Source organism: Nelumbo lutea, chromosome 8 (assembly GCF_056320005.1).
Source record: "Nelumbo lutea isolate HS-2025 chromosome 8, American lotus-T2T, whole genome shotgun sequence".
NCBI classification, from domain to species: domain Eukaryota; kingdom Viridiplantae; phylum Streptophyta; class Magnoliopsida; order Proteales; family Nelumbonaceae; genus Nelumbo; species Nelumbo lutea.
In genome coordinates this window covers 19155516-19268351 of record NC_142691.1, presented here as the reverse complement: position 1 = coordinate 19268351, position 112836 = coordinate 19155516, and the positions used below count along the sequence as shown (strand labels likewise).

Genomic DNA, 112836 nt, shown 5'->3' with positions numbered 1-112836 from the left:
CTAAAAAATGCCGGGGCGACTTTCCAAAGACTTGTAAATAGGCTGTTTCGGCCCCTGATTGGCACAAAGATAGAGTGCTATGTAGACGACATAGTCGTCAAGACTCAGTTTTCACAAGAATTAATACAAGACTTAGATTCTGTTTTCCAAATCTAGCGTCAGTTTAGCATGAAATTGAACCCCAATAAATGTGTCTTCGGCGTCACCTCGGGGGGTGGAGCACTCGCCCAAAAAGCACTTCGACAAGGATACTACTCGCCAACGATGAAGGCAGAAGCTGTCGAGCTCGTCAGAAAATACGACAAGTGTTAGAAGCACGCCAATATCTACCGTCAACCTGCCTCCGACCTCAAACACCTCGCCAGCCCGTGGCCCTTTTCACAATGGGGCATCGACCTCCCGGGGCCATTCCCACCAGCAACAGGTGGAAGAAAATTCCTAGTTGTTGCAGTAGATTAATTTACGAAGTGGATAGAAGTTGAACCTCTGGCAACTGTTACGGCCCGAAACATACAAAACTTCTTTTGGAAGAACATAGTATGCCGCTTCGGGTTACCTCGGGTACTAATCTCCGACAACGGCAAGCAATTCGAGGATATCAAGTTCCAAGAGTGGTGCCAGAACATGGGGATTCGACAAAACTTCATGTCAGTCGTGCACCCGCAGGCAGACGGTCAGATGGAAGTAATGAACAGAGCCACGACTGAAAGCACGTCTGGATCGAGCTAAGGGATTCTGGGTTGAAGAGCTACCAAGTGTCTTATTGGCTCACCGAACTACAGAAAAAACCACCACAGGAGAAACCCCCTTCAACCTCACCTACGGCACTGAAGCAGTGATCCCGGTGGAAATCGAAGTACCAACATTGCGACTAGAAACATACGACGATCGGACGAACGGAGACGAGTTACGTACCAACCTTGACCTATTGGACGAGGTAAGGGACCTCACGCACATCCGAACAGCGGCATACCAGCAACAGGTAGCTCGCTACTACAACAGCAGAGTAAAGGAACGAAGCTTCCGAGTCGGCGACCTGGTCCTTCGTAAGATTATGGTGCCCGAACCCGGCATATGCAAACTTGGACCAAACGGGGAAGGGCCCTATAAAGTAAAAAGAGTGCTCAGGGGGGCATACGAACTCGAAACCTTGGAAGGCAAACGAGTACCTCGAGTGTGGAACATCGTGAACTTAAGGCGATACTACCTATAAACCGTCAAGCGAAGTGGACGAAATCAGGTCCTATGTGCCACGATGCAGAGCCAAAAAGAACCTCGGCGTAAACAAGCAAAGAAGAACATATTATCAGCTCGGCAAAAAATCAGTTCGCTGCAAAAAGCCTTCGCGGCAAAATAGGTTGCGGAAGTATAATAACCCGGGCAAGAAAGTGGCATATTCAGTTCGACAAAGAATCAGTTCGGGGAAAAGGAACACGGGCAAAAAGATTATCTATTCCGTTGCAAGAAACAGGAGTACATTGGCCATTAGAAGGCGCTTAAAAAAAATTGTTACATGCCCGGAGCTACTTCTTCGCCATCCGAAGGCACTTCAACAACACCCGAAGGCCCTGCCTCTCCTTCAAAGTCCGACTCGCCATCGAAAGCATTGGCCATCTCCTGAGTTATACGCGAAGTGGATATGGCACTAACGTCGAGGTCGGTGTACGTATTCCGGATCATCCACCTGCTCAGTTTGAACCCCCTCTTGTAAGAATCCACCATCAGATCGTCAAAATGCGGAGAGGCAATGTAGTCTTCAACGGCCTTCTTCTTGGCGTCCTCAATGCCTTGGGAAAAAATCTGTGTTCTCTCCCTGATTTCCTCCTGAAGATATTTGACTTGATGCTGCAAATCCAACTTCAAGTCCGCCATATGCTTGACAACTACCCCCATGGCCTCGGCGTCACGCTGAGACCTTGCCTGCCTGGCCATCGCGATGCGAGCAGCCTCTTCAGCAGCATAAGCGGCCGCCTCAGCAGCCCGGGTATTCGCCTCTGCAGCGCGGAAAGCCTCTTCAGCAGCATGAGCGGCAACCTCAGCAGCTCGCGCTTGTCGTGAGCTCCTCTCCTCTTGGGCCGCTAAGGCATGAATTGAAGAATTCATCTACCAAAAGAAACAAGAGAGCAATAACAGCAAAAGCGACAGGAAATGAAAAGGGCAGACGGAATCTAACTTACCACCCTAGCATGTGTCACGACGCGGCAAGCGATCTGATTCAAAGGAAGATCGGTCCACGTCGCGATCTCCTCAGGGAAAGCAGCCTCCCTACTCTTCTGAAGAGCGTAGTTCGACGTCAACACGCTCCTGAACTCCCCTAGAGCTCCCGAACCCGAGGGCCCAGCCCGCGTATGAGCTTACCCAGAGTGTGCTGGAGCACTTGAGTATGCAAGAGCGCCCGTATGAGTGGTCTCAGCGTAAGGCACCCCGACAGTTTCGTGCATCGGTGGAGTCACCTCGGGCTTCCTGGGCAGATCCTCCGGCGTGTGGTCTGGAACTTGGGGCTCCTCGTCCAGGGGCAGCTCGATACGAGTTCGCTTGGCGACCCGCTTCCTCCTCTTCATACCTTGGAACAGACGCCCCTCACGAGTTCTCTCCGCATCCATCACACCTGCAGAAACGAGTTCGACATCAGAAAAAATGAAAGCACAAAGCATGCAAGAAACCGCATAGCTAGAAACCTACCCGAACTCAGGCCGACCGTAATAAACTTGGCCTCCGTTAAGTAGTGATGGCACTTTAAACCCTGCCGTGCCCATTGCCGGAGGCCCTTCACCGTCTCTTTATCGAGAGTAACACCTGAATCGGGAACGGCCTCACCCCACCCGGTCTGGAAGGGCCATCCTTGTGCACTTCGTACATCGAAGTAGTCTCGCTTCCACGCCGGGACCTTATTAGGAAGATCGTGCAGAAGCTTAGAACCCTGGCGAGGAGAAAGGTAATATGCCCGTCTTCCCCCAAGAAGAGAACCCGCATGTCTCTTGAGCATCAAGATGGAGGAGAATATCTCTAAGTCCAAGGGGAAGTTCTGCTCGCAAAAAAGGGAAACTGTCCCCACCAGATTCTGAATAGAGTTCGGATGAAGTTGGCCAATGGTGACACCGAAATGGTTTATGGCTTCGACGAGAAGGGGGTGGAAAGGAAGTTACAACCCCGCAGCAAGCTGCTCTCGAAAAATCACGATCTCATCAGGATCGTGTTCCCAAGGAAAGCTACTCGAAGGAATAAAATATGTATACCCCCCGGGAAGGTTGTAAGACATAAGTATGGATTGAAGCCCCTCGAGCGTCATGGTCGAAGGACCAAACCTGTCTAGCATCCGACCTCGGTGGGATGTAGACGCCAAACTGCCCGAGGCGGCTCGGCCTACTGGTTCATAGTCCTCGAGTTCCACCTCAGGATCACTAAGGCAGTTGGGGGACACGACTCGGTTGGTAGAACCTACGTCGGCCCTACTTGAAGAGTCGTTTGAGCTATCAAAGCTAGACATTGAGGAAAAGGTGGATTTAGGAAGGTACTCACCGGAAGAAAGTTTTGAAGGCTCTGGAGACAGGAACAAGCCAAAGAACCCTAAAGGCTATGTAACCAGCCTTGACACGAGCTGGAAAAAACTTGGACGTGAGCTGAAAAATTGGACGCGAGCTCAGTAGACACCGCAGAAGTGACAAATCGACTAGGGTACCCCAGTATTTATAGCTACAGTAACCAAGGATCAACCGTGCAAATCAAAGACAATCCGATGACCCACATTTTCGCGGACCGCACGTCCCGAGAGGTCAAGACGTGATTGGCGCACGTCTTTTCGAAAAGAGCGAAACGTTAGCGCACGCCTTTTTGAAACCGACGTCTTACCGACAAGCATCTTTCCAAAACTGACCGCGCCGCACGTCTCCCTAACATCCGCCTGCACACGTACAGCAGTGGCGTGCCTTTTTGAATGACCCACTGTCACGTCCCAGCGGCGCAAATTTTTGAAATTTAAAATGCGCGCTGTCGCAACCATCAGCATTTATGAGTAGGCACGTTTCCAGCCTTCACGGAAACCAAAGAACCCTGGCAAAAGCAACTCGCACAATCAAGATCCAAAGGACAGGGCAAATCCACCTACTACCTCGCGAAACTCCCCGCACTAGGGGAAGACCCTTGGCACGGGGAGTGGGGGGCAATTGATGAAGGAAGATTTGGCCCGACCTCACAGTTATGCAACACGTGGTAGAAACAATAGCTCGGCAAAAGGGCCAAGCCTAGGCGTGAACAAGGGGACACCAGCGGACCGAACTCCCTACGGGGGGCCCGAACTCACCCTTGGCCCAAAACCAGAGTAATCTGAACTAGCCAACCTTATAACAGCTCGGGATATACCTCGCCGAACTGACCTTGTAACAGCTCGGGATATACCTCGCCAAGCTGACCAACCTTGTAACAGTTCGGGATATACCTCGCCGAACTGCCCTTGTAACAGTTCAGAATTTACCTCACCGAGCTGGCCGGGATTCACCTCGCCGAACTGACCAACCTTGTAACCGCTCGGGATATACCTCACCGAGCTGGCCAACCTTGTAACAGTTCGGGATTCACCTCGCCGAACTGACTTGCCCTATAGATACCTCCGAACTCAAGACTTCGCCTCTCTCACCACTCCGCATCACCTTCTGGGCACCAAAACCAAACAAGTCATACCATGCCTGACACTGAGGAAGTCCGTGCTCGAGGACGCCGCACCTGACTGACTTGGGATCTGACGCTTGGCGGCCGCACTTTTAAACGGCTACCTGCCACCGCCACTGACACCGCCATCTCCAGTTAGAAAGACGGTTAGGTAGTGACAGTTCTGTCCCAGCAGAAAGGACGACGACCGAATTGACAAGCGCAAGGGTAATCATACCCGACCTGACAAGGGCCTCGGAACGATTGCGCGATGTGATTATAAGAGCCCCTGCCCCCCAACAAAGAAGGTATGCAAACTTTGCGCTATCTGGTATTAACTTGCTTTTGAAGGATTCTAACTTGAGCTTCGGAGCTGCTACATCGGGTTCCCCCCGGAGCTTTCTCATCTCCTCCGTTTTAGATTCCCTGCTACCCCGTTCAGAAGCAAGGTCGTTAACAGTTAAGACCGGCCGGATCGCGCTCCATCAGTTGGGATGTATCAGACATATTGTGTGAGACACAAATGTAAATTCTTTCTCCAACCAAAACTTATATAATATAGACCATTGTCAAATGCTGCCAGCCTGAAAGTCGCAGCTCAGTCTGTAGACGGACTGCAGAAAAGTTGGATGGAGCAACTGCAGGGGCAGAGCGAGGGGGGACCGAGGAGCCATGCCCCAGCTATGGCCCAAGAATGGTAACATGACACTACAGTTGTACATTGCGAACGTCTCCCCATGAATAAGTAATATGCAAATATGAGAGATGTTTTCAATGTACAACTGTAATGAGGCATGGGTAAGAGCCGAACTCGTATATCTTCCCTTCCCCCTACTTACCACTCTAATGGTTGTCCTCCCCTAATGGCCCATCCATATTTATTCCCTTCCCTCTTCTCGGTTCACATTTTCTTTTTCTTCTTTTTCTTGTATAAGTTTCTTTTCCTTTTTCTACTTTTTCCTTCAAACCAAACAGTCTTAAAGTTTTGGCTCCCTTCATAAAAAATTCCTGGCTCCGCCCCTGGGCAACTGGATCAGGGCATTGGTTACAACCCAATAATCTCTGAGGACTGTTCGAGAACCACAATAATCTGGTTTGTCGATCCCCAGTGAAAAAAACAAGCATTGAAGGTTGTAAGACGCTGGCAATCAATGCAAGTGGCCAAGTGCTGAACGGTGGTCGGTGGCTGGTAGTCTGCTGGGTCTAGTCATTATTCATTACTGGCTTACTGCTAACCTGTCAGTGCTTAGACATTCCTTCTCTCCTTCATTCCAATGGACAAAGTACGCAACGGTAGGACCATTCCATCATCTCTCGGCACTCTGCTGTGGCATGGACCCTTAATAAGCCTCTCACAGCCACACTTTGCAATGTTATGGGTTTGAATCTGGTCTAGTCAGGACTCAGGATTCCATTCACCTGGAAATGGGTCCTTTTTCAACCCTGCCCAAGTTAACTAAACCTGTGATTTGGTAGTTGAGGAATTCATATCTCCCATTTGAGATTCCGAATGGGCCAGCTAGCTGGTTGGTGGAAATCCAGTCTAGGGTTTCTTGTCCATACTTGTATGTATTATTCAATACCACCTGCCTAGCGTGGCCTACAGCCTACTCATTTGTTCTTCAGAGCCCAAGAATCAAGCATTGGTGGGCCTACAAAAGTGTGGGCCTGTGGGCTCATCTTGGGGCCCAAGGAGTTCAAACCCAGTTGAAAACGAGACTGGTTTACAACTCTACATGGTTCCCCAATGCTGATGACTACTCTATCTTCTAATCAAACATTTGTTCCCTTTAAGCTAGTAAGCTGACAAAATGCTAAATACATACAGAAGACTAGAAGAGAACCGAAATGGAGAGGAAAGTAAAAGAAAAATATCCAAGTGAATCTCAGTACATTATTTGTCTAAACAGGGACAAAAATGGGTTTGATTTGGAAGGGTGTGGGCCGAATCAAAACCCAACTGGATTGAACTCAGGAATGAAGTTGGTGGGGCAGCCGGAGTGTAGTCTAGGTTGGACTTACTCGAAGATACAACTCTTTTGAAATGATGAAACCAAAAAAGTTTCAAAAATGAGAGAAAAGTTAGAGAGAATCAGAAATTCAGTTCTTGTGAAGAGAAGATTGATTCTCCTGCAACCAACTTTGTCTCTGGAACAGCTCTTTATTGGAAGCTCATTGGAAACTTTTTGCTCCTACTGCTGAAAGGAATTCTGCGAGTAAGAGTAAGTACTGCAGAGTCTGGAAATTTTGATAATGATCAATCATTGATCCTGGAAGGATCCGTTGATACTTTGATTGGAAGCCCGTTGGACTTCGGCCCACCAAACTCCCAACAATATAAGTCTTTCAATGATCTGAATCTACCCGGCTGACCCAAATTAATTCGACCCTAAGGGCTATCGATAATAGGTCTGTTGTACCCAATCCAGTGTTTTTGAACGGCCGTTGACCCAGATGGTCAGACTGTTAGGCACGGGATTCATTCACGCAACCAGTTCTATTTTACCCTAAACTCGATCCTTATCCAAAAACCGTTAAATTGGTCAATGATCCACTGATATGATTGGTCAAACTGTCAATCCATTCGATGGTTTTTAGTTGTTTTATTTTAATTATTATTTTTTTTTAATTTTTAAGTTAGAATGGGTCATCCCCATCCACTAGAACTGTATGGTCAAACTATTGACCTGGAAACCGGTGACCAGAATGGTTTCAGTTCTGGGTAAATTTTTAAAACATTGACCCAATCAACAGAACTAAACCAATTATGATGTTGCACAATCTGGTCGCTCCCTTCTGGAAGGCAGTTCGGACGTCGGTCTGCTATGTGGCCAGTCGAACTGCAGGAAAGTGGTACAAGAGGTCTCAGGGTACTTTACACGGTGTGGGCACTCAAATGCTTAAGTCAGCAAAGAGTTTTGTAGAGAGCTAGATTGTTTGTAAGTATGAGAATACGAGAGCTAAATCGCGCATACCTTGTGAGACTAGAGGTGATGCCCTTACATAGGCAAGTTGTCGTAGGCCTCACAAAACGTGTCCGAGATCACCGGCCCACGTAACTTGGAGTTCGTTCCACACTCGAAGATGAATCTCATGTAAGTTGATAAGTCTTATCCAAGCCCCTTCGATCCAGGCAAGATGAGGATAAGGTCAGATGACATGCAGTGTGATCTCAAAGAGATCGAACATAGCTAGCTATCTTCTAGAAGAGGGTTATGTGGTACTTCGGTAGGTCGGTGCATGTGAGCTCCTCAGGATCCCGGTCTTATCTGAGGTGCCCGAGGTGCCTTGGCCTGTTGAGGTGTCCAGAAATGCTGAAATATCACCTAGTCGACAGGTTGCTCCACGTGTCAGCATGTTAACGGATTGGGCCAAATTACCCCTCATCAAATTACAAAAGTTTTAGTTTTGAGATTTTATCCCAATTAATAATTGAGTTGGTTATGGTTCTTGCTTAACCTAAACCAATTATTTTGTTAATAATACCTAAAAGTTTTTTATTTTTTTCTAATTTTTATTATATTTATGTCTTAAAAGGCAAATTTGATAAGTAATGTATAAGATAAATTTAGTTAAAAACACTTAACTTATTAACATATAAATAATTTACTGTTATTTTTTATTATGATTATTTTATGAAAAATCAAATTTTAATTTATATGAAACCCATTAATCTTGATTATTGATCGGGACGGTTCTGGGTGTATGATTTTACACCGGTCCTATCCATTACGCTGTTTGGGTTTGCATTTAGTCCTGAAACCTATCGCAAACATACCTCACGGTTAACTTATAGTATAAGATGTCTAAAATAGTCATTTTATAGAAGATGGAGCAAAAGAATTAACGGATTTATTGTCATCAGGATAAACCTGATAAACTCCATTAATGATGAGTGTATTAGCGTGCAGCTGGGCCAAAATCACAAAGCCCAAAAGAATTAACGGATTTAGACTTTGTGCTCTTAATGTTTACATGTTTTTAAAAGTAATTGTTCAATTTTATTTTCCAAAGCACAAGGCTTAAAAGCAAAAGTTTATTTAAATAGAGCCTCAATTGTTTAATGAACTTCTAAGGTTTTAGCTGTGAAAACTTGGCAAACTTTCATTCCCTTACCTAAAGTGTCTCACAATTACACGTTTCCTTCTTTTGCCTTAGAATATCATTTTTATAACTAAAACCAAATCGTAAAATATAACTCAAACAAAATCATAAATTATATTTATAAAATATATCACAAAATTATGTACTTAGGGATAGGGATAATTTCCTCCCGCGGAAACGGAAATGGAGAAATTTTCATTCCCGTTAGCGGGGATGGGGCGGGGACAAGGAGAGCACTCTCCACCCTGCGGGAACCCCGATCCCCGCCCGTGGGATACCCACTAATATATATGTATATCTGTATGTATACGTTTTATATATATATATATATATATATATATATATATATATATATATATATATATATATATGTTTTAAAAATATGGTTGAATATGTTTGAATCTTTTTTAATAGATTGTAAATTTTAATTATTTTATTTTTAATGTAAATAAAAAAAACAAAAACAAAATTATTAACATTATAAAAAATTACGGAGAATGGGGAAACTCGTGGTGATGGGGATGAGGATAACCTTGTCCCCATTAGCGGTCCCCGCCCCGCCTCACCCTGTTGCCATTCCTATATGTACTAACAATTTAAATTCTATTTTTTTCAAATTATCAATTTAAGGCTTGTTTGAGAACATTTAAAAGAAGTACTTCTTTTAAGACAGGAGACTACACGTTAAGTGGTTTTTAAGTACTTATGGGTGTTTGATAAAAAAGTGGGGAATATGTACTTTTTTAAAGAAGTACTTCTTTGAAAAAGTAAATTCAAATTGGCTTTTTAAGTAGTTCTTCAAAATAATAGGATGAACAAGTCCCTGGCAATTTTTTATAATGACTAAAACACCCCTGAAAGCCCCTTCTCCACTCATTCGACCCTCAAACCCTAGCAGCAGCGGCACACCAATTGGCTGGTCCACCGGCGACGATCGGCAGTGAGGAACAGTGGCTGATGGACCTGTCGTTTGGCCACTTCCTTCTATTTTCTGAAGTTTGTTTCTCATTTTAATCATTTGTTTTGTTTTCTTTCTTTCTTTCTTTTTTTTTTTTTTTCTAACATGAACTCCCTATTCTTCACAAATCTACACCTGAACTCCCTTGTTCGAACGACGACATTCTCACCGTCCAACCACTGGCGACAAAAGCTAAGTTTACAGATCTATACTTGACTGTCCGTTTTCTCTTCCTTGTGTGTGTGTGTTTTTTTTTTTTTTTTTATAAACTTGAAACTCGACAGAGATTGATCTCTGTTTTTTCTTTCTGGTTTTTTTAACTTGAAACTCGACAAAGACCTTGTATTGCTGATGTCTATCTGCTATTTTCTCACTGCATAGTCGTCCAATGTTCTTGTTAGCCCCAGAGACCTCCAACACAAAGAATGCTCTCTTGGTAACATCCTCTGGCACACCTGTCAACCTGTCTTGATAAAGACTGTTCTCTTGATAATTAGCTTGATGATTCACGCCAGCTTGTTTCTTATGTTTCTGTTGTGTTTCAGTGTTGGGTTGGGGTCACTTGGGTAGGTTCTTGTCCATCACTAGTAATTGCAGTCCAAAACCCGCATTACAAATAGCACTAATTTCAGGCCCAGAAACAAACCCAATAGGCAATTCAACATGGCAGTGAATGTTTTAGTCATTATCGAGTAATGACATATTAATGGACTCAACGGATTTGTTTGAAGTTTGAATGTCTTGACTCACTCTCCCATCCTATCCATGATCAAAGTTATCTGTTAATAAGAGTTGGCTTATCTTCTAATCGATCTTACCAAGCTGTAAATTCAAGATGCCAGGGCTTTGGTTTCTTTCACCGGTCTAAGAATAGATCAAATCATTAGAGGCTTTACAGAAAACCACTCATGCAGTCCGAACATGTCCGGTGTCCCCCTAAATCTCAATTCTCACAAAATGTCCAACCCGGTTCCCTGGAGAAAGGTTGGAATTTAATTCTAAAGCAATCCTCTTCTTCAATTTGAATAATTTAGCTCAATATTATTCATTATTTGTTAATATTAGTTGTTATTATTATTTATAATAATTATTATTAATTGGATCCACATGGCAGGCCACGTGGGGTCCATATAGGCTCTCAATTAAAATGTATAGTATAACACGTGAAAAGTATTGTATATATGTACGAGTGAAGTGATGCTAAAATTTTCATTTATATAAAAATAAGCATTTATGGAGAAAGTAGCTTACCAAACATTCCCACCCCAAAAATTACTTAAAAACATAATAAGTGATTTGAAACAAGTACTTCTTTTAACAAGTACTTAATCATCAAACAAAGGAACTAAATGTTATTAAATAATAAAAAATTAACATTAAAAAATAAAATTTTATTTAAATATTTCAATAAATAAATATCTTAAATAACAAAATATTATAAATATAAATAAATAAAATCCATCTTACTTAAATATTTAACATAACTAGATTTTAAATAGTTAAAATAACGAAAATACGTAATAAATTTAAAAAAATTCTTAAAAGCAGAAAATTAATTATAAGATAATATAGAAATTAAAAACAATTTAATGTCTTAAAACATTACTAATAAAATTTTGTATTAATAGTATAAATTATAATTTTATGGATTATTAAATTCAGTAAATAACAAAAAATTTTAAATATTTCATTAACTAAATATTTAACATAACAAGATTTTAAATAGTTAAAATAATGAAATTATTTAATAAATTTAAAAAAGTTATTAAAAGTAGAAAAATAATTATAACATAATATTTAAATTAATAATAATTTAACATCTTACAAAATCAATATTGTAATTATGAAATAATAGTATAAATTGTAATTTTATGAATTATTAAATTCAATAAATAATTAATATTTTACATATTATTTAAGTATTTAAATAACAAAATATTTAACATAACTTGATTTGGAATTAGTTAAAATAAAGAAGTTATGTAATAAATTTAAAACAAAATCTGAAAAGTATAAAAATAATTATAACATAATAATTGAATTAATAATAATTTAATATTTTACATAATATTTTAAATAACTAATCTCACTTATATCAAATAATAATTCAAGAAAATAAATTTCATAAAAATTAGTATTTATTAATATTAATTTTAAACTCTTAATATATATTTATTATATAATTATATACACTAATATTAATATTTATTGTATTTCAGTATTTGTTTTTTGTTTTTTGTAATAAATGTATTTTCAATAATTATGTATTAACTTATTTCTGTTTTGTTATTTAACAAAAACTTTCAATAATTATTGGAGATTAAACTACTATTATTGAAAATTTTAAGTTTGTTTATTGTACTTATTGTGTTTTTGTTATAACTTATTGATTAATATTGATTAGAGATTAAACTATTATTTGAGATTATACTATTTATTAACTAGTTTAATATATTTTTAATACTTATTGTATTTTTTCATTATCAATATACTTTCAATAATTTTTTTTATTTTTGCTATAAATTTTCAATAATTATTGGAGAGTAAATTATTGTTATTTATCAAAGATGAGACTATTAATTTAGATAAAATTATGAGTGTCCATGAGTTGGTTCGGTTTGGTTGTAGGTTGTTTGGCTAACCATATTGACCTGGTCAGATTGGGGGGTTGGTAAGCTAAAACCGACTAACCATTTGTGAAAACTAACCCACTCAAGTTGTATCAATTTGGGTCGATTTTTTACATATTTACTCTTATGTGTTTCTATTAGGGTCATTTACTAGAACACACCTTATAGTTTTACATATTTACTTAAACCTATCTTATAATTTTTATTTTACTAAAATATCCCATATATTTTACAACTTATTTACTTAATAAACATTTCATTAAGGAGTGATTGTTTTGCCATTATGCCCATGATTTTCATTCCAAAAATGCCCATAACACTTTTTTGTATAGAAAAAAAATTGACCAAATATAGTCAATAGAGTGGTTGCCTATGTCTTATTAGGGGCAAAAATAGTATTTTAATTTTTATTTTGATTAAATTTGTTCAAATGAACATTAGAGTTGGCACTGACATTTTCCACTATCATCTAATGGAAAATTGATTAAATTCATTGCAAATTATAAGTGGTGTTTTAGTGAAATACAAATTATAGGGTAGATTTTAGTAAATCCATGAAACTATAGGGAGTGTTTTAGTAAATGACCCTTTCTATTATTTACCTTTCACTTAACAAACCCGGTGTATTGCATGGGTCCTTGGTAGTTATGTAATATAACAAGCATACCTCACTGTTAACTTAATTATAGTATAAAATGTCTAAAATAATCATTTTATAGAAGATGGAACAAAAGAATTAACGGATTTATTGTCATCAGGATAAACCTGATAAACTCCATTAATGATGAGTGTATTAGCGTGTAAGCTGGGCCAAAAGCACAAAGTCCAAAAGAATTAACAGATTTAGACTTTGTGCTTTTAATGTTTACAGTGTTAATTTTTTAAAAGTAATTCTTACCATACACTAATACGTTTTTTGTTTCAATTTTATTTTCCCAAGCACAAGGCTTAAAAGCAAAAGTTTATTCAAATAGAGCCTAAATTGTGTAAATGAACTTCTAAGGTTTTAGCTATGAAAACTTGGCAAACTTTCATTCCCTTACCCAAAGTGTCTCACAATTACATGTTTCCTTCTTTTGCCTTAGAATATCATTTTTATAAATCAAACCAAATCATAAATTATATTTATAAAAAAAAATACTTGTCTGTATGGTGTATGGAATGGAGCATTCAAAAGCTATTTTTAATCTTATTTTCACTACCCTTACTGTTTGTTTGTTAATAGGGAAATAATAGATTACAGATGCCAAATCATAAATTATATTTGAGATTTATTAGCAAAATATCACATACCAAGACAAAACTCTTCAACAATAGTTTAAGCAATGTTTCTAAGAGCCCTTGCAAACAAAGCCATTTGCTAAAGAATTCTCAACCATCTGATGTGCCACTTCGGATCTGCTACCTACAAAGTTTTCCTACATCCCTGTACAGAATACTAGACTTGTTCATGAGCCGTATAGCCTGATGGGCTGACCTGGCTTTGCCTATTTTAAGTCAGGATTGAACATGGCTTTAGGCCCATGGATTAGGGCTCAGATCCAAAACACCAAGCCTAACCTTTTTGGGGATTGGACTCGGGTTTTTTAAAAAAAGGCCCGATCCAAGCCTGAACCTGACTTGGGATTGGAGCTGGGGTTGTTCTGATTACAGGAGAGTAAGAGGTAGAGTTCTTTTATTTATGTGCTCCATCAAGTAGGTTTATGCAACACCACAAGGTAATATTGATGGACTGGTCGCTCTAATGATTAATTAGGCTTGATCTATTAAAGCTGCAATTTGATCATCTTTCGTTTTTTTAGGGAAGCTGTTTGAGAGCTCCTTTAGCCTACAAGTTTTAGAATATGAGTTGAAAATTATTCTTTTTTTACCCACATACACATGATAACATTTCATACATAGGAAGCTCCCAACAGGGGTAGTTCAACATAGTTTCCTCGAAAAATAAATGAAGAAAATGAAATTAATAAATAAGCTAAATAGATTATGTAGGACTGAACTTGACCAGCCAAAGAGGATTTTAAGTTCTATTTACCATGGGCAGGGCTGCAAATGATTTCCGATTGTTCTAATTTGAATTTGAATTCAGTTCCAATGTGAATTTTATCGATTGGATCAAATATCGACCCACTCCTTTTCGAATTCCATCTGTTTATAATTGGATGAAAATTGGTTTGATTAGAATGTTGTATTTTATTCAATTCAAATCCAATATAAATCCAATGCATAAGATGAGAAGCGCCAGAAGGCTGAACTGAGTGGGTTCTTGCCTTTTCGATTTGTTTTCTAAATCAAAAGTGGGAAAACCTAAAGCCACCAGCCCTGTTCTGCAATGAGCACAGGCCAACTACCATTCACAAAAAGAGAAAAAAAAGAAAAAAAGAAAAAACCAGGTTAGAGTTGGATGGTTCTGGATTTTAATCTTTATTTTCTTGGTTTATCTTGAAGTTTCCACCAAATTGTTGAACAATAAGTCTGTGTTTGGTTGCAATGTAAATAAATTTGCATTATGCAAAACCATGACAATGCAAATGATTTGACTATAATCCTGACTTAATTTTATTTCAAATTTTAGCTCATTTATGAAATAAATTAAGTCATGAAAGAGAATAAAGTAAAGTTCAAAACAAAATTAAACAAGAACTTGCATTTTTTATATTTGCACACCCATACATTTGTACTAGTGCAAATAAATTTGCACTGCAATCAAACATAGCCTTATAGGAAAATCCCACTTTGAAATGTATTATTTCAATAGTTGGGGTCCTCTAATAGTTAGGGCTGGGCAACAACTCTCAACTCTGAAGTGTCCAAGGCAGAAATCCATAGCTTAGAAAAGGTTAGAGGTGTAAATTGGGCCATGTCGCCCGTGGCCTAGCACAACTTGGCTAGAATTTGGACCAACCTAGCACGACACAGCATGGCACGACGGCAAATGGGTCATGCCAAGCCTGGCACGATGGTCCAGGTCATGCTAGGCCTGGGGTTCCAAGTCCAGGGGTTGGCACGACTATGCGTGTCGTGCCGCCTTTAGCCCACATGCCGACACGAACCAACCCACAACATGATGCATGACATTGCCCAATGGCCCATAGTTTTGTAGGGGTTTTCTTTATAGAAATACCCCCCAATAGTATATAGGGGGTATTTATGTATTTTGGTTTTGGGGGGAAAAAGAATGACACAAATGCCCCCAACAACTATATAATAGCTAGTTTGGGGGGCATTTAGGGTAAAGTGATAAACAACTTTACAATGATCAAAATATCCCTCCCAACAACTAAAAAATAACTAGTTTTTAGGGTATTTTGGGAATTGAATTATTTTCAATTCCTATAAATAGCCCTATCCTCCACTATTTTCAATTCCTACAATGGTCAAAGTTAAGAACAATAGGTTATTTAATTTATTTGATATTTTTTAGTAACATATTTTTTTATTTTCATTTTGTAACTATATTGTATTTTTATATTTTATTAAGTCATTCCATTTTCCAATTTTCATATTTCATTCATCTAACCATTGTATGCTTTGTATCATTCAAACTTAAATGAAATAATATCCCTATTTTTCTTCCAATTTGCTATTCACTTTGACTCTTTATCTCTTTGACTTCTTATTTGGTTAACTACTTTTTTCATTTCTTTGTTAGATTTCTTATTTTTTCAAATAGTTCCCAAAGAAAAGTTAAATATTTTAGTTTTACTCAGCAAAGAAATAAAAAATAAAAAATAACAAAAAAGCACAAAAACACATCAGTCTGACCCAGTTCATCCCATGCCCAAGGCTCAGCATGTGGCCCAAGTCCACAGCATGACATGCAGCCCGCCCAACCCAAGTCCATAGTACGACACGGGCCTGCACGGGTTTGGGCCATGGGTGGCACAACCTAGGACAGCCCATTAGGCCAGCATGGCATGACCCATTTACACTTCTATTTACTACTCACTAGCCCCCTTTGGACATGAATTCTATTTCTTTACATCACTCTATAATATGATTAATATCTAGAGGTATAAATCAAGCCATGCCACCCGTGGCCTGGTATGGCTTGGAATGATTTTGAGTTGGCCTGGCCCGACCCAGCTCAATGGTTCACGAGCTATGCCGGGCTTGGGGTTTCAGGTCCGCGGGCTAGGCCAACACGACACGATATATATATATATATATATATATATATTATTTTATTTAATTATTGTATATATAATCAATTGTATACATCAAAATTCATATAACATAAAAATTTTAAGATTTTTTTAATTTTTTTAAATAAATAGCTTTGGCCTGGTCCACGATTTGACCTGACCTGGTCTAAGGCTCGGTCCACAAATCAACTCGGCCTATGGCACGACACAGGCCAATGGGCTTAGGTCATGGGCTATGTCAGGCCAACCTCCCAAAATATCGTAGGAGAGGGAGGCACGGAACGGGACATCCCACGGGTTGCACACGGTGCCGTTTTATTGCTCTACTAATCTCTACAACATGGTCCTATATAAAATTGTTCATGGGTCGGGCCGGGCTCGGGCCGAGCTTTCACTCTATATTAATAGATTTTTCTAAGGCCCGAGCCCGAGCCCAGCCCTCATAAAGAGCCCAAAGCCCGGGCCTGGGCCCGAGCCCAAAATTTAGCCCATGTTGTTACTACTACTGAAGCGGCTGAAGAGAGGGGGAGAGAGAGAGAGAGAGAGAGAGAGAGAGAGAGAAATTATAAGGAAAAAAATAAAAAGTGTAATATTAAATTATAATATATATATTTCAATAAATATTGTATTATTTATATATTTTATATAATATATAAAATACACATTATGTATTTTATAAAATATATAATGTTGAATCCGGTAGCGTTGGGCTCGGGCTGGGCTTTTTTGACAAATCCCGAGCCCGACCCAAAACACAGTCGGGCTTACTGTGTTAGGCCCGAGGTCAAGTCTGCGGGCCTAATTACATGACCAAATCCGACCAGGGTGTGGGCTGGGCCATCGGGCTACCCGGCCGATGAACAGGTCTAGTCCTATATATGCAAGTACAGACTTTTCTAGAAAGTAGAAACACAAGAGATGAAGAAAAACATAAACAAGTTGTTGGAAAATAGTAAAGAAGGCAGAATATTTAATATATTCAAATTTTAAAATATATAAATAATATTTTAAAAATATTTAATATATTATAATAATTTCATTCAAAGGTCGGTTGCAAGGTGGAGACTTCATTCCATGGTTTTTAAAAATGAACTGGTGAGCGAACCGGTTAGGGGTCCGGTTATCGGTTCGAACGGTCAGACCATTCTGATAAAAAAAATAAAAAATAAAAAAATAGAAAACGGTCAAAAACCATTCAAACCATTGATTTTGAGAGGGGGGGGAAGCGGTTTTGGAAGAAAACAGAACCAGTTCCCGATTTTTCTGGTCCGGTCCAGTTTTGAAAACCATGCTTCATTCCCCATTCCATGGCGGAAAGGGGAAAATTGCTATCCTTGATCAAACAAGTCCAATATTCATCTTCAACCAACCAACCATATAACTCAACCACTACTATTTAAATCGTTTGCTCAGGTTGAAGCACAAGCACTCTGAACTCCACTTCGTCTTAAGCATAAGCACTTTTCTAATCAAACGTGAGGAACGACTTCTATTTTTTGTGATGTCTAATAGGGGTGTCAATTCGATCCTACTTCAATGTGAATCTATTATAAATGGATTAGGTCCAATCCAATTTCATGAATATTTTGAACCATTTTGGGTCGGTTCAATTTAATGTCAGGACCATCCAATCTATTCCAATTTATTTTAATTTAGATTGGTTTGAACTCAAACCCGATTCATTGACACCTATATTCCTATTTTATATTAATGGATTAGATATTGGCTCAATCAAACCCAATCCAATATAAATTAATTCATTATGGCTGGATCATACTCAATCCAATCCAATAAATACTTTGGACCATTAAGCCTGGAATGGTCTCATTCAATATGTTTTGTTGATCCATCCAATCCATCTAAATTAATTTTGGTTTGAATGGGGTCAAATCCAAAACTGGTCCATTGACACCCTTAATGTCTAATGCCCTCTCTCCTCTAAGGTTCAACAAGAAAAGCGGGAATGGAAACCAGAAAGCCAAAACTATGTGTACAATTGGGGTTCTGTTCAGTTTTTTATTTGGTTTTAATGATTAACAAACAATTAATTATTAATCTTTAGCCTAGCTTTTAATTAACAATTAATGCAACTACAATGAACAGTTGAATGACTAATTATTAGAGCAACTACACTCATTCTTTACAAACAATTAATAAATAATTAATAATTAATCTAGACTTTAATACTCTAATTGTTTAGAGTCTCTAAACTATTTAATTAATTATTATTAATTAAAATCAGGAATAAGCCCAACCCCCCAAAGTACAATGGGGAATTTCTAATTGATCATTACCATTAAAAAAGATAATAATTATTAATTAATAAGTATAAAGTATTGAATAGAATATTATATATTTAATATGCTTTATTAAATACAATCATTAATTCGATTTTCGGTTCGGTTCAATTGAAAAACTCAATCAAGTAAAATCGAAAACCGAAAACCAAAAACCAAAAACCAAAAACCGAATTTATAAAGAAACAAAAACCAAACCAAACAAATATCTAAATTAACCGAACCAAACTAGCTTATTCGATTTAATTCACCGCATTTGAACACCCCTAATAAAAGCAGTCGATTAGGGTTTTCTTTGCATCTTCTCATTTTTGTCTTTTATATTGCTTGATTGCCAAATTTATAATTTTAGACAAACTATAATACAAATTTTCAGAATGACATAAGAAAGCTACCAAGGGGGTACTATTATCTTATTATTAAATATTTATGGGTTCAACTATGATATTAAAAAAATATGGTATCTGAAATTTTTTTTACTAATCAATTGGAATCATAAACCTAGTAGCCAATCTGGTATTATTTATCAAAATTTATGGGTGAATTTTGATTGGTCAAAATTCTTCCCATACCATATTTTTCTACATCATAGATTTTCCTAATATTTAATTGGTGTGGATTGAGTCGGTTTGAGATATCAGTCCCGAATTAATAATAATTGGAGCACAAAATAAGGAACCGAAATTGATGGAGCGCAATCTGGCCGGTCTTAGCTGTCAACGAACTCGCCTCTGAGCTGGAGCGTCGGGGAGCCTGAAACGGGAAAGAAGAGAGCTCCGGGGGGAACCCGGTGTGATAACTCCGAAGCTCAAGTCAGTAATCTCTCAAAGGCAAAGTGTAGATAGCACAAAGTTCACATACCTTGTTTGTTGGGGGCAGGGGGCTCTTATAATCACTTCGCGCACTCGCTCCGAGGCCCTTGTCAGGTCGGGTATGATTACCCTTGCGTCTGTCAATTCGACCGTCATTCTTTCTACTGGGACAGAACCGTCACTACCTAACCGTCTCTCTAACTGGAGATGGCGGTGTCAGGTGGCGGTGGCAGGTGGCCGTTTTGAGTGCGGCTGTCAAGCGTCAGATCCCAAGTCAGTCAGGTGCGGCGCCCTCGGGTACGGACTTCCTCAATGTTAGGCATGGTACGACTTGTTTGGTTTTGGTGCCCAGAAGGTGATGCGGAGTGGTGAGCGAGGCGAAGTCTTGAGTTCGAAGGTATGTATAGGGCGGGCCAGTTCGGCGAGGTGTATCCCAAATTGTTTCAAGGTTGGCCAGTTCGGCGAGGTATATCCCGAACTGAAGGTAGGCCAGTTCGGTGTGTATCCCGAACTGTTACCAAGTTGGCCAGTTCGGCGAGGTGTATCCCAAACCATTACAAGGTTGGCCAGTTCAGCGAGGTGTATCCTAAACTGTTACAAGGTTGGCCAATTCGGCAAGGTGTATCCCGAACTGTTACAAGGTTGGCCAGTTCAGCGAGGTATATCCCAGACTGATAAGGTAGGCCAATTCAGATTACTTTCTGGTTTGGGGCCAAGGGTGAGTTCGGGCCCCCAATAGGGAGTTCGGTATGCTGGTGTCTCCCCTTGGTGTTCGTGCCTTAGGCTTGCTTTTGTGTCGAGCTGTTTGTTTTTGCCACGTGTCGCATAACTATGAGGTCGGGCCAAATCTTCCTTCATCAATTGCCCCCACTCCTCGTGCCAAGGGTCTTGCCCTGGTGCAGGGAGTTTTGCGAGGTGGTAGGTGGATTTGTCCCATCCTTTGAATCTTGATTGCGCGACTTGCTTTTGCGAGGGTTCTTCAGTTTCCGAGAAGGCGGGAAACGTGCCTACTAATAAATGTTGATGGTTGTGACAGCACACGTTTTGAATTTCAAAAACTCGCACCGTTGGGACATGATAGCGGGTCATTCAAACTTGAAAAAAGCGCGCCGCTGCTGGACGTGCGCTGGCATTTGTCAGAGAAACGTGCGGCGCGGTCAGTTTCAAAAAGACGTGCGTCTGCGCGACGTCGGTTTCAAAAAGATGTGCGCTGACGTTTTGCTTTTTTCGGAAAGAAGTGCACCAATCACGTCTAGACCTCAGGGGACGTGCAGTCAGCACAAATGTGGGCCGTCGGATCATCTTTGATCTGCACGGTCGGATCTTGGTTACTGTAGCTATAAATAGTGGGAGACCCCAGTCGATTTGTCACTTCTGCGGTTTGCCTATTGAGCTCGCGTCCAAGTTTTTCCAGCTCGCGTTTAGGCTGGTTACATAGCCTCCAAGGTTTTTTGGCTTGTTCCCGTCTCCGTAGCCTTCAAAACTTTCTTCCGGTGAGTACTTTCCTGAATCCACCTCTTTTCCTCAATGTCTAGCTTTGACAGCTCAGACGACTCTTCAAGTAGGACTGACGTAGGTTCTAAAAACCCGAGCCGTATCCCCCGACTGCCTTAGCGATCCTGAGGTGGAACTCGAGGACTATGAACCAGTAGGCCAAACCGCTTCGTGCAGTTTGGCATCTACCTCTCGCCAAGGTCGGATGCTAGACAGGTTTGGTCCCTCGACCATGACGCCTGAGGGGCTTCAATCTATACTTATGTCTTACAATCTGCCTGGGGGGTATACATATTTTATTCCTTTGGGTAGCTTTCCTTGGGAACACGGTCTTGATGAGATTGTGATTTTTCGAGAGCAGCACGCTACGGGGTTGCGACTTCCTTTCCACCCCCTTCTCGTCGAAGGCATAAACCAGTTCGGTGTCACCATTGGCCAACTTCATCCAAACTCTATTCGGAACCTGGTGGGGATAGTCTCCCTTTTTTGCGAGTAGAATTTCCCTTTAGACTTGGAGATATTCTCCTCCATCTTGATGCTCAAGAGACAGGCGGGTTCTCTTCCTGGGGGAAGACGGGTGTATTACCTTTTTCCTCGCTTGGGCTTTAAGCTTCTGCACGATCTTCCTAATAAGGTCCTAGCGTAGAAGCGGGACTACTTCGGTGTGCGAAGTGCACAATGATGGCCCTTTCAGACCGGGTGGGGTGAGGCCGCTCCTAATTCAGGTGTTACTCTCGACAAAGAGACGGTGAAGGGCCTCTGGAAATGGGCATGGCAAGGTTTAAAGTGCCATCACTACTTATCGGAGGCCAAGCTTATTGCGGTCGGCTTGAGTTCGGGTAGGTTTCTAGTTCTACGGTTTCTTGTTGCTTTGTTCCTTTATTTTTTCTGATGTCGAACTCGTTTCTGCAGGTGTGATGGACGCGGAGAGAACTCGTGGGGGGCGTCTGTTACAAGGTATGAAGAGGAGGAAGCGGGTCGCCAAGCGAACTCGTACCGAGCTGCCCCCAAAAGAGGAGCCTTAAGTTCCAGACAACACGCAGGAGGATCTGCCCAGGGAGCCCGAGGTGACTCCACCGATGCATGAAGCTGCCGGGGCGCCTTACACTGAGACCACTTATACAGGCGCTCCTGCATACTCAAGTGTTCCTACTCACTCTAGGTCCGCTCATACGCGGGCTGGGCCCTCGGGTTCGGGAGCTCAAGGGGAGTTCAGGAGCGTGTTGACGCCGAACTACGCTCTTCAGAAGAGTAGGGAGGCTACTTTCCCTGAGGAGATCGCGGCGTTGACCGATCTTCCTTTGAATCAGGCCGCCTGCCACACCGTAACACATGCTATGGTGGTAAGTCAGATTTCGTCTGCCTTTTTCATTTTCTGCCGCTTTTGCTGTCATTGCTCACTTGTTTCTTTTGGTAGGTGAATTTTTCAATTCATGCCTTAGCAGCCCAAGTGGAGAGGAGCTCACGACAGGCGCGAGCTGTTGAGGCTGTCGCTCATGCTACTGAAGAGGCTTTCTGTGCTGTAGAGGCAAATACCTGAGCTACTGAGGCGGCCGCTTATGCTGCCAAAGAGGCTGCTCGCGTCGCAATGACCAGGCAGGTGAGGTCTCAGCGTGATGCCGAGGCCATGGGGGTCGTTAAGCACATGGCAGACTTGAAGTTGGATTTTCAGCATCAAGTCGAATATCTTCAGGAGGACATCAGGGAGAAAACGCAGATTTTTCCCAAGGCATTGAAGACGCCAAGAAGAAGGCCGTTGAAGACTACATTGCCTCTCCGCGTTTTGACGATCTGATGGTGGATTCTTACAAAAGGGGGTTCAAACTGAGCCGGTGGATGATCTGGAACACGTACCCCGACCTCGATGTTAGTGCCATATCCACCTCGCGTATAACTCAGGAGATGGCCAATGTTGCCGATGGCGAGCTGGACTCTGAAGGAGAGGCAGGGCCTTCGGGTGTTGTTGAAGTGCCTTCTGATGGTGAAGAAGTAGCTCAGGGCATGTAAAGATATTCTCTTTTTTTTTTTTGAAATGCCTTCTGATGGCCAATGTACACTTGTTTCTTGCAACGGAATAGATAATCTTTTTGCCCAAGTGTTCCTTTTTCCCGAACTGATTCTTTGTCGAACTGATAATATGCCACTTTCTTGCCCGGGTTATTATACTTCCGCGACCTGTTTTTCCCTCTAAAGATATTTAGAGGGAGGCTTTTAGAAGCGTTCCCACAGACGGTGCCAATTGATGGAGCACAATCCAGCCGATCTTAGTTGTCAACGAACTCGCCTCTGAGCTGGAACGTCAGGGAGCCTGAAACGGGAAAGAAGAGAGCTCCGGGGGGAACCCGGTGTGATAACTCCAAAGCTCAAGTCAGTAATCTCTCAAAGGCAAAGTGTAGACCAGATAGCGCAAAGTTCACATACCTTGTTTGTTGGGGGTAGGGGGCTCTTATAATCACTTCGCGTACTCGCTCCGAGGCCCTTGTCAGGTCGGGTATGATTACCCTTGCGTCTGTCAATTCGGTCGTCGTTCTTTCTGCTGGGACAGAACCGTCACTGCCTAACCGTCTCTCTAACTGGAGATGGCGGTGTCAGGTGGCCGTTTAGAGTGTGGCCATCAGGCATCAAATCCCAAGTCAGTCAGGTGCGGCGCCCTCGGGTACGGACTTCCTCAGTGTCAGGCATGGTACGATTTGCTTGGTTTTGGTGCGCAGAAGGTGATGCGGAGTGGTGAGCGAGGCGAAGTCTTGAGTTCGGAGGTATGTATTGGGTGGGCCAGTTTGGCGAGGTATATCCCGAACTGAAGGTAGGCCAGTTCAGCGTGTATCCCGAACTGTTACCAGGTTGGCCAGTTCGGCGAGGTGTATCTCGAACTATTACAAGGTTGGCCAGTTCGGCGAGGTGTTTGCCGAACTGTTACAAGGTTGGTCAGTTCGACGAGGTATATCCCGGAATGATAAGGTAGGCCAGTTCGGATTACTTTTTGGTTTGGGGCCAAGGGTGAGTTCGGGCCCCCAGTAGGGAGTTCGATCTGCTGGTGTCTCCCCTTGGTGTTCGCGCCTTAGGCTTGCTTTTGTGCCGAGCTATTTGTTTTTGCCACGTGTCGCATAACTGTGAGGTCGGGCCAAATCTTCCTTCATCAATACAAATTTTAAGAAAGACATAAGAAAGCTACCAAGTGGGTACTATTATCTTATTATTAAATATTTATGGGTTCGACTATGATATTAAAAAATATATGGTATTTGAAAATTTTTTTACCAATCAATTGGAATTATAAACATAGTATCTGGTATTATTTATCAAAATTTATGGGTGAATTTTGATTGGTCAAAATTCTTTCCATACCATATCTTTTCTACATCATAGATTTTCCCAATATTTAATTGGTGTGGATTGAGTCGGTTTGAGATATCAGTCCCGAATTAATAATAATTGGAGCACAAAATAAGGAACCGAAACCAATCGAATAAGACAGGTGTCGGTTTAGTTAGTTTGGTTTTATTGAATAGACTCAACCAATGACAATCCTACCTTGAAAAGGATACTAAGGGTCTGTTTGGTTCGAGGGAATAGGATCCTGAAATCGGAATGAATCCAGATGTTTGGTCGAAGGGAATGGGAATGAGTAGGCGGAATGCCATCCCCATATGTGATTCCCATTCCACTATTAGTTTCCCAACAAAAACCCCTCCAATCGAAATTTGAAGCATTGGTGGCTTCACAACAGATAGGTGGGTTTCACTTTCTCTGCTTCGTTATTCGTTTTTTCTTACCGATGATCTACTGTGGGGGATTCGATTTATCACCTTCCCTCCCCTGTTTTATTAAGCTTTCTGCTACTGTTGGTGTTTCATTTTGGGTTTTTCGGACTGTCCTGCGGTCCAATTAGTTGATCTTTTTTTTTTTTTCGGGTTTTCTTCTTGTTTTTTGTTTGGTTTGAACGATTTCAGATTGGCCCATCCTCACCAGTGAGGCCTTTATTTCTGGGTTCCTTCTATTCGATTTATTCAATGGCATTGTTTGTTTACACCGGAACTCCATCTTAAGTGACCTGCATTTGCTTCTCAGATCGTAGACAAATATGTAAAAGACGCTCGCCTACTCATTGCAACCCTGGAGCAGTCGGAGATCGCCTCGGTCCTCAACCTCCTCGATTCCGCTCTTGCCCTCTCTCCGCGGCCTGAGTCGGCTCTGGAGTTCAAAGATCGATCCCTCCTCTACCTCCGACACTTCAAGGAGGTCGCCGACGTGCTCCAAGAGTACATTCCAAGTTACAAGATGGTCTACGAGCTATTGTCCCTTTCCTCCGATAACTCTTCTCAGCAGCTCTCAATGGAGCAAGTTAAGCTCCTCTCGTCTGACAACTCATCAGACTTTGCAAATCATAAACCTTCATTCAAATGCTTCTCTGTGTCTGACTTGAAGAAGAAAGTCATGGCCGACCTATACAAAAACTGTGAAAAGGAAGGCCAGTGGAGGTAATTTCCTCGTTTATTTCTCCATCTATTACCATTTATATACTTCTTTTGTTTCGATTCTATCCTGATTTTTTGCTCGGTTCATTCAAAGTTCAAACTGAGACCATTAGAATGTCTGAATTTTTTTGCAAAATTATTGTAATTTCTGCAATTTTCTGATTTTCTTGTAATTTCTGCAATTTTAGCAAAATTTCAGGTATTTTCATGTTTTTTTCTGCATTTTCCTGCAAAATTTCTATATTTTTTGCAATTTATGCAGATTTTGAGTATTTTCATGCATTTTTCTGAATTTGCTGCAAAATTATTGTAATTTCTATATTTTTTAGTATTTTCATGCATTTTCTGCTTTTTTACTTTTATTAGGGGCAAAATTGAAAATCATGGTTGATTTCAATTCCTGTCTCTTGACGAACAAAAGATCATTCCGATTCCAATTTCAAGGGATTCCCATTCCGATTCCGATCATGAACCAAAACCAAACGGACTCTAAGAAGCTTCAGCAAACAATCTTTTTATTTTCGTTTTTTGGCTGACCAACATACTTTGGCTGTCTGAAATTTTTATCGAAACTGCTTATTGGCTGTACTGTATGGGTGGAGAATAGCTACCTTACAAAACCAAAAGCTACTGCATAAAAAGCCTTCAGCAAGATTTAGCTGAACGCAATGGTAGAACCAATGATAAGATTCATTAATAATAAAATATATGGGACCCATAACTTTCGTAATGGGACTCATAAATTATGTGAAACTTAGTAATTAGTTTCACACCCATCACGTTCAGCTAATCCCAATTCCTTTTGAACAGTTCTATTCAGAGAGAAGGATTTTATGCTAATAAAAATATTCTCATTTAATTTCTATGGCCTTGACGTGAAGCACTTTTGACTTGTATTGAATGTCATGAACTTTTCCTCCTGTTGTTGTTCAAATATATTGGATTCTAATGACAAGAAGAAATTTGTATGATAATTCAAAAATGAGATCCAAATATTGAATTCCCATTCCAAAATTAGTTGCACAGATTTCAGAAGCAGGATCTGCTCTCAATGTTTACAGAATCCGGATTTGATCCTCAGCACAATACATTTGAAACATCTTCTGTATTTATATTTAATTTTTGGGTAAATATCTTAAACGATTCTTCTGGTTCAACTAATTGAAATCGACGAAAACGACTATTTTACCTTTTATTTTTATTCAAAATTTCAAAATAAAACATCGAAAAAGGAAAAGAGACGTTGGTTCATCAAAACCCAGAAGCTCCACTTTATGGTAAATAAAAAAGAAGAGTTATCCCTCTTTTCGCTAGTTCTCTCCAAGCCTCAATCTCACTAGAGACACTGGTTCTCTTTTCGCTGGTTTGCTGGTTCTCTCCGAGCCTCAATCCCTCTTTTCAAACCCAGACAGTGCTGGTGCCGGTGACGCTGTTATGAACCAGCGAACCAGCCGTTATGTGGATGCTCATTTCGAACCTCCGGAGACACTGGCCATCCATTTCCAACCGCAAGTAATAGATGCTGGTGCCGGAGACACTGTTTCGAACCAGCTGTTATGTGGATGCTCGTTCCAAACCTCCGGAGACGTTGGCTGTCCATTTCCAACCGCGAGTAATAAATGCCGGTGCCAGAGACCCTGGTCCGAACCAGGGAACCAGCCGTTATGTGGATGCTCATTCCGAACCTCCAAAGACACTAGCTGTCCATTTCCAGCCGCGAGTACTAGATCTGACTGGAATGAAGAGCCGAACCAAACGGGGAATGAAGAGCCGGAAGGAAGTTTAAGATTTTAATGGCAAACAAAGATATATTCTTGAGTTGCTTGTGTGGAGGGGAAGGAGCAAAGGAGCAAGCATGTAGAGCAACAGTAGTTTGGCTAGCGCAGGTCCCTTTTCCTTCCGTTCGGGATTTCTGATCCATGTGCTTGTCTTTTTTGTGACAAAAAGAAAATTGAGGGTAATTACTTTCTTTTTTTAACAAAGAGATATCTGCGTTTGGTTTATGAGAAAATTATTGAAATTGGGAATTCTGTGCAAAGTCCTCTATGAACTCCTTTATAACTTTTTCACAGTTTACCAAATGATTTTCTCATAAACTAAAAGCAGAGTTGAGAATGAGAAGAAAAATGGAGGCAAAAGGGGCAAAATAAATTGATAAACGAAAGAAAAAGGTAAGAAACTCTTAAACTAATAACATATCAGGCGGGATTTGTTGATGTGAATGGTTTTATTTTCTAAATAAAAAAACTACTGAAAACACTAACAGATGTTTGCAGTTGTTTTTGTTCTAAAACAACAAAACCATTCACATTAGCAAACACCTCTTTAGCAATCCATTAAAAAAAACATATTAGTCTCCTTACTATAAGTTCATAGAAGGGACATCCATGTGTCAAACTACAAAAGATAAGAAATTCTTGGTGCTTTCTTTTAGATTTTGTAGAAAGAGAGAGTGAGGGTCATAACTTGAATATCAGACTTTACGAGAGAAAATGTAAATACACTTAAAAGTAGCATCGAAATTGCAAATTTTTCCCTCAAAAAGGGAAAAAAAAAACAGTCCAGATTCTTTAGGGAATTATTCCCACTTTTATATTTATAGTAGTACAAATATAAATATAAACTGAAAGAAGAGATTTCCTTGTCATCTCTGACACTGTCAGTCTTTAGATCTAAAAGTTGAAAAATCCCATAATTGGCCCAAAAAAACAGAAAAAAACCCACAATTTTCGATGTATGGTTTGAACTTTGAGTAATCCGGCCTTATACTGTTATACATACCCAACTTGCTCAATAATATTAATTAACAGGTAGAGTCAAACTTTGACCTGCTGAAGAAGAAGAGATTTCTCTTTTAGTCTCTCTACCAAACAAAAAGAAAAAAGAGATTCCATTCCAGATTTTCTTGGTCTTTGGGGCAAATAAACAGTTGGGTTATTTGGGTGATGTGTGAAATTATAATAACTTGTGAAACTGTTTCCAACTCCCAACTATTTAACAATATCTAAATTATAAAAGCGGGTGACTGGGTGAGGGCCAGGCTGTCGAGTGGTGCAGTCGGTGAGGTCCAGCTCCAGCCAGCCAGCCTCTCTCTCTCATGTGGGTAGCCTCTGCCACTCTTTTGTCTCGGCCGACAAGCCACGCTCTTCCAGCAGGTCCATCGCCCAGCGCCAGAGCGACCCAAGCTACCCATTTGCGTGAGAGACCCTTCACCCATCACCCTTCAGCCTTCTCGGCACTTACCACCTTTAATCACACTTTACTCCACTTTTCCTTCTGTCCATGCCGCGTACAGCGTGCCACCACCGCTTATAAATAAAGCTTGCAACGGGTGCACGGGCCTTCTAGAGAAGAGAGAAAAACCCAGTTGGGAGATCGACCGAGAATGGCCACCGGAGCTGCTTTTGGGTTGCTCCAGTGCGTCTTCTCCGGCTGCATGTCTGACTGCAGCGCGGAAATCGAGCGGAGGCCCTACCACCGCAACTGTGGCTGCGCGTTGCACAAGTCTAGAGGCGATTCCTCCACAGGGTCTTCTGGAAATGGCACGATATCGTTTCCGGTTCGTCGGACGTGGAACCAGAGTTGCTTGGTCCTCGCCCATTCTTCTTCTTCTTCTTCTTCTTCTTCTTCTTACTAATGTAATTTCAAGAGGGGAAAGGAATCAATTGGAGGCTTGATTAGTTAGGCTAGGTGCCTCCTTTTTTTTTTTTTTTTTTTCTTTTCTTATCCTAGATTTGTTTCTTCCTTACAATGAATCTGAAAAGCAAACCATCACAAAGTTGTTCTCTACTGCAATTTGTTATTTTGATGTTTGATTCCATATTATTTTTATGTTTATCGACCAAGAACAAGATGTTTAAGCTGTGACCAACTTGATCGATCTCCAATGATCAATTTGTACATTGATCAGAAGCCTACTGTTGCAAGGCGTATGTAATTTCCGGCAGAAAGGTCAGATTTCTTTGTTTTTTTCCCTTGCTGAAGGAAAGTTAGAGTCGGGGGGGTGATCAAATGCTTTAGCTTTAATTTAACCGGGGAAATATCTACAGAAATTGATCGGATTTTGAGATGGATCACCGATTTGAACTTGCCTAGGAAATGGGAACAGGAGGAATTAGGGGAAAGCTAGAAACGGTTAGAGAGGAGGCTAGAGCATGGATGAATGATCTATTATTTCAATATTTTATCAGTTAAACAATAAAAGCAAGATCATCCTTCATCCACTGATTACATTTGGCTAAAGCTTATAACAGGGTCGAAGGGGATTTTCTTTTATGGAATTTGCAAAAGCGTGGCTTTTCCAATAAATTCCGTGATTTAGTCCGAACTTTGAATGGAAATTTAGGGAGTAGCTTCAAGCCGAAAAGAGGTGTTCGGCAAAGATATCTGCTCGCACCGTATTTTTTTTATTCTCTATACGGATTTATTCTCAAGACTTCTCCTTCACAAGATGGAGACTGGAATTTTGTATGGCTTCAAAGTTGTGAGGAATTGCCCAAAAATTAACCTCTTATTCTTTTTGCAGATGATATTCTTATTATGGGTACAAGTTCCGGCAATGAGATCAATGCAATCAAAAACACCATTGTTGAGTTCAATAGTTGTTCGGGTCAACAAGTTAATTTGAGTAAGTCTTCAATTCACTTCAACTCCAATGTCCATAGAAGACTGAGATTTGAAATCGCTAATTGCTTAGGAGTTACTGTTATGAAAAATAAGGAATTCTATCTCGGCTCTCCTCTTTTCACCCAAGGAAATGAAACCAATACTTGACACTTCATTTTGGAAAAATGTAAGAACAAGTTGAAATCTTGGGAGTCAAATTGCTTATCTCATGCTGGTAGGGAAGTTTTTTTATCAAATTTACTATCAATGCTATCCCCACTTATTTCATGGCGACTAACCCCCTCCCCAAGGAATCTGCACCCAATCTATGGCACGTGATTTTTGGTGGGGGTTGAATTCAAATGAGTCTCATATTTATTTACAAAGCTGGAGTAAATTTTTGAGAACAAAGAAACAAGGAGGATTGAGTTTCGAAAAATAGAATACCCATTATGAAACTCATGGAGATTCTTAACTGAACAAGGACGTCTTTGGACTAATATATTAAGATTGAAGTATCTCAGTAATGATGAAACCCTTTGGACTATGAAAAAAATGAGTTCTAATTTTAAAATTTGGAGGAGTATGTTAGGTTCAAGGGAGGTCCACATTATCTTTAATGGGTGGAATACAAGCATCTATGGAGATCCTTGGATATCAAATGCTCTTTTACCAAACCCATGATATAGCTTTACAGATAAGGTGGCGTCCCTACTAACTCAGTTAATGGTACCTGGAATTCTCAGTTCATCCATTGTCTTTCTGGGGGAGAGGATGCGGATCATGTATTCATCCATTGCCAAGCTGTAAGATCAGTTTGGTTTGGATCTTGCTTAGCCATGTGCACGGAGGAAAAATCAGACTGGTCTCTTCTCGATTGGATGTCCTTATGGTGGGAATAGAGTAGAAATAATCCAACGATGATCTTGGTCTTTTCAGTAAATTTGCTATAATCTACTGACACTGTTGGAAGAGTAGATGCAAGAAGGCAATAGAGAATAAAGCTTTCAACCCAGTTGAAACTATTTCATCAGCCCATACATAGATTGAGGAATTGGCTTCATTAAAGGATTAATGTCGATGGTGCAAATACAAATTCTTTTTCTGGCTTGGCATTATCTTGAAAAATCACATTGGAAGTTGTGTTTAGTAGAGCCATTTGCATGGAAAGGATGGATCTTGACATTACTGAGGTGCGACCTTTCAAAGCTGGACTCCAAATAGCGAAGAAACTCCACTTCTTTCATATTAACATTGAAGGAGATGTGCAAAAGATAATAGATATCCTGTTGGATGCCCCTCGAGATATCCCTTGGTGACCTCACACATTGTATGAATCTTTTGCAAGAATTCCATTATGTTTTAATCTCCTTTATCCCTTGTACAAATAATAGGCCTGCCCATGTAATTGCAAAATTTGCTTGTCATATGTGTAGGAACACTACTTGGTCCTTACCTCCTGACTTTATTATTCTTGTACTGGAAGAAGATTTGGTGCAATGAATTTAGCCTAAGGGCTGTTTCAAAAAAAGAAAATAATAATAATAATAATAAAAGCAAGACAAAAAGATATATTTTTTAGTCTTTTTCCCTGTTATTACAATTTACAAATCAAACTTAGTCTTAACGAATCATGCTGTCCAAAAACTAAAATAGATGAATGATCAATTGAGCAAAATAAGGTTGAAAAGTAAGATTAAAAGAAAAAGGAAGTATATTTTGGTTTTGTGTAGAAGTACAAAAACTGAAAAAGGAAAAATAAAGCATAAAGATTACTTACTATTTGGTAAAGTTTTCCTAAAAACTATAAATGGAAATGTTATTTGATGTCAAAAAAGGCCATTTTAAAATCAACTAGGCAGATTTTGAATACTTGAATGTAAAGAGGACCCGGTGGGTACAAGTTTAGGAAAATTTTTGTAAAGATTTTATTCCACATTGCTTAATTGTAAGTAAAAATAAGTGTCCGTATCAATATTTTTCAAGAAAAAAAAAAAAAAAACTGAATTGTGTATAAATAAGCTTCAGTGTTTGTACTATCAAAGCCCAAAATACAAAGTTCAGCTTTGTATTTCATATTTATGATGTTTTCGAAAGCAATTCCTAACAAATGTTCAAAACGCATCTTACTCAATTTTGTTTTTCACAGCCTCAAATTCAAAAGCAAAAAGCTCATCCAAACTAAGCCTAACTTCTATAACCATTGACTGCCACTGCTCCCAATTTCCTACCAATTGATCAATTGGGTTTTATCTCTTGCCTCTGTTGGCTAAATTGACCTAGTATCAGAAAGGACTTTGTTGGTTAAGCTAAATTGTCCATCATCTTAAATTCTCCTACCATCCTTGACTAGGTTGCCTCACCAAGCTTAATTATTCTCCTACATTTGCTGGCCGGAGTTCACATCAAAGGGTGGTGGGTGGTCCACCTCAGACCACGAGGGAAAGTTAACAGTGAACAAGAAACAGAGTCTACGTAGTCCATTATTAGTGTGCAATCGATATGTTCGATATGCCAATAGGAGTGTATTGGGTGAATTGATACATATTTTGGTTGTTTTTTTTTTTTTTTTTCGTAACCGGTTTAGGAAGGGCCAGTTTAGGTCTCCTCTACCCCCTGAACCGGTCAGACCTCCGATACATCTATTGTAGGGGCGTATCGGAGAGGGTCCCGAAACGATATGTATCGGCCGATACAGGCCTATATGTGTCGATACTTTGAACCTTGGTTTTCATCATGCATTCTACTCTTTTCCCTCATGTTCAACACAATGTCCCTTGACTCCGGCGGTGAAAACAGTTCAGTTCAGCCTCCTAACCAACATTGTTACCGGAGATTATTTTAGATATTCATTTGAATAACAAAATAAGTGGCAAATAATCATTTATTGGTATTGGGCAAAAAAAAAGGAGTAAATAACTGTTTGTTTTCAAAATAAATACTTGAAAAACAGTCTAGGGACTGCTTATTTTAAGCACTTATTCCAGTTTTTTAGAACAAAATTGTCCCCATCTTTTTATCAAAGTCCATTGAGTGTTCTCCATTTGAGTTCCAACACAACCAGAAGTAGCGACAAACAATTCCACGCTGAGAAATCGTTTAGGTTCATAAATATCTTCTATTTGTTTCTACTTTTTTGTAGTGTTTTCAAAACCGGACAGTTGGACTAGAAAAATTGAGAATTAACACCTAACTTGTTTCGTTTCACCCCAGAATTGCTTTTTGGTCAAAAATCATTGATTTGATCAACAAATAGCTGACCTGAGAGGTCAAACCATCGACATGGACAATAATTTTTGGCTGTTTTTTTATTTTTTATTTTTTTTTTGTCAAAATAGGCCATCCATTCAAACCAAATAATCGGACCATTCAACCCGGAAAAGGCTCCAAGAACAACTCCCTGTCCAGTCCAGTTTAAAAAAACTTAATTTTTTTGTTCTATTTTGAGCAACAGCTATAATTATCATTGTCATAAATAAAAATACTTATTGGTTAAGCAGCTCACAAAATACTTCAACCCAAACAAATAGTTGAATAAGTTAAATGGTTTTTTTTTTTTTTTTTTTTTTTTTGCTGAGGGGCTACACAACGAGGACCACTTATAATGCCCCAAAATATCTTTAATGTGGAAAGACAGCCTTGATTTCATCTATCTATCATGTATTATTTTCTAAACTACTTTCTGTTTTCCAGAGTGCATACAAATATATATATATATATATATATTTCCTTCCAATACAACTGTTCTATGATACGTGGGGTCTTTTTATTGGATGGGTAGCTTAAGCTTTTAATTTTTTTAGGGAAGTACTTTGGTTGAATTCAGCTTTCTAATGACTGAATCTGCTTAAATTATATTTCCTTTCTTCCAAAACAAAAACAAATAAAAAAGAATCTGCTTAAATTGAATCCCATATGGTGATTAGCATTTGCTGATGTAGAACAAATCAATTTAAAAACGAGATAACATTCTTAAGGCAGGAGCACTATAGCCTCAATGTCACAAGTTTTTTAGGGTGATCATTCCTGGCCCGGCCCAGAAATCCTACCCGACCCATCCTGTAAATTGTTGGGCCTGCGCCCAGGTTTTTATGTGCAATCCTGGCATAGCCGACAATATTATATAATATATATTCTATGTTATATATACACTTAATATTATATATATTATATGTTATATATACACTTAATATTGTGAATTATATACACTTAATATTATATATATTATATGTTATATATACAAATATATTTTATTTTATATTAATCATTTACTATTTTATATAAAATATAATATTTTAATACAAGTATTCATGAATTGACACATGTCAACACATGAGTCAACTTAAGTATGAGAATTGTTCTCATTGAATAATGTAGGACTTATTAAACTTAATAGTAATACTCTCTATTGAGTTTTGTTCCATGTCCCACATTGCTCAAGAATGGGAACGAAGGCCTTACCTTCATCCATAAATAATGTTTTTTTTCATGTATTATATAATTTAATTTAAAATTTTCCAAACAATTAATTATTTTTCATTAGGCCCAAAAAGCTTGTAAGCCCCGCCCAAGCCTCTATAGGGTAAAATGCCTATAAATTTGATCAATTACTCTTCGTGCTTTAAGTGAACATACTTACATGTTGGCCCTATTTTTGGTACATGTGATGTCGCTTCTACCCCTATAGGTATAGGGTAGAATGCCATGTTGGACTAAGTTAGTGATAATTTTAAGGCATTGTTCATTTTTTGGGAAGTGAGGGCAGGTAAGTTGGTGGGTCCTATAGAAAATAAATAAAACCACATTCATATTTTGATAATTAGTGGGTCTCGTGAAAAATAGTGATTTCCAAGTGATTCATTTACATGGCAAATAATACCCTCCCGAGACTTGGGTAAACTACTTACTAATTGCGCAAAAAATTGCTAATACAAAATGAGACAATATTGTCCCTTCAATGATTTCACTTTTTGTGATGTTTTAAAAATAATCCAAGAGGCCGACCCACTTTTGCCTCTGAGTCGCGGGTCAATAGTTCAACCAGGTCAAACGGGTTAAATCATGTCACATATTTTATCAATAAATAGTGTATAATTAAGTTTTACATATAATATATGTATTATTTTATATTTGATTTGTGTTTTTTTATTCAGTTTCAATTTTGTTATTTATAAAAAATATATTGAAATTTGCAACGTAAGAAAAAAAGGGAGGTTGTTCATGAAAATAGCAAGGCAAGGCATAGACCTCAAAAAGTTATCAAAAAAAAAAAAAAGATCATCCTAATCGGACATCGGAGTGTAAGGTCACATCTGCCAAAAGTTTGCATATACATTGTGTGCAACCCACAACCAATGACTGGGGTTGAACGGGTCAACGGTTGTACAACTTACATTGGATGATTTTTGACAAAATCAACATTTTTTTTACCGAATGACGGGTTGTAACAAAACTAGGCCCAAAATCATGGCCAAGTGATGGTTCAAACAGTTCAACCTACAAGCCAATAACGGGTTGAAAGCACTATTTTTTTGGATAAAAATCATTGTACAATTATACCTGAAAAATAAAAGAAAGGAAAATTTCCACTTTAATACCGTAAGCTTTGGAGGTAGTGTCAATTTAGTACCCAAACTTTTAAACATGTCACTAAAGTACCCAAACTTTAAAAAGTGTCAATTTAATCCCTACCATTAACACAGTTCCTCAATTATCTTCTCACGTGATGTTTTCAAGATATCAAAACTACCCTTCAAAATACAACATTGCTCATTATCTTCTACCTTCAGACTGAACCATAATAAACATTGAGCTATAGTTGGATTAACTTGATGAAAGAACAGAAGACGTGAATTGATGAACTCGAACCCATGAACACTGGTTCACGTACAGTCGGACCCATCAACACTTGACACATGAACACATCTTTGTTGAAGCAAACCAGGGAAGCCAACAATGGGGAAGTGCCACCGCCTCTGAAGCTGAATGAGCAAGCTCATACACTGCGGTGATCACTGAGTTGAAAACACAATCAATGAAAGTTGAACGAGCAGCCGCAGCCAACAATGCGAAGTGATCAATGAGTTTGCTGGTAAGCGGTGGCACCTCTGCGAACTGAAGCTGTACGACCACAAGAGTGAAAGCTTAAAAAGTTAAAATGCATGCTTTCACTTTCCGCCAGGCGCCAATCGCTTAACCTGCGTAGTTCACCACAATTGCATATGTGGCCTCTCGCCTTCTTTGACAACGATGTCTTCGGTTGTTTTTCCATCGGTTTCCCTGTAGATGATATCTCTCAGCGCATCGGAATCCTTAAAGAGCTGTAATTCGTTGAGTTTTACGGGTTTAAGGCATGGAATTCGAAGCTTTTACTCTAAAAATCTGGACAAAGCTATAGTCTCCATGAGCGTTTCAGTTGGATCCCAAGAGAGATCTGTTTTCTTTTCCTTCACTTCGAAACTGAGTCTGGTTTAATTGATTGTTTTTTCTCTCTTGTTTGAAGTTCAGTATGGGATCTCTAAACGGTACCAGCAAATTCATCTAAGCAGCTGAAGCAAAGTTGGCTCCTGTTAAGAGGTTACTCCCTATGGCCTCCTGGCTAAGGTAAGCAGGTTGGTATTAAGTGAAGCCAAGGGTCAAGCCCATTACCTCATTATAGGAATTAAGAGAAGAAAATGAAGTTTTACCATAGAGAAGAAAACAATTAATGGTTCTTTAGTTTTTTTACCAGCAAAGCCGGTAGCCAGCTTTCCGTTAGAGAACCTCCCTGTGGCTCTCTCTCGTCCTCAAATTTGGAAGTGTCACCGATAATGCAGGACCCAATGATTGCAACTACAGATTTGCTGAAATGGAGGGGGTGGTTAAGGATCTGATACCAACTAAAAGAAAATTAGATGATAGATGAGAGGCATTTTTGTCCTTTTATATAATACTTAAAGTTGGTTAATGGTTCTGGATCAACTTGACACATTGTGAAAGTTTAAGTAAATTTTCCTAAAAGAAAGAAAAAAAACTGATAACTGTACTTATCCGGGCAAGTATTTTCCAGATAAGTGCATTTACCCTAAAAGCACTTGACCAAATAAATGACTTACCCAAATTCAAACAAGGCCTACAAGGCATAGCCTTGAGGCGTGAGGCTTCTACCTCGTAACTTAGGTCAAGGCGTAGTAAGCCTTTGATAGAAATAAATAAGTGTAAACCTCAAGCTGGCATAGATTGGCGAAGGGCACTTTTATGGGACAAATAAAAAGATTCGAATGAAAAGCTAATATTAGGCCAAAATAGAGGCACAGGATCAAACCCTAACTAACTTCAGGCTCTCTGTGGTAAGGACAGTGAACTTCACGTGACCCTGCTCCATCCCCATCCCTTAATCGCCTGTAATGTATATATAATACGTAATAGTTACGTACTAATAAAAGTCCAACCTCAAACGCTGAATTGCAAAATATTAGCACCTCAGATGGCCAGATTTCCTTCATGGGACTATACACTATCCACGTGTAAATTCAATAAAATTATGTATAAGTTATTACTCTTAAAAGGAAAGGCTCCTTAGGTCAAGTTTTCAATGGTTAGTACATTTAGCAGGATGTTTCATTTCATCTTCAACAAGTTCAATACATCGGTATAAAACCAACTGAATGGGATTTAAGGTACAAACTGTGTCAATGGCAAGCTGATCATAGTCTTTTTCATTTTCTGCCGTAATTCCTGTGACTAGTGTCCGTAGAGGTAGAAGCCACTCTGTGTAGGCTTTGTTTATGGCCTTGTTATCCAGCACTCCTGTATAGTTTGCTTTTCCTGCAATTCATAGATAAACGTGGTCAGAGATGCATTACAAGCAGATGATGTTCTGCAGTTTATGCAACACCATGGTTCTAATAGCCAACATAAACTTTGCAATTCCCAATTCCTACAATAGCAGTATTTTTTTTTTCTGATGGATACAATAGCAATAATTTAGTGCCCCAAAAGCTACCCAACCAGCACTGGGATTATATTTGCTTAGGTAACAAGAAGGCTATCACAGCCAAGGAAACTCAATGGCATCACCTGATGGCTTTGGCATAAGCTTTGGCAAAATCGGCAATGAAGTTTGTATAACAACTTCTCATGCAACATAAAACTTCATCTTAGTTATTAATTTGTAATAATTTCAGTCTATTCTCATGCAACAAGCACTTTTTAAGAAAAGGAAACCAAAATGCTTTTATTAAGCATAGAGATATACAAATAAAAGAACCCAACAACCAAAGTAGAGAACATACACTATACCACCCACTACACTCAAAAAGTCAAAACTGCATATCAGTCATACACAAAATGCCTCCTTTCAAAAGAGAGAATCTTCAAGAGTTGGGGACATAAACGGGTCTGTACTGCAAAAACCCTCCTTATCTTTTCTTAAAATGGCATGACACTAATCCAACTAGAGTAACACGAAAATCCATAACTGATTACTTAAAATATGACGAAATACAAACTTCACCCTCAAACATTCCCGTCATCTTAACTTCTTGCATTTATTGTGTTTACCCAATAAAAATATAAGTTTAATTTAGGTTTCAAAACATTGCTAATAATCTAGCCATCAATTAAGCACAAATATCCAATAAAAATCAGCACTCCATAGGAGAACCAATATAAATAATCATATTAACTTACAAGCATGTGTACAAGGAAGCAATATTGCATCCCAATGAATCAATTGTCTAAAAATAAATAAATCAACAAAATATAGTTTAGAGATGGTTTCCCTTTTTTACTTATCAGAAACTCACAACCTTGTCATTTACCTGTTGATTCCATAATCAATATATATCTGTAGAGGTTGAGAGCAGATAAAACCTGTGCATATGATGAAAATACATAATCAGAAGAAATGAAATAAAAAATTAATATAAACCTCAAGCAGCCAAGTGCTCCATCAATATTTAATAATGACATTTAAAAACTCAAATATAGACACAGAGAAACTATATTGCATACTGATGTGCATTTAAAAAAGAAAATTAAAGAAACATGTTGCATGCCAGACATCAACTCGAGACCAAACCTCAAGAAATTCTTGAAAAATCTCTTAAAAAAATAAACCAAAAGGCAAATGCCATTGCTTGATTTAGTTGTAGAATCCTGGACTGACAAGTGGCAACGAGATCTGAGTTTCAGAGTGACCACATAATGCAAATAATAATAATAATAATTATAATAATAAATAAAAGCAAGGAAAGGGAAATGCTGGAGGTTACAATGACTAATCCACCTCTGAAGACCCTAGATATCCAGGACCAACATTGGGTTTTGGCCCTTTAAATCTAAAAGGCAAAAATGATGCAGGAGCATGCGGGCCGGAGTGTAACTGAGCTTAGTAGCTGATTCATAGCTGGACAAGTTGGTTATTCATCTTTATTTTCTTACTCCTTAAGTTATATATCTTATTTGGAATTTTATAGTTGGTTATTAGAGTCAGTCTTTTATTTTAAGTTGAGTCACGTGACTGTCATGTGAGCCACTTAAGTTGGGGTATTTTGGTCAAATTAGGTGTTATGGTGTCGCTTTGCTTGGAGGCAGCTATATAAGCCTCACATCTTGTTTGTAGACCGCAAGGGGGGAATCTTTTGCTGTATACAAAACTTGAAGGCATATATTATCCACTGAAGTGATTTCAACACTAAAAGTGGGTTGTTCATTGCTCCAGCTTCAACTGCGGTCTCACCTCAAGCTTCATCACATCTTCTTGTTGTTTTCTACTGGTTTAATATATTTGCTGCATAAAAAAAAAAAAAAAAAAACTGCCCATAATCTTTGCTAACAGCTTCCCCAAGAAAAAGAATATTTACAAAGGATGAAGCCACCATTACTTAAAAACAGACAAGTGGTCTGCAGGGTGAAAAGCAATAGGCTTCATAACTACACTGGTGAGTGCATACATCCATCTATTTGAAGGAAAAAAAAAATACAGGAAAAAAATGAGTTAACATGATATATTTAAATGCACAATGGAGGTGCAAAGGCAAGTTTTTCTCTCTCCCCCATTCCTCCCCCTGTTAAAAATTTAATCTTCTTTATGGTGTCTTTGTAAGTCCAAGCAGCCCTCACCCCATCCATCAGCCAACCAATCACCACTTGGGAGCTCCCTTCAATAACCATCGTTTCTAGGTTCAGCTCTCTTGCTTTTTGAACTCCATGAAGTACAACAAGTAGTTCTGCCCTTCTAGCAAGGCTAAAATGTTACCATTCTTATCCCTAAATGCCCCTCCAATGCTCGAAGGGCCTGGGTTGCCCAAACTGCTATCATCAGGTGGTCCCTAGATTTTTTGAGATTTCCTCTTCTTTGACGTTGCCACCATTTCCCTCCTTCCTTCTTAAACCATCATGTGAGTAAGGTGAAAACATGTTCATAGATTTAACCCAATGTATCATCACTCTTGTCATAATACATTTCCCCAAGTGGACATCATAGCCGACAAGGTTTAGGAACTGAGAAAGAATAGCATTAATAGCTTTATAAGGAGAGACCACAATAGCCCTAGGAGATACAGCAGCATCCCAGCCATTTGCCATCAACCCATGAATGCTTGCTATTACCTTGTGCCATAACTTTTCATTATCTAGGGGCAGCTTCCATGGCCATTTTCCTAACAAGGCTACATTTGTAAAATTAATATCCCCTACCCCCAATCCTCCTTGCTCCTTAGTCTTGCATAGTATTTCCCACTTCACCAAAAAATCTTCCTTCCCTTCTCTTGTTCCTACAAAAAATCCCACGTAAGTTTCTCCAACATATTAGCAAGTGGTCCTTCACCAAATGTTCTTTCTCATCCTTACTAATTTATAAATTCCACTTTTTCCCTTTTTGGTGCCTAGTTTATGATAAAGTTCATTATATGCCTTTTTCTTATAAGTATTTATTATATGCCTTAAATTTAGCTTCATTTACTTTCTCATTTCGTTTTATTTTGAGACTAGGTAAGGTTTATATTTTTTTTATCAATAAGGTAAGAATTATATTAAGAAAAACAAAACATGTACACCAAAATGATGTACACAGGGACTGATCACAAAACTTCCCTGGCAGCACTATAGAATGCATTTTTCCTAAACTTTCGGAAAAACAGAATCTGAAGAAATGCTCTTATTTTTTGAAAATTTGTGTTTCTGTCCTGCCACAAGCACCAAAACACCACTGCTGGGAGTAAGTTACAGATCAGTTTTCCTCTTTTGTTCAGACCTTCCACCCTCCAACCTTTGAATAATTCCGCTACTGATCCTGGACAAAAAGCTTTGCACCACTAAAAGCCGGGCTACTCTGGACCAGATCTCATAAGAAAAACAACAGTGCAACAGCAGGTGGTTCACTGGTTCTGAATGGCTTTCGCAGAGAACACAATCTGTTGAGTGCAATAGCATGCCCTTCCGCAGGAGATCATCTCTGTTGGATTGAAGTCTTTGTATGTATGAGTATTCAGCTGATAAGAGTTCTTATTAGCCTATACTTAAGTTTAAGTTGTCCTGTACTGGGCCTTTGTTAATGGGCCTAATCCTGTTTAATGTTTTAAGTTGTCTGGGTGTCCCATCACTAATCAGGGCCATTCTAGTAACTTCCTATATCATTGTACTACATCATAATATAAATAATAGTACTGTCGACTGAGGAGAGTAGTTCGACATTCCAGCATCTCTTCTTCTTCTTCTCTTTTCTGCAAATTCGGCTACAGTAATTTAGCTTTCATGGTATCAGAGCATTAGCTTCTTCTTGGTTTCAGCCGGCACACCCTCTCTTCTCTTGCTGTCTTTTCATCTTCTTTCTTCCTTTTCTGAGTTGCTGCAGTGAAGACCTAGGGGTGTAAGAGAGTAAAGCAAGTTCGAACCTAGGGTTTCTCTTGGTTGTAGGACTCAAGGGAAATAAGACCCAGAAGTAGATGTCCTACTAGATTATTTCCAGCAAATAGTAGCTATTTGGCTACTAAGAGAGGTCTGTGTAGGACAGACCTAGTTGAGGACTGATTTCAGCAGTCCTAGCACTAGCCGAAAGGGGCTTAGCTACTTCTACAGTTGCAGCTTCGGTGCTCCAGCAAGACTCGCACAGACTTAACTTCTTTCCCGAACTGTTGCAGCCTCGAACTGTTCACTTGCTACTGTTGCAGCCTCGAACTGTTCACTCGCTACTGTACCCGAACTGTTGCAGTTTTTGGTTCAGCCCAAGTGAAGTCTATCTAATGTTCTACCAGCACTGTGAACACTTCTACCAGCATAGCAATGTGGCAAACAGCTCCAAGTTCAGGGTGGTTATCAGTCCGAAACCCCTCACCACTGCTGTGAGATTACCTAGGGAGCTGCCAGCTCCAGATTGTTCAGCACTGTGAACCCTAGTTGAAGACTGATGTCAGCAGTCCTAGTATTGGCCACAAGGAAGGGCACTCTCTTTACAGTTGCAGTACTCGAAGTTCAAGTGGAGTCTGCATAGCACAATAGTTGAGAACCCTTAGCTTCAGGTCGGTTACCAGCCCAGAACTCCTTGCTTGCTGTTGTAACTTAACTGTTTCAGAACTGTGACAGTCTCGGCAAGTCTGAAACTGTGTCGAGTGCTGTCAGAACCTGCTGTGATCATTTCAGCTAATCAGATCTGCTCCAGAACTGGTTCAGAACCTTCAGAACTGCTTTGGCTAGTCTTAATCAGTGTCACCTACACAGTGGCCGCAGTCAAGATGTCTTCAATACCCAGAGATGTTTCTTCTAGAGATAACAGGCCTGCGGCAAGTGGGAATTTTGTCACCAGTAACAATGATGACAACTCACAAAATACACCAACAGTGTCTTCTTCTCCTATGGGACAGGTTGCTGATTCCTCTAGAACTGGTACTTTGGGCTTCACTGCTAGTGAGGTTGAGGTCCTTAGCAGGGCATTAGCCCGTCTAAGAAATAATTCTTTTGCTTCTACATCTCTTGCTAGATCAGGTATAGCCTCTGCCTTCAGTGCCACTGGCTCTATTGACTCTACTTCTTGGGTTATTGATTCCGGTGCTACTGACCATATGACACATATGTCTTCCCTATTCTCTTCATTACATTTGTTGTCTGGTCAGGATAAGATGAGAGTTGCTGACGGGTCTTTCTCCACCATCTCTAGAAAGGGAATTGTTGACCTAAGCAAGGACCTCTCTCTTAAATCAGTTTTACATGTTCCCAGTCTTACCTCAAATCTTTTGTCTGTATCAAAACTTACCAAAAATTTGAACTGTAGTATAACCTTTTTCCCTACTCATTGTGTCTTCCAGGACAGATTGACAGGGAGAATGATTGGGTGCGGTCATAAGTATGGAGGCCTCTACTACCTTGATGCAGACATCGGCTCAGCCTTACAAGCATCTGCTGCTAGTAATCCGGAAAGTGTGGAGTCAATAGCTAAGCTGCATCTTTGGCATGCTAGGCTAGGTCATGTGTCTTTCTCCTCATTAGAAATGTTGTTTCCCGAATTGTTTAAGGACATTCCAAGTCAGAGTCTAACCTGTGAAGTATGTCAAATGCCAAAACAATGTAGAACTGTGTATCCAATTTCCAGCAATGAAATTTGTGCTCCTTTTGATTTGGTTCATTTTGATGTTTGGGGCCCTTCACCCATTGTTTCCTTTGATGGCTTCCGGTACTTTATCAGTTTTATTGACCACTACTCTCGTTGTACATGGATCTACCTGTTAAAAGGACTGGATGAAGTACCACAGATAACCATGGCATTTTGCAAGATGATTGAAACACAGTTTAATAAGAAGATTAAGCAATTCAGGTCAGACAATGCTGCTGAATACTTTGAAAAATCCTTGAACTTATTCATGGAAGATGCTGACATACTACATCAGTCATCATGTGCTTATACTCCTTAGCAAAATGGGGTTGCTGAGCACAAGAATAGACATCTATTGGAGACAGCTCGAGCCTTACTATTCCAGCACAAAGTCCCCAAGCAATATTGGTCTCAAGCTGTACTTTCTGCATCATATCTGATAAACTGGATGCCATCTAAGGTGTTGGGTATGAAAACCCCTTTCTCTGTTTTGTGCCCCTCTTCCAGACTTTCCCCTTCCTCCTCGGGTCTTTGGCTGTATATGTTTCATACATGTGAAGGATCCAAAGAAGACCAAGCTGGATCCTAAGGCTACAAAGGGAATATTCTTGGGGTACTCTCCTACACAAAAGGGTTACAAGTGTTATGACCCTGTCTCCAAGAGAAAGTATGTCACCAGAGATGTGGTTTTCTTTGAGTCTCAACCCTATTTTCAGTCTTCTCACTTCAGGGGGAGACTAGTGGGATGGAAGAGGATTCTCATTCTCCCTCCTTTTTTGTTCCCCTATCTGCCTCAGGTCTTCCATCCTCTCCTCCTACTCCTTGTTGTGACATTCCGGGTCAACCCAATGAGGCTCCCACTGTGCCGGTTACCTCTCCTGATGCTGCAGATGTTCCTGAAGGCTCCGGTAGGCAACAAAAAGAGATACTTACAAACAACAGAAGAAAAATGGGCCCTCAACCTCATGACAGCAACCAGTTGGACTCGGATCAATCTGTCTCTACAATCCAAGGTAATTTCAACTCTCATACTTCTGATTTGAATCTTCCTATTGCTCTCCGTAAGCCTATCCGTTCTTGCACCACCCGGCACCCCATTGCTGATTTTGTTTCTTACTCACATTTATCTCCTGCCTATCACTCCTTTGTGTTTGCTCTTTCCTCTGTGCGTGTTCCTTCTAGGTACTCAGAGGCTGTGTCTGATCCAAGGTGGAAAGAAGCTATGAATGAAGAGATGAAAACCCTAATAAAAGCAAGAACTTGGGAATTAGTGGATCTGCCAGAGGGGAAGACCACTGTTGGGTGCAAGTGGGTGTTTACTGTAAAGCACAGGGAGGACAGGTCCATTGAAAGGTACAAGGCCAGACTTGTGGCAAAGGGGTTTACTTAGAAAGAAGGGATTGACTACAAAGAAACCTTTGCCCCAGCAGCAAAGCTCAACACAATTCGGGTTCTATTGTCACTAGCAGCAAATTTTTCATGGGAACTTCATCAGCTAGATGTGAAGAATGCCTTCTTAAATGGGGACCTTCATGAAGAGGTATTTATGGAACCTCCACCAGGCTATGACTTTAGTAGAAAGGTGTGCAAACTGAGGAAAGCATTATATGGGTTGAAGCAATCTCCCCGTGCATGGTTTGAGAGGCTCTGTGGGGCCATGAAGAAAGTGGGGTACACTCAGAGTGGTGCAGACCATACCTTGTTCATAAGGAGACAGGATAGCAAACTTACTGCACTCATTGTTTATGTGGATGATATGGTAATTACCGGGAATGATTTGGAAGAGATAAAAAGACTGAAGGAGTTTCTAGCTTCTGAATTTGAGATCAAAGACTTGGGTCATTTGAGATATTTTCTTGGGATTGAAGTTGCCAAGTCAAGAGAGGGAATCTACATATGTCAGCGGAAGTATGTTCTTGACCTCCTAGAGGAAACAGGCATGATGGGGCGCAGGCCAGCAAATACTCCAATGGAACAGAATCATGGCCTGCAGGAATCAGTAGGGGAGGATTACTGTGATAAAGAGAGATACCAAAAATTGGTAGGGAAGCTGATATACTTATCCCTCACTCGGCCAGATATTGCTTATGTTGTGCATGTTGTCAGTCAATTTATGCACTCTCCAAAGATCCCTCATATGAAAGCAGTTGAAAGGATTCTCAGGTACTTGAAGACTTGCCCAGGGAAGGGAATTCTCTTCAGGAAAAACAATAGAATTGAAATTGAAGCCTACACTGATGCAGATTGGGCTGGGTCTGTTGGAGACAGGAAGTCAACCTCGGGTTACTGTACATTTGTGGGAGGAAACCTAGTCACATGGCGCAGTAAGAAGCAGAATGTAGTGGCTAGATCAAGTGCAGAAGCAGAGTATCGAGCTATGGCCCATGGGGTTGCTGAACTCTTATGGCTCAGAACTCTTCTTAATGAACTTAGCATTAAGGTTGAAAGTCCTCTCAGGCTGTATTGTGACAATAAAGATGCCATCAACATTGCCAACAATCCCGTGCAGCATGACAGGACAAAACATATTGAGATTGATCAGCACTTTGTTAGAGAAAGAATTGTCTCGGGTGAACTCTGTGTGCCTTATACTCCATCTGAGATGCAAATTGCAGATATACTGACTAAAGGGCTGGCAGCAGCAAAGTTTAGGGACATGCTTGGCAAGCCAAACATGATTGATATCCATGCTTAGCTTGAGGGGGAGTGTTGGACTGAAGTCTTTGTATGTATGAGTATTCAGCTAATAAGAGTTCTTATTAGCCTATACTTAAGTTTAAGTTGTCCTGTACTGGGCCTTTGTTAATGGGCCTAATCCTGTTTAACGTTTTAAGTTGTCTGGGTGTCCCATCACTAATCAGGGGCATTCTAGTAACTTCCTGTATCATTGTACTACATCATAATATAAATAATAGTAGTGTCGATTGAGGAGAGTAGTTCAACATTCTAGCATCTCTTCTTTTTCTTCTCTTTTCTGCTACTTCGGCTACGGTAATTTAGCTTTCAATCTCTAGTCAGGATTGTTTTTAAATAAGCAGTCCAGACAAAAAAAAGGCCATCTTTGAGGGAACACTCTTGCACCAAATGGGGTTGGCAGGAACTAACTGTTCTTCTCTACTGGTTAGAGCATTTTGGAAAGATTTTACTGTGAACTTTCCTGTCTTGTCCCAATGCCAAACTCTATAGTCAACCCTCACGATTTCTACTTTAGTGTTGTATAGCAAATGCATCAATTCCATCAATGCATCCACCTCCTAGTAATCTAAATTTCTTCTTAGTGAGGAAGCCATACCACATTTTCATCTTGCATACAGTCGGCTACTTTGGAATCCTTGTCCGCTGCCATCTCAAAGAGGGCAGGAAAAGCTTATGCTGGAGGCTTTTCTCCAAACCAATTATCCTTCCAAAGTTTCATCCTTGACCCATCCCAGTGTTTTAAGAGCACAAGGCGCAGGGGTCAATTTGCACCTGAGGCACAAGGGGCAAGGCAAGGCGCACACCTTTTTTAAGCAAGGCGCAAAAATACAAAAAAAAATGGTAAAAAGTAAAAAAAAAATTGTTAGAAAATTCAAAAAAAAATTGCCAAAAAATTCAAATAAAAAATTAAACATAATATTAATAAAAAATATAAACTTAAATTTTAAAATAATGTTTTAAAAAACCTATTATCTAAAATTAAAATACATAAACATAAGATGTAAAGCATATTCAAATGAGAATTTAAAAATAAAATCAAACATATAAAACATTTTCAAGCATGTAAAACTGTTATTCTACTTTTTCACTCAATTGCATTACTTCAAGTAGCTAATGTAATGTAAAACATATTACATTCCTGATTCTATGAGCTGTCTTTGTGCCACGCCCCTCGAGGCAAGCCCAAACAAATCTATGTTAGGTCTTAAATTCTTAGTTTTCACACAAAAAATAATGATTTTATAGTTTTAATTGCTTTTTAAGAAGACATTTTATTAGGATGAATGAATGAACAACATTACCAAATTGGGGTTGCGCAAGGCGTGTGCCTTTTGAAAGGGCTGCGCCTAGGACCTAGGCAAGGCGCATACCCTGAAATGCGCCTTGCCTATGCGCCTAGGCGCGCCTTTTAAACCACTAGCCCATCCCCAATCTCAAACTTCGCCCCTTTTGTAAAAGCACCATAAGCCTTTTCAATTCCTTTCCAATCTAAGCAACCATAGGACTGGCTAGTAGTTCTTGGATCCCAATTGACGAGGCATTGGCCTCTGTGGCAGCTTCTTCAACTAGGGGAAACAAAGGTTTGGAATCCTTGAGATCGGGGTGAAGACCCCTCTTTTTGGTTAAAAAGGTTAAGAAGAGGTGGGTTGGGTTGGTTGTTAGTCGAACTAGGGCTTAAGTTGGTTGAACCACTCAATTCTTGGGTTGGCCCCAAATTGGTTAAAACATTGTGGTCTCCTTCAACAAGAAGTAGTCCAATCTCTTGAGCCTACATATCCCCTAAAACTTTTTAACTGCCCCATAACTATCACACAAGCAAATTCTAGGCCGGTGGCAAGAGCCAGTCTAGGGTCGGGCTCCCTTCTTGTCATGTGTTCAGAACTGCTCCAACTCCCAATCCCCATTTCTCCAAGTAATTCCATACAACGACTTACTATCTTCACCACTAGGCGATTTTCAAATGAGATTTGACAAACTCATTTTGCTTTCCTTTCGCCATACAATTGACTCAATATGGCAGGCTGGAGCAACAGCCCTTCTTTCTATTGCAAGATCAAAGTTCTTAGAGCCTACCACTGCCACATCACTTCTGAGCTCAGACTGATTGAAACCTTCAAACGCTTCCTCTGCCTGTTCCACCTTCCCCGACCTCCATCACCAATCACATATTTTCCTCAGCACTTCCTTTGCCTTTGGTCTTCTTCCCACATCTAGAGAGATGTCTAGGCCCGCCAGTGACTTTTGGATCCACTCCTACTCTTCTGACACTGAATCATTGCAGCTGGCTGGTTTTGCCCTTCTCTCTAGGAGTATCTCCAACCATATGGTTACTTCTACCTCCGAGACCCCGTTTAACACCTTTACTATGGCTGGGGGATAGCCTTGCCATTTGGCTCTGATTCTGATCTTTAGAAACTAGGGTTTCAAGAGAAAAGAAGAAGAGAAAAGAAGATAAGAAGAAGAAGAAGAGGAAGAAAAGAGCAAGTGTCGAGAGGTGTGTGTTGTTCACTGTTCACACCCTCAAAAGATTACTTTATAATTTGAGAAAATGATAATTACAAGAAGGCCCTTATATGGGTGCCCAAATACTAAGAGAGTATAAGAAAGAAGAAAAAACACCAAAAACACCCCTATCTAGCCATTCTCAACACTCCCCCTCAAGCTGAGAATATATGTCAATCATGCCCAACTTGGCAAGGTTCTTAGCAAACTTTGGATGGTGAACACCATTAGTGAAGCAATTAGCTAGTTGGTCTTCTGACCTTACAAAAGGAAGGCAAATCTCTTTGCTAGCAATTTTTTCTCTAATAAAGTGTCTATCCACCTCAATATGCTTTGTATGATCATGTTGGACAGGATTGTGAGCAATATTTATGGCTTCTTGATTGTCACATTATAGTGTCATTGGAACATCTGCTAGGATGCCCATCTCAGTCAATAAGGTCTTCAACCAGAGGAGTTCAGACACTCCATGATCCATTGCCCTGTACTCTACCTCAGCACTAGAATGAGCAACCACAGATTGTTTCTTACTTCTCTAGGAAACCACACTGCCTCCAACTGAGGCACAATAACCGGATGTAGATCTTTTATCATCGATGGGCCTTGCACAATTAGCATCTGTGTAAGCCTCAACCTTTAGATGGCCATGGTTGGAATACAACAACCCTTTTCTAGGGCATCCTTTCAGGTAGGCTAAAATTCTGTTAATTGCCTGCATATGAGATGTCCTGGATTCATGCATATATTGGCTAACCACTCCAATAGCATAGGAAATGTCAAGTCTAGTCAAACAAAGATACAGAAGACGTCCCACCAATCTCTGATATACCACCCTGCCTAGAAGAACTTCTCCTTCAGTAGAGTTCAACTTGTGGTTGGGATCAATTGGTGTTTCTACAAACTTATGCCCTAATTTACCAACCTCATGAAGCAAATCAAGTACATATTTCCTTTGTGACAGAAAAATCCCCTTCTTGGATCTTGCAACTTCAATGCCAAGAAAGTATCGGAGATAACCAAGGTCCTTAATCTCAAATTCTGAAGCAAGGAATGACTTTAACTGAGAGATACCTATGATACCATCACCTGTCACAACAATGTCATCAACATTGTTACTCTACCATCAACTCTTCTAATAAATAAGGTGTGGTCAGCTTGAGATTGAGAAAAACCAATTTTTAAGATGGCAATCCTGAACCTGTCAAACCATGCTCTTGGAGATTGTTTTAGCCCATACAAAGACTTCTTCAAGTGGCACACTTTTCCATCACTGTTAGGAAAACTTACCCCATGTGGTAAGTCCATATACACTTCCTCTTGTAAGTCCCCATTAAGGAAGGCATTCTTTACATCCATTTGATATAAAGGCCACGAGTAATGGGTGGCAAGAGACATGATCACACGAATAAAGTTCATTTTAGCAAGTGGAGAAAAAGTTTCCAGATAATCAATGCCATAAGTCTGAGTGTATCCTTTGGCTACAAGCCGAGCTTTGTATCTTTCAATTGAGCCATCTGCCTTGTGCTTAACAATATAAACCCACTTACACCCAATAGGAATCTTATCTTTGGGGCAAGGAACAACCTCCCAAATGCAGTTCTTTATTAGGGCCTCCATTTCTTGGTTCATAGCTTCCTTCCAGTGGGGGCACTGCACTGCCTCTATAACACTACGAGGGATAGAAACAGAAGAGATAGCAGGAGTATAGGCATAATAGGAAGGTGAAAGAGCATCATAAGACACATAATTAGTGATAGGATACTTGCTACATGTCCTCTTCCCTTTTCGAATGGCAATAGGAAGATCAATGTTAGAATTAATAACAGGATTGTCAAGAGGTTCAAGATTACCTAAGTCCGAGGAATCAAATTGTGATGGGCATTCTGCTTCAGGAGCCACCCTCTTACTACGCATGATGAAAAACTGCTGCTAGGACTGAGATCGATACATAGGAGGAGGAGGAGGAATAAAGGTAGGAACAGGAAGGCAAAAGAGAGTCCAATCTTCACTTGCATTCTCCCCTTGAAGAGAATGACGGGGTGACTGGAAAAAGGAAGAGGATTCCAAAAAGGCAACATCCTTAGAGGCATATCTCTTGCCAGAGAGCATCAAAGCATCTATAGCCTTTCCGGACTAGAGAATAACCAAGGAATACACACTTAACTGATTTAGGATCAAACTTGCGCTGGGAAGGACTCATATCATGAACAAAACAAACACAACCAAAGACCTTAAGGGGTAGATTAAAAGGAGGTTCATCAAGGAAGAGTAGTTGATGAGGATAATGAAGGTTAAGGACCCTTGATGGGAGTCTGTTAGTGAGATATACAACTGTCTAAACAACATCACCCCAGAAATGAGTTGGAACATGAGTTTGGAACAATAAGCCTCGAGCACCTTCAACCACATGCCTATTTTTTCTTTCGGCAACTTCAAGAAATCTATACAAATGATGTTCAAAGTATTCCTTGGCATTGTCAGATCTTATTATCTTAATTCTTTTCTCAAATTGTGTCTCGACCATATTCATGAAATTTTGAACAATCATAGGAACTTCATCTCTACTTTTCATCAAATAAAGCCATGTATACCATCTATAGTCATCATTGAAGAGAATGAAATATCTGTACCCCCCCCCCTCATACAGGGGATAGCATATGGACCCCAAACATCAGTATGAATCAAGTGCAAAGCAACATTACTTCTTTTACGGCTTGCAAAATATGTGCTTTTACATTGTTTGGATAAATGACAAACTTCACATTCAAAATTCAATTTCGATACAGAATCAAACAAATTTGGAAACAAAAACTTGACAGAATTGACAGACATATGACCAAGGCGACAATGCCATAACTTCAAAAGACTCGCTTTCTCATTGGAATAAGACTCAGTCTGGTTTGACAATCCATGCTCTGAAGGTCCATCTAGGAGGTAGACTTCATCCACTTCATGCCCACTTCCAATCGTCTTCCTCGTGCTCAGGTCCTAAAAAATACAATGGTTGGAAAAAATGGTCACCGAGCAATTGTGGGATTATGTTAGAGAACTAACAAACAATAAATTTTTTTTGTAGCTAGGGCACATGTAGAATAGAGTCAAGAGAAAGGTAATTAGTGATTCTGACTTCACCCAGACCCGATATTGGGGTCTGAGATCCATCAGTAACAGTAATCTTGCCCTTCCCCGGGGCTAACTTGTATAAGGTAAAATGTAAAGGCATACCAGTCATATGGGCACTAGCCCCAGAGTCTACAATCCATGGGCTAAAGGAGGTGGAACAAGCAAATATAGTACCTATCTTGACATATGTACTAGATAGATTACTAAGTCCAGAACCAGATGAGGAGGAAGTACATTCTCGAATTGCAACAATATATTCCTGAGTTTATCCATCACATCAGAGGAGTCAAGCACATTCGAGGGTTGAGCATCATTACCAATTGTAGCCAGGTGAGCATTGCCCTTCTTCCCAATTTTGTACTTCTCCGGCTTTAGATGAGGATTGAGTTTCCAGCACCTTTCTTTAGTGTGTCATGGCTTCTTGTAGTACTCACAAATAACATCCTCGACCTTCTTTACAATGGGATGTTTGCTAGTATTTTGCTTGGGTCGTGATAACATAAAGGCAAAATGATCACTCACAGAGGATTGCATCATGGTGGTTCTTCGACTTTCTTCCCCTTGTACAAGAGAGTAAGCAATAGCAAGAAAGACAATGCTTGCACTAAGAATGTGTTGCCTGTTGAAATCAAACTATGGTTTAAGCCTGCGAAAAAAATCAAAGACTCTATTCTCCTCTATGTACTTCCGATACTGCTCACCATCTTCAGGGTCCTTCCAAACTAGAGATTTCAAGTGGACCATTTCTTCCCAGATAGACTGTAGAGAAGAGAAATACATAGCAACAGATCTCTCCCCTTGACGCATACTGCAAGCTTCCCTCCTAAGCTGATACACTTCAGCAGTATTGTTAACTTGGAATAAGTAGCAACCACCCTATCCCAAATATCCTTGGCAGATGGAAGAAACATGTAATTTCGAGCAATATGAGGTTGCATTGAGCAAATCAGCCATGACATAACAAGGGACTTATCTTGTTCCCACCTTGCAAATTTCGGAAATATTTGCTTCCCTTCCTGTGATGAATCCTAGTTTACCCCTGTAAAAAAATTAGTTCCATCCAGTTTAACAGTAGTTATCATAACACTGGAAATATTTGCAATTCCCGGGAGCATGTCGGGAACCATCTGAAAATCCTTAGATGATTCCATATAAGATACCTTTTCACCAACCAAAAAGGACCCCCAACACTTTAACCAAGGTTCCAGACCAAAAAACCAGGTTACTACACGATTATGAACCAAAGGAAGCCCGAAAAAACTAGGTTGGCGGCAAAATAGGAGAAAAAAATCTCCAAAAATCACACAGTGCTCAGAAAATTATGGGACCACTTCCCATCAATCCCAAATTGAAAAATGAATCGAATGGCCTAGGTTTTATAGTAGAAAAAAATATCATTAAACCTGTTGTACATGGCTCGACATTAGACCTGGAATTTCTGTGATTTTTTCCTTAAAAAATCCACCAAAAATCATAGAAGCTTCATATGATAAGAGTCATACCAAACTTTTTCTAAAATCAGGGCAGATCAAATTGTGCTGGTTTCATAGACTACCGCTGGCACCTGTACAGATTGTTGACGTCATCCAGCGGCGGTCTAACATCAGCAGTTCGCCTCTAGGTAGCAGATCAGTAGAGAACAACTCCCAGATGCTTCTACCCGCTCTGATACCAAGTTGTAAAAACTAGGGTTTCAAGAGAGAGGAAGAAGAGAAAAGAAGAGAAGAAGAAGAGAAAGAAGAGAGAAAGTGTCGAGAGGTGTGTGTTGTTCACTGTTCACACCCTCAAAAGGTTACTTCATAATTTGTGAAATAATAATTACAAGAAGGCCCCTATATGGGTGCCCAAATACTGAGAGTATAAGAAAGAAGAAAAAAAACCAAAAACACCCATGTTTAGCCATTCTCAACATGATCCATTATGTTGTTTCTTTGGCCAAGTTCGAGTCGTTGGTCTCCAAATAGCTTCTGCAGAGATTCCCAATCTTCTCCACCACCTTGGTACTCCAAAAATGAAGAGGTAAACCAAAGATTCTTAGCTAGTAAGCTTTTCGTACTACCGCATTCTAGTACAATCCCCCCATGTCCCACGGTACCAGAAGTAGCAATTCTCCATACACATTCCTATCACCGGTGCACCAAACCCTTTTGGGTTCTTCCTCATTTGCAAAGATTGAGAGAATCCTCGAGCCCGATAACCTCTGTAGTCTCAACCCCCCTTTTACCTTCCATCTTTGCATGGACCAGTTGCTAAAATCCTCCAACTGTTTCATGGTGGAGATTGCACCAAGTAAACAGGTTTTAAGAAACTTCTTCCATTTTTCATTCCCCAACCCTTCCATGGCAATGAACATGCAATTTCTGTCTGCCCTCACCTCTGCAGATCCTTCTTTAGTACATGACAAGCCACCAACAACCTCAGCGTACGTTTCCTTTCTATTGTTCTGTCGAAATTCTTGACTTGGAGGTCCTCCAAACCTGTCCTTTTCCCCTCGTGTTTCCGCCCGAAAATCTGCCTTCGACCTTCCCCTTTCGTCTCCTTTGTAATTCCACCTTCACTTTCTTTTTAACTTCCTTTTCTTGTGGTTTTATATTTTCCCAAGTTTTCTACATTTTCCAATCTTCATAGCATACCCATTTTGCTTTGATCATATTTTCAACCATAAGGCCCATCCTAATTATCAGACAAGATTTGGGCCTAAGCCCAACCCAAGCCCAAACTTGCACAATGTGTGCTAATCTTGGGACCACCTACACCTAGCCTAGTTTAGCCTTATGCTCACCCCTAATTGTTAGGTTGTGATTACCAAACTATAAGCAAACAAAAGCATTAAAAATGAAAAGTGCAAAAGAATTACCGCATCACTATGCTCAGGGAGGGATGGAGGACCTCCCTTGGGAGGCTTCAAAACCAACTCTATGAATTCAAGCACATTAGGACTCCAAAATGGTGAGCTTGGTGGAACTTTTTGAGGATTTTCCATGGCCATCTCCGCTCTAACAAGATCAATAAGAATTGCAATCTGCATAAAAATGTACATTTTAAAAATTAAATTGTGATTCACAAAACAATGAATATGTTGGAATATTACTATGTAAAACATGAAAAAGATGGGCTGAAGCATCTTACCATTGAAGGAAATCTATTATTTGTTACCAATGCCTTTAAAAGGTCAAACCTATGAAATGCTGGAATGCTAACAAGTACCTGATGATATTATTGTACAACAAATGGATATAAACATCAATAGAATAAAAGGTCAACACATGAAACTAATAGAGCTAAATAAAGAAAATGAGCAACTGAATATATTAAATTTCAAAGAAAAACTTTATATCAAAGACAAAGATAAAGTGCATTTGGAAGAAGGGGAACACTGGAATGTTCTCCAACAAAAGAGAGATGCAGGAGGAAATTATTGAGCTCGTCTATTAGAATGGCTCATCGCTGCATACCAGAGAAAAGTTTAGACAATTCAGCACTAATATTATTTGTTGAGGTTGGACTCAGGTTTCATCTTCGTCTGCATCCAGAAATATGCGTACAGATTTGGGCTCCACTTTCTCATGGGTCCATCAGGCTAAAGTATTACATATATATTTTGGTCCAATGGGGCAGGATTATTATATCTAAGCGGGGTCCAATGGAGCAGGGTTACTATATCTAAGCTGAGCCTTTGGTCCTTCTAAGGGGATTATTAGGGATATCAATGGCTTGGGTTCAGAACAGGTTCAGCTCAACCAGAAGCCAACCCCATCCAACTAAACAAAGTGAGATACCAAATCCAATCTGACTCACCCCACAAATAGTAAACCTATACTCAATCAAGGCTATTTGTACAAATATTTCAGTGCTACAGTGTCAACAGGTCAGGTTTGCCATGGGTTAGCCTCAACTTGAACCCAATTAAGGTTGACCCAACCCTAACCCAATAGGGTTGGGTCAATGTGGGTTTATCATTTAACCCAACCCACTGACATCCCTAGGGATTATGACTGTTACATGCCTTTGGTTGCTTTAAGGTGAAGGTAGAGGGATATTCATACATGATCATTTGGTGGATGAAGAAAAGAGGTAAGAAAAGGAGATGAAAGATGGTGCTGCACTTGGTAGTGGGTCCTACACAAATGGTGTTTGTCCAAGAGACAAATTCTGATGGGGTGTTGATTGCAAGTGAATGTGTGGATGTGAGAAATAGAAGTGAGGAAGGTAGGGTGATTTGCAAACTTGATTTGGAGAAAGCATAAGATTATGTACAACGGGGATTTTTAGAAGAAGTTTGGAGGCTGGGATTCAGGGAAAGATGGGGAAGTTGGATATTTGCATGCATTTCCTAAGTCTCATTTCCATTTTTGGTGAACGGGGTCTCAACTAAATTTTTTAATGCTTCAAGGGGCTTAAAACGAGGGGATCCATTTTCCCTAATGCCTTTTGTGCTAGTAGTGGGGGTTTTGAGCAAGTTGGCAGTCAAAGGTAGAGATGTGGGGCTGTTCTATGGGTTTAATGGTGGCTCAGTTGGTGAGATCTCCAGTTGTTTATAGTGGAGACTAAGTATCAAATATTACTATCAACAGGGTTGGGGGTTTTAAGGGTTAGGGGGATAAGCTACCCCTGTTGTGTAGTCCCAAGAACATACGAATACAAACTGATTTGCTCAGACCTTTACGGTTATTGATCAAAAAAAAAAAGGTTGGGAGAGATAGAATGTTGCCTACAATATGCTGGCTGGAAAGGCAAATATCTGTCATTTGGGGGGACCACAAATATCTGTCATTTGCCAATTTATTACCCATCTCTCTTAAAGGCACCAACTTTGGTGTTCAATTGAGAAACTCCAAAGGGACTTTTGGTGGAACCAATGTTTTAAAAGGCGTAGGAGGTGTACGCCTGGAGGCGCTCCCAAAACGCCCTGAGGCGTATGCCAGAGGCGTATGCTAGAGGCGTACGCCTCATGCACTTTTTTCATGAGGTGTGCTAGAGGCATACAACTCATGCGCCTCATGCACATCTTATATAAAAGGACAAAAAAAAAGAAAAAAGAAAAAAAAGAAAATGAAAGAAAGGAAAGGGAAAGAAAAAGAAAGAGAAGAAAAAAAAAAGAGAAAAGGAAAGAAAAAAAAGGAAAGGGAAGGGAAGGGAAGAAAAGCTAAGGGGAAGAAAGTGGTTTGTCCCCTGCCCCTTCGGCTGGGGGGCGAACCCGCCCCCTTCTCAATGCAGCCCAATTTGTTTTTTTTTTTTTTTTGAGTCGGGGCTTCAACTAATGTTATGCATCTTTGTTCTTCTTAATATAAAAGATTTTTATTAAAAATAAAGAAAAAATGAGATCCCCCCTTCCTCTTTATCCTCCTCCTAACCCCTCTCCTCTTAAGGAGGCTTACGCCTCCTTGTGTTCGGGAGGCTTACGCCACTTGTGTTCTGAACTACGCCTCATGCCTCTAGGTAGTGCAACGCCTCCGCGTTTTAAAACATTGGGTGGAACATAAAGGCGGAAAGGAAGAATTTCCATTTGGTCAAGTGGGACTTGGTATGTAGAGCTAAAAAAGATGGGAGCTTGAGAGTGAGAAGGGTGGGAACTTTCAATAAAGTCTTGTTGGGAATATGGATGTGGAGGTTTGGGAGGGAAAGGGAAACCCTTTGGAGGAGGGTTGTAGCATGTAAGTATGGGCCTATGGGGTGGTGATCTTTGGGTGCGATTCGAGGGAGGTGAGATCATCCTATGGGGTATCCTATGGGGTAAGTGTGTGGAAGAGGATAATGAAGTTCAATTCATTGATGCAACCTTTCTTTTCTTGGAGAGTGGGGAATGTGTCTGGTGTAAGATTTTGGAAAGATTAATGGTTAGGAGTTGAAAAGCTTTGTGATCTTTGCCCAAGGCTTTACAATTTGAGCAAGAAAGTGGTGCCTATTTTCCACCGCTATGAGATCAGTAATGGTTCAGTTGTATGGTGTCCTACATTTGGAAGACCTTTATTTGATTGGGAGGTGGAGTGTGTAGGGATGCTGGCAAAGTTACAAGAGGTGTTGATTGACCCCTCGACTTCAAATTTAAATGGTGAAAGGAATGTAAAGAAGGAAGATTCACAATCAAGTTTCTCTACAATGCTCTGGTTAGAAATCAAGTGGAGGCTGATTCAATTAGAGGTGTTTGGGGGAAACCAATTCCTCCAAGAGCAGAGGCATTTGCTTGGTTGGTCTCAATGGATAGTATCCTCACTCAAGATAAGTTGAAAAAAAGAGGATTTCAGTTTCCAAACAGAAATGCTACTTTGTGAAAGGCATTTGGGCTTACTTCTTCAAGCTCTTCAGGGTGGTTGGGTGGTCCCTGATTGATTACAATGAGATCTTCAGTTGCAGGCCAAGAGTTCAATGAAGCTCTAAGTTTAAAATCATTTGGAGTTGCATTCCCTTTGATGTCTGTTGGAAGGTTTGGAAGGAGAGAAACAAAAAAATGAAGGGAAGATGAAAAGCAATGAAGTAGGGGTGATAATTAGCTCAAGGATAATTGGCTGGGTTTTAAATCTTCATAATTGGCTGTGCAAAGTGAAGATGGGATGGTGTTTCATGCTTACAACACAAAGTGAATCTATTCATGGCAGATTTTGGGACTTCGGAGGAAGGTCTTGCATCAGTTTGGGTGCTTGGAAGTTCTATCAAGGTCGTGGTAGCTGAGATGGGGTTCAGTATCGTGAAACCTTCCTCCACAGATGTCCGATTCTGCATGTCTCAAGAGGCTGCCCTTCAAATGAAGAGGTAGAACGTTGGACATCTCTCCAGTAGTGGAACCTGCAAACTCCGTCTACGCGAAGACTTGAAGGGAGCAAGTGGCTCATCATTTTTGCTTTAGAGGAAGAAGCACGCAGAGCATTTTTTTTCTTTTTTGATCAGCAAGAAATTTTTAATTAAAACAGAGAAAATCAGTTACAATAGTTAAACTTTGCAGAGAAGCATTAATCTACTCTACAACCACCATCCCATTTGCATTCCGTTTGACCCAACCAAACTGAGAGTTGATCCTCCTTACAAGTATGTCAATTTCTCTTAAGATAAATTTGAGCTTCCAAGGTACTGATGTGATATTTTTAGCCCAAGAAATGACCAATAGTGAGTCTCGTTCTATTTCTAAGTCTGTTGTACCCATCTGCTCAGCCATCTTTAGACCTTGAAGTAGGGCTAGAGATTCAGCCTGTATTGAGTCACCAATACCTATTGGTCCTGAGAAGAGTGCCACCATCACACCCAGATGCTTTCTAAACCCCCCCCCTGCCTACCCTTCCTGGGTTGCCAAAAGAACTCCCATCAAAGTTTGGTTTTAGTTTGTTCAGTGCCGGTGGCTTCCATTCCACACACAATTACTTTGGGTGCATCTGTTTGTGCTACTTCAGCCCACCTTCTTAGAATCTCACTCGTGGAGTAATTTTTGAATAACTCCATGGGCTTCACCCAATGTACAGTAATGATTTTTATGGCTTCAATAACTTCCTCCTTTGATTTTCTTTTTCCAGAAAAAATTCTTAGGTTTCTTTCCTCCCATATAGTCCATACTATAGCTGCTCTTGCTGCCTTCCATAAGCACTTTCCTCTTTTCTTCTGTTGTCTCGGGAAGGAGGGGCTGAAAAGACTTGCCACATCCTGTGGGGGAACCCATATGCATCCAAAGAGAGAACAAACAACATTTCAAATACCAGAAACAAAAGAACAGGATAAAAGTAAGTGGGTTAGGGTTTCACCACAATCCATACAAAGGACACACACATGAGGAGAGAGGCAATTGTTTGGCCTCCTTTTCTGTAGCACATCACAAGTGTTTACCTTCCCTAGGAACACTTCCCAACAGAAAGCTTGTACTTTTGGAGGGATCGGTTTACACCAGATTTCTCTCACTAGGAAGTTCACCCTCATAGGATCAATGTGAGTGAGCAAACCAAAGAAAGATGCACAGGAAAATAACCCATCAGGAGTTGGGGACCAAACTCTACTATCAGCTATAGATTGGTCCAAGTAGACCCTTTCAAGTGTTGAGATCAAAAGCACTAGATGCTCACATTCATTTTCCCTCAACCCTCTTCTGAATCCAAAATCCCAAGAGATAACCAAATCTGAAAACAAACCAAAACTAGCAACAGGTTTGTTTTTATGATTTGATAAGGAGTAGAGGTGAAGCACGTAGAGCTTTTCACTCCCAAAATCTCTTTCTCAATGGGTTGCATTTCTCTTTGTCGCATTGGACCCAAGTAGGCTGCTCGGAAAGATAGAGTCGTGGTTCCGGAAATTGGTGGATTAGAGTGTTCGGTGTTCCTCTCTCAATCTAGTGCCCAACATTCTTCAAGGAGATTGGGGACGCAATTGGTGATTTCTTCACCGTGGACCCAAACAATCTCGCTTGGAAAAATCTCGAAGCCCTCAATCTTCTTATGTGGAGCAGAGCGATTCGCGACATCCCCAAAATTTTAGAACTTGAAGTAAGAGGCGTCAAGTATCTTTTGTGGATTGTAGTAGAAGATATTGAGTCCCCAGTTGTCTTCTGAACTAAGAGTTGTAGCAAATGGGATTTCAACCTACAATCATCTACTCTATCTCTGTACACGAGATTGGAACAAGTGCACCTTGTTTCGACGCTAGGATTAGATCTGGGGAATAGTGGAGGCTTTCCATTCGATCGTGGGGCATCTATGGTTTATGTCAAATGGAAGCGCCGTAAAAGAAGAAGACGAAGAGGGAAGAAGCGGTAGGTTCTACTTCACAAGGTAAGCAGAGAGACTGGGGAAAGGGAGTTGCATAGGCTCCCAACGTTGGAGGACATTCAAGCGAGGGCTTGTCCCCAGAGTCAATCTTCTTTGGCAGGTGGGAAATCTGACTTGGCATAGCCACTAGTCAGAGCTTCGCTAGACCTGATGCCATCAAAGGACCGGCCGCCAAAGAAAACAAAAACTTCAAGCTTCTCTTCTCAACAGTGGGCGGGATTTTCAAATTTCAATCTGTTTCCAAGTATGTTAGGCGGGCGGAGAATGTTTAGTTCATTTTCGACGTGGGGGTTGGGTCGACCTTTATGGGTCAACCTTATTTTTTTTATTCGCCCACCTAGTGGCCAAGTTCATTGATTGGGCTCACCTTGTTATGCTTTGAAGCCCATTCGGCAAGATCCTCTAAAGATCTCATCCCTTTGAAATCCATTTGGTAGAGATTTGAGAGAATTAAGGACCCTTCACGTGATGATGAAGGGAACCATCAACCATCTATGCCAAAATCCTTCATCCAGGAATGAAAGTTTGACCATGGTTTTTAAAATCGGACTGGACAAGGAACCGTTCTGGGATCCATTTCCTGGGTCGAACGGTCCGACAGTCCAATAGAAACGAACCGCCTGCTCTAATAGAAAAAATTAAAAATTAAAAAAAAAACAAAAAACGGCCAAAAACCATTCCCGGTCAAAAGGTTCGACGGTCCAACCACCTGGGTCAGCGGATCGCTGAGCAAATCAACAACTTTTGCCCAAAAAGTGGTTTTGGGGTTAAATGGAACCGGTCATTCCCGGTTTTTCTGGTCCAACCATCCGGTCTGGTCCAGTTTTGAAAACATTTAGTTTGACTGAAATGTAGTCAGGTTTGACATCTCGTCTAGCACAAGGTGAGCCCAATTTTGATGGGGACTTGGTGAGTGAGTCCCTCTCTGACCTACAAGAGGAGGAAGGTTTCTCTGAACAGGTGGTTGGTGCAGATCAGGTGGAGAAAAAAATGGGTTTCAGAAAGCTTCTTGTGGTGTCCTACCCAATGGAGCAAGAACCTCAAATAAGGGACTGGTTTAGAGCTAATTTCGCCAACAAGGTGAAGGCTCATACCTCTTAGAATGACATTTGTTCTGTCTCGGATGCAGATGTGGAGACAGAGAGCTCGTGGTCAGATTTCTCTTCCGCACATTTGATGCTTCCGTTAGGGAGCAGAAAATCCAAGTTATTGATTGATTGGTATGATTTGTTGGTTGCTAATCCTCCTTCCTGAGGGGGAGGGGGAGAAGAGGCAAAGATAGAAGCAACTCGACCCGCTAAACTAGCCGTCTACCTGCCTTCTCTTGTTTTTGGGGTGTGTTTTTGGCCATTGGGTTTAGGTTAGACTGAGGCTCTGATGTTGGATGTTATCTCATGTGTTGTTTTGTTTTGTTGTTTCTAGCCCTTGAGTGAGTGTGTTCAGGTTGGAAGTCGGTCTTTTTTGGGGTCTACTAGGCTTGTTTTCCTTTTGTATACCTCTTGTATACTTTCTTCCCTTTTCGTTTTTAATAAAAACTACCTTACCTTTAAAAAAAAAAAAAAAAAAAAAGATCTTCAAAATTTGAAGGCCACAGGAAAGATGATTTTGGAGCAGATTTGTGGTGCACTTTGAATGATTGATTCTGTTTTCTTTGTATTTTGGATTAGTGTCTTTGTTTTTCATATTTTCTTGGTTTGTTCGGTTTTGTTGTTGACTCCTTGTCACCATAGACGATGAATTTGTATCTTTTTCCTTGTTAGCAATAAAGTTTTTTTCTTTATTTATCTCCAAAAAAGAGTTAAGTATCCTTGTGCTGTGTTGTATCAAAGAGGCTAGAATTAGGCTGCAATCAAGTTGGATTCAAGATTGGATCCTGCTTTAAGGTGGAGGTAGAGGGGGATTCATACATGGTCATTTGGTGGATGAAGAAAGGAGGTGAGTATCCTTGGTTGTGTTGTATCAAGGAGACTAGAATTAGAGTTGTAATCAGGTTGGATTCGGATCGGATCCTGCTACATTCAAATTTGATCTAATTGCCAAATGTTGGATCAAAATGTGAATTGATATCTGATAAGTTGAACTCGGATTTTAATCACATTGAATTTAATCACCATCATCTAAGCCTTGTCCTAACTATATGGGGTTGGCTGCCTGAACCCTGTTTAGTCATTCCATTCTGTTTGGCACCACCATTAAATTATGGACACTTAGATCATTTCTTATTACTCCCACCCGAGTCTAACTTTCTGTGCTTATAATTAAAAAAAAAAGTTAACGTTATATATATAAAATAATAATATTTCATCGGGCTCAGATTTTAATCTGATTGGACGAGGTTAAATCTGCATGTGATCTTATTTGGATTGGTATGTCAAATCACTAGGAGACCAAGAGAAGACCTCAATCCACTTGGTAGGGAGTGGAGTTAGCAATGAATTGTGGGCTTCACCCTACAAGATTAGCTTGTATTTTTCTTGTATCTTGGGGTTTAAAGGATGCTGTTTCTTTGATCAAGGTTTAAAAGATGCCGGTGTAAGTGAATTTATGAGCTTTTGTTTTGTTGTCCTTGCACAGCATATCTTCATTTCACATAGCAATAAACTTTTGATCAAGAAGTTGAATAGAGAAAGGCAACCATATCAGCAGCAGTAATTGTTTATTAATTTAAGATACAAGAGTTACGTATATGCATTAGTAAGTTTGCCACCCCTTTGTGTGGCCAAGCAAAAGCTCCCCACCCCTTTCTTATTGTTCTTTCATTTTTGGCGTTACAACTTTCACCATTGAGAAATCAGTCCCCAATACATCTGGTTCCTTTATACACCCTATCTAGCTATGAATCTGCCACACTGTTGGCTGAACATGGAATCCACCCATATGCCCCCCCCCCATAGCCTTCTCATTCCTTTAGTGCCCCTGATTTCATGTCTGTAATGCCAAAAACTCATCCTATCACTTAAACAGCCATTCCACCACCACATGTAAATCACCTTCCACGACAAGATTCTCAATGTTGTGTCTCTTTTCCATCCTTAATCCATGTTGCACTGCCATGACTTTCGCCCTAGTTGTGTCTCTATAACCTATAGAACCAGAATAGAAGGCCAAAAGGTGTTCTTCACCATCTTTGATACCTGCCCCCCGGTGGCCCAATCCCAGACTCACCTGGATTATAAAGTATTGCAACCATCAAAATTTAACTTTTATCATACCCCCTATCAGGTGGCATCCAATTCAAAATCACATATCTTCTAGTAAATGAGTTTACAATACTTCGTGAATTCCTAATGAAATTAAGGGTCGTAAAATCAGCAAAAGCATCCAATGAGCCACCTTCAAAGAAATATCTCTATCAACACTTCCTTAGACAGCATTCTCTCTTTAAAATTCTGTCATTTCTTTCCTCCCAAATACTCCATAGAGTGGCTCCTCTATTAAAACTTCCTTAGACAGCATTCTCTCTTTAAATATTCTAGCATTTCCAGCACATCCATTGTGCAAGTCTCCTGAATTTGATGATGGATATGTCAACATGGGTACAATCTCAAAATAAGTATATCCATTTTGTGTGGTTTGGACTTTCAAGGTGAGCCTTTACTCTCATGATGATTAGGCACCACTTGCAACTACAACTAAAATAAATTTCTATAACTTACAATTGCATAGGTATCTAACAACTAAGCAGTAAGCAAATAAGCAATTAAGTACATAATAGATAACAAAAGCAAGTAAATAGAGAATTCTTTCAGGGGGAAAAAAGAATAATGATATACCAATCTTCATATTTTTGTCTCTACTGTCCCCAAGTCAATCATGAGAACTGTTATAATTCAGGTCTGCCTTAGAGTTCGGCCTGACTGAGTTCAGTTATGTAGAAGAAGAAAGAGTGATAGAGAAAGAGAGAAAGAGAGAAAGAGAGAAAGAGAGAAGAGAGAATTCTGGTTCGAACTGAAAGAGTCAACTTGACTTCTTCCAGTCGGCCAGTAAGTATTTATATTATTATTAAAACATAACTAAAAAGACCTATGTGCCCTTACTTAAGTTAAGAGCACATGTTTCAACACAACATTACAGATCAGCAACATCAATCAAGGTATAAAGACAGAAATACCCCTACGCTAACACTCCCCCTCAAGCTGGTGAGTATATATCATATACTCCCAGTTTGTTACATATGTAGTCCACTCTTCCCTGACTCAAGCCTTTTGTAAATAAGTCAGCCCACTGATTTCCTGTATTAACATGTGTAGTGTCTAGCTCTCCATTCAGCACCTTCTCCCTCACAAAGTGACAGTCAACCTCAATGTGCTTGGTTCTTTCATGAAACACTGGATTAGAGGAGATATGAACTGCAGGCTGATTATCACAATAGAGTTTCATTGGAGTGTTAATGTTGTACCCTATTTCCATGTCACCAGGTTACCTCCCAGAAACGTGCAATAGCCTGTAGTAGACCGCCTATCAAACATAGAACCGGCCCAATCAGCATCAGAATACCCTTCTATTTCAAGTTTTCCCCCACTATTGTATATCAGACCGCGACCTAGGGCCCCTTTTAGATACTTCACAATTCTCATAACCGCATTCCAATGAGGAGTCAGAGGTTTTTACATGAACTGGCTTACTACACTAACTGCAAATGAGATGTCTGGTCTGGTAATGGTTAGGTAGTTCAGTTTGCCCTCAAGTCGTCGGAACTGCCAGGGTCTTCAAACACTTCACCCATATCACTGCTTAGCTTGGTATTTGTGTCCATGGGTGTTTCAGCTGGTTTGGCACCCAATAAGCCTGTTTCTTCCAGCAAATCAAGCACATACTTCCTCTGGCACAGGTTAATCCCATACTTGGATCTAGCTACCTCTATCCCCAATAAGTATTTCAGTTTACCCAGATCCTTTGTCTGAAAGTGATCCTGCAGATAAGTCTTCAGCCTATCAATACCAATGTTATCATTCCCAATAATAACAATATCATCTACATACACCACCAACAGTATTTTTCCTCCCGGAGAGTCATGACTAAATACAAAATGGTCAACCTTGCACTGTTTCATGCCAAACTTCTTTACCACCTCACTGAACCTACCAAACCATGCTCGAGGAGACTATTTAAGCCCATATATAGCCTTCCTTAGTCTGCACACCTTACCATCCTCCCCCTGAGCAACAAACCCTGGAGGTTGCTCCATGTAGACCTCCTCGAGTAAGTCACCATGCAAAAAGGCATTCTTGATATCAAGCTGATATAGTGGCCACTCATACATGGTTGCAAGAGAGATCACAACACGAACTGACCCTATCTTAGCAACTAGTGAGAAGGTCTCTGTGTAGTCAATGCCATAGGTTTGGGAGTACCCTTTTGCAACTAATCGCACTTTCAGTCGTTCAACACTACCATCAGGCAGATACTTAACCGTATAAACCCACTTACAACCAACAACTTGCTTCCCAGGAGGAAGAGCAGCAAGGTCCCAAGTATGATTATGATGAAGGGCTGAGAGTTCTTCTTCCATGGCACGGCACCACCCTGGAGAGGCAAGGGCTTCCTGGACATCTTTAGGAACAATAACTGATGATAACAAGGTAACAAACTGGCGATGGGAAGCGGAAAGGTGAGTAAGAGAAACATAATTAGAAATGGGATGAAGGGTGCAAGTACGTTTACCTTTCCGCAAAGCAATGGGTAGATCAATCTCAGATGCCAAGTGGGGTTCTGGTGTCGGATCCGTCGACGGAGATGTAGCTAGAGGAGTAGTAGCCGGTGCACGTGGGCGATGTGTATACACATGACGGATAGGTGGGCGTTCAACAGGTGGTGGCACCGGAGGCAAAGATTTGGTCACAACTGGAACAAACTGAGGATCGACAACGGGAAGTGGACGGGGAGGAGGTGATGAGGAGGAAGAAGCATCACCAGACCCCAAAAAGAATGGAATAGACTCAAAGAAACTGATATCAGCACACACAAAGGACCGTCGAGAACCAGGATGGTAACACCTATACCCTTTCTGGGTCCGAGAATAGCCAAGGAAAATGCACTTGAGAGAACGGGCATCAAACTTATCATTCCCAGGACCCAGCCAAAAACTCTCGGCGTAAGAGGGAACGGAGACAAAGAGGGAAACAAGACCTGAAACGGAGACTGACCATCAAGGATGAACGTGGGCATCCGATTAATCAGAAAACAAGAGGTAAGCACTGCATCACTCCAAAAAGGTTTGGGAAAATGCATGTGATGCATTAGGGATCTTGCTGTTTCAAGGAGATGGTGATTCTTTCTCTCAGCCACCCCGTTTTGTTGTGGGGTGTAAGTACACGAGGTCTGATGTATAATGTCGTGTTGATCCAAGTATTCCTGAAATGATGAGGATAAATATTCGCGGCCATTATCAGAACGAAAAACTTTGATGTGGGCACCAAATTGGTTACAAATTTCAGCATAAAATTTTTGGAAAATGGTAAACAATTCACTTCTTTCTTTCATTAAATAGAGTCACGTCATCCTTGAAAAAATCATCCACAAAAATGACAAAATATCTGTATCCATTATATGACATTACTTTATAAGGACCCCAAACATCTGAATGAACTAAAGAAAAAGAACTCGACACACGGTTATCAACCCTAGAACTAAAGGGAACACGATGGTGTTTCCCAAACTGACACGACTCACAATCCAAGACAGAAAGCTAACTCAAGGACGGAACCAAGGACTTCAAGACTTTGAGCGACAGATGACCAAATCGGCAGTGCCACTGGAGAGGAGAAAGAGATGACTGGAGAGCTGTTGAAGTTCTACCACCACCACCATCAAGATAATACAGTCCACCTACTTCATGCCCTCCACCAATCTTCATCCCCGTCTTGAGATCCTGAAAGACACACATAGAAGGATAAAAGGTAATGGAGCAGTTAAGTGATTCGGTCAGCTTACTAACAGACATAAGGTTAAAAGGCAATTTAGGAACATACAGAACTGATGAGAGGGATACAGGATCTAGGTCAACATTACCAACACCACAAATTGAGGATGTGGAACCATTAACAAGGGTGACAGATTGTGATGTTGAGCAATGAGATAAGGAGGAAAACACACCTGGAGTTCCAGTCATGTGATCGGAGGCTCCAGAGTCAATGATCCAGGGATTGGGTGTAGATGCCAGACAAGCCATACCTGAGTGAGCAAAAGTCGTTGTGTTCTGCTGTGATTGGATAAACCTCTCATATTCATCACGGGGAACACTCACCATCTCCTTCATGGGACCATCTGTGGATGTAGGAGGCAACTGGTCAGATGAATGATTCTCCTGTTTAAAGCTGGAACTTGAGTCACCGGTGGCGGCATGATTGGCCCAGGTTGAGGGAGGACCATGTAAATCATAACAATAGTTGATGGTATGTCCATCGATACCACAATGAGTGCACTAGCTCGGGCCTGAGCTACGTCCTCTCCCCCTGAATCTCTGCTCCCAGTACGACCACCACCACGATTATAAGTAGACCCACCATTGCCACTTCAGCCATATGCAGAACCACTACCAACACCATGGCCAGACTGAGCTCCCCGAGCTCCACCTCTACCACCACAGCCTCTTGATGCAGCAAAGGCAGATCTATATGAGATATTAGAGTTCTCAGTAGATCCAATAGAAATCCTCTGAAGTCGAGCAAATACCTCTTCTAGGGACGGAAAGTTGATCCCCCTAATATCTGAGCCCGTACTGGTTCATATTCAGACTTTAGTCCCACCAAAAATCTAGTCACATCAAGCTGCTCTCTCTGTTGTTGTTGAATCTTGACATCAGAAGTGAGAGGATGATAGACATTCAACTCATTACGTATGTTCCTCATGTTGGCATAGTACTCCTCACGACTCAGATTGCCCTGTTGCAGATTAAAGTACTCTTGATAAAGCTGATAAACTCTGGTTGTATTGTCCTGCCCCGAATACAATTTTTTCGCATGGTCCCACACGTCTTTGGCAGTATCAAGGAACATGAAGTTCACACTAATCCTAGGTTCCATACTATTCCACAACCATGTGATGATTTGAGCGTCCTCTTGCTCCCAATCTTCATACTCGTGAGAGTCAGAGGAGGGTTTCTCCTCTCTGATATGTTTTACCTTCTTCTTTGCCTTTAGAAAGACTTCAACGGATTTAGCCCAAGGCACATAATTCTCTCCATTTAACTTAATGGAGGTCATTTGAACATTCAGGTAGTCTGTAGGCACCATCACACTAGGTTTATAATCATTACTGTCTCCCATTATGTTATCACCAATTCTGCACACTTGCTGAATTCTATTATCACTGAGACCTGCACACTACACACCACTAGGTCACACCTGTCACACTGATTGCAGCACTAATTGTTGCTGGAATGTGTGCTCTTTACACCACAAACCCTGCTCCTACAACTACCTGAAATCCACCACTATATGATCATATCTCTTCCTTCAACATGTACAAAGAAACCAGCATAAACCCTAGCTCTTACTGGCCGAAACACTAGCAAATGATCTGAAACACACCTCCTATTTAATCCATAACTGATATCAAGAACTGAAATCTCTTACCTTATCGCTGAAGTAACACCCATGCGAGCAGGAGAGCAGTCCACACACAACAGCCGCTTCACACACAACAGCCACACACAGTTCGGCCCTCTAATCTTCCTCTACTAGGAGAGGGCAATCTCAGAAATCACAGCAACCGACCACATACGACCTGATTGAAGGCATAGAGACCCCCAAGGGAAGAGGGCGATCACTCCTTTTCAGCCCTTTCCCTTATCTCCAATCGAACACAGAAAAAAAAAAAAAAAAAAAAAGAGGAAAACCCTAGATAGGGTGCACAGAGAATGAACCCTAGGCAAGTAGAAATCTAGGCAGATTTAACCTGCTCTGATACCATGTTATAATTTAGGTCTGCCTTAGAGTTCGGCCTGACTGAGTTCAGTTATGTAGAAGAAGAAAGAGTGATAGAGAAAGAGAGAAAGAGAGAAGAGAGAATTCAGGTTCGAACTGAAAGAGTCAACTTGACTTCTCCCAGTCGGCCAGTAAGTATTTATATTATTATTAAAACATAACTGAAAAGACCTATGTGCCCTTACTTAAGTTAAGAGCACATGTTTCAACACAACATTACAGATCAGCAACAACAATCAAGGTATAAAGACAGAAATACCCCTACGCTAACAAGAACAAATGGTGAATCTTCTTTTTTTTTATCAATAATGGTGAATCTTCTTGCAATCATAACAAGGGACTGTAAGGGAGAGACTTCACTGGGCAGTGCTGTAATGTTTGATGTTTATTGGATCAACCTTTTCTAATAAGGGTTGACTTCTGTATTTCAGTTTAATTTATCTCTAATGAAAGTTATCATTTCTGATCAAAAAATAAATAAAAATCTTCTTGCAATCCTTCTGAACCAGAAAATCAGCATCTGAAGGCTAAAGAAGAGACCTTATCTTTGTCTTTCCCTTAACCGGTGCTTCGTGTATGGCCCAAAATGAGGACTGTTACCATCTACTGATATCCTGCTTCTTTGTTGCAGCTTTATAGAGTTAGAGCTTTAGTTTATTTTATTATTATTTTTTTTTATTGGAAACGGTAACTTCATTAATACAATATTAAGTACATGTGTACAACTGTCAACCCCTAAAAAGGTATTGAGTCCCCAGTAATCTTTTTTGCAAAACTGCCCAGAACATACCCTCCCTCACAGTCCCTTGTTTAGCCAACGTATCAGCTAAGCCATTAGCTGATCTTCTTGTCCATTTGGAGTAAGCACCAACCTCCCTTGTTATATTGAGGATTTCCCTTAAGGGCTGTCTATAAATCCAGGCTCCCAACTTACCTGATTGCAACCAATCAATTAACTGTTTAGAATCTTCCTCTATCTCAACTTGGTGCAACCCCAGATGTTCGGCATATCTTACACCTTGAAGCAAGGCCATCACCTCCGCTCTCAATGAATCCCCCACTCCTGTTGGCCCCGAAAACATAGCCACAATTCTGTCATTTTCATCTCTGAAAACTCCCTCTATACCTGAAGGGCCCAGGTTACCTCTAGAGCTCCCATCAAAGTTCAATTTCATTCTTTGTTGTGTTTGTGGGGATCACAACTCCCGCACAATAGGTTTTATGGAGGTTGTAGTTGCCACCACTCCCCAATTCCTTTTGTAGAGAAGATGGGCCGAATGGCCCATAGGGCTTGTTATTTATGTTTCTTTTTTGTAATGGGCCTTATTCTGGGTTCATCCTGTCAATATTAAGTTCTGTGTAAATTCTTGCCCAACTAAGGGCCTCCTTGTAATTATTCAAATATTTCTAATAAAACAGTGTTAGGGGGCTGAGAGAGGGTGAGTTCGAAATCCACTTCTCGTAGGATGGATCATCTTCTGGGGGAGCCTTCTTACTCCTGGAAATGAACCCCCACTTTCCTCTACTACATACATGAATCTTTACTGATTGTGACCATGCCAGATAATTAGTTCCATCTAGTTTAACTGTGGTCACAGTCAATAAGGAGTCACTTGGAATCCCCTGAACCAGTCCATATTCAGCACCACTTTTGTTTTCAAACTCTGAGGAGTACATCATGTAAACACTCCAAATATGATTTTAGATGACTTCTACAAGTAAATTGAATAAGGACAAGCAAGAATAGAGTTCAGCCGACCACAAGAAGGCAATACATTGAGTTCAGCCTTCAAGAAGTAAAACAGAAACTTCTAGGTACTCAGCCGAAGTACCCTTTTCAAATCTGGACTTCAAAGTAAATACCACTTGGCACTCAGCCGAAGTACCCGTTTTACAAACACAGTGTGGGCAATAGAGACAACCCCACTGTCAAGAGGAGAAAAAAAGGCCTCAAGAATAGTTCGTACAGCCCCCCAAAAACAGCCAGATATAAGCAACAATCCACAGCCTTGTTACAGGAATGTTTCGGCTGTTTGACAGTCCAATAAAGAGTGAAAAACAGCCCAGAAATTTCTGGGTTAAACCAGATTCAATGGCAGCCGAAGGTAGTACAGAACAACCAAAGCTTTCGGACAGTTCAACAGTCCAAACACAGTCGAAAGCAATACAGAACAACTGAAAGAAAACTGAACCCAGAAATCTGGGTACAACTTACAGCTTCGAACCAGAAATCTGAGTACAACTTACAGTTTTGAGCTTAAACAGAACCGAACTGTTCCTCTTCCCCTTTTCTTTTCTCTGATTCTTCCTGGCCACCGAACCACTTCTCCAAGAGATTCAAGTCTTGGGCACTTCCAATGACCTCCAAGAATCAGGCAACACGAGTCAAGCTTCCAGCCCTAGGATACTGAAGTTCAGGTATGCTCTGATACCATGAAGAAAACTAAAGAGAAGAGAGTTGAGGGTTCGGCAATGAGGGTCTGAGAAGTGGATTTCAAACTCACCCTCTCTCAGCCCCCTAATACTGTTTTATTAGAAATATTTGAATAATTACAAGGAGGCCCTTAGTTGGGCAAGAATTTACACAGAACTTAATATTGACAGTATGGACCCAGAATAAGGCCCATTACAGAAAAGAAACATAAATAACAAGCCCTATGGGCCATTCGGCCCATCTTCTCTACACCTTTAAATGTCTTCAGCTAAGAAGTCCTTAAATAAATCCAAAGTTTTCAACCATTGAATAGTCACAATGGTTAATCTTTCTACAATTTCCACCTTGTATTTCTCCACTCCTTTGAAGATTCTATTCTTTCTTTCTTCCCAAACTGACTGACCATAGGACAACTACTTTTGTGACCCTCCACATTATTCTTTCACGCTTCTTCGGTTGCCTAAAAAAGCTTGGGTCAAAAAAGCTTACCACGTTGAGGGGAGGTGTCCATCTGCAACGAAAGATAGAAGAGAACCATGTCCAAAGAAAGCACACAGATAGACAAGAAATTAATAGGTATGTGATTGTCTCACCAGAACCCAAGCAGAGGCTACAAACATGAGGTGACAGGCACAAATTTGGCCTTTTACTTTGCAACATATCGAGGTGGAACCCACCGCCTGATGTAAGTATGTTGTCTAATCCATCTACTCTTGGGTGGCACACGAGAAGAGGTAAAATTATGTGGAAATGTATCAGGGCAGCTATCTTATGGATTGTTTGGGTGGAAAGGAATGCTGGAATCTTCCTAGAGAAGGAAAGCAGTTTGGCTGAAGTGAAGGACTATATCTAAATAAGAGCAATCCATTGGCTGAAGGCCTTGGTCCTGTTTGCTGAATTCTCCTTTGATGATCTTTGGAGAAATTGGTTTGCAGTGGCTAATACCTCCACTAGGAAGAATAGAAGTGTGGTAGAGTGGAAACATCCTCCAGAAGGTGTCATTAAATTGCACTTTGATGGTAGCAGCCAAGGTAATCCTGGGCCTTCGGGTGTAGGGAGTGTGCTAAGGAATAAGGACAGCAACATTATCTCCTTATTTTCAGGACTGGTGGGAGTGGAAGACTCTACAGGGGCAGAGATACTAACTTCTGTTCAAGGGATCTAGATTGCTAACCACTTTGGAGTGGAACATCTTCTAATGAAGGGGATTCTCAGGTGGTAGCACAATGGCTATCAAACCTGGATGCTGCCAATTTGAGGCTATAGAGACCTCCTCAGAAAAGTGAAGATGCTAACTAGCAATATGAGAGTTGATGTTAAATGGGTAAGCAGGTCAGTGAATATTGTGGCTGATTCCTTGGCCAAACAAGGGGTAGCCAAGAAAGCTCTTTTTTGGGCTACTTTATAACTTGTTCTAGTGATTTTGAAAAGTTGTAATTGACTACTTTAGAGAGGTTGCATCTTGTGCTTCTCCTTGGGATGCTTGTATTTCTTATCTTTGGTAAATGGTGATTAATAAAATTCACTCAATTATCCAAAAAAAAGGAAGCATCTCTTCTCAGTCAAACCCTTTGCATAATATACTTGCATATTTGAGTCTAACACACTCTTTCTTTTCCCTTTCAAGACCATTTGAGCAACTAGAGTTCCATCCTAAGTAGCCCTTTTGATTGGGAAGTGCCTCACTAAGGACAAATTACTTGGATGAGGTAATGGAACTCCCTATGCAAATTGTGTCCTTTGCAATAATGGGTGCCTAGAATCAGCCAATCATCTTTTTATACACTGCACACTAATGTCCAAACTGTGAGTCATTTTCTTCATTCCCTTAACATAAGTTGGGTGTTTCCTAATGGAGGCCCTTCTTAATGTCAACCAGCTCAGAAAAAAGGCAGAGTAGGTTGGTGTTTAATCCCTGCAGCCATTTTTTGGACCATCACGATGGAGAGGAACCTCAGAATTTTTTAGAATACCAAGTCTCAAGATGATAAAACCTGTAAAGCTATCGCAAAGAGCCAAAGACTTTTTCATGGCCCTCAGAGAAAAAAGAATTTCATAATATCCAAGCATCTCACTTTTCTGACCCCCAGTAACATGTTAAGGTGCAACTGATTTTGTATTTATTTTGGTGTTTTTTGTACAGCCTCTCACATATAGGAGTGGTCTCCTCCACTGGCATTATAGTTTCAAATCAATGAATACATAATACATTATCGACTCCCAGAAAAATATGAACCATTGAACAAATAAATTGTATTTGATTTTAGTAAAGCATGTGATATTAATTACATTATACTTGGCATTTAAATTTTATATATGTACATTTGATGCTTAAGGTTATGATTGGTGACTGCTTGATGGGCATTGATTGCTTATACCCTAAAGCAAAAAGTAGTTGTCCTGGCTAGGCAAGTCAATATCCTAGGAACTCTTTATCAACAAGTTGAAATCTTGAAATTGCAAATATGTTCACAACCACAGCACAATAAACTAGACAAAATCAGCATTGCAATTTGTAAGATGATCAATGGACAACTAAAAATTTCGAACACATACTAAAGATACCATCCCTTACCCTTTTCAATGCAGTGAAGGCCTTCTTCCTTACTTCTGCATCTGATGCATAGATGACAATCTTTTCAATTGCCTGGCATGTTTCATTCTATTGTTAGAGAGCAAAAACATCACAACAGTGCAAAGACACAAGAAATGGAATAATAGTACCTTTAGTGTAGCAAAAAGACCAGGTATATAAAACAGGCAATCTATATCTCCATTTCTGTTTTCAGTGCTGTTTTTTTCTGTAATACATAACAAGAACTCGATTGCATGTCTTTTCAATAACCATGGTTGATCACTTGAAGAAAGTATATTTTGTAGCATTCCTATTGCTTGCCACTTCTTAGTCTGACTATTTAGGAGTTTATCCCTTAGAAGAGTCAAATCCTCCTCAGCAGCCTTCACAACTTCATCAGAGATATGGCCCCAAATCACTGGAAGGAAAATGGAAGAACATGAATGGGTAAAGAAATACAGGAAGAGAACAACATAAGCATTCAGAGTAAGGGGAGAAATACACAACAGCAAAGGTACTCCATAGATATGATGTATCAGTAAAAACCTGCTAGAGATGCTCCATGTTTGACCAAAGAAAAACAATTCTCGAAATCATCACTGCCCTCTACAACACTTTGTTGAAAAATGAATTAGAAAATTTTTCAACTTAGCAATGGAGTAGAACAAGGACAAGAGTCCACCAACAAAATTTCTAAGTTACCTCCAAGAATGACGCCATTAGATGCATCAACATCACCTCCAGTTATAAGTCCAAGGTAGGATAAGCCACAAAATGGAAGTAAGCGGGACAGCTGTTCCACAAATGGAATACAGCTTAGAGCTTCATCTATTATGCCACTGGAAACAAGAGCCTGAACACCATATTGGGCTTCATAAGCAACTAATTAATGGGAAAACTTTGAAACATATGAACTTTCAAAGCTAAAGCCTGCCCATCAACAGGCAACCTTGAAGGAAAGTGCATCACTGACACAACCATCCCCCAAAACACGGAGCTCAAAATACGGAGTAAACACAAAGTAATACCACAAAAGAATGGGAACACAAATTTTGCATGAATTTCTAACCATGATTTGGAGGACAAATAGGGCAAGTAAAGCAACAAGCTCCTCTTTTCTTCCGCCCTCCTGTTTAAGGAAACAAAGGTAAAATTAGAGAGACAAAGTAGACCATACATCAAGAACAACAGCAACAATCTCATAAAGCAGGAGGATTTCTTTAACGATCGCATACCAACTTTTGGCAAACTGCTTGCATGGAAGTGGCAATGCTAATTGCTCTGACTATCAAATCCTTAACAGAATCTTTATCGGCATCTGATTCTGAAGTGATGGCTTTTAGAACATTGAGGATACCAGGGACTGCTACCTTTATTTGCTCAAAGTGGCGTCTCTGAATACAAAGAAATACTGAAAATGCAAGAATAAGTAGTGCATCAATAACTTCACCAACTAGTCGCAGATAAATTTTGTAGCTTCTAATCTTTCAAACAACATATTAAAACAAAAACATGGGTACTAGTTGACTAAGCTTCATTATAGAATACCTCAAGATACCCTAACAAAACTGGCAAAAACTGGCTGAGAAATATGTGCACAAATTCTAACTTATCAAACTCTCTTGTGCACGTCCTAGCATATCAAACTGTCCAAAGGTATCAAAAAACTCTTGTTAGTGCAAATTTCTGATAACTTGTGGTCAGACTTCAGAGAAAACTAACAAAGACCCAAGTGTTATCTCATTCAGTATACAGGTCAGAGAACTCAAAACAAGATCCTGTCCAAAGGTATCGAGAAGCTCTTGTTAGTGCAAATTTCTGATAACATGTGGTCAGACTTCAGAGAAAACTAATAAAGACCCAAGTGTTATCTCATTCAGTATACAGGTCAGGGTACTCAAAACAAATGCCTGCACCTTGTTCAGAGCAAAAAAAGGCTCACATTTTTGCCTCATCTGGCCTGTTTCATTCAAAGGATTTCTGTGCATCAGTAGTTTTGTTTTTTTCCTTTTTTCTCTATTATTATGTTTGGATGGGTTAGCATTATAGCATGAGATTCAAGTCAGAAGTTATATCAATTGTTTTTTCACTAAAGGGACAAAATAATAGCCTCCCTAGAAACCTGTCTTTACTAAACACACCTTCATATGGCCTATACAGGAAAAAGAAGCCAACAACAAAAATGCACAAAGATATATTAAATCATACAACTGGTAGACTCATACAGGAAAAATTAGAAACAGATAGATAAAACTTAAAAATAAAACTGAGAAAAGATATTTTACAACGTTTTCTCCAAAATTCGAGGAAATAACCCTTGAGTCCATGACTAACATGCATAGTTGTGTACTGTGTTATAAAATACTTTTATATTTTAAATTTTTGACATTATAATTATAAAATAGACATTATTAAACTAGAATATTCATTTTATGTGTTTATATACTAATTTTTTTTATTATTTTCTTATTTGTTAGGGTCCCATGGTTCCAAGTATCGATACACCTCTGTGTATTGGCAGAGGTGTATCAGTACTTATAATGATATTCCCCCTAATTTTTTTATTTTTTTGGTTTTCAATTTCATTTTTAAATATAGTTATGTATATTACTTTAAAAATGTGTTCCCAAAAACAGCTATAAACAGGTGTATTGGGACCCCAAAGATACAATACAATATGCCCGATATGGGGCATATCGTATCAAAGTTTCAATCCTTTATCGAATCCTCACAGATTTCAAAACCTGAACCAATAAGCAATGGAAGAACTTAAAATTTTGTCTAATCAACGCATTTTCTTCTTCCACATCTTCTTCTTCTTCCACCTTTTCTTTTCTTCTTTTCCTATAACAAAAGTAGGGGTTCAGCCCCTATATTTTTTTAATTTTCTTTCCTTTCTTCTTTTTCTTCTCATAAAATGTTGATTTTTCTAGATTTAAACATGAAATGTATTCTTCTCTTATGAAAATTACGGATAATTATTAAGGAAAGATGATTATGGAACCTAGGGAACTACCCTAGGATATATGTTTTACTTAAAAGAAATCCATCGCCTAGGTGGGCACCTAGGCGACTAGGCGACAAGGCACCCCCTGTCACCTAGCCTCACCTTGGCGCCTTGAAAACTATGCTAACATGTAATATGTACTTAAAAAAAAAAAAAAAAAAGTGACTGCACTGCCTTTTAACAGCCCCCCACTACTACAAATTTAAACCCCATTAACAAAAATAGGAGTAAAACATCATATGAAATTCTACTCCACCAATAAGAAGATCATGCAATTCAGTAGTGGAAGCAGACTAAGACATAGGAGCTGAGATCAATATTTAGATGGACAATATAATCAACTAATAGTGGAGAGGATAAGACTAACTGGAGGCATGAGGGGCAAAGGAGAGTTCAAAGCAGCATGAAAGTGGCAATCGGAGCCGGGGATTGAGGCAAAGAGGTTTAGGTTTGAACAGGCAAGATCCAGTGGAACGGACATACTGAAGATAAGAGAAGGAAGCAGGGCGACCATACTCTTACCAGAGGATTTTTTTTTTTTTTGATAATTGATTCTTACCAGAGGATGTTACTCTGTGGGTGAAGGGATTTCGGATGGAGCACTTAATTCCATCAAGGTAGTGGGTCGGAAAAACTCCATGACAGTGTCAGGGAAGAAACTTGAAGTAGAACTGAGAAGGAACAAGAAGGGGTGGTTTATTACTATAATGGAACTCTTTAGCACAAAAGGAAGACAACTAATTTGTGTACCGGAAGGGAAAAACCAGCTGGGTTGAGTAGCTTTTGTGGGCAAGCTGCAGTCCTTTCTCATAGCTGCAAAACTAAAGAAAACAGAAGAAGGGGAGCAACTCGGAAAAGGCAATGAAGAGAAAGATAAAAAGGATCAAGGGGAGGGGAATGAAACCAAGGTGTATAAACCCACTGAGGTGCAGAGTGCTCTGAACCCTGGTATTGCGGCGGTATTTTCAACCGGTTGCCACAGAGTGTTAGTTGAAGCTGGGACTGATACATGGAAGAAAAGAACGGTCTTAACGGCGAAAGAGGTAGTAAAGGACTGGGCAAAAATCTTGGATGCAGTTGCATCGAGAGTAGAACCTGCCATGGAGGCGATGTTGTTTCCATTTGCAGACCGGAAAGCTATTCTTGACATCGGCGAGTTGGATTTAAGCTTCAACATAGTAACAGTAGATGGGGGTCTGATTCAGTTTCAAAATTGGACGCCAATCTGCAACAAGGTAGAACTCAAAGACGGAAGCTTTCGGTTGAAGCTACTTGGGCTTCCCTTTAATCTGGGGTGTGAGCCGGTACTTGAACAAATTGTATGCAGCATGGGGAGAGTCTTACTGGAACCAAAGGGATTTGAGTGCAGTCGAGGTTCAAGTGGCAGGAATGAAGCAAGAAAACCTGGCCTGGTCGTTTGAAGTTTACTTTGGGGGAGCCTGGTATCAGGTGTGGGTGGCGGCAGAGATTGAGGCACTGTGGTGAGGAAGGACTCCAGAGGTTGAAGACAATGCCAAGCTGGCAGGTTGGAGGTCACGTGGGCGGAGGGGACTGGGGGAGGAAGAGGAAATGACTAAGAATGTTAAAATGGAAAAGAGCCAGTCAAATCGGATAGACCAACCGACAAGCCAGCCATTTAAAGTAATTAATTTTTTTTTTGAATTAGGCAAAAACAGGGCAGGTGGGTTATCCTATGCTGACGTGGTTAAAAAAATTGATGGCCCTGGTTACACAAAACGTTTAACAAGGTCTGAACCAGCTGGGTCGGTGGGTGGTCTAAATAGTGAATCGGGTGACCCTTATAAGAGCCCACGTGACTACTTAAGTGGTCACGTAGAGCAGGATAAGCTTGCGATGGATAAGGGGACTTAAAACAGGGAATCCCGTCTATCATCGTCCAGCTCAAGTCGTTTCGGTGGAAAGGAGTCATAGGGGTGGAAACCAGATCAGGAGAACTCCCTACAGTGGTCTTCCCATCCAAACCACACTACTTCTAATGCAGCACCCTACTCCTCTGAATGTCCGAACCCCAGGTACACAAGGGAGAGACTAGAGGAAGGGAGGGAGAAGAGAAAGGCTGGGTGGAGTGTTCTGAGGAGGAAGACGAAAGCAGTGACAGATCTGATGAAAATACCAGCATAGGAAGTGTCAACGACGAAATTGGTTGAACTATAGAGTTGGCAGGTGACTTGAATATCAACCGCCTTTTTCAAGGAAAGATGGTAGAGGAACAGAGAAGCTATTCAGAGGGTCTGAAAGATGCTATAGGCGATGGAAATAAACCGGGAATTTGTAAGGAAGCAGGGATTGAAGGCACTTCAAAATCTGAATGCCCTCCAAAGGCTCAGACTGCACAAGATGCTAATTGCGAATCAAACCAGGGAAACCTGAAGCCGAGCAGAGAACATACTGGAAAGGGGAAAGCCACAGGGTGACAGAGAGGATACTATGCTGACCGTGAGACAAAATCGTATTCCCACCAACCGAAGGAGACAGATAGAAACTGGATTCCAACACAGGATTGGGTAAGAAACAATAGCCCAATTCCACATCCCACCTCTCGAACAAACCCAGGTAATCAAGTGGTTTCGGCTTTTTCTACTGATGAGTGCTCTGTGTTTTGTGTTCCAGATTCCATTCCCATCCTAAGTCCGACAGTACAAGGAAAAGAAGCCAATCTAGGTGAATGCTACTCCAGGTGGCTGGAGGGAAAGGTGGAGGATAGTGGGGAGCTGGTGGATGTAAGGTTCAAGAATAGGAAGGTGTGGGAAATAATTGAAAAAACCTTCAATGAGGTTGAACAGCATGTGTTACTAAGAAAGGACAAAATTGAAGCACTAAGGAATGATCTTGTTGAGAGGGGAGGGAGGGTTGAAAATGAAAGAGAAAAGGAAGAGATGGAGAGGGTAGTGGAGGAAACACCTAGCAGAGAGGATTCTATAGCAAAATTCATTGGAAAACTAGGATGCAAGGTGAAAATTTTGAATGAATTGAAATCTGGGTTACAAAAGAAAAAGGAGGAGAGCAAAGCTAAGAAGAGAAAACTAAGCAAAGTGGAGAGGTTGAGAAGAGATGTTGAGGGAGACAAGCATTTTGGGGTAAAAGGAGATAGGAGGGAAGTAGAGGCTTGGTGTAGAAGGGTGGAAGATTAAAGGTGTACACGAAGATATTAAGTTGGAACACAAGGGGCTTGGGAAGTGCAAGGAAAAGAGCAACGATTAAAGATGTGATTAAGAGATGTGACCCAGATGTGGTACTAACTCAGGAACCCAAAAGAATGGCTTTTTGACTCTAGATGGGCAAAGAGTGTATGGAGAGCTAGCGGGATTGATTGGGCGGCTGCCCCATCGTGGGGGCCCTCAGGAGGGATAGTAACATTGTGGAAAAGGGATGTGCTCGAAGGAGTGGAGGAATTGATTGGTAAATATTCAGTACCCTTGAAGTTCAAGCAATCCGAGGATGGTTTTGAGTGGATGCTAATGAATGTTTATGGACCAAACAATTATAGAGAGAGAAGGCAATTGTGGAAGGAGTTGGGTGATGTACAGGGTCTATGGGAGGGGCCTTGGTGTGTGGGTGGGAATTTCAATGTGGTTAGGTTTATAGAGGAAACCAACAACCCCAATCAGAGAGTAACAACACGAGGAAGTTTATTTCTGGAAACTTTTGAGCTTAAGGAGATCCCATTAGCCCAGAAAATCTTCACCTGGTCCAACCTTCAATTGAACCCAATATGCTCTAAGTTGGATAGGTTTCTTTTCTCAATATATTGAGAAGAACATTGGAGAAACTTTACGTCTAGAGCACTCCCGATATTGGCATCAGATCATTGGCCCATTGTGATTTGCAATGAGGAAAAGAGTGGTGGACCTACCCCTTTTAGGTTTGAAAATGTGTGGCTACTTCACCCAGAGTTCACGCAGAGAGTCAGAGGCTGGTGGAATCAGTGCCACCCTTCAATGGAATGGGAAGGTATGAGATTTCATAAGAAACTTCAATACCTAAAAGTTAATATTAGAGAGTGGAACCAATTGGAGCTTGGAAGGGTAGAGGAAAGGAAAAGGTTGTTGATGGACCAAATTGAGTTGGACCTAAAAGAAGAAAAGGGGGTTTTTGAAGAGGAAGATAAAGAACAGAGAAGGGGTTTGAAGAGGCAATTGGAAGAGTAGTTGTATAAGGAGGAAGTAAGCTAGAGGCAGAAATCCCGGTGCAGGTGGCTAAAGGAGGGCGATAGAAACACTAGTTATTTTCATTCTATGGTAAATGGCAGGAGGAGGAAAAATTCCATTTCTAAATTGGAAGTTGATGGGTTTGTCCTGACTACCCAGGATGAGATAGTAGGGGCACTTATAGAACATTTTAAGTCCATCTTTAGAAGGCCTCTAAATGGGAGGGTGTGGGTAGAAGGATTGGATGGCCAAATATAGGCGCAGAAAATAGGCAATGGCTGGAAAGAAGATTTGAATTGGAGGAAATCAGGTAGGCGGTATTTTCTATGGACAGAACAAAAGCTCCAGGCCCAAATGGTTTCACAATGGCCTTTTATCAAGATTGTTTGGATGTTTTGGAAAGGAACATAATGCTAGTCTTTGATGAACTCTATAGAAAGGGTGTAATTAATCCTGGTTTGAACTCTACCTTCACTGCACTAATCCCAAAGAAGAAAGATGCCTCTCAACCAAAGGATTTCAGACCAATAAACTTGGTAAATAGCCTTTATAAGATAATTACAAAGGTGTTGTCTTTAAGGTTAAAGCAAGTTTTGCCAGCTATCATTGCACCAAATCAAGGAGCTTTTGTGAAGGGAAGACAAATCACTAATTAAATTTTAATTGCCAATGAGAGTTTGGAGAACTTCAAAAGGGCCAGAAAGAAGGGGGTGGTGTGCAAGCAGGATCTAGAAAAGGCTTATGATTTAGTGGACTGGTCTTTTTTGAAGGAGGTTTTGGTGAACTTTGGGTTTGGGGACAGATGGTGCAAATGGATTATGGGGTGTGTCCAAAAGTATCACTACTTTGTACTAGTAAATGGGTCTATGGTAGATTTTTTCCTAGATTTAAGGGGAATAAGACAAAGAGATCCACTCCTTCATTCTTGTTTACACTGACTACAGACGTTTTGGGGAGATTGATTCATAGAGCAAATTAAAGAATTTAATAAGAGGGTAGAGAGTAGGAAGGGAGGAGATACCCCTTACCGATTTACCGTTTGCATATGACAATATTGTTCTATGAAAGTGGAAATTTGTGTTGGATTAGAAACTTAAAATTGGTAATACAAGTTTTTGAACAAATGTCCAACTTAAAAGTGAATTTTGAGAAAAGTTGTGTAGTGGGAGTGAATTTGGAAGAAGGGGAGGTTAGGGAGTTTGCAGAGATTTTGGGGTGTGTAGTGGAAAGATTTGAGACAATCCTAAAAAAGAAGGCTTTTGGAACCTAGTAGTGGAAAGATTTGAGAAGAGACTCACCTCTTGGAAAAGTTACTACCTTTCTCTTGGTGGAAGGATTACACTCATTAGAGCTACCTTAGCCAATCTGCCCACTTACTTTTTGTCAGTTTTCAAGGTTCCAGCAAAGGTGGCTAATAGGCTAGAGAAACTAATGAGAGATTTTCTCTGGGAGCCAAGAAAGGAGAAGAGGGACCATAGGGAGGGCTGGAAGTTGGTGTGTAGAAGTAAGGAGCAAGGAGGGCTAGGGCTAGGGAATATTAGGAAAAGGAATGAGGCCCTATTAGGGAAGTGGTTATGGAGGTTTTCTTTAGAGAAGGAGAAGTTGTGGGCTAAAATAGTGGCTAGCATTCACGGAATGGAGGGCAATGGATGGGATCCTAGAATTCTGGCAAGTACTACAAATGCTTCACCCTGGAAAGCCACCCACGATCTGCTATCAGCTTTCTCCCCTCTGATCAGGTATGACTTAATTCCAGAAATTTCATAAAGTTTTGGGAACAAATTTGGTTAGGGAACGCTGCTTTGAAGGACTAATTTCCATCTTTATGTGCCCTCTCTGATCTGAAAAATGAGCCTATCTCTTCCTTCCTTGTCCCATCTTCTTCCAATTCTGGGTTCGGTTGGAATCCGGGGTTAAGAAGGGCTGTTAGAGACACTAACCTGAACAACATTTTGACTCTCCTTGGTCTTCTTGAAAATATTTTCTTGGACACCAAAATTTGGACACCCACCCCCTCAGGCTTGTTCTCTTGTGCTTCTTTCTTCAAAGCCTTAACTGAGCCAACAAGTCCCATGGACCCTCCTTTCCCTGTCAAAGAGATCTGGGGTAAGCCAATTCCTCCTAGGGTTGGAAGTTTTTGTTGGGAAACTTTTCTAGAAAGAGTCAACACTAGTGATCTGCTTCAAAAAAAGAGACCCAAAACATGCTTATCTCCTCAGTGGTTTGTTCTTTGTAGAACCAATGGGAAACTGGTTTTCACATGTTGGCCTCTTGCCAGTTTGCAAGAGTGATTTGGAAATGGGCATTATCCCTTTTTGGGTGCAGTTGGTTCCCTCCTATGAGATTGCAGAAGTTATTTTCTACTTCCTTCTTCAGGTGGCAGTGGAAAAGAGGCAGGACCATGGGGAGATGCCTAAGGGCTAATATGCTGGTCTTTGTGGGAAGAAAGGAACTCAAGGATTTTTCCTGGAAAAGAGAGGAGGCTTGAAGACCTGATAGACTTGATCCATTTCAGGGTAGTACAGTGGCTCAAATCCTCAGAGTTGTTCAAAGACTTCGCTGTGGATGACTTGCTTAGAAAGTAGGGTAGATTGCTAGTTGTAACCAGGTCAAAACAGAATTCTCTCAGAGCCAAGATCTGTGCAGCTGTGAAAGGTGTCCAGAAAGCAAAGGAAATGAATATCAGAAGACTTGTAATTGCAGGGAATTCAGAGGTGGTAGTAGGGTGGCTGAAAGAAGATAAGGCTGGCCTATGGGGGTATAGCAATGAAAGGAAAAGTTTAAGTGGCTGGTCAAGGACATGGAAGTGAAGTTCAGATGGGTGAAGAGATCTGCTAACCCATTTTCTGATGAGTTAGTAAAGCTGAGGGTGGGTAGGGAAGTTTTATTTTGGGCTCAGTTGTAATTTCAGACTTTGTCCTTTGGCCTCAGTAGAGGGAGTTAAGAAATTTTATCTCCCTTTATGTACCATATTTACAGACTGATTAATGAAATTGTTGTTATTGATCAAAAAAAAAGATCATGCAATTCATGAATAACTAATAGATGGGAAGTGGACCTAAGGGAGCTCTTTCAGGACTACTACTATGGCTGGTCTTAATGTCTTTGCTACGTCATTAGTAGATCTTAAAGTTGTGATTCTTTGGAATATTGATTTCAATATGCTATGAGACCAGCTATTTTTATGGAGAATATATTAGACAATCAAGAAACTCTTAATGCATAGAAGACTGCACCCAAGATGAAGATATTAATGAATATATTAAGAGATGAACACGATGATTTGGGAGGATAGAACTAGAAATAAACACATTCATGGAAACTCGGTGGCAGCCCCAACAGGTAACAAGATGAGGGAATATGCCTAAGATTTTCTTAGTTACATGCACAGCGACAAAGTAATCTAGATTGAGTCAAAATCTTTAAATGACAAGCAGAAGGTCAGAAGGGCATGGGTTGAAGTATTCATAAAAAAGGACATGGATCAAAGTATATACTAATTACAAAATATCCATGACTTACACTTTGAAAGACAAAATGACCTTCGAGTGGAGTCAAACACTAATATGCCAACAGATATATGTCATCTAAACTATGCAGTAGTGCTCTACAAGATTTACCTCTTGAAAATCCACTAAGAAGAGGAGAAAAATAAGCAGCTTTCTTGAACATCTTACTTGGGGAATCTAATGCCTGGTTCAAGAAAATAAAACGTCAATGAAGATGCGGCAACTCATACACATCTAGTGCAACAAAAAAAAAGAATTTTTTTGCCAACTGTTAATTATTTAAGACTCCAAATCAAGACAAGGTAACAAACTAAATGAGCACTGAATATAGATGCCTCCACTTGAATGAAATTACAATCTTGATCAATACGTACAAAGGATCTATCATGGACCTATTGCCACAAGTCCAAGAACAGTTGAAGCTTAATACAACACTAGCACAGGGAAAAGACAACAGCAAATAAAGCAGAAAATAACAATGGTATTTTTAACATTCTGGTTTTGAATTTTCTACTAACTTAACTGGAAATTAGATAGTCAAGTAGATGTGCAAATATGAACATTCATAAATCAACAAAACCAGCAAAAGTTTATTGCAGCCAATAAGACATTTTATCAACACAGCCTCAAACCACAATCTTCCAAAAGGAAATGTTTTTGAAAATTCTAATTGAATTGCAATAAAACCTTCAATATATTTTAAAATTATTAAAATCAAGAAAAGAAAAATAATATTAATAATTATTCTCTTTACATAACAGCAATCAAAAATAAATCTTTCAGACCTGATACCGTAATCTGATCAATGAAATTTTAATTGTGCAAAAACACTAAATTATCAGATTTCAGAAAAGGCATCAACACAACATCTAAGTATCTAACATGAAGAACTATTTTCCCAACATCTTCACTTTCAATTGAGTTCAAGTGGCATTAATATCAACAAAATGAGGGAAAAACAGACTTTCAGATTAGATTAGTTAATTTACTTCCATTACCTACGTTTTCTTCACTTTTTTTCTGTCTTTTTTTTAGATTAGAAAAGAATATTATATTAAAAGAAAAGAAAAAACTGATTACAACCAGAACAGGTGTTAAGGTAACACCCCATAAGCACAACATAAAACGAACCTACCAGCCAAATTAAACAGTTTACAATGTGGAAAAGAAAAATTAAACCATTCTTGCACTGAGGTTGAGACAAAGAGAATCAATGGGATGTTGCAAAATCATATGATGGAAAAGTTGTTGAAAGCTGAACTGAGGGTTGAAACAAAGAGAATCATGTTCGATCTTGGAAGGGCTGGAGGTAGTAACCTGTTGAAAATCAGAGAAGAAAGGAGGGCAACGATCCTCCTGCCTGACGAAGCTGTGTTGTGGTTGAAAGGTTTTATTGATGGAGTAACCTACTCTATCAGGACAGTAGGTTGGAGAAATTCCCTAGAAGTGCAAAGGAAGAGATTTGAAGCTGAGCTGAGAAGGAATGAGAGAGGATGGTTCATTGCTATCACAGAATATTTTGACAACAGGAGACAGATGGTATGTCTTCCGGAAGGGAAGGAAGTACAGGGATGGCTGGTCTTTGCAGATAAATTACAACAATACCTGTTACATGTTGACAGCGTTCCAAACAAGGTACAAGACACAAACGCAAAGGAGCCTAGTGAGCAAAACCATCCGAACCAGTTGGTAGTTGACACAAACGATGAGGAGCAGGAAGCTACAAAACAAAGCTCCTCCCTTTGTGGAGAAGCTACTGTTAGTTTGACGGGTGTAAAGAGATTATTGCTTGAGGCTGAGAAAAGTATATGGAAGAGGAGAATGGTGATAACAGCCAACAAAGAAGTGAAGGATTGGAGAAAGTTGCTGGACACAGTGGTGTGTAACTTAGAAACGGAATCCGCTGTAGCATTAAAGCCATTCTCAGACAGTAAGGCAGTCCTTGATGTAGGCGATGGAGAGTGGGGTTTCACAACATTTGATTCTGAAGAGGGCTTGATCCAGCTTCAAAATTGGAAGCCGCTATGTAATGAAATGGAACACACCTCTAGAAGCTTCATGCTCAAGTTGATAGGACTTCCTTTTCATCTCTGGAACGAGTCGAACCTGGAGAACATAGTGAGGCTGTTGGGAGGAGCTCTGGAGGAGATTAATCTTCAAGATTTACATGCTGCCGAGGTTAAGATTGCAGGGGTGAAACCAGAACTTCTGCCCAGATCAGTTGAAGTGTTATCCGATGGATTCTGGTATCGTGCCTGGCTGATTTCGGAAGTGGAAGCGACCCTATGGGGACGAAGATCCAAGGTTGAATATGACAATGTGGGGGGCTGGTATACATGTGGCACACACTCGGTGGTGAGAAGAAGTGGTGAGCAGAGTAAGTCTAATTGGGAAGCTGGAAAGTTGGCGAAGGAAAACCAAAAGATAAGTAATCTAATTAAGGCAAGGAATTCAAAAGACTTTGAATTAAAAGGAGAGAAAGAGCTGGAAAAGACAATGAAAGGAAGGCTACAAATTGACGGTGGGGATGAGAGTAGAATTGAAAAAAAGAAACGGGTGGGAGTCGATGGGTAAGGGGATAAAATAGGAATAACATCAAAAGAAAAAGGGAAGAAGCTAGAGAGAGAGGAACCAGTGCCAGCCGGTAACAAAGGGCTTAAGTTAAAGAAGTTTAATAGTTTAATTGGTTGGCGGTTATTCTTAAAGTAAAGGTGAGATTTAAAAAGGAGGGACTAAAGAGGGGCATTTCTAGAAAACATACATTTGGCTGAATGAGAAGAAGTTCAATCATCTGAGAACAGATCAACTGCTCACAGAAGGGGAAGAAGAGGAGAAATGGATCTGGGTAGTGACGAGATATGATAATGGAAGAGAGGAAAGAGGACAGGGAGGTGAAGAAGACAAGAGAGGGCCACCAATAACCGGGGAGGAGCTCCAATCCCAGAAGACAGAGACAGCGGAAAAAGCCCACAGTGCGGGGAGAAAAAGATGGAGAAGTGGGAGAGAAGAAAGTAGATGATGGATATCTTGCTCAGGCGAGCTGTAGGGAGGAACCACATAAAGAAAAGGGACTTAATAGGGAGGAAAATTTTAATGACGGACAAGGAGAAGTAACAGGGTTGCAGGGGAGTTCCTTAGATCAGGGAGAGGAGCATATCTCTTCTCTAAAGAATATTGTTTCGGAGGAAGAAGGAGCAGAGGAAGGGCGGAAGGTAAGAAGAAAAAATCGTGAATCCATCTATACTGATTTGACTCCAAGATCCGAGGAGGTGAGTCAATAATTCGTTCCGGACACTCCTCTACTAGAAGGGTTAAATAAGGAGATTAGTGAGAGTGAAGAGAGTTTAAAAGGAGGAGAAAGGGAGAAAACAAAGATAAATAGAAGACAGAGAGCAGGGGAGGAAGGAGGGAATCTCAAAACAAGGTTTATAATAGGGAAAGGAGACAATCGGGTCTACTACAGAGTCAGGAAGAGGGGAAAGGAAAGGAAAGGAATGAAGTTAACAAAACAAGGAAGGGGGAAGGAGAGGAGGTAACTGTGCACTCCCCTCAAATTGTTCGAACTGATTCAGAGGTAATACAAGATGGGGAGGTAAATATAGAAAAGTTGGTAGAGATGGAGGTTCAGATTTGGAAATCACTTGAATTAGTCTTCTGGGGAGGGGAGGGTTTTGCCAAAATAGCGTTCGAGAAATTTGAGCAGAAGAAGAAAGAAGAGAAAGAGAGAAAAAGAGAAATCCTAGAGAAAAACAAGGGGTGGAATGAGGAAGAGGAAGAAAAGGAAAATTTGGACAAGAACGAGTAAAGAGGAATAGGACAGTGGGGGAGGGGGAAAGGGAAGAGGGATGAAGATTCTCAGTTGGAATATGAGAAGTTTGAGGGATGGAAAAGACAAGAAATGGTAAGAAATCTAATAAGAAAAACCAAACCAGATGTGATATTGTTGGAGGAAACAAAGTGGAAAGTTTTGACTGGAGATTGAAGCTGGATATTTGGGGAGAGGAGGGCGCAGAATGGGTGGATCTACAAGCTTCGGTTTTGGAGTTCAGAAGTCTCCAAAGTTGATTTATTGGAAAATTTCTGGAATTCACTTGTGTTACAGCCTTGCAATGTAGATGCACTCTCAGTTTAATGTCCTGGACATGGAATTGAAGTATGTACTTGATGTTGTTGGTGTGTCATCTAGACAACCAATGTGATAGGATGCAACCTTTGCTTTTAATAAATTTTCTTTCTTCCTGATTCTTCAAAAAAAAAAAAAAAAACTCTTTTTTTGTATTGAGGGTAGGGGGGAGGCCAGCTATACCTACTTAGATAGAAGTATGATATGGAAAAGTGAAAATCCTAGCGCTATCATAAATATTTGAAGAGGCCAATGTCCAAAATATTTGAGAAAGCACAGTGCACGTTGGTAGAGAGAGAGAGAGAGAGAGAGAGAGAAGTTCTCCATCTTTTTTTTATCATTAACAGAAAATGCATTCATTGAAACCATTAAGATAGATGGAATGGTACATAGCAGAGAAAGGAGAGATAAACTCTCTTATCTCTCCCAAAAATGAACAAGTTACAAACAAGCCCAAAATAGTTGATTTCTTCCCATCCCCTGTTTTACCAAAGAATTAGCATCTCTTTTCACCCAATGTAAAGTTACCTCCATCCCTCAGAGCAGCCTTCTAATCCTCCTCTCAAGAAAATATTCCCACCATCCCTCATCCTCTTCCTTTGGCAGCCATCTAATCACCAACTTTGAATCACCCTCAATTGAAAGTTTGTGAATATTCAAATCCTTTGCTTTCAGTATTCCTTCCATGACAGCAAGTATTTCAGCTCTTAGAGCATCACCCACCCCTATTGGACCGGAGAATAGAGCAATAACTTTTCCTTCTTTAGTTCTGAACACACCTCCAATACCAGATGGTCCTGGGTTGCCTTCACTGCTACCATCAAAATGCAACTTAATGAAGCCTCTTAAAGGTGGGGACCATTGAAGTCTACAAGTAACCTTAAGAGGAGCAGAATTGGCAATTCCCTTCCGCTTCCTTATCAACTCACCTGCTGGAATGTCTTCAAACAGCTTCAAGGTCTTCACCCAATGAACCACTCTGATGGGCATGGCTTCTATAATTGCCTCCCCCTCCTATCTTTTTCCATGAATATTCTTTTAGTCCCTATTTTCTTCCCAGAGTGTCCAACAAACTGATGCCCTTATGCATCGCCATAGAATTCTACCTCTCTTCTTCTTCGGCCATCTAACAAAGGTAGAGGAGAATAGACTTTGAACAGTAGGTGGGGAATTCCACCTCCACCCAAACAAAGAGAGAAACCATTCCCAAATTGTCGAAGAAAACGGGCAGAAGATTAATAAATTATAGCAGGACTCACCATTAATCTTACAATGAGGGCACTAGGATGGTGAAAGACACCAACCAGGTCTTTTTCTTTGAAGCAAGTCACTTGTGTTAACTCTTTCCAGATACACTTCATAGCAAAAACCACCAATCCTAGGTGGAATAGGTGTGATCCATACCTCTTTTAACAGGAAAAGGCTCCCCCAAACTATCCCTCAATTGTATCAAATTCAAGAAGAAGGAAGCACAGGTAAAGGAACCAAAGGGGGAAGGGGTCCAAATTCTGCAGTCACTTTTTGAAAGATCCAACACAACTTTTTCAAGATTTTGAAGCAAGTTTCAGACCTACAAATTTCATTCTCCCAGAGGCCTCTTCTAAAACCCAAATCCCAGCCAAATCCAACAGTAGAGTTAGAGGGAACCAAAAAAGATGAAATGGGCTCCCCCCTTCAAGTAGAAAGGGAAAAAAGGGAAGGAAACTGTTCCTTTAAAGGTGAGCTACCCAACCAAACATGTTCCCAGAATTTAACTAGGTTTCTAGGGCAAGGGTTATACCCGATGAATGGCAAGAAGGAAGGAAAGATGGCATGAATGGATTTCCATGGAGAAGCTCTTGTAGCTCTAGCCAAGATTCCAGAATCCCACTCGTTTGCCGCAAGCCCATGGATACTAACAACTACCTTTGCCCACAATTTATCTCTTTCCAAAGGCAGCCTCCATAGCCATTTCCCTAACAAGGCAGTGTTTCTTTCCTGAATGTTTCCAAGACCTAAGCCGCCATGTTTCTTATTTCTGCATACCACTTCCCATTTAACTCTATGGTCCTTTTTCTCCTCCCCTGGTTCCCAAAAGAAATCCCTCATTAGCTTCTACTTACCCCCACTGGAATCCGAAACACAGATAGAAAGTACACAGGAAAATTAGCTAATATGGATCTAATTAAAGTAATTCTTCTACCCCCCCCCCCGAGACAAATAGCTCTTCTTCCACAAAGCCAATCTTTTCGTAAATCTTTCAATCACAGGCCTCCAAAAATTACTCCCTCTGGGGCTCTCCCCCAAGGGTAAACCCAAGTAGTTCATTAGAAATTGTGAGACTGAACAACCCAGAATTTCTGCTCTCTCTAGAATCTCCCTCTCCATATTTAAGCCCACAATGCAGCTCTTATCAAGATTGATCTTTAAATTGGACATTTGCACAAAGGTTTTCAGAATCCATTTTATATTTCTCACCCATCTAATGTCACCCCCTTCACAAAAAAAGGATTGTGTCATCAGCAAATTGTAGGTGAGTAAGTGGTATCTCATTTCTTCCTATCCTCTAACCCCTAATCAAAGGTCTTCCATATGCTCTAGCAATCAATCTACCCAGAACATCTGCTATTTTTCATAATAAGAAGAATCTTATTAAGATGAAAATTCACACCAAGATTGATTGAAATATGGATGACATGAGACCGCTTTTATAAAGCTTTTTTTTCTATGACTAATTGAAAACTTCACTAGTGTATAAATATGCTTATAATGATGCAAGAGAAAAGGAAGTTGAAGAGCCATCTCCAAGAACACTAATAAAGTCAACTCTAGCAAACCTTCCCATTATTATTTCTCAATATTCAAAATCCCAGCATTGATTGCAAGGAGATTTAAAAAAAAAATAGTAACAATGAGGGAATTTCTGTAGGACTAGGGGAATCTAGAAAGGACCATCTGATTAGTTGGAATACAGATGAAAGGATCAAGGAGAGCTAGGAATAGGTAGACTGGGCACATATAAAGAGGCCTTGTTGCACAAATGGTTGTAGAGATTCCCATTGGAGCCTAACAGGCTGGTGGTACAAAGTGGTGACAAGCAATGCATCGGATGCAGACAAATGGTTAGGATGTCAGTTTAAATCCAAGGGCTTCTTTAGCTTCCCCAGTTGCCCTTGGAAGGCCATTACTGGGCTCCCTTCTTGCACTTGATCCATAATGATGCTCTCAGGAAATAAAAACAGTTCTAGGAAAACCTTTGGGTAGGGAATTTGCCACTTAAAGACTTGTTTCCTAATCTCTTTTTCATCCTATTACTTAAAACGTATTGACACTTCTGTGGCTCCCTCATCTTTTGGACCTTCTTGGGATTTTGGCTCCAAACGGGGTCTGAGGGATGTTGTAGTACCTGCAATGATTGAATTGATTAACACCCTTGAAAAAGTCTTTCTTGACTCTGACCTTGCTAATAAGTGTTTGTGGATTGTTGATCAGTTGAGGTTGTTTTCATGTGCTTCTTTCTGTAATGTACTTTCCCTCATTACTTCCCTTCACAAACCTTTCAAGAAAAGAGATTCAGAGTGGGCAATTGCTGCATAAAATTAGGGCTTTCTGTTGGGAGGTCTTTAATGGAAAAATCAACATGTGTGATGTCCTTTAAAGAGACCCAATTGGTGTTTACCTTCTTGTGTGTATGTGTGTGTGTCAGTGTGTGCAAAATGTTATTTTATACTATAATATATATAATAAAAATTACATAAGGTATATATAAAATATTATATATACATTTAATATATTGCATTTAATGTGGACCAAAAGCCCAGGGTCCAAGCCTGGCTAGAAGCATTTATTATAGGTGCTACGCCTGACCCAGCCCAGTCCATTATAGTATAAAATCTCAATTTACCAAAGAAACCTTAATGTGAAAGAAAGTGAACTAAGATGGAAGTTGAAAAAAGAGTTGGAATAAGTCCTTGTCAGGGAGGAAATTTGTTGGAGACAAAAATCAAGGCATTAATGGATCAAGGAAGGGAACGGGAATACAAAATTCTTCATGCTATGGCCAATGGTAGAAGGCATGAGAACTTTGTGGTTAGGTTGGAGACAAATGGGGAAGTGTTCTCTAATCATGATGAGATAGCCAGGATCTTTGTGGACCATTTCAAATCCATATACAAAATTGATACAAAATTCATGCTATGACCAATGGTAGAAGGCATAAGAACATTGTGGTTATGTTGGAAACAAATGGGGAAGTGATCTCTAATCAAGATGAGATAGCCAGGATTTTTATGGGAAGACCTTTGGATGAAAGAATGTGATTAGAAGGTTTAGAGTGGCCACTACTAGAGGATGAGGCAACAAGATGGCTACAAAGGGATTTTGAGGAAGAGGAAATATAAAGGGCAGTTTTCTCTATGGATAGATCTAAAGCCCCAGGACTGGACGGATTTACAATGGCTTTCTATCAGGATTATTCTGAAGTGTTGAAAGATGAGTTATGTGAAATCTTTAAGGATTTTTTAATACACATACCATCAGCCCCCTGGAGTCAATCTGTCAATGCAACCTTTCTAGCTTTAATTCCAAAAAAACTGATGCTAGCCAACCTAAAGACTTCCAACCCATAAGTTTGGTGACCAATATCTACAAAATAATTGCTAAGGTCCTTTCTTTGAGGAAGCAGTACTTCCTCTATCATCAACCAATCTCAAGGGGCTTTAATTCAAGGGAGACAAATAATTGATCAAATCCTAATAGACAATGAATGTGTAGAGGAAATGAAGAGATCTAGAAAGGAAGGCTCTGTCTGCAAATTGGACTTTGAAAAGGCTTACAACTTAGTGGATTGGACTTTCTTGCTAGAGGTGATACAATTTTGTGGTTTGGGGGAGAGATGGTGCAATTGGTTGTTTGGTTGTATCCAATCTTGTCATTTTTCCATCCTTGTTAATGGAGTGGTGAAAGATTTCTTCCTAGCTTGTAAAGGGTTAAGGCAAGGTGATCCTCTTTCACCTTTCCTTTTTTACTTTAGTGGTGAATGTTTTTAGTACAATCCTCTCTAGAGAAGATAGGGAAGATGAGTTTATGGGTTGTAGAGTGGGAAAAAACAATGTTCCAATCACCCACCTCCAATTTGTAGATGATATCATATTTTTTTGTGAAGGGGGAGATACCACAAGGGTGAGGAATTTAAAAGAAATGATCAAGAAGTTTAAAAGGATCTCAAATCTGAAAATCAATTTACACAAGAGTTGCATAACATGGATCAATATGGAGGAGAATGCTTTAAATTTGGTAGAAGGTTGCTTAGAATGTCCTATCACTCCTTGTCCTCTAACTGATTTGAGTCTTCCCCTAGGCCCTAGGTGCCAACCCTAAGGAAAGTAGATTTTGGAATCCAATTGTAGAAAGATGCGAGAGGAGATTGGTTGTGTGGGAAAGGAATTATATGTTGTTGGGAGGCGGGATTACTCTAATAAGATCAACCTTGGCTAGCCTACCAATTTACTTTCTCTTTGTTTTTAGGATTCCACCGAGGTAATTAAAGAAATTAGAAAAAAGTAATGAAGGATTTCCTTTGGCAGCTGGGAGAGGCTAGAAAAAACCACTTAATCAAATGGGAGATTGTGTGTAGAAGCAAAGAAGAAATTGGGTTGGGTATTGGGAATGTGAGCAAGAAGAATATAGCTCTCTTAGAGAAGTGGTTATGGAGATGGCCATTAGAAAGAGAAAGTTTATGGGATGAGGTGGTGAATAGTATTCAAGGAAGGTTGGAGAGTGGCTGGGATGTTGGAGTATCACATTGGGCTACTTCGGAAGCACCTTGGAAAGCAATTCACAGTGACCTTCCTCTTTTGCTCAAGTATATCAGGTGTGGTGTATGTCCAAGGAATTTAATTCGTTTTGTGAAAGACATTTGGATTGGTGACTTGCCTCTAAAGGATTTGTTTCCTTCTATGCCACCAGGGGAGTCCATGATGACTGGACAATGGTAAAAGTCAATATGACAATCAAATTCCATGGCCGGTTAGGATTGAGTTAAGGCATTAAGCGGCAAAAGTTAGATACTCTGGTGCAAGTTTCCTAGCCTCTGCATTGGAAAGAGACAGGAGATGAAAATTAAATAATATTGAAAACTTACAATGTCCTTTCAGATCCCATTTCGGAGCTCATGAAACCTTTTTCCATGATAGTTGCATTTATCGATTGTAATGGAGGAAGCGAATGAGAGGGGAAGGATTTTTTTCAGATTGAGTTGAAAGCGGGAGACGATGTGATCTCCGCTTTGCTAAGTAGAGAAAAATCGATCTAAGGCGACTATTTGCAACCAAATGGCGAACGTCTAGTCATATTGCCCGAAGTTGGTTCCAGGAAACCGTTTTCCTCTCTAAAGTTGAGATTGGAGCAGGCACAAGTGTCTGATTTGGTAGTCACGCTCCAACCCCCTCCCTCTTTGTAATGGCCTTTGCTCTGACTACGGGTCTAGTCATGTTGCCGGAAGTGGGTCCCAAGGAACCATTTTCCCTCTGGAGTTGAGCTTGGAGCAGGCGCAGTGTCTGATGGAGAGCTTCGATTCATTCGGGCTTATTGTTTAAGCATGGAGACAGTTTTGGTAGAAAATAATTGAATAAGTGCTCATTGTTTAAGCACTTAAAAAAACCTGGAAATTTGAGCTTAAAAAATAAGCCCTTATTTTTAAAATAAGAACCTATTTCAGACTTATTTCCCAAACACCACTAAGTACTTAATGGTGTGGTTATGGCCCAAATAAGCACTTATTTTTAAGCACTCCCAAACATGGTCTAAGATGTTTGATTCTTCTACTTTTGTATGGCCCAAAACATTTGGTTGCTTCCCATGATTTGGACTTTATGGGAAGAAAGAAATGCTAGAATCTTCCAAGAGGAGAGAAGCAAGGTGTTTCGACTGCTGCTACAGTAGTCTGAACAGGAAGAGGAGAAGAAGAAGAAGAAGAAGAAGAAGGGTCTATCGAAAATCTGACAGATTACCCATCCAGTCGACCCCCTTAATCTATATTAGATTCTAATAATGTTTACAAAGATAGAAATGCCCTTACTTAAGTGTGGGGCAGAGTAACTCTAATAACACTACCACATAAGCAAGTTACTTAATAAACAGAAGAAGACTAAACTACCCCTATTCGGCACATCTTAACACTCCCCCTCAAGCTGGAGAATATATGTCATATAATCCCAGCTTGTTACATAGATAGTTCACTTTCCCTGAGCTTAGAGCTTTTGTAAACAAATCTGCCCACTGGTCATTGGAGCCCACATGTTCTATATTTATCTCTCCAGCAAGAACCTTCTCTCTCACAAAGTGGCAATCAACCTCTATGTGCTTTGTTCTCTCATGAAAGATAGGATTGGATGAGATATGGAGTGCAGCTTGGTTGTCACAGTACAATCTCATAGGTTTATCCATGTGAAACCCAATTTCTTGTAGGAGATTCCTCAGCCACACTAATTCATAGGTAGTGTGAGCCATGGCCCTATATTCGGCTTCAGCACTGCTTCTGGCCACAACCGTCTGCTTTTTACTCTTCCATGACACAAGATTTCCTCCAAGAAATGTACAATAGCCTGTAGTAGATCTTCTGTCACTCACTGAGCCTGCCCAGTCTGCATTTGTATACCCAACTACTTCAAGTTTTCCTCCTGGTTTATACAATAGCCCACGGCCTGGAGCTCCTTTCAGATACCTCACAATTCTAAGGATTGCATCCTAGTGAGGTATACCAGGGTTCTGCATGAATTGGCTCACCACACTGATTGCAAAGGAGATGTCGGGTCTCATGATAGTCAGATAGTTCAGCTTTCCCACTAGTCGTCTATACCTTCCAGGATCTTCAAATACTTCTCCTGTATCACTACTCAACTTAACATTTGGTTCCATAGGGGTCTCAGCCGGTTTTGCACCTGACAGTCCTGTTTCTTCCAATAGATCAAGGACATATTTCCTTTGGCACAGATTCACACCTTGTTTTGACCTAGCAACCTCTATTCCCAAGAAATACTTTAATGTTCCAAGGTCCTTTATTTGAAAATGATTTTGCAGAAATACCTTTAATTTGCCAATCCCTAATTTATCACTACCAGTGATTACAATATCATCCACATAGACCACTAATAAAATCTTCCCAGCTTCTGAGTCATAGTTGAACACTGAGTGATCAACCTGGCATTACTTCATTCCAAAACTCTTCACCACTTCGCTGAACTTCCCAAACCAAGCACGTGGAGATTGCTTCAACCCATAAATTGCTTTCTTCAGCTTGCACACCTTACCACCCTCCCCCTAAGCAACAAACCCAGGTGGTTGCTCCATATATACCTCCTCCACTAGATCACCATGGAGGAAGGCATTCTTTATGTCAAGTTGAAGGAGAGGCCAATCATACATAACTGCTAAGGAAATTAGGACACGAACGGAACCAATTTTAGCCACCGGAGAGAATGTCTCCATGTAGTCCACACCATACAACTGTGAGTGACCTTTAGCAACAAGTCTGGCCTTCAGACGCTCCACACTACCATCTGGCAAGTATTTAACAGTATACACCCATTTACAACCCACAGCATGCTTACCAGGTGGGAGAGTAGTAAGTTCCCATGTTTGAGTATGTTGAAAAGCAGAAAGTTCCTCCTCCATTGCCCGCCGCCATCCAGGTGAACTAAGAGCTTCTTGAACATTGTTAGGTATGGAAATAGAAGACAAAAATGAAACAAACTGGAGATGTGAGGTAGAAAGACGAGATAATGAAACAAAATTGGAAATGGGATGGAGTGTAAAACTACGTTTACCTTTCCGTAAGGCAATGGGTAGATCAAGGTCTGAAGGTTCAGCAATAGGAGCCATGAGAGGATCCGTAGATGAGGTAGAAGCAGGAGGAGGGGTCGGTGTTGTTCGACGTGTATACACTTGTCGGATCGGTGGTCGTTCAGTGGTGACCTGCACTGGATGAGGAGATGAGTCTACTCCAACAACAGCCTCTGGAACTGAATCACTGACAGGAAGAGGAAGAGGAGGTAAGGGTGAGGACAAGGGTGCTTCATGACTGGAGAAGAAGGGGACAAACTCAAAAAAGGTGACATCAGGGCAGACATAGCACTTTCGGGCAATGAGATTATAACACTTGTACCCTTTCTGAGTCTGAGAGTAGCCAAGGAAGACACATTTAATTGAGCGTGCATCTAACTTGTCTATACCAGGACTCAGATTATGAACAAAGCACACACAACCAAAGAAACGATGAGTTAATGGAAACGGAGATAAAGTGGGAAACAAGATGGAGAAGGGGGATCGGCCATGAAGAATAAAAGAGGGCATCCGATTAATGAGAAAACATGCAGTGAGTACAGCATCACTCCAAAACCGTTTAGGAACATTCATGTGGTGAAGCATAGACCGAGCAATTTTAAGAAGATGACGATTCTTCCGTTTAGCCACCCCATTTTGTTGAGGGGTGAAAGCACACGAGGTCTGATGAATAATGCCATGTTGTTCTAAATACTGTTGAAATGAAATAAGAAAGTATTCACGACCATTATCTGAACGTAGAACTTTGATTGGAACACCAAATTGTGTGCGTATTTCAGCATGGAATTTTTGAAAAATGGAAAATAATTCACTTCTTTCTTTCATTAAGTAAATACATGTCATTCTTGAACAAACATCAATAAAGGAGACAAAATACTTGTACCCATTATAAGACTCTACTTTGATTGGACCCCAAACATCTGAATGAACCAAAGAAAAAGGACTCAACATACGACTCTCAACTCTTGGACTGAAGGACACACGACGGTGTTTACCAAACTGACTCAATAATGGAACCAACATCTTGAGAACCTTGAGAGATGGATGTCCCAGTCGGCAATGCCATTGTAGAGGAGTAAGGGAAGTCTGAAGTGCAATTGAAGATCCACTACCGTCAAGGTAATACAATCCACCAGCTTCATGCCCCCCACCAATCTTCTTCCCCGTCTTGAGATCCTGAAAAACACAAGTGGAAGGAAAGAAGGTAACAAAATAGTTAAGAGCTTTGGTTATTTTACTAACAGACATAAGATTGAATGGAAACTTAGGTACATATAAAACAGATGATAAGGGGACAGAAGCCATGTCAACATTACCAACACCACAGATGGGAGATGAGGATCCATTGGCAAGTGTAACAGTTTGTGATGTGGAGGTTTCAGAAAGAGAAGAGAACACACCTGAAGTCCCGATCATATGATCTGAGGCTCTAGAGTCAATAATCCAGGAAGGAGTTTTAGATGACATGCAAGCAATACCTGATTGGGCATATGTGGCGGTGGTATGCTGTGAAGTAGCTTGAAGGAACCGTTCATACTCATCACGCGGAACACTCACCATCTCCCTCCCAGAAGTAGATGTAGATGTGGGAGGTGTTCGGTTTGCCAGTTTACTGTCACTAATAGCAACCTCGCCTGCTACAACATGATTAGCCCATTTAGAGGGAGGGCCATGTAGGTCATAACAGAAATTCACTGTGTGTCCTTCCCTACCACAATGAGTACACTTCCTTGTAGAGTTATTTTTTCCTCTGCCACGGCCTCCCCCTGAGTCACGGCCACCCCGACCAATCATGGAATTGCCATGGCCCCCTCTGGGATGACCTCCCCCTCTTATACTATGTCCACCACCTCTAGCTGTCACAAGTGTTGATCTATCAGATTGTGTGGGGTTCTCTGTCTGTCCCAAAGAAATTCTACAAAGTCTTGAGAATACTTCCTCAAGTGTAGGAAGAGTAAAGCCCCCCAATATTTGAGCTCTAAATGGTTCATATTCTGACTTCAGCCCCACTAAAAATCTTGTAACATCTAGTTGCTCCCTTTGTTGTTGCTGAACTTGAATATCTGGAGTAAGGGGATGATAGACATTGAATTCATTCCTTATATTCTTCATGCAAGCATAGTATTCTTCTAGTGTTTTGGTTCCTTGTTGTAAATCAAAGTACTCCTGATACAGTTGATATACTCTTGTTTTGTTATCTTGTCCAGAATATAGCTTCTTAGCATGCTCCCATATATCCTTAGTCGTACCAAGGAACATGAAGTTGGCACTGATTTTGGGTTCCATACTATTCCACAGCCAAGTCATGATTTGAGCATCTTCTTGTTCCCAATCATCAAACCCTAGAGAGTCAACCGATGGCTTCTCATCTCTTACATGCTTTACTTTCTTCTTTGCCTTGAGAAAAACTTCCACTGATTTAGCCCATGGAACATAGTTCTCCCCATTTAGCTTAATTGAGGTCATTTGCACCCCTAGGTAGTCGGAGGAAATTACTACACTAGGTTTTTGATCATTGTAGCCATCTCCTATTGCTGCCATTGTACTCTTTCACAGTTGCCTCTAACTTTACTTCTCAGCTACAAGCTGATTGATGTTGTTCACAGTTTGATATTCCAGCACCTATTGCAGCCTCTAAAGACAACAGTGGAAGCACACTTGTTCTTATTCACACTACCGCTGACTTCACACACTTACGTCCCACATAAGCATCAGTTTACCATTCACTAATCACAAGTAGGCCCTCTTACAACCACTCAAAACAAATTGTGCATCACAAGCACCACAACACAGTCAAATCTGCTGCACCCAGTTCATACTTGTTTAACACACTTAAGAGGGCATTACACAACCACAAGGAGTTCGGCAAGGTCACTACATTCTACCTTACACCACTCGGCCACTTACAGCAGCCCTACACCATTCAACAACTTACAGCAGCCCTACACCATTCGGCTACTGCACACACAGCCCTTCCTAGGGCAACAATGAACCTAGTTCTCTAGGTTCTAATCAATACTAGCAGCTTCTTGTAGGGTTTCTACCCAGAAATATAAGTAACACTAGAAGAAGAGAGAACCGACCTTCCTTTGAGAATATCAATCAACCATTCACTGCTGAAGTCACTTTCCTTGTTGAAGAAGGTTATGCGAAGCAGAGAGACAAGCTGTAATGTTTCTGACCTAGGGTGAACCAGTTCCCTCCATTGACTAAACAGAAACGAAGGTGAAGAGTCACGAACAATGCTGAGGTGCTTTACCAACTGACGTAGGTCAGAAGCATGGCTCTGATACCATGTTTCGACTGCTGCTACAGTAGTCCGAACAGGAAGAGGAGAAGAAGAAGAAGAAGAAGAAGAAGAAGAAGAAGAAGGGTCTGTCGAAAATCTGATAGATTACCCATCCAGTCGACCCCCTTAATCTATATTAGATTCTAATAATGTTTACAAAGACAGAAATACCCTTACTTAAGTGTGGGGCAGAGTAACTCTAATAACACTACCACATAAGCAAGTTACTTAATAAACAGAAGAAGACTAAACTACCCCTATTCAGCACATCTTAACAAGGAAACAAGTTATGGATTGTGTAATGACCAGGGTTATACATGGGCAATTAGCTTTGGATTTATTTTGATAATTCTCCTTTGATGATAATTTGGAGGAACTGGTATACAGTGGCTTCTAGTTTAGTGCAGAAGGACAAAATATACTTGACATGGGTACCTCCTCTTGAAGGTCTTTTGAAATTAAAGTTTGATGGGAGTAGCCAAGGTAACCCAGGCCCTTCTGGAATTGGAGGGGTCATAAGAGATAAGGAAGGGAATATAGTGCCACTCTACTCAGGACCGGTGGGAAGTGAAGACTCTTTAAGGGCTTGAACTGTATGCAGTTTTACAAGGTGTTCGGATTACAAATGAGATGAACTTGGAGAATTTGGTGGTTGAAGAGGACTCAAAGGTGGTAATGGGCTGGCTAAAAGATCTAGATTCAGTGATATGGTGATATAGGGACGAAATGAAGAAGTTGTATAACAAGAACTATGAATCCAGTTATACAATGGGTGAGGAGGGAGGCCAATGCATTAATCTCCTATTGGATTCTACCTCATCAAGTTCTATTAACTTCTGACCTATCCACTCCTACCTATCTTCCAAATTTCCAAAGCCTCATTGTTCCAATCTTTTATTCTTGCTTTAAAGACCTGAAGCTTTTTGTAAAATCTATAACCTTTTCATCTATACTCTACTTCATCATTCAACCACCACTCCTACACTCTCTTAGCAAAGTTTGGGTGTAATCACATGTTTCCAAACCTAAAGGGGCAAGGTCCACTATTTAACCTCTCACTAACCAATCTAATAGGACAATGGTCTGAAACTGGTATGGGTAGAGCTCTAGTAGTCAACCCCCTTGAACCTTCCCCCCACTCTAGGGAGACCGAAAATCTATCTAGTTAGAGCAAATGGGTTTGGCTTCAAAATTGGACCAAGTAAACCTAGCTTGAAACAAGGGAAAATCCTTTACATCATAAGATTCCACAAAGAAGTTGAATTTACTCATGCTTGTGACAATGTTTTCAACCCACCGTTGACCCGGCCGGCTGAAACATTTGAACCATCACCCCGCCAAGATTTTGGGTCCAATTTTGATAAAACACAGAGATAGTCAAAAATCGTTGGCTTGGACAAAACTGTCCAACCCGAACGGTTGGACCGTTCACCCATTCGACCTAGTGACCGAGACATGTTGCACACTAAATGTGTATGCAAACTTCAAGAGGCCATAACTTTGCACTTTGATGTCCGATTAAGGTGGCTTTTTTTATTTTGGGTAACTTTTCGAGATCCATGCGTCCCAATGCCCTGCTATTTTCGCAGGGAAAAAAAACTTTCTTGGCCTCAAATTGCAATTTTTAATGTTTTTTTACAAATAAAAAAATTAAAACTGAACAAAAAACATCAAATAAATATAAGATAAAACACACACACATACACACACATATATATATATGCATATATTACATGTACAACATAATTATGCATTATTTATTATTTATTGATAAAATACATGTTTATACATGCCTACACACACACACACACCGTGCTCTCTCCTAGAGGCCCCTCACTACTCTCTCCTAGAGGCAATGAATCTTAGGATTGTTCATCTCATGAGTGAATCTTATGACATTAAAATCTTCCCCCAAACACCATGCTCTCTCCTAGAGGCCCCTCACTGCTATTGGTTCCTCCCGTAAATCATTTCTTTCGCTACAGGTATTTGGTGCATAAACATTTGTTAGAATTCAAACTAACCCATCCTCCTTCCTCCTTATCTTGATTGAACTCGATAATTGACTAACTAGCTCCTCCAAGCAATTTATTTCCTTAGTTCTCCATAAGGTAAAAATTCCCCCTGAAGAACCCCAAAAAGGAGTTGTTGCCTAGATTATTCCCCTAGATGATCAAATACTCCTTACCCATCTTCTGTCCACTACAAAAACTATTAATTCTTGGAGCATAACTATATTTGGCTTTTCTTTTCTGAGCAATTCTTTTATGATTCTCCTTTTTTCAAGCTCCCTAAACCTCTGATGTTCCAACTGATTATCTTCATAAGTAACTACAACTTTCAAACCCTTTTCCACTTCAAACATCTAATTACCTTCTCTTCTCCTTTTCCTTGTTTGAGTACAGCCCTTGTCATAACCCACTTCAAACACCTAATTACCACTTTTTTATTGATAGGAGTTTTAACAAAACTTTGTAAAAAAATGAACTAATGTAATAATAGAGGATAGGTTCCAAACCAAACATGCAATGTCCAGTTTGCTAATACAATTACCATACAACAAAAGTATATGCCTATTGCTACTACCCGTGTGCCATTCTTGATAAATAATAGGAATAGGTATACAAAGCAAAAGAAGGAAACAAATAGATACATAGCCCCATCAAATGAGTAAAGACACAAGAGCTATAACAAGCCCAATATCAAATCCAACTCATAACATCCAATAGCAACAGAGTCAATAACAATGGGCTACAACCAAATCAAAATCTTCAATAAAATTCATCTAGATATAAGTCTATAACCCATCTTTGGCAAGCTTAGCTGCTATAGCATTGGCAGCTGTAGTCCTCCATCTAAATGACATGTGAAAGTTGGAAGCCAAGATATGTGCTTCCTAATGGGAACCTACAAGGCTTGTCCAAATGCATCAAACCAATCCCATCCATCTCCATTTAGGACACTACCCCTTTTACTGAACAGGGATATTTGAAAACTCTGGAAACAGCACTGAACATATAGAAAAAAGAGCCAAAAGCAAGTCCAGAACAAATGCGGCAAAGAAATCGGTGGAGAAATGGGAATTATTGTGCCTATTGCAAAGAACCATATGAAAAACATGGAAAATGATTATTCAAGAATTTTTTCTGATTCCAAATACAACTTCAGATTGTTCTCTATGGGGTCCAAAACAAACAAAATATGGTGAGCTCAACTCAACTATTTGTTGTCAGTTTAACAGCATACAATGAAGTAATAAGTTTCTTTTCTAGCTATTCCCGTCTCTATCGACAGCAAAGGGAGAGGAATCACCTCGCATAGAATCGAAAACATCTCCCTCGGACTACAAGTCGATAAAAGGTGATCAATTACACTTCCTGCAATCTCCCGGCATTTATCTGATATGCCAGAGAACTTAGCCACTGCCTTTGGCAACTCAAATGATAGGGCATCGACAACCGCCTGCAACGATAAAGAGCCCAGATAAGCTGATGAGGACAAAAGGTATCAACTACCAATAGACCAAACGCAGTCAACGATGAAGATAGACAAACCTGGTCCAACGAAGGAGATGAAATGTAGCGGTGGATCTCTGTAAGAACTTCCACTGCATCTTTCTCCTTCGAATCGTCTCCATTATCTAGTCCAGATTCAGCGGTATCGCAGACGGAACCGAGAAAGTCGACAACTGCTTGAACGTCCTTTGTGGACTCGTCATAATCTCCGGTTTCGACGGACTGATAAAAAAGAGTAACTATGAGATGGTGAACCGAAAACGACTAACAAAGCAAAACACAGAAAACTCGGAGTGCTTACTTTGGAGCATCTGTTGAGGGTTTCTTGAAGGCAAAGCAGGAGAGGAGGATGAGCAGTGGAATCGCGTATATGTACTCTATGCAAAACGATCTCGCCAGGTCCCTCCAAAGACATTTCTGTTTTCCGGGAGTTGAAGTAGAATCGTAGAAGTTCAGACCAAAGTTGAGACTTTGAGTTGAGAGAAACCAGAGTTGAGACTCTGAGCGGCGGCAACAAACCAACAGTCCCCCGTCGATGCCCCTGATTCGAGAGAAATCGTAGGAGGTTGAGAAACAGTGAAGCCTGCAACTGCATGCGAAGAACCACCCTTCTCGCAACGATCCCCCAAAGGAGCAATGGTGGTGGACCAATACACTTTCCGGTGCAATTTCTCATCGGCTCTTTTGTTTGCGGTGCAATTTCGTTTGCGGTGCAATTTCGTTTGCACTACAAGGTGTAAAAATCAAAAGAGTGAAAAATTACACTCAAACAAACAAAAAATAATTATGCATTTCAGAAACTATTTATATTAGTAATTAAACACATGCTTTGCACTTGAAAAACATTTTTTCAATTATGACATTATGTGTTTCTTTAAAAATGTTGGATCATTGACCCACCATCTAAATAAAAAAAATAACATTGTTTTTGGATTATTAGTTTTAAATTAAGGAAAATTATAGTCGGAGCCAGCTATACATTTAAAATTAGACTTTGATGACATGGCAACAACCACGTAAGCCTTTGATGACATTTCAAGGTTTTTATAATTTGAAATGTAGAGCCGATTGTCAGAGTTTCGTTTGTTTCTGAAACAACATGCAACATAATTTTATATGTACAACCAACTTTGACTATAATTTTATATATTTCATTTACATTATATAAAATAATTTTTACTTATCACATTTAATATTTTTCTATGTCTATGGTATCATTTGACTCAAACCACTAACCTACCATCGAAAAATAAAAATTGTTTGATTTATAGGTTGATAAAATTATTTCTTATGTATGAAACTTATTTTTGTTCAATATAATGAATGAACAATATTAGAGATGTACCCAATATTTTATTTTTTTATAAATATATAACATTAGATATGTGCCTAAAATTTTCTATATCTTATGTATAAACCACTAACTCACAAAGCGCACCTCACACCGACCACACATGTATCAGTCGTGCACTTGAAATATTTCTCTTAACAGTAAATCCGGTGGGAGATTAAAGAAGAAGAAGAGGAGAAGAAAAGAAAAGAGAAGAGGAGAAAGAAGAAAAGGAGAAGGAGAACAGGCAGCTCCAACTTCATTATAATATATAGGGCAAAAAATATATGAAAGGAAATGACCCTTGTGCCCCTACTATAAGTTAAGTACAATAATCAGAAAAAATAAAAACATTTTAATCATCCAAACAGACCCTAATAAAATAAAATCAATTTTTCTCAACACTCCCCCTCAAGTTGGAGCGTGCCCAACTTGTCATAGAAATCATTATGGCGCACATGATGAAGACATTTGTGAAAATGTTTGCAAGTTGTTATTCTGAGCAAAAACATATGGGGTGCACACTTCTCCATTCACAAGTTTCTCTCTAATAAAATGCTTGTGCACTTCAATGTGTTTCGTCTTATAATGGAAGACTGGATTAGTTGCAATGTTGATATTAGCCTTATTGTCGCAATAGAGTGACATAGGGTTGCTAACTGTAAAACCCAGTTTACCTAACAGATTTCTTATCCACATGACTTCAGCAACTCCATGAGACATATTGTATTCCGCTTCAGCACTAAATCTATCCACCACACTTTGCTTCTTACTTCTCCATGTGACTAGGTTTCCCCCTACAAAGGCACAATACCCACTAATAGACTTTCGGTCATCAACTGCCTCTACCCAATCAGTATCAGTATATACTTCCACCTTTAAATGTCCATGTTTCTGGAGCAGCAAACCAATTCTAGGAAACTTCTTGAGGTATCTGAGGATCCTCTCTACAATTTCAATGTGAGTTGTCTTAGGATTATGCATGAACTGACTAAAGACACCCATTACATAAGCAATATCAGGCATGGTCATAGACAAATACAAGAATCTCCCTACAAGTCTCTGAAACTTATTCACATCTTTCAAAACTCTCCCTGACTGTCTCTCAAATGATGGTTAGGTTCAATTGGTGAGTCAATTGGTCTCACCCCTAGTTTGCATGTATCTTCTAGTAGATCTAGTATATATTTCCGTTGGGAAATAAAGATGCCCTTGTGAGAGCAGACAACTTCAATTCCATGGAAATAACGTAAGGGGCCTAGATCTTTCACCTCAAATTGTGTGGCTAAGAACCTTTTTAGCCTCTATATTTCAACCTCCCAATCTCCTATAATCACTATGTCATCTATATACACAATTAGAACTGCAATTTTCCCTTCACCTTTCTTCATAAATAGAGTGTGGTCTGACTGGCATTGTTTGAACCCCATCTGGTGAACTACTACTAAGTGGAACTTACAAAATCGGGCCCGATGAGATTGTTTCAGCCCATATAAAGACTTTTTTAAACTGCACACTTTCTATTCGCTACCTTTGGCACAAAAACCTGGAGGTTGAGTCATGTACACTTCATCTTCTAAATCACCATTCAATAAAGCATTTTTTTATGTCCAATTGGTGAAGTTCCCAGTCAATATTTGATGCCAATGAAAGGAGAATCCTGATGGAGTTCATCTTGGCTATTGAAGCAAAAGTCTCTGCATAGTCCACTCCATATACTTGTGTAAAACCTTTTGCCACTATTTTGGGCTTGTACCTTTCAACAGTTCCATCAACCTTGTGTTTCACTATGAACACCCACTAGTCCCTTCCCTTCAGGAAGATCCACCAAATCCCAAGTGTCATTTCTGTGTAATGCATTAATCTCTTCCTTCATTGCATTTGTCCATCCAGGTTTGGATAAAGCTTCTGCTACATTCTTAAGAACGGGGATACTATCAATAGAGGAGATGAAAGCATAATATGAAGATGAAATATGGTCATAGGACACAAAGTGAGAGATAGAATGATTAGTGGTACAAGATCTAACACCTTTTCTCTTAGCAATAGAAACATCAATATCATTAAAAATAGGGGAACCAACATTGAGAGGAACAGGCATATCAATAGGAGCAAGTGTATCTGGCTAATGAGAAGGATCAACCTCTGGTGCAACCGATGATATTGGTTGCATATTGTCAAGTTCCATGACTCTTGAACTCTGCTGGCTTTTGTGGTGGCGAAGAAAGATACGAAATGGAGGAGGGTTAGGTAGAGGAGGTAATTGAGTCTGAGCATGTTTCTCCTCAACCCTACTCTCCCCTTAAGGAGAAATTGAGAAGAAAGGTTGATTATCAAAGAAGGAAACGTCGATTGAGACATAGTATTTGTGAGAGGTGGGATCATAGCAAAGATACCCCTTTTGAGATAAAGGGTAACCAAGAAAAATATAAGGAATAGCATGAGGATCAATTTTACCCTGAATAGGTGACAAGTTAGGAACAAAGCAATGACACCCAAAAACACGCATTGGAATAGGGGACAATGGAGTTGTAGGAAACAGAAGCTGATATGAGGCTTTATACTCTAGTAACCGATATGGCATACGGTTGATGATGTATGTAGCACATAGAATAGCACCCATCAAAAACGTTTCAGAATATTCATATGGATTAGCAAACCACGAGCTACTTCGAGAAAATGACGATTTTTTCTTTCAGTGACACCGTTTTGTTGGGGTGTCCTAGCACAAGAGTTTCGTTGAAATGATCCACTCGAAGCAAAGAATTTCATGAGATCACTATGGAAGTACTCATTTGCATTATTCGATTGGAAAATATGGATTTTGGTTTGGAACTGAGTGAATACCATGCGTTAAAAGTCTTTCACAATTTTAGGCACTTCATCTCTAGATCGCATAGGGTAAACCTAGGTATATATGGAGTAATCATCGGTCAAGGTAATGAAGTGATTATATCCAGTCTCAGTAGGTAGAGTAACAGGGCCCCAAACATCAGAATAAACAATATGAAACGAAAATTTTGATATTTTATTTCTCAAATGAATAAAGCTTCTACTATGTTTACTCAATTGGCATGTCTGACACTGCAATTGACTCACTGACAAAGACTCAAACAACTCTGGAAACATAACTTTTAATGACTCAAAAGAAAGATGACCAAGACGACTGTGCCATAAATAGGCTTGATTCTCACTAGACGAACTCAAGGACTTTGTAGCCACAACTCCAACACGTAGAGACCATCCACCATGCTTTCTCTACCAATCATCTTCCCCGAAGCCAAATCCTGAAACACACGTGAAGACGGAAAAAAAAAAAACTAAACAGTTTAAGGAGTGAGTAACACTACTAATGGAAAGCAAATTTATAAGTAATTTTGGAACATGTAGTACATTAGAAAGGGTAAGGCCGAGTGGGAGAGATATGGTTCCTTGGTCGGATATAGTGGAGAAAGAGGCATCAGCTAGTCTCACATTATCTCTCCTAGAGAGAAGATTGTATGACTAGAATAAATTTGACTTACCGGTCATGTGGTTTGAGTCTCTATAGTCAATTACCCATGAGGAATCAGAGGTATGAAATGACACATGAAAGACAGTGGGAGTGTTACTTGATGTAGATGCGAAAGAGGTATAAGGAGTAGGACCATAATCCATCTAGCGAAAAATCCTATCATATAACTCTAAATGGTCATGGAAGGAGTTGATGATCTCTTCCTTAGGGTCAGAATTGGGATGCCTTTCATGAGTTATCATGGAACTAGTCTCTTGAGATGCCATATTAGCTGAGTTATATTTTTTTTTATTATGTTGACTTGGTTTCTTGCCTTGATCAATTGTTGATGTCTTACCCAAATCCTGTGCCCATTTAGGTTTTCCATGGAGATTCCAACATGTATCTCTGGTGTGTCTTGTCTTCTGGCAGTGAGTGCACCAAAGTTACTCTTATCATCTGTTCTCTTTTGAGAGTTACCATTTTTAAAACACACTTCCGACATTGGTATCTGAACTTCTTCGAACAGCTAGGGTGACTAGCTCCCTCTCTGTACAATTCATCACATTTCTTCTATTATCTTTTGACTGAACTAAGGCATAAACATCATAAACTAATGGCAAGTATTTGCTTCCCAAGATCTGCACATGATGGACTCATATGAAGGATTCAGCCTCAAGAGGAAGACAAATACCCATTGCTGAGATACAAGTGATTTGTATGCCTTTGCATCTTCATTACACTTCCAATTTACATTTTGATAGTGACAATTCAGTTTGCAGTTGGTATATCTTGGCATAGTGTCTCTGCTCTGAATAGGTGGACTTTGCTTGTTCCCATATTTCACAAGAAATTTTGGCCCACATAAATGTTTTTCTCACCTGTGGCAGCATGGAAACCAAGAGCCATGACATCACCATACTATTTTCTTGGTTCCATCTATCATATTCAACACTTTCACTCTTCAGTTCATTCACTTTCCCATTGATGTATCATATTTTTCCTCTAGCAGTGATGTAGAGTTTTATTCCCCTAGACCATTCAAGGAAATTCAGACCATCAAAGGGAATAACAACCATGGGGAAACTCATATCCATTCCCCCATTTACTCAATTTTGACTTCCAGAAATCCCTGAAGTAGCAGAATTCTCAGACAACATGGTCAACACAAAATTTTTTGATCTAAAACCTCAATTTAGGATCCCTCCTTATATCAGAACAAAGAGCTCCACACACAACAAGTGATTAGTCCACACACACACTTCAGTTTTGTACTTAATCTATGCACATGCACCAATTTCTAGGAAAAAACAATATGATAAATCTAATTTTCAGACCTATACGGAATAACAATCCTAGCTAACTAGTTTTCCAGAGGTTCTACAAGCATTAATCACTAAGAGGGATCCTTACACACATGATATCAAGGTAACAAATAGAGAAAACAGGTCATACGTGACCTACAACCACCTTTCACATGTACAAGATCACATAATCCAAAACAAACAGAGGTATAAACCTCACAAGGGTCTACTGACATTCAGTGGTTTAGAACCATTCGCTTTCCTCTTGGCACATGACCAAGGGAAGAAAAAGAAAAGAAAAATAATAGGGTTGTACCAGTTGCAGATCTGATTCGATCAACCTAGATTTACTCCTCTGTTCTGCCCAGATTCAATAGCTTGGAGAAGACACTTGATCTGATTCAGTTAACCCAGATTTACTCCTTTGTTCCGCCCAGATTCAACAATATGGAAAAGACACTTGTTCACCCAGATTCAATGGCCATGCTCTGATACCATCTTGATAGTAAATCCAGTGGGAGATTAAAGAAGAAGAAGAGGAGAAGAGAAGAAAAGAGAAGAGGAGAAAGAAGAATTAGAGGCAATGGAACAGTGCTGGTGGCTCCAGCTTCATTATAATATTATAGGGCAAAAAATATATGAAAGGAAACGACCCTTGTACCCCTACTATAAGTTAAGTACAATAATAAAAAATAAAAAAAAATGCCTTAATCATCCAAACAGACCCTAATAAAATAAAATCAAATTTTCTCAACAATCTCGTACTTGTAAACTTTTAATTCAAGGGGAGATGTTCTAGATGCACATCTGAAACATGCTATGAGGTCGGTGTGAGGCGTGCTCTATGAGGAGCAGATTCAATCTCTCCCTCGGCCAACCCCACTTACGTAACATGCTTATCATGCCCTGCCTACCATCCCGCCTAGATCACCTACTTTTGACCTAGCCAAGCGCGCATAGCCTCTACCTCCCTCCATAATGTTTATCTTCTATTACCTTCACCTCTATATTTTTAAAGACCATATGTTAAGGGGAACGAGATCTACTCCTCACAAATGGGCACCTCACAGGGACATCTACCGTGCATTACGAACACCTCCCATGAATAATAACTTATAAGCACGGGAGATGTTCCCAATGCATGGTAGGATGTGCATGTGAGGTCGGTGTGAGGAGTAGATCTGGTCTCATGTTAAGGAAGAGGGGTGTTATGGAGAATCCAAATGCACATCATTGTCCTACATATCCACCCACCTAGTATGCCTAGCCTTGTTTGGGAATTTTGTTGAATACATAGGATTTTGTCAATGCACCCTATGCCCCTTTTAAAATATTAGTTCATATATATACCAAAAAAGGTCTAAATATCTAAATGAATAGGAAATTCAAAAAACAACAATAAAGGGCAAACAAAGGATAATAAAAAATTCAAATAAAAATGATACTAACTTGGAGGTCTTGAAATGGTCTCCCTAGAGATAATAAAGTTTGTACTCTTTGGTATGCTTGTTAAAGGCAGTGAATGCAAATGACATTAATCCGACATT

At 40.1% G+C, this 112836-nt stretch overlaps 1 protein-coding gene and 2 long non-coding RNA genes across 3 annotated transcripts; 2 read left to right on the top strand and 1 right to left on the bottom strand.

Moving 5' to 3' along the window:
• The first annotated feature begins 24659 nt into the window (after window positions 1-24659).
• Window positions 24660-25794, top strand: LOC148843154 (uncharacterized). Its single transcript, XR_016103658.1, has 2 exons — window positions 24660-24815; window positions 25153-25794. It is a non-coding gene; the product is annotated as an uncharacterized LOC148843154 (long non-coding RNA).
• Window positions 25795-28201: 2407 nt separating this feature from the next.
• LOC148843153 (uncharacterized) lies at window positions 28202-31780 on the top strand. Its single transcript, XR_016103657.1, has 2 exons — window positions 28202-30186; window positions 30757-31780. It is a non-coding gene; the product is annotated as an uncharacterized LOC148843153 (long non-coding RNA).
• A 5888-nt stretch (window positions 31781-37668) lies between these two features.
• On the bottom strand, window positions 37669-105869 carry ALF4 (aberrant root formation protein). Its single transcript, XM_088960028.1, has 14 exons — window positions 105464-105869; window positions 105202-105384; window positions 104960-105109; window positions 85527-85599; window positions 75966-76141; window positions 75800-75859; window positions 75433-75583; window positions 75277-75336; window positions 74880-75148; window positions 74731-74802; window positions 55183-55260; window positions 54911-55075; window positions 38966-39017; window positions 37669-37970 (listed from the first exon to the last, which is right to left on the bottom strand). The coding sequence occupies exons 1-14, from the start codon at window positions 105836-105838 to the stop codon at window positions 37735-37737; spliced, it is 2100 nt and encodes a 699-aa protein (XP_088816154.1). The 5' UTR covers window positions 105839-105869; the 3' UTR covers window positions 37669-37734.
• Between the last annotated feature and the right edge of the window lie 6967 nt (window positions 105870-112836).

Coding starts and splice junctions, on each gene's coding strand:
- ALF4 (XM_088960028.1), bottom strand. CDS start 105,838: ATGAGAAATTGCACCGGAAAGTGTATTGGTCCACCACCATTGCTCCTT. Junction 85,600..104,959: donor TGTTTTCGATTCTATGCGAG/GTGATTCCTCTC, acceptor TTCTTGAACCAG/GCATTAGATTCCCCAAGTAA. Junction 76,142..85,526: donor TCTTAGTGGATTTTCAAGAG/GTAAATCTTGTA, acceptor TTGCATTTTCAG/TATTTCTTTGTATTCAGAGA.